Source organism: Jaculus jaculus, chromosome 3 (assembly GCF_020740685.1).
Source record: "Jaculus jaculus isolate mJacJac1 chromosome 3, mJacJac1.mat.Y.cur, whole genome shotgun sequence".
NCBI lineage: Eukaryota > Metazoa > Chordata > Mammalia > Rodentia > Dipodidae > Jaculus > Jaculus jaculus.
In genome coordinates, this window is record NC_059104.1 from 154064318 (window position 1) to 154173379 (window position 109062).

At 47.4% G+C, this 109062-nt stretch overlaps 2 protein-coding genes and 1 non-coding gene across 4 annotated transcripts; 2 read left to right on the forward strand and 1 right to left on the reverse strand.

Moving 5' to 3' along the window:
- The first annotated feature begins 14870 nt into the window (after positions 1 to 14870).
- On the forward strand, positions 14871 to 74643 carry Ctxnd1 (cortexin domain containing 1). Of its 2 annotated transcripts, XM_045146434.1 has the most exons (4): positions 14905 to 14939; positions 16118 to 16166; positions 71915 to 72050; positions 74056 to 74643. In XM_045146434.1, the coding sequence occupies exon 4, from the start codon at positions 74112 to 74114 to the stop codon at positions 74289 to 74291; it is 180 nt and encodes a 59-aa protein (XP_045002369.1). In that variant the 5' UTR covers positions 14905 to 14939; positions 16118 to 16166; positions 71915 to 72050; positions 74056 to 74111; the 3' UTR covers positions 74292 to 74643. The 2 variants fall into 2 exon arrangements, with proteins under 2 accessions (XP_045002370.1, XP_045002369.1); XM_045146435.1 differs by lacking the exon at positions 16118 to 16166 and having other exon boundaries at positions 14871 to 14939.
- Positions 23426 to 23532, forward strand: LOC123459696. Its single transcript, XR_006636454.1, has one exon. It is a non-coding gene; the product is annotated as a U6 spliceosomal RNA (small nuclear RNA).
- Positions 74644 to 83205: 8562 nt separating the features above from the next.
- On the reverse strand, positions 83206 to 106318 carry Fah (fumarylacetoacetate hydrolase). Its single transcript, XM_004658247.2, has 14 exons — positions 106094 to 106318; positions 101832 to 101942; positions 100065 to 100186; positions 99290 to 99339; positions 97389 to 97479; positions 94774 to 94871; positions 94617 to 94669; positions 90871 to 90970; positions 90118 to 90248; positions 88286 to 88361; positions 86509 to 86555; positions 84379 to 84480; positions 83686 to 83803; positions 83206 to 83413 (listed from the first exon to the last, which is right to left on the reverse strand). The coding sequence occupies exons 1-14, from the start codon at positions 106172 to 106174 to the stop codon at positions 83334 to 83336; spliced, it is 1260 nt and encodes a 419-aa protein (XP_004658304.2). The 5' UTR covers positions 106175 to 106318; the 3' UTR covers positions 83206 to 83333.
- Positions 106319 to 109062: the final 2744 nt, after the last annotated feature.

Genomic DNA, 109062 nt, shown 5'->3' on the forward strand with positions numbered 1-109062 from the left:
TGATGAGTATGAGGTTTCTTTGTAGAGTGATAAAAATATCCTGGAAGAGGCCAGAGGGATAGCTTAGCAGTTAAGGAATTTGCCTACAAAGCCACAGGACCCAGGTTCGATTCCCCAGGCCCCACATTAGCCAGATGCACAAGGGGGTGCTCATGTCTGGAGTTTGTCTGCAGTGGCTGGAGGCCCTAGCATGCCCATTCTCTCTCTCTCTCTCCTGCTTTCTCTGTCAAATAAATAAATAAATAAAAATATTTCAAAAAAAAAACTTGGAAGTAAATAGTGGTGATGATTGCCCAACATTGTAGCTGCACTAAACGCCATTGATCTGCATGATTTATTGTTTTATTTTTGTTGTGTTTGTTGTGTGTCTCACCCTGTAGCCCAGGCTGGCCCAGAGCTCACGCTACAGCCAAGACTGGCAACAAACTCACAGCCATCCACCTGCCTCAGCCTCCTGAGGGCTGGGATTACAGGCAGGCACTACGTATGGCCTAACCATGCGCTTTAAAATACTTAAAATTGTGAGTTTTATGTTCTGTAAATTTTACCTCAGTAAAAATTTAAGTATTTGTCTCCATTTTCTGTTTCTCTAGGTCCGGCTCAGAAGAGCTCTGCATGAATCCCGGCCTTGCTGAGGAGCAGTCACACAGCAGGGTCCCCCCACCTTCCCCTCCGTTGGCTTGGCCTCTTATGGCATTAGGGGGCAGCCAAGGAAGGCTCCCCCTCACAGCTCCACTTCCGTTCTAGGACAAGACAGCGTAAGCTTCCTGCTCTGAGCCTCTTCACTCACGAGTAAGCATGCCTCCCAGGCCCCACGCATGCCCCCGGGGCTGAGCACTGCTGAGAGAGGATTTCTAGAACCAGCAGAAGGATAGGCAGTTGGCCACTGGGAGAGTGAGACCCCCTCCCCTCACCCCTGTCCCTTATCAGGATGAATGCCCCCTCACCAGCCACTCATTCATGCTCTCTAGTTCACCGCCAGGTATCATCTATGTCAGACATTGAGGGAAGAACGATTCCAGCCATAAACAAGACAGGGTGCCTGTCCTATGCCACTTCCTGTCTGGGCAGGGCTGGCCTCCTCACTCCCCATCTACCCCCAAGCATCCTGGCCGCTGGGTTTATTTCCGCGCCTGTTACTATGGTGACCTGTTTTTGTTTTTGGTGTTTAATCTGAGTATGAAAGTGTTATGTGATCTGCAACATGCCATGACATTCCTTTTAGCTAAATTTACAGAGCTGCACCTCAACAATAGCCACATAGAGTTCTCCCAAAATATGGCTATAGTGAAAAGTCATCCTTAACTATTTTTTTCTTTAATTTTCAATCTTATTTTTTCAAGCTACAGAATTCTTTCTTGACATAAGACTCTTGGAGCCGTCTTATTTGTTTTGTTTTGTTTTAATCCCTCAGGACATTAAGTGAAATGATAACAAATAACTTCAACTCAACTTCACTTTAAAAGAAATGCTAGGTGTAGAAGATGAGAAACCCAGGCAAAGACTTCAGTTGTGTTTGGTTTCAGCACCTTAAACTTTGAGCAGCAGCTCCTCTCGCTCTGTGCTTCTTGACTTGAGGGAATGTTAGGTCACAGATGTGGTCACTTGAGTAAGAGTGTGTCCCCCCCCCCCCCACTGTCCAAGATGAAGACCCTGGCAGCAAATCCAGCCCTGCTGCTGCTTGAGATGATGCAGCCTTGGATTGTAACTTCACCCTCTCCGAGTGTCCTTCCGCCTCACCTCAACCCCCTCCCCTGCCACAGGCGGCAGCAGAGCAGTCCCCTGTTGCTAGAGAAATCTGAGCCACCTGGGGTATGGCCTTGGGTCCTCTCTAGTGCATCCATGGCTCTTAGCATGTAAACAGAATCATGTAGAGTAGAACTTTCCTCTTCTCCAAAAAAGAAGAAAACTTATATAAGAAAGAGGAGGAAGAAGAGGAAAAGGAGGGAGAGGAGGAGAAGTTTTCAGTATTCTTTGCATTTCCAGAGTCTCTTTTCTCCAGCTTCAAACTCCACCATGCTGCCTGTGCTGCGGTGTTTCCAACTCTCCAGTTCCGATGGGCATCTCATGTCTCTTGGACCAGGTTGCTCTTCCTCATAACATTATCAAATGAGAATCTCAGGTAGGACCAGATGATCCTTCCTTAACACAGATCAGCTCACACCCAGGAATAGTTTGTGCCCTTGACTAGGGCTAAAAAGGGGTGAGGGGACGTGGGGTGGGGTGCTCAGATCACAAGGCAGGGGCTGGGTGCCCCGTGAATAGCAATCAGTAGCTCGACACGACTCAGGGCCAATATCAACTATACACAAAGTCACTGCAAAGCCCCATTTCTAGGAGGATCTTGACTTCCTTGCCATACCCCTGAGATGTCTGAACCTCTTTCACACGGTGTCAATCAAAGCTTGTGCATTTGAGCTGGGGAGTGTCTTTTAGACTTTGGGTTGAAGATGGTAATCAAGTTTCAAATCTTCTTTAGTCTGGAGAATAGGGAAGAGCACGGGAGAGAGAGTGGCAGGAATGGAGGGCCAAGCTGTCAGTGGGCTGCCTTTCCTTTGCCTCTGGGAGACTCCAGAATCTGCCTGCCCATGTCCACTCAGGAAGGTTCAGCGCCCATGACTGTGGTGAGCAGAGGTCTGGCTGTGATATGGGCTGGGTCAAGCTGTGGAAATTTTAAGCAACACATCTCAGTAGCTGACGGCTGTAAAAAGTGTATTTTTTGCTCAAAACTATTGTGACCAGTAGGGGTCAGCAGGGAGCTCAGCTCACCATGGTAGTAGATTCTCCAGTAGGGTGGCTACGCTACCTTGAGTCCATGGCCTTGCATCCAGCAGGAGTAGTAAAGGAGACTTTGCACTGGTAATTAAATGCTACAGAGCCTGGAAGGGACACATTCATAATCCATTAACTAGGAACAATTAACTGCAAGTGCAATCTCCCCATACGTACAGGAGAGGACGGCAAACTGGCCAAGCATGAGGAACGTGACACACAGTCACTTCAGAGTAAACATGCCTCACGACCTGCGTTTGCCCAGCACTTCCTGTGTATTTATTGTATGCAAAAATGTACAATCTAGCTGGGTGTGGTGGCGCACGCCTTTAATCCCAGCACTTGGGAGGCAGAGGTAGGAGGATCGCGGTGAGTTTGAGGCCACCCTGAGACTACACAGTGAATTCCAGGTCAGCCTGGGCTAGAGTGAGACCCTACCCCCCCCCAAAAAAAAAATGCACAATCCGAAAAATAAGAGTGCAAAAGGAGCCCTCTACAATTTCATCACTCTAACAAACCAACCCTTTAGGGTTGTTTTTTTTCTTTGCCATTCCACATCCATCAGTATAAAAATCTTTATACAGCCTAGTGTTTTTCTTCCTGCTTATCCAACATCAGAGAGCAAGCACTTCTCCACACTGCCCCATCATCTCCTGAGCATCACTCCAACAGCCATCGACCACTTCGATTTGTGGGTCATCGGGTGCTTGCTGCACACCATTAGCTTCAAGCACTTAATGTGGATCATCTGGTTTGGAGACAGATGAAAGGATACAACCCTGCCTTAAGGGTATCATTATGAGTTAAGGCAGTGTTGTTGGATACAATTCCTTGAATTAATTTTTTTTTTAATTTTTCTTTTTTATTTATTTATTTGAGAGCGACAGACATAGAGAGAAAGACAGATAGAGGGAGAGAGAGAGAATGGGCGCACCAGGGCTTCCAGCCTCTGCAAACGAACTCCAGACGTGTGCGCCCCCTTGTGCATCTGGCTAACGTGGGACCTGGGGAACCGAGCCTCGAACCGGGGTCCTTAGGCTTCACAGGCAAGCACTTAACCGCTAACCCATCTCTCCAGCCCTGAATTAAATATTTTTGTTGTGAATACTCCTGGATGTTTGTCCTTTGAATAATCAAAGTTTTTAGGGGAGAGCCACTTGGCTGCTTGCTTGAAAGCTATCAAGACCCTCTCCCTTTGTTTGGATGCCTTGAATAGGGAGATACCAGGCAAGCAATCCCTTGGATGCCTGGCCAGGTTGCCATGATGATAGAGCCTGGCTGCTCTAAATACTTGGTGGGCACTCTGGAAAAAACTCTACTGGGGCTGCAAAGACCACTGTGATTGTGGCTGCGGTTGAAGCCAGGACTTCTGCCTGAGGAGGCTTTGCTCCAGTCACAGTGGTTCCATACAACTTGCACTAACTTCAGATTATACTTCAGCCATAAGAAACCTTGGTTGGTGGGGCTGGGAAGATGGCTTAGCAGGTAAGGCGCTTGCCTGTGAAGCTTAAGGACCCAGGTTTAATTCCCTAGTACCCATGTAAGCCAGATGCTCAAGGTGGCAATGCATCTGGAGTTCATTTGCAAAGGCTGGAGGCCTTAGTATGCTAATTTTCCCTCTTTATCTCTCTCTCTCTCTCTCTGTCTTTCTCAAACAAATAAAATATTTGTGGTTTTTAAAAAAGAAACCTTGGTTGGTAAGGCGTTATTGCTGAAGACACTACATGTTTCATGCTGAGGTTTCAGACACAAGACCTGCATAATATTGGGCCCATCATCTTGTTGTCATGAATGATGGAATAGGACAAAAAAAAAAAAGTATCAAAATAGAGGGAGGGCTACACAGTTGGCTTAGCAGTTAAGGCATTTTCCTGCAAAGCCAAAGGACTCAGGTCGATTCCCCCCAACCCACATAAGACAGATGCACAAGGGGGTGCATGCATCTGGAGTTCGTTTGCAGTGGCTTGAGGCCCTGGTGCCAACATTCTTTCTCTCCCTACCTCTCTCTCTGCCTCTTTCTTGCAAATAAATAAATCTAAATAAAACTATAAAAAGTTTTTTTTTTTAAAAATAGAAGGGGGCTGGAGAGATGGCTTAGCGGTTAAGCGCTTGCCTGTGAAGCCTAAGGACCCCGGTTCAAGGCTCGATTCCCCAGGACCCACGTTAGCCAGATGCACAAGGGGACGCATGCATATGGAATTCATCTGCAGTGGCTGGAAGCCCTGGAGCGCCCATTCTCTCTCTCTCTCTGCCTTTTTCTCTGTTGCTCTCAAATAAATAAATAAAAATAAACCAAAAAAAATAATTAAAAAAAATAAAATGAATAGTTGGAAAGAAGAGGAGGTTCTGTGGAAGGAAGGTGGGAGAGGAACAAAGGAGTGCAGTAAGAAGGGAGTATGAACATTTTTAGTAAAGTTTTAAAACAATTTTCTCAAAAAGTAGCCTTGGTGACATCTAGATAACACTGCCTGAAGTCATGCTGATTGGCCATACCCCTTTTTGCCCACTCGGAAAGTCCTGTTATTGGTGGATACAGAAGCCATACACAAGACTGTCCCACCCCCTTTCTGGCTTTTCAGTCTCCTTGGATCAGTTCAGGAGGCTCCCTGCTGTGCATTACGCCCTGTATTCAGCATTAGATCCTAATAAAAGCATCTCTCCAACTGGGCTAGTTGCGTGGTGACAGGAGGTGAGGTGGTGGGAGTGATTCCCAAGGCTATCAGACCCTGAGGACACCTGGGGCTGTAAGCTCCTTGTCTGGAGAGTTCCAGAAAGCCAATGGGAATAGAAGCTGCAGAGACTGAAAAAAGACTACAGAGGTTCTGAGCCGGCAAGTGGAGAGGCGAGACTGTGGAAGGCAAGAGTCTGCAAGGAGCCAAACAGAAGAACTGGCGACACCAGCCACGGACGGGGCTGCGGAGACCTGCCAGTGGTTGAGGGCTTTGGGCCGGAACACTGCAGGCGAGGAGCTTTAATCCTAGCTGCGGAATGTGGGGCCACTGGCATTCGGCCTAGAGCAATAAGTGTCTGACTTGAGTATCTAGAGCCACAGATCTCCAGCTCTGAAAGCCTAGAGCCGTAAGTCTCTCGTTCTCAAGGCCTAGCACTATCCGCCTCTAGGTTTGGATACACAGCCCATAAGCCTAGGCAGCCAAAACTGTGAGCGGTGCCCTTCCTGATCATTTCCATCTAAACAGAGCAGAAGGACCCTCAGCCCCTGAAACAGTTGAACTCCCACAGCACCTCTGAAATGCAGACATCTTTTTGTCTTCCTTTCCAAGAGAGAAGCCCACGACTCTGAGGTGGAGAGCCATAAGCACAATCTGCAGCAAAACTCATCATCATTTCATGTCACTAGGGCCTCTACTACTGCCCTGCAGCCCCATGGGACCCCTACTCACTGGTGAAGTGAGACCCTCCCCGAAGGAGACTCTCAAAGCTTTCATAATAAGGGAGAATTCTACTTGAAGATTATGTCTACCGGCAGTGAAAGAAAAGCTTATATCATAGGCCAGGAAGTAGGACTTCCTGGAAGGTTGCTTAAATCACTCCTTTCTCTCCCCACCTCCCTAAGCTACTTAGAATTCCCTCTCTTCACCCTATGCCCCCCCATCTTGCACCTTCCTTGTTCTATTCTGAAACCTTCAGAGCCACCTCCCTCTGACAAACTGCTGCTTTCCTGTCCTCTTGCTGTTATTTTCCTCTGGCTGTTCCTAGTATTTCTCAGGAAGAATAACTCATCCCGCTTTCAACTCTCTAGCTTTCTTCTCCACCCGCTCAGCAGGTCACCCTACTACATGGGAATCTAAGATGCATCGCCCTACCTCTTGAAAGGGTGACAGAGGAGCAGGGCTCTTGGATGGAATGCTTCTCCCACACCATGCTGTCTCCCTCACCCTCTGCTCCATTTCCTTAGGGTGCAACCAGACCATCTAAACCACCAGCAGCAATGAGGCATGAGGCACATCCTCGGCAGTGACTAAGACGAGGAAGAACATTCGTTCCTCGGGTGAAATCCAGCTCCCTGTGCTGCCTCCTGCTGGGTCTTGCTCCCTTTTCTGCACCACAGGCCCTCAGGGTCTCAAAACAGTAAGTGGCACCCTTAATTCTTCCCTTGCTAATGTGCTGAATCCTTGTCTTGATAGAACCTAAGGAGTCATTAAACCAGGGTGTCTGATGCCACTCAGCCACACAACGACAACCTGTTTCAATGTGTGACAATGTGCCGTGTAGATTTGCCAGAAACTATAGCCGACAAGGACACAGGAGACTTTGGCACAAGTTTTGGGATTTAGACTAAAGTCTTGAGACCTTGCATGTGCTGTTTAACTGTCTTCTGCCTCAGTTTCCTGATCTGCGAAACCGGTCCAGGTGACTCCCTGCTCCACCTTCTGGTAGGGTGGTGTTCCAAAGGTGAATGTGTGGGAGAGACACTCCAGGAGGCTGGCCCAGCTGGTGGCAGCCATCTCCTTTCCTTTGAGTGTCTTCATTTGTGCTGGATGCTGCATCAGCCCTTCCAAAATGCAAAGAGGAGGAACGATTGTTACCAGTGTCTGCTTGTCCGCTTTCCTCGGCTGCCCAACTTCCCGAAGACATGAATCAGCCAGGAGGCTGTGGCCTGGAAGCATGGGGCAGGGCTGGGAGGAGGAGCTGACCCACAGTGGCCCTGCTGTGTCATCGGCAGAGGCAGGGAGCCCAGAACAGCCATAAACAGTGCCTTGAGGTAAACAATGACCAACAGCTGGGGATTTTCCAAAGCTTCCCTCAAAAGCCACCTCCTCCGCCTGTCCAGGGATAGAACAAGAAACACCAGCGCTGACTCGAAGCTCAGAGTGCCCCATGCCTTTGTTCAGTGCCGACAAGGAGACAGCAGGTGATTAGCTCAAAGCCATGTGTGGATAGATCTCTGTCCAGTGTGCCCTCCCTAAGCTGCTCCTGACCTGGAACCCAAAGGTCTTTCCTGAGGGTCTCTGTGTGTTTCCTTCCTAGGTCAATGAGTCATTACCCATGTTCTGTGCGGTGACATGGCTGAACAGGACAGAAGCCCAACACTGAACTTTCCAAGGAACGGGGGCTCACCCATCCTCAGGAAACATCTATGCCAGGCACCCTAGAATGAAACCAATGTTTCCCTCACCATGAACGTGCCTGCAGGTAGTTGGAGAGAGAACCCATGAATAGAGAGGCAAGCATTATGACACAAGACAGGGAGAAATGCTGGGGAGCCAGATGAGTGCGATGGAAATGAAAGGGAGAGAGCTGCGATTTGAAGGTCATTTGAGTGAGAGCCTTGGAGCAATCGTCACAGATCTGGGGGAACGAGCAGCCCTGGTGGAAGCGGCAGAGTAGAATGGCCCGGGGTGCAGGGCAGCCACTCATCAGCTGTCATGGCTGAAGAAGCCTGAATGAAGGCGGAAGGGATCCGGGAGGAGGTCAGAGAACGATCTGCTAACCTCTTAGGATGCTTCAAGTGTGTCCAACCTGTGGCCTGTGGGCTGTCTGTGGCTGAGGGTAGCTTTCAATGCAGTACAACACAAAACTGCATACTTAGAACATAAGATTTTTTTTTTTTTTTGAGGCAAGCCCAATAGACTGACCTTTTCTTTATGTAAGAGAGAGAGAGAGAAAGAGAAAGAGAGAATTAGCATGCCAGGGCCTCCAGTCACTGTTAAGAACTACAGACTCATGCATCACCTTGTGCGCATATGGGACCTTAAGGGCTTGCATCACCTTGTGCGTCTGGCTTATGTGGGATCTAGAGAGTAGAACATGGGTCTTTAGGCATTGTAGGCAAGTGCCTTAACTGCTAAGCCATCTCTCCAGCCCTGTGGATTTTTGTTGTTGTTTTGTTAACTCAATTGTGAGGTTCTTAGGCATGAACTTTGTAGATGATAACATCATTTCATAATGTCAAAAGGTTGGACATGCCTGCAACCTTGTCCAAAAGCCTGACTTCACTCTGAGCAGAACCAGAGCCACTGGAGCCCTCTGGACTAAGCAGCAGTGTTTTCTGACTCACGTGTGAAAGGGGTGATTTGCTGTGGAAAGATTGATGAGCTTCAAAAGTGCATTTTATAGGAAGAGCCAGTTTAAAAAATGAGTCTCTGTGAGCAGGGAGTGAGCAACAGAGCACAGAAAAGGACTCCAGATTGGGAGGCAGGATGGAGCCTCCTTCATAATCGTCCATACTTGTGACACCATGATCTCTCTGGGTATGTTCTCCTTGGAATCCAAGGCTACAGTGGGTTGTAATCACAGACAACCAGTGGCCCCCTCTGTGGGCCCAGAACAGCCAGAAACCTAGGGCCTGGAAGGAACCTAGAGAGCAGTAGTCAGTCCCATGTCAGAGCTGAAATCTCTTGGCAGTCCTTCCATTCAGTAGCCGTTCTGGAAAACGTTATGCACAAAGCTTGGAGCAGGAGTAACTTTCATCTGAAGCATTTGCCAAGTCCTGTAATTTCTCCCACCATGGTGGTTTTGAGCTACGAATGGTTTATACCCGCTAGCAAAATTCCTATAAGTAGGTCTACTGGCCCCGGGGAGCCAGTGTAGGCTGGTCCTGAGCCCATTGCATTCTGCCTTCTTGCAAAATACCCCAGATAGTATCCATTGCATTTGGTCATACTCAGAATCCCCAGCCTGGGGAGATGCAGAAGCCTTGGAACTTTATTCTCCCCAACCAGCTTCTTGTGAATCTCTCCATGGAAACAGAAAAATATCCAACTTGTAGAACACCAGTCAGGACAAGCTGTGGTAACAAACAGTACCTTCAACATTCAATAGGAGCTGAGGATCAGGAAGATAAAAGGACATGCCTGCTTTGTGGCATGGTTGTCATACACATGTCACCTTCTATATACTGATATTTGTGAAGATGAGAAGCCTGTGGACACAGATTATAGACTTTGATAGCATTTCTGGGATACAAGCTAGCAAGACGATGAGGAAGGCAGAGAATGTCTAGAAGATAAAGCGGGTGCCAACCCAATGTTTTGTTTCCTGGCATAAAGGAGGTGGGCTCTCACATAAGCCAACTCCAATGCATAAATACCTACTAAAGTCAGGACTGAGAAAAACTTAGCTAATTATATAAAAAATGACATCTGTTTTGAACTATGTGAATGAAAAAAGAAATGGCCATCACTAAAGACATTGCATCACATACATACACACACAAAAAAATAACTAGGTGAGGTAGTGCATATGTCACTTAGTCTGATTCAGCCATTATATGTACATATATTTCCAAATATGTTGTGTACCACCAAGATATGCATTTTTTTCAATGAAAAATAATCAATTAACTTAAAACCTCATATAGAAACTGGAAATTTCATTGCAAAAGAGTGTGCACTCTTTGTTTATTTGCAGTGAACACTGAGGGGGAACATGCCTCCCTTTTCTCAGGCTGAGAGGATGGGCTGAGACTACCCAGTAACATTCTGTTTAATGGCTTACATTGGATGGGATATTTGATCTCTACACCAATCCTGCAGGAATCATCATCTATTTCATGTATGAGAAAATCTCACATGCCATGGACTGGCCATGATTATATATCCAGTGGGGTTCAGAGCAAGTATCTGACTCCAAATGGGCATTCCAGCGTCCTACTTTCATGACCACTGTGGTCAAGATTTGTGCAGTTATCTTTTCAGTGTTCCATTGCTTATATTTTTTGAAATACATTTATTTATGTGTGTGTGTTCAGGAACACACACACAAGCCAGGGTATCTATCCACTGAGTCGAGATTTATGTGGGTGCCAAGGAATTGAACTTGAGCCAGAAAGATTTTTGAGCAAGTAAAGCATGCTTAACCCCTGAGCAATCTCCTCATATTACTCTACATTTCCCCCTCCACTGCTTCTGTTTAACGCATCTGTGTCAGAACAATGCACCACTATCTACCTCCTAATACGTGTGGCAGTCAGTGTCGTAAGCTGGCCTCAGTGTCCTGGGGGAGTGAGGCTGCATTGCTGATTACGCTACTGCTCTGAGGAGCTGTTGATTTCCTTGCTCCATGACATTAGGCTTGGCCAAATGACTTGTTCTGGCAGCTACTTTACATGCCTGACTATGGCTGTGTCCTCTCCTTCCTCTTGTATGAGACCAAAGCACTCCACAAACACTTCTTCAGCCTAGGTTTGCAAGTGATGGTGCCCATATGGAGCCAAGCCACAAGCAGTCCATCATGGATGTTCAACATGAGTCACAGGTAAACTGCTGTTGCTAGAGGCTGAGGTTTAGGGGCCATTCATTATGTAACGTCATGCAGTTTATATGGACGCGTGTCCCAATCTGGGTTCAATAAGTCCTGACCAACAAAACTGAGCTGGTGTGGTGACTGAAGCTGCTCAGGAAGCTGCATGTTTCCCTAAGCTGAAGAGGAAAGAAAGTCAGTGGAAGCCAGTAGGAAGAATATTGTATCTTAATGAGTATTAAGGGCTTTCAGAGTTTTCCTCTGATAAATAATCATACAGGATTGTGCTTAGAATAGCACATGAATCATTTTAAAGTCTCAATATATATTATCATTTAATTATATTAACCAGTTCCACAGAAAAACATTTAGATTATTCCCAGGGTTTTTTTAGTGTTACAATTTTTTTTCAAAAGCAATAAACATCTGTGATATGTATCTGTGCACTGATCAAATGATTTCTGTAGAAAAAATTCCTGAAAATAGATTCACTTGGTTTATTCCTTTGAATATTAATAATTCAAGCTGGTATTGTTCTCAAACCACTTTCTTGAAATATTGTGCTAACTGATAGTCTCATAAATGTAAGTCATTTCTCCAAACACTTTATCTGAATTGGATTCTGTTATTTTTTAATTTTCCAATTTTTAAGTTCAAATTACAATTTTCTGACTTTTATTTCACTGCTAGAGACAAAAGTTATTTTTGTCTTACTTGATTCTTCTTGTATGACTTGTCTGCATGTAGTCTATGGGAGTGAATACATGTCTAGTACTGACAACCTCGTCAAAAGTCTATGGTTGATAAGGTCATGAGCCCTAGGGGAGCAGTAACACCTGCTGTTGTCTGGATAAACGCATATACTATGTGCACCAAACTGCCCTCTAACCACTTGATTATGTTTATACCTATATATTATATATACCTATATATTAATGCTATTCTTAATTTTGGTTAGAGAAGCTTCTCTCTTCAGATGGTACTGACCACTGGGGTTACTCAAAAGTAACCATAGTGCTGAGAAGAAGTGACAGTGGAGAGTTCAGCATGAGACATTTCTATCAGACCCTCCAAGGTTTGGCATCCATTGCAGAAGAGGTAGTGGAGAAGAATGTAAGAGCCAAAGGAAGGGTAGGAGTGCTTACAATGCTATCTTCCAGATACAAAATGGCCTTGATATTCATGACCTCACAGTGTCTGACACTCCCTACACGAGACCTTCATCATAGGGGAGGGAAATGCCAAAACAGAAGAAACTAATGGGAAATAGGAGGGAATTCAATGGAGGGTCGATTTGGGAGGGAATGAATGGGTGTGGGGTGGGAATTATAGCTAATTGGTATACTTATAGAAGCTGTCAATTAAAAAGTTTAAAAAATGTTGAGCTGGCTGTAAATTATCTACACTAAAATGATCCTGTCATATTAGGATTTCCAAAGAATATATAAGCCTCTCCTTAAATGTGACCTGTGGATACATAATGAACTAGACTGTACACTAAAAAGTAATTCAGGAATTCCTAAACCTATGTAACCCTAACAGTTTGGTGACTGAAGCAGGTGTGTCTTTGGTTCAAGGAGCACCTGATGTACATGTGGCAAGTCCCAGGCCAGCCTAGACTGCATAGTGACATTTTATGTCAGAAAAAAACCAAAATAAATAAGTAAATAAGCCATGCATGGTGGCACATGCTTTTAATCCTAGCACTTGGGAGATAGAGGTAGGTGGATCGCAGTGAGTTCAAGACCATCCTGAGACTACAGAATGAGTTCCAGATCAGCCTGTGCTAGGGTGAGACCCTTCCTTGAGGAAAAAACCACACACATAAGTAAGAAAATAAATAATCCATATTCTATTTTAAAATCAAATATATATTGTTACCTATTAAAATAGCAAAAAGTTCATTTGTCATTTATTTAATTCTGTTTACTATGTCTCTTTCCTATAGAGAAGACTATTAAAATTTTTTAAAATATTTATTCATTTAAAACAGAGAGGGGGCAGAGAATGGGCACACCAGGTCCTCTAGCCACCTCAAGTGAACCAGACGCCACCATTTGCATCTGGTTTATGTGGGTTCTATGGAACAGAACCTGGGTCCTTAGGCTTCGCAGGCAAGTGCCTTAACCTCTAAGCTATCTCTCCAGCCAAAGATTTTTTTTTCTTAATAATCATATCCATCAGTCTTTTGGTTTAATGTCTCGTGATATATTTAGAGGCTTTCAGAATCCCAGGTTTATGACAGATAAGTGACCTATATATTCATTAACCACTTTGTGTGCTTTGTGACTTTACATTTAGCATTTGGACCTGCAAATTGCATAGGAAATGCATTCCCTATCTCCTGCTTATGGCTGTCCAGTAACTCCAGGATCACTCATTCCGAAGCCTGTCAGTTCTGCTCACTGAAGTGGCAACTCCGCACCCCGCACCGCAGGCTCTCTGCGCTTCTGCTTCCCAGTTCTGGGTGCCCCCCTCCCGCCTCCCACTCCCCGCAGTGCCAAGCTTCTTTCATTACTGTTGCTCTCTGGTGGACCCTGGGGTGAGGCACAGATGCCTAGACTCTGCAAGCACAATCAAGTCCCCAGCTCTCCACTTCTACCTGCATGACCTTGGGTGTCGCACTTACCCCACTAGGTCCCTTGTCTAATCTGTGAGTGGCAGTCACACACTTGTCTGCCTTGTAGGGTCGTAGAAAGGATCAAATGTGTGAATGCCTGTAAGGACTTCTTGAAACAACAAGCGCCCGGACCGACGCAGTGTCTTGCTTATCCATGCTTGCCTTTCTTATTCTAACATCTAAAATAGAGCTACTGCATAATATTCTGTCAATCTGATTTCCTCTATCCTCTCCTTTCCCATTTTTTGTTGGCTATTCTCTCCCTTTCAGAAATGAGGCTGAAAATGACCATGTTGAAAAGGATGCCCTACGTATAATTTGGAAGAGTTATGTTGGAAGTACAGAAAAAGAGAGTCCCACAGGGTGGCAGGGACTTCTTTCCCAAGATATAAGGCTTGCTTCTTATAGTTTCCAGTCTCCTTTACTCTCCCACTAGAGAATAGGTTGCTGCCTCACCCTCTTCCAGTACAACGTATGTTCCCTGACAGGTTCTTGTTTCCAAGCTCTTGTGGTTGTGCTGTTAGTTAGAATGGGATTTATCATTCACACTGCTGACACCACCACCATGCATGCATTTGTTTAGTTGGTAGCCGACCAGTTCACTGGAGAAGACCACTATGTCATCCAATTTCGCTTTGGATTTTCCAGACAATCACATTACCTCAAACAGTAATTATTTTCATCCTGCTTCCCAATTTAAAACAGCACGACACAAGTCACAACTTCAGCCATCTACAGTTCATTTTCTTCTGTTTCCTTTTTCTTTCTTTCCTTTTTTTTCCCCTCCCCTGCAGTCTGGGGTTACATTTCTTAGACTTTCCATGTGGGCCTCCCAGTCTCTCTCCTAACTTTAATGGAGATGTCCGTCTTTCTACTCAGCATAATGCAGGTGGACGCTCGCAGGACGGCTCGGAGGTTTGGGTTTTGCTTTTCCCAGGCACAGAGTGAGCGAAGCGGGCAGCTCGGAGCGGCTGGCTTTGGCAGGGGGGGTTCCCTGGCCGCGCGGGCTGCGCTGCACCGGGGCTGAAGTTTCAGCCTGCGTTTCCGCTTGAACGGCGTCCAAGCCTCGCCTTTAAAATGCCCGGGCGGCCGCGGTTCGGCTCAGAGCGGCTCTCGGCGGCTGCCCGGGACCCGCCGCGCCGCCCGCCGGGCGCTGACTCAGCCGCAGCCGGGCCGCTCCGCCGAGCGGGACCCGGGGAGCGCGCGTCCCAAGCCCGCGCCCGCGCAGGGAGCCCCGCGCCCCGCGCTCCGCGCCGGGAAGCGCCGCAGCGCGCGAGCCGCCCGCGTCCCGGGGCTTGAGGCTGGCGGGGCCAGGGTCGCGAGCGCACGGGACGCGCCTGCCCAGGTAAGACTGCGGGAGCTGCATCTCGAGCATCCTCCCTGCGGGGCGGGAGCGCAGCGTCGTCCGTGCCTCCGGGGACCACCGCGCGGGACCCCTGCCGCCGAAACCAGATTTGCTAATGCGGCCGGGCCTGGCCACGCCGCGGCCGCTAGGGAACCCGCGAGGCCCGGGCCAGGACCCCTCCGCGGCCCGGAGCCCAGCGCCTCCGTCGGCGGGGAGGGCCAAACCCGAGGGCCAGGTGACAGCAGCTCTTAGCATGCACCAGGAGGGTCTCAGGGTTGCAGCAGCCCGGGGCTTGGGGCTCAACGCCGTGGGCGACAGGGATGCTGGGTTCAGATCCATCACCTCCCCATGGAAGATCCTTGGCTCTCCGCAGGCACTTAAAAGATCCTGGGAGTGTGAGCTGCAACTGAATCAAAGTTAGAAATTCCCTCTTGTCAAGTTGAGTGCCTAAAATTCAGTATGCTTGTGGCTGACTGTAACATTCTCATCAGTGTAGTCGATGAAGGTCATAACTGATGGAACTTCTAGAGAAAGTTCTGTCGGTGGCAGTCTTTCTTAAAAATTGTCAAGTCTCGCTTGGATTTTTGTTCTAATCAGCTGCGAAAAGTCTAACCCAAGCTCTCAAATGGTTCTGCACCGCCCTCCCCATGTCAGTGGAGAGCGATTCTGGTGATGCTATAGGGAATGTGTTATGGTGTTTAATTTGGTAATAGAGTCTTGGTTGCCCACAGAGAAAGTTCTGGAATGAAAACTCTCAAAAGTCCAAGGCGATCCTCCATACTTCGGATTTTCCTGGGCCTTGTAGGTCCCAGGCAGAGGACCAGAGTTTTTTGATTAACACTATAACCCAGGCAGCCTTTCTCTTTCCCATTAACTGTGTGTCCACTGAATCCCAGATCCAGTGACACAGGCTCTGAGTCTCCTATCCTAGGGTTCCCTCTCTCTCATCAAGCTTGTTTCTTGAGGTAGGCTACGAAACCCTAATTTTTTACAATTCATTTTCTGCACAGTAGGTTTAGATAATCATAAAGCCAAACACCAAGCCTTAAGATTTATGATTTATAAATGGGTTGTTCGTTAAGGTTACATTTCCAGGGGTGGCTTAGCATAAGATATGCACCATCTCCGAGGACACATTAGTGGGGAAATTGTGCCACTAAGCCTTCCTTCCTTCCTAGGAAAACTGCTCTGAAACAAATGGCTTTATCTTTATCCAAACGAGGAACTGTGAGTAAACTGTTCAATTATTCTGTCTGTTAATCTTTGCATTGCAATTATTCTGTCTGTTAATCTTTGCATTGATAGAGCGTGGTTCCAAAGGACTGATTTCTCAGGCACTTTTCTAGTAATACTATTTAACATTTCTGAACAAAATTCAACTAATGAATGCATGAGGTATAATGTGTCTCTGAATTCACCTAAGTGTGGACAATTACTGCAGATTTCTGGCTGTTTAAGGATAAAAATAAAAATCTGAAATGAGCAAGGTTATGACAAAAGGGATATAGGTGTGTGTATGTGTGTGTGTGTGTGTGTGTGTGTGTGCTTGTGTACCTGAAAAACTATAAGTTCAGTGACTACTTATGAACTCTGATTTAGAGAACTGCATAGCTTTCCAGATTATTTCCTTATTGGATTAATGAAAGAGCCAGTCATTCTGAACACGCGGCCTTCCTAATCGTTCTTGGACAAATATTTATACTACAAGGGTACAATATCACAGCACAGACTCAAAATTGACAGCCCTATGGAGACTCACATAGAATATTGCTCAAATTCAACACTATTTCCAAGACTTATATTGGACACTGAAATGGCATCAAGGAATATGTCCTTACATTATTATCCTGTTTCGGACAAGGTTCCAAGTCTCTGAGGTTAATGCTTCTAATAAGTTCAAATGTGATGGAAAGCCATAATGGTTCTGAATTCTGGCTGAAAGCTCTGGAACTACTCCATGTCTGTGTGTCTTAGGTAACTGAAGTTTGTTATTTAAAGTGACATTTTTGAATATTTGCATTGCTTTGGAAGAAAATACTCCTAAAGTGTGGCATGTGCCTCCTACCATCAGAGAGTTACTTAATGGGAGTTTGTATTTCTTGCCAATTTAGGGGCATCACTTTGAAAATTATTCATCTCGAGTACTCTGGGAGAAAGCTCATGAGCATGTATTTGGGACCCACCATCAGTGTGTAGTCCTGGCTCTGTCACTAGTTAGGTGACCTTCAGTGAGTCACTATGCTGAGCTCTGGTTCTCTTATTTATTGAGCCCCAAGATAGTCAATACCAGGTCAGTCCCATTTATTAAGCACCCACTACCCACCAAGCAGTTTGTATATGCAATCACTAAATTCTCAGCCTAGCCATTTTATCCCTATTTTCCTGATGGGGAAACTGATGATCAAAGAGCTATTCAAGGCTGAACGAGAGGAGGGGAATGGGGCTTCCAAACTACAATGTCTGACTTTGAAGGTGGTGCTCTTCTTCCTGTGTTGTACTCACTGCATGAAGTCGTTCAAAGGAAAAATCCATGATAGAGTCAGCACTCAAAACTCATGCAGGTCATGTAACCATGATCAGCAGTTACTACACTTATAAGCTAGGTAACTGTTGCGGCCAGATTGTCCTTGCTGGAACAAACACCCAACCAGAAACAGCTTATGGGAGGAAAAGGTTTATTTCAGGCTTACAAATTCCAGGGGAATACCATCAGTGGCAGAAAAAGCTGGCTCAATTCTGTAGCTCCAAGCAGAGAGGCACCACCAACATACCAGCAAGAACCAACAATCAGAGCTCAAACTGCTCTTCACACACCTTAGGGCTGGATTTAAGACCTTCCCCCGGTGAGATACCTCTTCCTGAGCAGGAGACTCAAGCCTGAGTCTATGGGGCCATACAGTCAAACCACCGCAGAGACTATTGCCTTTGCAGGGGTGATGTGGGAATTGATGACTTACACAAATGAACCGAGCACACGGTCCTTGAAAGCAGTCTGTTCTTGGTGGTACCTCCCATGGTTTGCTCCTTGGCTTCACTGTGGACATTGGTACTCAGTAGGTTTTCTCCATGTGACCTTCACACCTTCACACACCTCTGTAGCTTGATACTTGATACTTCAAACCCTTCCAGGTGAAGCCTCCATGGGAAACATATTCTGAGGGAAATGTAGGGAGGTAGCATCACCAGTGAGAAGGGAACAGGTAAGGTCAGGGTACCTACTCCCAGAATCCCTCTAGAGCCACAGGCTTTTAAGAGGCTCATGTAACACAGACGGGTTCTATACAAAGAGGCACATTCCAGAGTTCCTATGGCCTTGGGCCTCCACACCCTTTCATGATGTCCTGATCAGTTGTGGGTCCAGGACTACTTTTTCTCCTCATTCCATAGCTAGATAGAAAGCGAGGCATTGCCTTCCTGGTCTTTCTCTCAAGGCCCAGTCACCAACCTGGCCCCCCAAGATCTTTTAGAGTGTTTTTAAAGTCTGTTCTTTTATTTTACTTTTAATTGACCCATAATACTTGCACATATTTATGAGAGACTTTCCAGATTTTACCATTCACATGGCAAGGACAGGCCCAGACAGAGAAATGAAATGAAAGGACACTTTGTCAATTAGATAACAGCCTTTCAGACTTTTCCATTGAAACCTACTAGTGACAGAAGATGTGACCCTAGGGTCTTGAGAAATGGCTGCAAGCCAAACATTTTGTTTTCAAACAGCTTTCACTCTGTCTTTAATGGAATTTTGTATCCCATATCTAAAGGATTTCATTCCTAGTGCCTTGGCCCTATCTCAAGGAATCCATTCCTGCCCTTGAAACAGCAAGCTAAAAAGGGATCCTGAGGTCCTCCAGAGGTGGGAGCAGGACAGAAAGGCAGGAATTATGCCCTTAAATCCAGGCTGGGGCAGACAAGGGTGGTTGCACTATAGTGCCCTTTCCACGGACATCAATTTTCATACTATTGGCCATGCTGAGGTGACCAGAGATGGCAAGCATGATAACATCTGTTTGTCATCCAGAGATTCATAGCCGACACATGCCCCCACATTGCATGGCTGAAGTCATCATACCCGACTCCCTCTGTCAGCATAGGCTCTCCTTGGCTCAGGTAGAGCTTCCTATGTTGTAGAAGGCTGTTAGAAAGGAAAAGGCATACATTTGTCACACCTCCTCCTGCCCAGAGCAGACATCGCTAGATGATCACGGAGCCAAAATGAGGCCTCAGAATCCTCCTCAACAGTTGCTTGGAGTTGGATCAGGATATGGTGTGCAGGTGGGTAGCTCGGGGGATGGGAAGCATTGAGGAAAATTAAGCCAGGGGAGTGATGTAATGGCAAAACCCCTGCAAGTATTTCCTTCCTTTCCTGACCTCTTCTTCTCTCCCAAAGTCAAAGGGTCATCTTTTTAAAAATACCCCTGTGCAGCCAAGCATGTCCTAACACCCTCCTATACTGACTCACCCTCTCCTGGTTATTGACACTCTACTGCCTGGGCCTGAGAGAGATGTGTCTGTACCTACCATGGGCTACTTGCCTTAGATCTGGTGTGACGTATACTACCAGGACCGGAGAGAACAAGACCTGACGTTTGGTGTGTTTGTATTTGAAAGGACAGAGTTTTTGATGGCTCAACAACGGGGCTTCGTGCATGGAAACCTGTGGGTCACTTGGAGGGCAGGAGAGGACCTGCCATCCAACCCCCCTTAGTAACACGGTCTTTAGCTTCCAAGATGACCTCACTCCTAGAAAACAGTGTTACCCTCTTTTGTTAACTGACCTCTCAGAAACGCCCTTATCTTCAGTGGCTAGATACTCTGGGCCCACCTCCCAAGAAGGGAGCTCCGTTCCCCTGGCATCAACTGTAAGGCAGAATTGTTCAGTCACCATGCAGGCAGGTGTCCCCTTCTCTGTGTCCCAGTTACAACATTAACATACTCATTTTCAGCTCTGCAGAAGAATGGGGGGGAAATGCCACTTTTAGAAGAACCATAGAAGCCCTGCTCTCCCCAGTGGCCACATCTCCAAGTGAACAAGGACATTATTGTTAATCAATATACATGCCCAGCAAAATCGAACCCTCCTAGAATTTGTCGTCTTATCCAGTGGTTTCTCTGATTTCTGATACACCCTCTTAGAAAGATGAGTGACTTATGTGTAGTGTGGAGAGGGTTGAGTGGCAGGTCCAACCGTCATCTACAAGTGAACTGTCTTCCTTACTACCATCCTCTTCTCCCAAAGACAAAGGCAGTGCTGGATTGAGACCCCTCTGAATAAAGCACTAGTGCTGAGGCCTGAGGGAGGATCTAAGGGAAGACCTTTCTAACATGGTCACTGCAGCCCAGGTGGCAGAAGAACAGAGAGAGGAGACAGATCTAGTCACCAGAACCTTAGCTGGTTCACTCACCAAGTCCAGCACCTTGGGGAAAGTTCTCCTGGGATGGGGGAACACAAGTGCCACTGTTGTCAAGTCTAAGTCTACTTCCTGCTGCATGACTCCAGATATATCATCTCCCCACTGCTCTGAGCCCCCCTTTTCTCCTGGTGAAGTGGAGATAGGAAGATGGCCTCCTAAGTTGTGGGGGAGCTTACAGAAGAGACACACAACAGACATGAAGAGACACATGGGAAATTCATGTGGCATCCAAGTGTGGCTGTGATGAGCATAGCCGAGAGATGCCTGAACGATTGGGGTGGAGGGGAGACGGGATTCTTCTTTTAAAATACCAAGTCAGGAACTCAGTCCTCACACCTAAAGCAGAACTTCCTGGCCGAAAACTAGAAATGAACATTTAAAATTTAAAAAAAAAAATGTGTGTGCATGCGTGTGTGTGTGTGTGTGTGTGTGTGTACGTGCTTGAGTGTGCCAGGGCCTCTTGCCACAGTAAATAAATACTACTTTTTGCATCTGATTTACATTGATGGCTTGGGATTTGAACCGAGGCCATAGGCTTTACAAGCAGGCATTTTTAACCACGGAGCCGTCTTCCCAGCCCTGGCAATGCACCTATTTAGCAAATTCTGTGATATACTTTAGAATCTAAAGTTTGAGAGTTACCAACCCAGCTTGAGCACATGAGTGGAGTTTACCCATTTACTTAACCTCCGAATGCCCCAAAGTCCCCACTAAACTGGACAGAAAAATGCATGTCCTCTGTCCCCCTCTAAAAGCAGATGTACACATTAGCAATCACGATGGGCTTCTGCAAGGGCATATCTTAATTTTCTGCTCTCCAAAAACATCACAACATGGTTGGCTGTCAGTGCTGCCTGTAGCCAAAGCTCCCCAGTCCAGCTGACGTGGCCCCATCTTCACTACTGTCACCCTGGAAAATCACAGAAGGGCGAATGACGAGACCCGGATGTAAAGGGAAGCCACAGGGCCTCCAGCTCCGATGCCATTGTCTCTTTTAACAGCCGCTCGCTGGCTGCGGCTTACGTCCAGAATTGCTTCAGTGTTAATCTGTAGAAGGAAGTGTCTCTGTTCATATTTGCTTTGTCATGTGCGTGTTTCCATCACAGTGTAAAGGGAACGCTGGAATTATTAGAGAAAACTTGTTCCTTTGGAAGGCAGGATTTTAATAGCTGAGTTCTGTGGCTACAGAGTAATAAATATCTCCCTTTTACATTTTGTTGTTGTATTTTGGTTTTTGTGCTGTGGGTTGAGCATAGGGTCTTATGATGCTAACTAAGCGGGCATTCTACCACTGGACACACTCCCAGCCCCTCTTTACCTTTTACATTTTTCTTTCCTGGAAAAATACTTTTTTACGTACTCAAGTTACAGATCTGCGACATGGATGGTTCAGAATACGTTGGAGAGTACAGTAGGAGGAAGGAACTTCCTTCTGTCCAGGGCATGGGCACAGTCTCACAGTTTTTCCTCCAATGCTTTCCTCCTCTCTGTATTTTTTTAAATTGCATTTTACATAAAGCTGAGGTCTGTGGGGATGAAGCTCAGTAAGCTGTGGTCGTGAGTGGCTCCTCTGTGTGGATCCCATACCAGCCCAGGTCCCCGGCCGGCAGGGGTCCCCGACGTGGATGAGGACTCTCCCATCCAGGCACTCACTCGTCCCGAAGCTGCTTAGCTTCTGAGATCAGCCGAGATCCTGCACGTTCAGGGTGCCATGGCCATCGACCTGGGCTCTCTATATAGGAGGCAGGATTTGGGCCACAGAGCCCAGGCATGGGAGTTCAGGTGGAGAGGGCAGTGGTGGAAGGAAGTAGAGCTGGAAAGGACTGAAACTCATCATGGCTCTTCAGTCACTCATGGAGAGCTGGAGTCCATGCTCCTCCCCCAGCACGCTGATGATGCCTCAGTGGACCTAAGGGGGTAGAAATGACTGAAGAGGGCTGAGGCGGAAAAGGTTATGCCATTGCTGCTGGTCCCTCTGGGGACATTTTCCCTGCGACCCTTGAGCAGCCAGGTCAGGAGCCAGCTGCCCAGAAGCTGCCCTGTGGAGATTGTGCGGACAGAAGCAGAGGGCCCACCCTGTGAGTCTCCCCAGCCCAGACCCTGGATCTGTGAGCCCAGGACCTTCTCCAGGTCCCCAGCGACAGAACTCCAGTCACCCTTCCCCACCCCCACCCCCCGATTCATGAGCAAAGTAAATGATTGTCACTAGTTTTTGAATAAATAACCAGGACAGTCTCTTTGGGAACAGCAGCACTTTAGTCCTGAGGTAAACAGATTGCCAAAGGCAAGGTGCCCATGAGCTTGGCTGGGGCAGAACTGAGAGGCCTTGATAACAGGCATGAGAGGCCTGCCTGTGGAGGTATAGACTGACGACAGCTGGCGCATGCCCTGTCCCCTCTGCTGGGGCGTCCTTGGGCTTCGTATGTCACTGTGATCCCCGTCCTCACCCTGACTCTGAGGCAGGCACTCTGATTGTCCGTGGTGGAGCTCATCAACCCGGTGAGGGCTGTCCTTCAGACCCCAAGTGCTGGCGTCATCTCCACTGCCGGCCCTGACGTTCAGTTCCACTAGTTCGAGGCTGCTGGGACCCAGGTGCAGCTGTCCACTGTGTGGAATGAGGCACCTCACTGACTAGCTAGGGGCTGAAGTTTCTCTTCTCTTTGGGAAAGACGCAGCCCCACAGGCTTTGGGACCCACAGCGTCAGCATGGCCAGGAAACGTGCTCAGAGGTCCACTCCTGGTCACTCGAGTCTCCTCTGCTCCCGTGGCAAAGTATATGACAGCCTTGTTCTCAGCTGCATGTTCCACATGCTGTGTTTGCTGTGAGCCCGCCTGGATTGACTCGGGGGAGAGCCTGCCAGATCTTGAACTGGCTGACGGCATGGTGACACTTTACCATTCTTGAAACAAACACTTCCCCACGCCATGTGCTCCTCCTGCGGCATGCAGCCTGACCTTTCTCTACCAGTGACCGACCCGAGAAGCCGCTGGCTGCTGGCCCACCCTCTCTCAGCCAGTTCTGTGTCGGGCTAGGCCTCCTTGTGGTTTGTTTTGGTAAGAATGCTGTAAGGCGTGCTCACTTTGGCAGCGCTTATACTAAAATGGGAATGACACAGAGAAGATTAGCATGGTCCCTGTGCAAGGATGACACACAAGTTCCTGAAAAATACTGTAAGGGCTGGAGGGATGGCTTTGTGATTAAGGTGCTTGCCTACAAAGCCAAAGGATCCAGGTTTGACTCCCCAGGACCCATGTAAGCCAGATGCACAAGGGGGCACACATCTAGAGTTCATTTGCAGTGGCTGGAGGCCCTGGCATGCCCATTTTCTCTCTCTCTCTCTCTCTCAAATACATAAATCAAAATAAAATATTTTTTAAAATACTGCAAGGGCTGGGGAGGTGGCTCAGTGGGTAAAGTCTTGGCCACTCCGACGTGAGAACCTGAGTTCAGATCCCCATAACCCACTTAAAAAGCCAGATGCACTAGGGCATGCATATAATCCCTGCGCTCCTAAGATGAAGTGGGAAGGCCCTAGAAGTTCTCGGGCCAACTAACCTGGTACATGCAGCAGTGGCCAAGGAAACAAGAGACCCTGCCTTAAGGTGGAAGTTCAGGACTGAAACCCGAGGCTGTCTTCTGACCTCCACATGTACACCATGGTGTGGACATACCCACCACACACAAATGCATACACACAAGGGGTTTTCTTTTCAGTATATTGCAAAGTTTATTATCTGTAAGTGAGTCTTGCTTTTTTATCTTTTTTTCTATTTTTATTGACAACTTCTATATTTATAGACAACAAACCATGATAATTCCCTCCCCTTCCCCACTGTTGCAGTCAGGAGGTTCTCATTGCTGGTAGAAATCACCCAACCAAGATCAGCCTGTGGGAAAAAGAGGTTTATTTACAGGTTTGAAAGGAATGGGGTGGCAGGGGAAAATGATGGCACAGCAGAGGGTAGACATCACCCCCTGGCCAACATAAGGTGGACAATAGCAACAGGAAAATGTGCCAAACACTGACAAGGAGACACTGGGTATTACACCTATCAGCCTGCCCCCAACAATGCACCATCTCCAGGAGGTGTTAATTCCCAATCTCCATCAGCTGTGAACCTAGCATCCAGAACACCTAAGTTTACGGGGGACACCTGACTCAAGCCACCACACCCACCTTCCCCTTCACAACTCCACTCTCCATCATATCCCCTCCCTCTCTCCATTAGTCTCTTTTATTTTTATGCCATCATCTTTTCCACCTACTATGAGGATCTCACACAAGGTTTTTTTTAAAGAACACTGTGAGGGGCTGGAGAGATGGCTTAGCGATTAAGGTGCTTGCCTGCAAAGCCAAAGGATCTAAGCTCCATTCCCCATGTCAGCTATATGCACAAGGTGGCACATGCATCTAGAATTTGCTTGCAGCAGCTGGAGGCCCTAGTGCTCCCATTTTATATCTGTCCCCCCTCTCTCTCAAATAAATAAATAAAAATAATAATATTCTAAAGAGAACACTGTGAGTGTCACTGCACCCTCACTGTCCTGAGCCAGCGCACGGCATGTCCTCTGGCCTCATCTGCTCCTCTGATGTTTGCTGCTGGTCTCAGCGGGGAGAAAGGCATTGGCAGAGGCCTGTGCAATTGCTTTTTGTTCAGCCAAAAACAAGCAGACATTTTCAAGGACTCCCAGTAGAGGAAGGTAATTATAACAGCTGGATTGATCTTCCCATTTCCCACATCCTTAGTGATCTGCAGGTGGAGGTGGGGGAGATGAGTGAGCACTGGACAGACTCCTTTCGATCACTTGGAGTGACCATCATGTAGATGCAGCCCCCTCGTCTCTTTAGGTGCCTCTGAGTCTTCTCAACCTGCACATCACTGAGAACCTGAATAAAATATAACTAGACTCAATGACCCACCTACAGGGCAGCCCCTCTGAGGCTCGTCAGACTCCTGCTTGCCCTCTGTGTGGCCGGGACTGTAAGGTTTCCCCAATACCCACTTGCCTTCCCCTAGGTGTGAGCAGCCCAGTTCTTTCCACCTGGGCAAAATGCTCATTCATGACAGCAGGGGACCCAACCCAATATGGGGCAGCATGGTCTGCACGCTCTTCTTACCCATGAGGAATAAGAGGGGGGCTTTGCATCTCCATATTGTAGGAAGGCAGGACAGAAGGTGAAGATGGTCTAGAGTGTCCACTCTCATGCTGCGCTGTCCTCGCTGAGTGCTAGAGAGTAACTCAGCTCACTCGTTCAAGGTGTGTGTTGCCTGCAGCCCAGGGGCACCGGCCTGTGAAGACTACCATTGCGGCCTCTACCCTCACACCTCAGCCCTCACCCCAAGTGGCACACGTGCCTGCCTGGTAGGCCTTTTCAGCTTTGCCCCAGAGAATATACTGAGGTGACAGTCGGTGAAAGGAATCTGTCATTCACATGAACACATACACACACACTTAGTACAGTGATACGCATGAAGTAACCACTGTCTGATACACATCTAGCACATTATGCCCCAGGCTCAGGGGACATAACACATTGGATTTTCCAACCTGGGGTAGCATATAATAACCCTTAACCCCGGAGCTCCCACACCCTTGCTGGCGGCACTGACGGGCATCTTTTTGGAATGGCAGGTCAAGGAAACAGGCAGGTGCCATTCACATCACTGCCTTTCTGAGCGTAGAGGAATCTAAGAACTGGCGTGCAGAAGCCACAGCTCCTTCGGTCACAGATCAGTTCTCTGGCCAATCCAAGGCTCCCGAGGTCACAAGACAGCAGAGCTTGCAAACTGGAATTTTTGCCCTGCTTCTTGAAGTCACAAATGCAGGAGGTGGCAAAATAAGATGTCTGTGGAGAGCTGGAGGGATGGCTTAGCAGTTAAGGCATTTGCCTGCAAAAGCCAGAAGACCCAGGTTCAATTCTCCAAGACCCACACTAGCCACAGGGTGGCTCATGCACCTGGGGTTTGTTTGCAGTGGCTAGAGGCCCTGGCATGCCCATTCTCTCTCCCCCTCCCTCTTTTTCTTTGTTAAATAAATAAATAAATATAAATAAAATATTTAAAAAAAGATGTCTGTGGAGACCAGGCCAGCAGGTGGGACTGAGTGACCATGCACAGGGACTCTGAAAAGCAGAAACACGAGCAATCTGAAGGGGGTTCCAACTCAGCTTTTGCTGTGTGTTGCTATTCCAGGCTGCATCCCCCAACTGTCTTCCAAATGCAGAAATACTGTTTCATCTGAAATCTTAATGACCAACTCTTTCAAATACTAATGAACTCTGCAGCCCACGTATTGTATGCCTCCACTCAACCAACATGACAGCTGCCATCGTTGTGACCTGTGATGTCAGCAGATCAGTAAGATGTTGCCCAGGCAGGTTTTCCAATGGAGAGGGTGGGGAACAACGTTGCTTCAATCATCGTCTTCTGAGGGTCTGTAGTTCAGAGCGAAATCAGAGCTCTTTGGGTGGAAGAAAAGCCCGGTGAAGGCTTTGCTGGACTTCCTCTTCCTGCCCTGGGGTATCTAAACCCTGAGCTCCTTTGTAGAATGCTTCTCCATTAATTTCTTCCCTAGGCAGATGTGGTGTCCATGATCCCAGCACTCGGGAGGTGAAGGCAGGAGGAGAGTGGGTTTGAAGTCAGCCTGGGCTACTTAGTGATCAAGGCCAGCCTTAGCTGTGTAATAAGAGCCTGCCTATGTCCAAAAGCCAAGTGGGGGAGATGTAACTCCGTAGTAGAGTGATTCTATATCACACCCAAGACGCTTCTGGTCCCCCAGCACCAGTGGGGGTGGAGGGAGAAAACCCTTCTTGTCCTTATGGGAAACTCTCCCAGTGTGGGCCAGGAGTTTCTGCAGACTTCAGAGATGAGAACTTGGCACCACGTTTTTAGAGCACAGTAAAGGACCCTTTCGGTACAGAAAATCATTTCAGGCAGTCACTCCATACATGCCCAGGTGCAGTCCCCTTATCTCTTCTGATGCCACTGGGTCTTCTCAACCTGCCTGGTGTGTAATGGATAAATAGATTCAGAGACCCACACGGCCCAGCCAGCCCTTTTGAGCCTGCGTTTCCCCTCTCCTTCCTGTTCTGCCCGCCTCATCTGAATGATACTGGAATGAAAGTGGGGAGATGAACATGATGATGTTTGCAGTGGTGCAGCCAGTTAGAAGACAGGGCGTGCTCTCGTTTTGCCCATCAATGTCCTTTACTCATGGGACAAGAAGAACTTGACTTTGGCATTTCTGCATCTCTTTGCCAGATCTGCTCCAGACAGACTTCCTGGAGGAGGCCTAGCGTCATGAATTTCAGAACATACTGACCATCAGGACTCACAGCTTGGGATCTCAGTGTATGGCTGTGATGCATGGGCACCCGTCACTCTGCAGCCTGTTTGGTCCTGTCAGGTGGGGAGGGTATGAGCCAGACAAGCTGCTGTCCACCCTCTGCGTGGTCACTGAGTGCCCACTCAGCACCAGAACAGAGATGAGGAAGTGAGGGCTCCCTGCCCCCAGAGCTGCCAGAGCCTTTTGCACATTGGAGAAGTGCAACTGGAGGTCACAGGAAACCCAGAAGTAGCATCCCCTTCAGAGAACTGGACACTTCCTCCTGTCTTACTGAACAGGCAGCCCTATAAAGCAGTAATCGTAAATCTGTTCTGAAGGGGAAAACTAAAACAAAAGAAAAGGAAACCTCCAAAGGGCGTCCCCAGTTCAGGTCAGAGGATGTGACATTTGAATTTGGCCTTGAAAGATTTGCTGGGTTCTTTAATAAGAAAGGAGCAAGGCGTAAAAGTAGGAAAGCCTGGCTGGGCATGATGGAGCACACCTTTAATCCCAGTGCTAGGGAGGCAGAGGTAGGAGGATCGCCAAGAGTTCGAGGCCACCCTGAGACTCCGTAGTGAATTCCAGGTCAGCCTGAGCCAGAGTGAGACACTACCTCGGAAAACAAAACAAAACAAAAAAGTAGGAAAGCCTGGGCTGGAGAGAGGGCTTAGTGTTTAAGGCGCTTGCCTGCAAGCCTAAGAACCCAGGTTCGATTCTCCAGGTCCCATGTAAGCCAGATGCACATGGTGGTGCATGCATCTGGAGTTCATTTGCAGTGGTTGGAGACTCTGGCACACCAATTCTCTTTCCCTTTCTCTCTCTCTCTCTCTCTCTCTCTCTCTCCCTCTCTCTCTCTCTCTCTGCCTTTCCTCTCTGTCTCAAATAAAAAAAAATAAAGTGGGAAAGCCAATATTGTGCGTAAGAAGTTAGGGAGTGGAGAATAACAAGCATCAGAGGAGAATCAGGAGCAGAAGAGAGGAGAAGCAGGTCTCTCCTCCCTCAGGGTATGGAAAATTGGCATGTCTCCCACTGCCTCCTCCCTCCAAAGCCCACTTGCTCTCCCAGAGTGGGGAAAACCCTTAGTGGAGAGCCTCCGCCAACGACACCTGCGTAAGGTTCCTCTTGTCTTGACGCTGGGGAGGGTCCAAGGCTAGTGGTCACACCAGCTTCCACATAGGCCTATCCAGCCTCAGCTCCATGTCCTAACTGTCATTGGCTGGTACTGTCCCACCAGAGAGACCGCCTGGCTCTCCTGACTCAGCGCCTCTCACAAGGCCTAGAAGGTTCCGCTGTGCAGAACACAAAACACAACGTGAGGAGCTCACAGCCAGATGCAGGCTTCCTGGAGCAGCAGCTGCGTTACCCTTTGTGCTGCCTGGGGTCCTGCGGTATGATGGGGGTTCCCAGCAGGCTACTTTGATGCCTGGTAAAGCAGGATGGACAACAAGAGAAGCCAAGCTTGGCCTGGGAAAGTTCTAGCCGCGTTCCGCAACCCCCCACTCCCGAAACCCAGGTGACTGCACTGAGAGTCACATACTTGCCTTATTATCTGAAAATGACATTCCTTATTATCGGCTGCACCATGCCTTTATTCATCGGATTTATTTTTAAGTGGCATTTGCTATCGGCTTTTATATCCTGTGCAAAGTGTCTTCAATAAACAGATGTATCTTCAAGAGTTCTTATCAGTGAGTCAGCGAGACAAATTAGCTGCGAAGATCTTGCTCTCCTTAACAGGATGTCTAGAAAATTCTCAGGACTTCCAGAAGGGAGACTCTAAATTTACACTATGACTTGAAACTGATTCTGTTGCTGAGAGCAAGGGGGCAGGGGAACCAGAAACAATGAGATGAGTGTGCAAATGAATAAGTAGTGCACACTTGCAGATCAGTTTAATATGACCCCATCAAGGATGTCTGGCAGAACAGGAAAAGTGAGAGAGTGGCAGAGAGATGAGAGACAGAGAGAGAGAGAGAAAACTTAGTCTTACCTGGAGATGAAGGACAGGGTCACATGCAGGTTTTTGTTGTTGTTGTTGTTGTTGTTTGTTTGCTTGTTTTTCGGGTTTTTGAGGTAGGGTTTCACTCTAGTCCAGTTTGACCCGGAGTTCACTGTGTAGTCTCAAGGTGGCCTTGAACTCACAGTAAACCTCCCAAGTGCTGGAATTAAAGACTTGAACCATCATGTCTGGCTAAACTTTATTTACTTATTTTTTGGTTTACATGCAGGTTTTAAGTACCTGAAGTTTATGCCATTTGGGAGTCTCTTTGTAATAACATGGTAAAAATCATGAAAAACTATGTGCAAACATATAGAATGAGGAAAGTTGCAGCAAATTACAAATAATAAAGACAATTTTTAAATTTTTATCTATTTTATGAGACAAAGAGGGAGAGAGAGAGGAAGAGAGAATGGGCACACCAGGGCCTCTAGCCACTGAAAATAAATTTTAGATGCATGCATCATCTTGTGCATCTGGCTTTATGTGGGTACTGGAAAATCAAATCAGGGTCCTTAGGGTATCCAGGCAAGCACCTTAACTGCAGAGCCATCATGACTCCTGTCCCAAGACTTTTTTTTTTTTTTTTTTAATTACAAGAGATAAGAATGCCATACAGCTCACAAAATCTTAAAAAAATAGGGTTGGATTAAGGCATTTGCCTGCAAAGCCGAAGGACCCAGGTTTGATTCCCTGACGCCCATGTAAGCCAGATGTACGAGGTGTCCCATGTATATAAAGTTCTTTTGCAGTGGCTGGAGGCCCTGGAACACCCATTCTCTCTCTTTCTCTTTCTCTCTGTCCCTCTTTCTCTTTCTGTCTCAAATAAATAAATAAATAAGGGCTGGAGAGATGGCTTAGCAGCTAAGATGCTTGCTTGCAGAACCAAAAGACCCAAGTTCGATTCCCCAAGACCCATGTAAGCCAGATGCACAAGGTGGTACATGAATCTGGAGTTCATTTGCAGTGGCTGGAGGCCCTGGCATATTCACTCATTCTCTCTCTTCCTCTTTCTCTCAAATAAATAAATAAAAATAAAATAGTAAAATAATAAGTTTTAACTCATATGGTTTAAAAAGTTAAAAAAAATTAACATTTTTTTTCTTTTTTTTTTTTTTCTTTTTGTTTTTGTTTTTTCAAGGTAGGGTCTCACTCTAGCTCAGGCTGACCTGGAATTCACTATGTAGTCACAGGGTGGCCTCAAACTCACAGTGATCCTCCTGCCTCTGCCTCCCAAGTGCCTGGATTAAAGGCATGCGCCACCACGTCCGGCTAACATTCTTTCTTGTTAAAGTTAAATGCTTGATCTACTTCCATGATATATGTACATTTGGGGGCTGATCTTTAATGTTCTCTTCATATTTCAGTTACTTTTATATCACCATTTCTACAGAAAACACAAATACTGTCAGTCTTCTTACATGAATGATTAGACTTCGTTAGTTTAGCTCAGAAAAAAAAAATTAGCTTCATAACCCCTTACCAATAAAGTCATGGAATGTCTGGGAGGAACTCCTGTCAACATTCTTTCATATATGGACTGTTAAGATTTCTAGACATTTCCAATTTTCTCAGCTACAGTGAATCCTAATTACTCTGCATTGATGGCACTCGTTAGTGAATTGTCTTTTGTGTCCACACTACAATGGACTAGGCTATGTTACCTCTTGTCTTCCTGGGTATTGGTATTACGTGTCAAACCACCATATAAGACCCTCACACATGATTGAGCCACTTGGGGTCAAGGGAAGAGAGTGTTCAGGAAGTGAAGGGTCCGTGGGGGGTGTTTCTGCATGCCCTAGGTGGGTGGGTGGCTTACGTGGGGGCCGGTGCTGCATGGAAAACAGCGCCAACTCCCGACAAGTCTCTAAGAACAGACTAGCCTGCTTTTCATTAGGGAATCAAGGCCTGTCAATAAGTTGCCGAGCGTGTCACAGCAAATAGGCTGTATTCCTAAAACTGTTAGCAAAGAGTCAGAAAAGCCAGGACTTGGATCTTTCCTCTCATTGCTCAGCCCGTGCAATCTTGCTGCATGTGACCTCACTATGCAAAGTTACCCTGGGCTAAGTAACTACATGCCACTATGCAAACAAAATGTAGCCCTGACTCCGTTTCTCCATGGCTAAAGATACTGCAGATTCCTGAGGACCCGCAGACTGTAGGGGAAGCGAGCTAGGCAGGGAACTAGGGCAGGAGACTATTGTTTTCATCAGTGGTGGCCTTTATAGCTAATTTTTTGCTGAAATAGGGGACCTTGTGAACCTGCTGTTAATGTGTGTGCCTCGCAGGGTCTTCAAAGAAGCTCTGCAGCTTCAGCCTCACTAGCCTCAGTCATGCACCCCTGCAGAGGGACCCAGAGGTCAAGGAAGGTTTCTGGAGGAGAGGATAATGGAGACAACGCCTAGAGACTGCTTGGTCGTGAAGGATGGCGCAGGGGCTGATGGGAGCTAGGAAACCTTGTATTTAGGGACATTGGGGCAGGGCAGCAGCCTGTAGTGGAATTCACATTTGAGAGGAGATGGAAGACTCAGATGGGGCTAGGTCTAAGCCTTGAGTGACTGACCAGAAGGCTAGGCTTGACTTGTAAAGCGAGCTTGGATATTTCTTTCTTTTTACTTACTTGTATGTATGTATGTGGTTTGTGTGTGTTTGCGTGTGTTAATACAGATGTGTACATGCTATAGCACACATGTGGGGGTCAGAAGACAACCTCAAATGTCAGTGTCCCCTTCCATCTTGTTTAGTGGGGGCCGGTCTTGTTCATGGCTGTGTTTGCCAGGCTAGCTGGCCTGCAAGCTTCAGGAGTCTTCCATCTCCATCTACCTTCTTGTCATAGGCATGCTGGGATTGCAGATGTTCACACACAACGTATCTAGCTTTCTGTCCATTCTGGGGATCCAAACTTGGGTTGCTAAGTTTCTGCAGCAAGCACTTTACCCACGGAGCCATCTCGAGAGTCCCACTGAGGACATCGCATCTGGCAGTAGGCATAAGGTGGAGAAGTGGGCAGTGGGGCACCACGACGGGGGGGTGGTCCTGGAGAGAGCACTCCGGGCTTAGGGGAGAGCTGGGACAGAAGATCCGAACGGGAAAGCTCTATAAGGTACAGAGCAGGGCTGGGAGGTGGAAGGAAGGAGAGAGAAAGTGAGAGGTGGAGGAAGATCACTGGCTTCTCAGGATGCCAACCACGGAGCTCGGAAGTCGCGTGTGGTCACACAGATGTAGGAAACACGGCTGTCCAGCAGTGCCCCTGCAGTTCTCAAAGCTCTAGCCGGCATCAGAACACGTTTCCACAAAGGGACAGAAAGGAAACACTTCAGAGCTTGGGGACCATAGACTCTTTTTTTTTTAAAAATTATTATTTATTTATTTATTTATTTGAGAGCGACAGACACAGAGAGAAAGACAGATAGAGGGAGAGAGAGAGAATGGGCGCGCCAGGGCTTCCAGCCTCTGCAAACGAACTCCAGACGCGTGCGCCCCCTTGTGCATCTGGCTAACGTGGGACCTGGGGAAACGAGCCTCGAACCGGGGTCCTTAGGCTTCACAGGCAAGCGCTTAACCGCTAAGCCATCTCTCCAGCCCCCATAGACTCTTTCACAGCTACTCTGCTTGGTCGTCATAACAGCCACCACAGACGCTTAATGGGGTGGGGTATGGACGTGCCGCATCACCTATGGACATAGAAATCAAATTTCGCGAGACTTGCATGTGCCATGACCTTGATCTGTTCATTCTTTCCAAACATTTTAAAACATAGAAACTGTTCTTACTTCCTGCACTACAAACCAGGTTTGGTTGTGGCCTACAGCTTGCGAGCCCTGCCTGCCATGTTCCCATGCTGTGGGAATCCCAAGGGCAGAGGTGGGGATTGTCAGGGGAGGCTCCCTACTCTCTGGAGGAGCCCTCGGGGTGCTCTGTACCCCATCCCATGCAGCATAGCCTTGTGGGAAGTGTTGCACTGACAACCTGAACCTACAGAGTTCTGGGCAGCTCCCATGGAAAGGTGGACCGTCATGTTCCGATGGTCCTGATGGGCATCAGCTCCACTCCGTCCTCCACAAGTAGTTATTATGTTACCATTTTGCAAAGGAACAAGCCAAGGTTAAAAGGAAGAAGGGATGGGGTCCAGGATGAGGAGATCCCCACACAGGCCTGTTGAGAGGAAGGGAGGCAACATCATGTCTCATGCCGTGATGGTAAGGCAGTGGAAAGGGAACCTGATGTTGGCCACAAAGTGAGGAGTTAGTGGAGCCGGGAAAACATCTGGGAACACCCCATGGAGGACATTCAACTGATAACGCTGTCTCTCAGGAGAAGGGTCATGCTGAAAATGGAAACTGGGGCTTGATTTCCCCTGCAGCTTTCCGCTGTCTTGTTAGGACACGCCCAGTATGCCTACTGTCAACCAAGCTCACAAGTAGGTTATGCAGATGAGGGCAATTTAGGGCGAGTGCCATGTGAGATGCCAAGCCAAGGAGGCCAACATCCTGGCCAGTACTCCACCGGGGGATTGGGTGTACCCTGGCCTTTGACTCTGGGATATGCCTCTCCTGTATCCCACCCACAGCGGGCCTGAAGTAACACGTCACACGCTGGGGAAATATCAACTTGTGCCGTAGGTTTCCTGGGCTCAGGATCTCCTAAGTCCCTGCTGGCACCCACAGGGTGAATAATGCAGAGCACCCACCCATGCACAGTTGCCCCATCCACTGACCCAGGCTGGCAGAGGTGCCTTGTGCATCTTCCCTAGCCAGTGACTGTGAAAGCCTTCTCCTTCCTCCTCCTGGGCGCTCTGCAAGGAGCAGCTAAGAACAAAGCAGAGCCCAGCTGCAGAGCAGAGAGAGGGCATGCAGTCTGCCCAAGCCGCCTGGCCATCAAGGGACAGAGTCATTACTCAAGCCCTGGGAAGGGCCACCCAGTCTACAGTTCTGTGCCTCTGTGAAGAAGGGTATGGCTAAGGAGTAGAAAACAGAACTGGGCAGGTGTGTGTTCAGAACCAGCTATGCAGAGTTGCCCTGTGGAATGCTGGAGAGCAGCCTTTTCTGTGTAACTGTGGCATGGGGACATTTTGACACGAGTGATTTTACAACATATCAAAGATGGGTTTTATTTCGCTGCATTGTCCATTAGCAGAGGCCTTCTCACTCTGTGGCCTGATTTTTCACCCATCCCTGATCCCAGTCACCACACTGACAGCATATTGCTTGAATTAAACAGTGATTTGTTTTCCAAGTTTTATTCTAATACCGCTGGTCTCGGGGGAGCAGTCTCCTAAATGTCAGCCTTCCATTTTCCCAAAGCATCCCCACAGGAGGCATACGAAGCGCCACAGTGTACTTTCTTCCCTGGCTTCTACATATGAAGACCTGGTCCTTCAGGACACCCCGCCTGCTGCTGGGAATGAGCCACTAGGTGACCATCCCAAGGTCACTCAGGTCCCCCCAGCAGACCCCTCTGCTCATAGGGACTGAGAAGGGAGGCAACAAGCTATGCTGGTTACCTTACTCCTGGCCTCTCAGGAGCCATGGGTGAGCTCTGTGGGTTTCTGAGGGTCCCACCGCCCAGCCTGGGGGTGGACTTGTCTGTTTTGTCAAATATCCCTGCAGATGCAGTGAATCCTGCAACTCAGTCACGCACTGCCTCTGCGGTTGCTGCCTTTGAGGGACCATTAATTTCAGGGAGATTAATCATTCTCTGAGACAGCCAAGCCAGGAGCTTGCCACTCCCCATGGTTCTCATGAATCCCCAGCAGTGAGCTGAGACCCTGCGTCCTGGGACGTGTCTGGGAGGGTCTGTGCACCCTGCTGTCAGGGTTTGATTTCTGGTTTCCTTCACAAAGTGCTCTGGGGTTTGAACTGTGCTGGTGGGGGTGGGACATCACTGCAAAAGCACAGACACTTGGACATCCCCGGCTACCTTACGAGAGAGATTCCCCGCTGGTGCCTCGAGCGGATAGGCAATCTGCTTTCGGCGTGCAGGACAAGGCAGGAGAGGCCCAGCAAGCTTTGTGCCTGAGATGCTTGTGAGGCCTGAAGATCTCTGATGAAGGGGTAGCTGAGCACGAGCTGCTAAGCCACATAGCCACGGCGTCACAGCCATGTCATTTGACTCAAATTCATGGTTTGGAAAAGAAAGAGGATTACATTCTTTTTTTTTTTTTTTTAAATGAGGGCTGGAGAGATGGCTTAGTGATTAAGGCACTTGCGTGTGAAGCACAAGGACTCAGGTTCGATTCTCCAGGTCCCACATAAGCCAGATGCACAAGGTGGTGCATGCGTCTGGTGTTCATTTGCAGTGGCTGGAGGCCCTGGTGTGCCCATTCTCTCCCCCACCCCTTTCCCTCTCTCTGTCTCAAATAAATAAATTTAAAGAAAATGAGCTGGGAAGATGGATCAGTGGGTAAAGTTCTTGCCATGAAAACAAGATGTCCCATCCTCCAAGCTGTGATGACACTTCACTCTTGGTGATGGCCTCCCCATAGTACAGTAACCAGCTCTCCTCTCACAAGGGAACATCCCACAGCCATGAAGGGCTTGAGTTCTGATCCCCAGTACCTGTGTAAAAATTGAATGTGGTGGCATGTACCTGTGATCCAAGTTCTGGGGAAGGAGGATCCCTGGGGCTTGCTAGATAGCGAGTTTAGTCAAATTGGTAAACTCCCCTGTGTACCGTGAGACTCTCTCTCAAAGGATAAGGTGGATAGGCCTGCTAAAGTTGCTCAGTGGTTAAAAATAAGGTGGAGAGCAACTGAGGAATTACCCAGTATTGACCCCTGACCTCCACATGCAGACGCATATACATGCATGTGAACTTGCATGCATGTGTGCTCATACACATGTACACATGCCCACCACACACATATACACAAACAAAATAGGCATCAAAGCCAGGCACAGTGGTTCACACCTGTCATTCCCAGCACTTGGGACATGGAGGCAGGAAGATTTTAAGTTTGAGGCCAACCTGGGCTTCATCATGAGACTCTGTTTCTAAAAGGAATTAAAATCTATTTGACAGGCTTTAGCAATGTACATAAATATTAAATAATCACACAAAGGCAGCAGATAAAATGTCAGTTAGATTATAAATGTAAGTCCAGTTTTCACTAAAGTAATTTAAAATATTTGGAGACATTCAAACACATGAGACTTTGTAAGCAACTTCTCAGAGACTCAAAAGGGAAGGAGACCCAAAAGCCAGGGCTTTCTCTATGGTCCACAGTGACCTCTGCTCACCCCCCCCCCTCCTTTGCATCCCCTTTCTCCCCTGCCTGGCCCGTGGCCCACCATCTCTCCTCCATGGCCTTCAGCACTTTCCATGATAAGATCCCAGCCCATTTCTGCAGCCACACCCACACCACCACCATCTCATCATTCTCATCAAAACAGTGGCCAGTGCTGATCATCATGACTCTAGCCCACCCTGGCCCCAGAAGCTGCACACAACCCAGGTACCTGGGACTCAGATGCCTTTGTAAACCCACATATCTTGATAACCATGACAACCCCTCCATTTGTGCTTAAATGACACCGCGGATGGAAATCCTCTTCCGACATAAATTATGCACAAACAGCAGCAGTTGCTGTTCTCAGTGTACACAGACCTTTCCCTTGTAAGACAGGAAATAGTTTTACAAAAGGTAATGTGCTCTTTCTCCCTCCAGGCAACATGACATTGAGCCCAGGCCTTGCAGGGAGGTGATGGGCACGGTACAGGAGGCGTGCAGAAAGGCCACAGGGCTAGTCAGTGACTGACATCCAACCAAACTACCACAGTGCATAGCAAGAGCAGCCTTATAGCCAGGCTTCCTTCCTGGAATCAGTCTTTGAAACTCCCTTATTTAGTTAGCATAGCTCAAACCAGCTTACAGGAATTGACTCATAAATCACTCCCATGGTGTCCACCATGTCTGTGCCCTTGATGAGGTGCCTGCATTTACAAAGGAGAAGTTGACACACAGGAGGCTAAATGACACGGGCAGAGCAAACACGGCAGAGGGAGCGGTGGAGGGAGAGACCAGAGGACTGGCTCCCAGCTTCTCTTCTTGTTTAGTCGGGGAGGGCGCAATGTGCAGGAGAGACATTGAGAAAGCTCAGAATTCTGGGGCAGGGGTGGTCCTGTGCCATTGGGACTGATGTAAGGCCATCTTGGAGAATGCCCTGGAGCCGGGAAGATGCACAGAAGTAGTAGTCACACTCCAGAACAGACCAGATACCAGGAGCAGGAAGATAGCTAGAAAGGTTCTGAATGCAGGCTGCAGAGACCGCATTTGAGAGTGCTTCCAGAGCAAGCACGAAGGCCGAGGGACCGTTCAGCTTTGCTCCCCACGCAAACAGCTGAGTGTGGCCACGCATGTCTGTAACACCGCCTCACAGGCAGTCAGAGACCCAAGAATCCCAACTCTCATGAAAGAAACAGCAAGCTCCAGGACCAATGAGAGACTCTGTTCAAATAAGAACCGGCAGAGGGCGGAAGGATGGAGTTGACACCCAGCGTTCTGCTCCAGCCACTGCATAGGAGGACACCCCACCAGAGGCAGAAACATCAGGGGCCACAGGGCACATACAAGTACATGCACACAGAAGCAAAGGAAAAAGAAATTCTAAAGGGTTGGAAGTTAGGCCACACCCTTCAGAAACCAGCCCTTCAGGAAACAACATAAAGTAGAAGGCATTTGGAGCTTGTGAGTTACAGCGAAGTCACTGCCCCCAGGAACATGCACAGCTCCAGATATAAAAAGAAGTTCTAAAGTCGATGATGTCAGCTTCCAACTCAGCAAGGTGGAACAAGAAACGTAAATTAAACCCAAAGAACATCAAAGGCAAGAGATAAAATGAAAGACAAGGGCAAAACCAATGAAATAGGAAGTAGGAACTCAAACATGTCAAAACCTGATTACTTCAGGGATTTATAGCGTTGATACACTGATAAGGGAGGAAGGAAGGAAGATGCGAATGATCTGTATCAGGAAGAAAAGATGCGTCATTGTAGATTTGACCAACATTTTATAATAGTAGTAAGGTCATATGAATAACTTTAGACCACTGCATGGGAACTTAGATAAAAAGGATATATTTGTTTAAAAGCAGTGTATAGAAAGTAGTGGTCTGTCGAAAGTAGTGGTCAGAATGAACATGTCCTGGGCCTTGTTTATTGCAATGACAATTACCTCTCCCCATAGCGTCAGGAAATGTATCCGTTACTGAGGCTGCGTTGAGCTGCCGGGCCACAGGGCTGGATGTGCTTCTGTAGCCCTCAGAGCTGCTGAGAATGCATTTCACTAAGCAATCAGCCTGAGAAATGGATGCCTAGTGAAGGAACCTAGCTCAAGAAGACTGGGACTATACCTAGAGCCAACCAGGCCACCCAAAGACCCTTTCCCCAAGTGTCACAGGATAGAGTCCACCACTCTGCTGTCTTTCTATCCAGACCCCACTGCAGAGGACCAGGTGAACTACCCGAACTACCTGAAAGACTTCATACTTTTCCTAGAGATCCTGGAGGCTGCCTTTTGGTACTGAAAATCATAAAATCATTGAGTTAGAAGAAACCCCGACTGTATTACACACTTGGAAAGAGATTACTTCTGTAATAATCAAAATGAAGACATTACATTTTCTCTACATGTTGGCACTATGATTGAATAAGTCCCAATTTTGATATACTTTGCAAGGGCACAATTGAAGTGTCAAAGTATAATCTTCAGAAAAGTTAAAATTACAACCCACACAAATTTGGAGTGAGCAAGTGACAATGATTAATTTAGCTCATTAGTGAGAAAACCAGCCAGATGGTGAAGCTGGTGCTATGGTCTGAAGGTATTCCCCTGAAATTTGTAGCCTGCCTCACCCAACCTGCAGTGTGGGGGTGCGAAGAAAGAGACCCTTGGGAGGTGATGGGTCATGAGGTGGAGCCCACAGTAATGGTCTTAGTGTCTTTATAAAAGAAATCACAGAGCCTAGGCACTACAGAGCAAGTTCAAGGCCACCCTGGGAAACTTAGCAAGATCTTAATCTCAAAACAAAAAGGGCTGGAGAGATGGCTTAGTGGTTAAGGAGCTTGCCTGAGAAGCCTAAAGACCCAGGGTCAGTTCCCCAGAACTCACATAAGCCAGATGCACATGGTAGAGCATGGGTCTGAAGTTCGTTTGCAGTAGCTAGGGGCCCTGGCATGCACATTTTCATTCATTTTTCTCTCTCTTTCTCTTAAACAAGCAAATAAATAAATAGATAATAAAAAAAATTAGGGCCAGGGATATATGTAGCTCAGCACTAAAGCACGTGCCTAGCTTACACGAGGTCCTAGGTGTAGTTCCCAGTATTGGGGGGAAAAAGACATTCCAGAGGGCTTCCTGTCCCTTCTACTACACAAGAGCACAGAGAAAAATACTTCCTATAAGGAAGCAATGGCTCCTCACCAGACACCAAATAATATACCTTGTGGTTGACCTTGGACTCCCCAGCCTCCAGAACAGCTAGAAATGTATGTGGGTGTTTTATATGCCACCCCAGCTCACGGTGGTAATTGTGTTACAGCAACCCAGACTGACCTACACAGCTGGTCAGAAAGAAGTGTAGAAAGTGAATCTTTGTGTGTGTGTGTGTGTGTGTATATATGAGTGTGAGATACATGTGTTTGTGTATGTTCATATATGTGTGGGTGCGTGTGTCTTGCAGCTGGATATGTCTTGCAGATGCATGTGCAAGTGTGTGCCGTGTGGAGGCCAGAGGCCAGTGTTGATTTCCTCAGCCAGTTCCCTCCTTAGTATTTAAAAGCAAGTCTGTCACTGAACCCAGAGCTCAGCTGTGATTGGGCTAGCCAGTAAGCCTCTCGGGGATTCTCTCTCTGCCTCTCAGCACTGAGGTTACAGGCATGTGCCATCACACCCAGTTTACATGTGGGTTCCAGAGGTCAGAACTCAGACCCTCATGCAGGAGCTATCTCTCAGCCTGAAGATGAATTTTTATCATCAATGAAAGGAAGGCTGCTTGAACAAGATCAATAATTTACATACAGAACTTATTACTGTCCTAAGGATGATAAAACTACAGTCTTGGGGTGATCTTTTCCACCTGATAAAATTCTTTATCAGCATTCTGCAAGTTATGTCTGTCCTTCAGCATTGTACAGTATTCTAATCAATAATGAATAGAAGGTCAAATAAAGACACAGGATGTAAAGAATCAAATGGCCTCGGGGACAGGCACACCCAGCGAGGCACTGGACGGGCTTGGGAGGACCCTTTTTCTCTATTTAAAAATCTCAGACAGTTTGTCTCAGAAGTGGATGAACATGTGCTTATGTCTGTGACATTTGGGAGGTTAAGAATCTTTAGGAACTAGGAACTGATTGTCCTCTTTTCCTAGCAATGGAGCCATCGCCTCCATGCCACCAGAGGCTTTGAGACAGTCTTCACGCCTGCCAGCCTAGCAGGATGCGGTCTGCAATTACTCTGCTGCAGCTCTGAAACAGAATCGATTTTCACCTAGTCAAAGCCTATTGTCTCAAGAATACTAGAGAGTCCTAGAGTGCTAGGGACGTGGCTTAGTGGGTAGAGGGCATGCCCAGCATGAATGAAGCGCTGAGTCTGATCTCCAGCGTTGCATAAGCGTGGCATGGTGCTGTGTGCCTGTAGTCTCAGCACTTGGAGGTGGGGGCAGAGGCGTGTAATAAAGATCAAAACCATCCTTGGTTACATAGAGAGATGGAGGCCAGCTTGGGTTACATAAGACCCTGGGAAGGGAAGGGAAGGGAAGGGAAGGGAAGGGAAGGGAAGGGAAGGGAAGGGAAGGGAAGGGAAGGGAAGGGAAGGGAAGGGAAGGGAAGGGAAGGGAAGGGAAGGGAAGGGAAGGGAAGGGAAAGGAAGGGAGGGGAAGGGAAGGGAAGGGAAGGAAGGGGAAGGGGAGGGGAGGGAGAGGGGAAGGGGAAGGGGAAGGGAGGGAAGGGAAGGGAAGAAATAAAGAAGGAAGGAAAGAACTCTAGAAGTGAGTCAATGGATCAGGGCCTATAAAGATGTCTAGATTAGTTACCAGTCTTTATTTATGAAATAATATGGGGTTCAAATCTTTCAAATAATTCTGAGTGCCACCATGTATTTCTGTTATTGCACACTTTGGTGGGATTAGGAAGAAAGTGGGGTGCACAAAAATACAAGTTATACATGACATAGAGTTTTTAAATTTTCCATTTTCCATTTATCTCAAACAAAAAGCCCCATGTCATTTAGCATTCATCTATCATATGGGCATTTTTAGTCAAGGCAGTGGGGTTGGGGAAATGGCATAGTGGTTAAAGGCACTTACTCGCAAGCTGTCAGCCTAGTTCCCCAGCACCCACCTAAAGCCAGAGCAGAGAGCCTGGGGTGCCTCCCCCACTAAATAAATAATTTTTAAAAATATTTTATCTTTATTTATTTATTTATTTGACAGAGAGAGAGGGGGGTAATGAATGGGCGTGCCAGGGCCTCCAGCCACTGCAAACAAACTCCAGATGTGTATGCCTCCTTGTGCATCTGGCTAACGTAGGTCCTGGGGGACTGAACCTGGGTCTTTTGGCTTTGCTGGTAAATGCCTTAACCACTAAGCAAACCCTCCAGGCCAATAAATATATTTTAAAGACAATATCTCTGCTGAAATCCAAAATGTAAGGGGACAAAGGATATTCTAATATGTTCTAGTTCCCATCAGAATATCTGATCATAGTTTCATCATTCTGGGAGGGACAGATGTCCCTACACTTTTACGCTAAGGTGGCCAGTCCTGGCTTGCAGCCCTACACCAGGAGAAAAATATCACATTGAGCATTGCTGCTCAAGCTCCTCAGTAAAGTTCTATTAATGAGTTTTTGCCTAAATTTCCAATAGGTCATGAATTGCACATGGTTTTATGAAGTGTGAACAGAACCCAGCATGCACCATGTATGATCCACACAAAGCTAGTGGAGGAGGAGAAGGAGGAGGGAGAGATCTGATACTGTAGCGTTGGATTGCTAGCTAAAGGTTCCTCATGCTTATTCTCCAGTTCTGTGTTTACCTCAATGTAAACCAGTCACAAGTTGAAGAAACCGTCAAGCACTAGATAGCAATTCCAGAAACTGTCTTTCAGCCCAAGGGACTTAGGGACAGAGGCAGGACACAGAGAGAGAAGGTATCTGACAACAAGTTCCTCAGCCTCTCTCCAGTCTGCACAAGGGACTTTCAGAATGCCACAATGCATGTGAATAGCAGGGATGAGCTGTGCTCCTGGGTGTGGCTGCCTGTGTGTGTGAGCAGGGTACCCAGACACCACTGTCACTCTGGAATATGTCAAGGGATGGAAACAAAGGCTCTATGAGGACAGAAACAGCCATGGGTAAGGACTTGAGAAAAAGGAGCAGAGAACTCACTACCCTCCAAAAGGAACCAGGCACATCTGACAGTCCCCCTGCTGGGGAACAGAACCCAGGGCAGGACCAAATGAGTCTGCATAGATGTGAGGGTGCTCATCTCCATGCCACAAGGGTACACCAGCTCTGGAGAGAAAGTGGGGAGGAAGGATGAAAGCCTGAAGAAGGGACCACTGAAGTATCCCTGATGAGAAGTGAAAAATTAAATGACTAAATATGTAATCTGGAGAGTCGTGTAAATGTGTGAGAGCATGACATTGCTGATACACCCTCTCTCCAGTGAGGTGAGTGCTCATAACTTGCTGTTAACTGCCCTAGAAGCACATGTGTTTTTTCTTATGCACCAAAGTTATTTGCTCGCTTTGTAATAATATTAAATTTAAATATTAAAAATAAATATTAAGGTGCTGAATAGATGGCTTAGTGGCTAAGGCATTTGCCTGCAAAGTCAAAGGATCCCATTTTGACTGTCCAAGACCCACGTAAGCCAGATTCACAAGGTGATGCATGCATCTGGAGTTTGTTTGCAGTGGCTAGAGGCCCTGGCACACCCGTTCTGTTCCTCCCCCTCTCTCTCTTTCAAATACATAAAAATATGTTTTAAAAATAAATAAATATTAAAATCATAATATTAAAAAAGAAGCTGGTGCCAGGCATGGCTCATGCCTTTGATCCCAGCACTCGGGAGGCAGAGGTAGGAGGATCGCCGTGAGTTCAAGGCCATCCTGAGACTACAGAGTGAATTCCAGGTCAGCCTGAACTAGAGTGAGACCCTACCTCGAAAAATCTAAAAAAAGAAAAAAAAAAAGCTTGAACTCAAGAATCAAAAGAAACATGTAAGTAGTGACATATATCACAAAACAGAAGTAAATTATGAGTGGTATCTGCTGTGTGCACTTAATGAAACTCAATAAACCATGATCCCTGTGAATAAAATAGGAAGAACAGACCAGTTGATAGGCAAAAATATGCCAAGAGCTGGGGGGGGGGGTGTGATCCTGCTCATTTCAAAGGGGTAATTGATTATGTGTTCCATTCTCTTCCTTTACATGCCACTGAAATTATCAGAGAAAGAAAATGGATGCAAAGGCTGTGGCAATGATAGGTGACAAGTCAGGCTGCTCTGGAAGGAGCTGAAAACTCACAGGGATTTCTGGAAGCTAAGAAGCAGGTAGAGGGCTGGAGAGATTGCTCAGTGGTTAAACGCTTGCCTGTGAAGCCTAAGGACCCCGGTTCGAGGCTCGGTTCCCCAGGTCCCACGTTAGCCAGATGCACAAGGGGGCGCACGCGTCTGGAGTTCGTTTGCAGAGGCTGGAAGCCCTGGCGCGCCCATTCTCTCTCTCTCCCTCTATCTGTCTTTCTCTCTGTGTCTGTCGCTCTCAAATAAATAAATAAAAAATTTAAAAAAAAAGAAGCAGGTAGAGTCACTCTGAACAACAACAGCTAGAAGGAAGACCCTCATCAAGAGAGCGGCCTACTGTCCCCAGTAGAGCAGCAGAAGAGTGCGACGTCACAGTGAAAGGTGCTTCGGGAAGGGTGGCCTGGAACACTCAACCCTGAGGGCTGGGGGAACTGAGGCAGTCCAATGTGAGGATAGGTTCTTTCCTGGTGTTCCTATCTGAACTAACAGATGTGCTCTGGGAGGCTCCCAACACAGCCAGAAGAGCCAGGGGAAGATAGAGGTACAGTGGCTTGGGCCACCAAAGCAAACATGGAGGGAAGGGGGACTCTTCCAAAGTCAAATGTCCTAATTAATGTGTTTGTTAACCTTCACGGGAATTGCTTTCTTCTCTCCCACTAAAACCTATTTCCTACATAATGCAAATAGCCACTCAGGATTCAATAGCAGGATCTGGGGCAGTCCAACATGATGGTTCGTTCTTTTCATATGTGAAAGGCTCACCTTCTGCCATAGGTTGATGCCTGATACCAGTCAAGGGTGTCAAAAGATGGGAGCAAAGACTCAGGGCAAAAAGAGGATGGTTGAAGACTTGGAAGAACAGGCGGAGCAGTGATGGACATCAGAAGACAAGCAAGAAGGCATATAAAGTTCTGCACTAAACTAACTAAACCAGTTTGCTAACAGTTCCAGAAGTCACTCCCATCTCTTGTTTTTATAAGTCTGAATTGTTCCTGCATACCAACAATAACCAATTATAAAATGTAAAAAAGAAAAAGGTAAAAGAAAAAAGACATTGCTGATGATATCAACATTAAAAAACACAATATGGGCTGAAGAGATAGCTCAGCAGTTAAAGGCACTTGCTTGCAAAGTCTGAAAGCCTGGTTTCAGTTTTCCAGTACCCACATAAAACCAGATGCACAAGTAGGATATACTTATAATATCAGGGCAGCAAAGAATTTGGGAAGCCACAAAAAGCATACATAATACAGGGAAAGATGAATAAGGATTGCTTCATTCAAATTTAAAACATTGAGGGCTGGGGGTATAGCTCAGTAGTAGGGCACTTGCCTAGCTGACACAAGACTTTGGATTAACTCTGATAGTAAACAAACAAACAAGAGGAGAGGCATTTGAAACATCTGAAAAAGAACAACTGAGACTGAACAAAGTTGAAAGATAAGCAACAGAGTGTGGAGGAAAGAACAAAAAGGCACAGAACCAAAGAAGAAATATTTAGAATAAATTCCCAAAATTCAAACAAGAAAATGAAAATCAACCCAATAATCCTAAATCACAAAGGGAAACAATGTGTCCCCCAAAATTAAGGGAAGATGGCCAACATAATCAGAAATCGGAGAAATACAAGTTATCCGTTGGCACCATCCAGAGTGGCAGAAATTTAAGAGACAGTTCCAGATGTTGCCAAGGAAGCAGAGTGGAAGCTCTTAAGAACTGTTGGTAGGAGGGGCAGTGACCACTCTGGAGGGAAAACTGACAGTTTCCAAAGAGAGATAGAGATGTGTCCACTATACAACTCAGTAATTCCATGATATTAACATAACCCTGGGGTTGGGGGGACAACTGGCCTGAGGTTACCTGTGTAAGAATGTTCACTGCAGCAGATTTTTTCTAAACTAAAAATAGAAAATTTTAGTAGGGTAAGAAATGAGCAAAGCTTAGTGGAATTGAACACCATGCAGGAATGGACTAGAGAGGTTCAGGGGTGTAAGTATGAGAGAGTAAGTCATCACATTGAACAAAGAAAAAGCAAGTTGCATGATGTCACATACTCTAGCAAGTGCTTAAGGTTTTTTAATTTAATTTTTTTATTGACAACTTCTATACTTACAGACAATAAACCGTGATACGTCCCTCCCCTCCCCCACTTCCCCTTCAGAACTCTGCTGTCTATCATATCCCTTCCCTCTCTCCATTAAGCTCTTATTTTGATGTCACTGTCTTTTTCTCCTATTATGAGGGTCTTGTGAAGATATTGCTAGGCACTGTGAGGTCATGGATATCAAGGCCAATTTCTGTCTGGGCAGTTGCATTGTAAGGAGTGGTGCCCTTCCTTTGGCTCTTGCATTCTTTCCATCTCCTCTTCTGCAATGGACCCTGAACCTTGGATGGGTGTGATAGAGATGTTTCAGTGCTGAGCACTCCTCCATCACTTCTTCTCAGCACTGTGTTGCCTTTTGGGTCATCCTGGTGGTCACTGCCATCTGAAAAGAGAAGCTTCTCTAACCAAAAGTGAAAGTAGCATTCATATATGAACATGAACATTAAGTGTCCTGCTTTCAGGACAAATTGGTGAAAATAATATATGCATTTAGCCAGACAAGAGCAGGCTTTATACCCATAAGGCGCATGACCTCCCCTGCCATAGGCTTTTGATTAGGTTTTCAGTACCAGGCATGTATTCCCTCCCATAGAGCTGACCTCTAGTCCAATTAGAGAACAGTTGGTTTCCCCCAGAGCAGACATGCCACTATGGCACCCATTTGGTCATTTGGGCTATTTGGCCAAACTTGAGGCTTACAGTGTCCACTGTTTTCACTGCCAATGGCTTCTGTCTCCCATAGGGCTGCATACAGTGGTAGCTTTTTCCAGTTTTCAGTTGGCTGGTCTACAGGAAGAAGGTTTTTTGCTCAGCACCAGCTTGATTTCTCAGTGACCTTGCCACCCAGGCATGTGAAGTCTTCAGCAGTAGGATCTTACCATCTGTTACTCATGGGAAACCAAGGGCTTTGTCAATAGCCTGTAATGTTTTGGAGGCAACAGGGACCTCCCTGGCCAACAACTCACTGGTAGGTATACGATCCTTGGCACTGAAAAATTTCTAGTAGCAATCTATGGCTTCTGTATGTGTCATTTTCCAAGGAAGTAGGCTTTCATATGTCTTATGCAGAATATCTTGAATTTTGATTGACCTTCCCCCACCCTTCTCTTACTCAGTCTCTTCCCCTGGCCTCACTTAGGTCATTCCACTTCCTGTAATCTGTTCTTCTACATATATATATATATATATATATATATATATATATATATATATATATATATACACAATACCATCCCCTAAAATCCTTCCTTCTCCTCCCTCCCTTATAGCCTTTTTTCAGCTTATTGGCCTCTGCCACCAAGTTTTTGGTTCCAGCTCACACACAACTCTAAACATTTGTAGCTAGGATCCACATATGAGAGAGAACATGCAATGTTAGGCTTTCTGGGCCTGGGTTACCTCACTGAGTATAATCCTTTCCAGATCCATCCATTTCACAGCAAATTTCATAATTTCATTTTTCTTTACTGCTGAATAGAACTCCATTGTGTAAGTGTACCACATCTATATTATCCATTCATCTGTTGTGGGACATCTAGGCTGGTTCCATTTCCTAGCTATTGTGAATAGAACAGCAATAAACATGGTTGTGCAGGTATCTCTAAGGCAGTGAGAAGAGTCATTAGGATGTATGCCTAAGAGTGCTATAGCTGGATCATATGATAAATCTATTTTTAGCTGTCTCAAGAACCTTCACACTGATTTCCACAATGGCTGTACCAGATTACATTCCCACCAACAGTGTAGAAGGGTTCCCATTTTTCTGCACCCTGACCAACATTTATTGTCATTTGTTTTCTTGATGGTAGCCATTCTAACAGGAGTGAGATGGAACCTCAAAGTAGTTTTAATTTTCATTTCCCCCTTGGCTAATTATATAGAACACTTTTTTAGATGTTTATATGCCATCTGTAATTCTTCCATTAAGAACTCTCTATTTAGTTCCATAGCCCATTTTTCAATTGGGTTATTTGATTTCTTAATTTTGTTTTTTGAGATCTTTGTATATTCTGGATATTAATCCTCTGTCAGATGTATAGCTGGCAAAGATTTTCTCCCATTCTGTAGGTTACCTTTTTGCTCTATTCACAGTGTCCTTTGCAGTACAAAAGCTTTGTAATTTCATGAAATCACAGTGGTTGGTTAGTGGTTTTATTTACTAAGCAATTGGAGTTATATTCAGAAAGTCATTGCCTATGCCAATATGTTGAAGGGTTTCCCCTCTCTTTTCCTCTAACAATTTCAGAGTTTCTGGTGTGATATTAAGATCCCTGATCCATTGGGACTTGATTCTTCATGTTTAAGGTTTAAAGCCACAGGAAATAGCACTCAGAAGGGCGTAGGAACACATTTTTTCTTCACAGGAATACAAAACTATGCTTCTGATATTCACCATAACCTCAGACTGGCATTGACTTCAAAGGTATTTGGAGAGTGGGCCTAGCTGGAATACACAGTTATACATATCTGTAAATAGTTTCTTTTTCTTTAAAAAGGAAATATGCATGGCAAAATATTAATATTGGTTAAAGTTGGATAGTATAAATTACAGACATTCTCTGCACTCTTTTAATTTTCTGCTTCTTTAAGCATTTCAAATAAAATACTAACAGAAAAGAATAATATTGACAAAAAAGGCAAAATAATAATAATTGAAAATTCATTAGAGGGCTGGGGAGATGACTCAGCAATTAAGGTGATTGCCTACAATGCCCCAGTACCCACGTAAAGTCAGATACACAAAGTGGTGCATGCACCTGGGATTTTTTAGCAGGGCCTAGAGGCCTGGGTGCTTGCTCTCACTCTCTCACTCTCTCTCTGCAAATAAATAAAATAAAATATATTGGAAATCAAAATAAAGAGAGTTCATATATATTGTTGATCATTTTAAATGTCTGCAGAATGGAGAAGCTTAGGAAAAGTATGACAAAAGAGGAAACACAAATAAATAGTATGTTTAATAAGAAATAGCAAGTAATTATAGCCAACAATGACACAGAATGAGGATTTATATATATATAAAATTTTGTGTCACAGAAGTTGAATGCTTATATAATGTAGATGATTTCTCAAGATATTGTACTTTTCTCAATTTCAAGGACAAACAAAAAATGTAAATATGCTCACATTCACAGAAGAAAGTGAAAAGGCACTTAACTATCACTTATAGATAAGAGCTGCCACTCACTAAGTTCAGACTTCCAAAGACCAGACAATTCTTGAACTATTAAAGCACACAGCAATATGTAGAAGTCTGTACTTATGCTAAGAAATAAGCAAAACTTTGATATGAAAACATAATGAAATAACACAGAGAAATTAGTGTATTATACCTTACTTAGTAATAATTACAATAATCCTAGATAAAACATCAACGCTTGAATCCAGTTGTGCATTGAAAAACAGTATACCAGGGCTAGAGAGAAACTCAATGGATAAAGGGTCTTGCTTTCAAGGCTACTGTAGTAGTTTGAATGGATGTCCCCTTAAAGATTTGGGAGGTTATTAAAGCTTGTAGCTTAGATCTCCGTGGCCTGGCTGCAGGAGATGCCACTGTGGGCAGATTCTAGGGTCCAGCTCCAAGGTGTTTCGAGGAGTGGATCTGAATGCTGGCCTAAGGCAAGCAGAGTGCTTGAGTTCTGCCTGGGGTTTCCCTAGTGCGCTTGCTCGTGGTGCTTGTTGTGGCTTTACTCTCTGCGTGGATTTGGTAAAGGGGGCCAACTTCTTCTGCCATTATGGAACTCCTCCTGGATCTGTAAGTCAAAAATAAATCCCATTCCTCCCATAAAATGTGTCTGGCCTGGAAGTTCATCCCAGAAACATGAAACTGACTATAACACCTACCAACCTGAGTCTGTTCCTCTCCCGTGCCCATGTAGAACTGGGCACAATGATTCCAATGCACCTATGACAATGGAGGCAGGCCAGTCAGTCTGGTGCACACAGAGGCATAACAAGAGAGACCCTCTGGTCAAAGAAGATGGAAAGGAGAGGACAGACACCTTAGGCTGTCCTGACTTCCATATGTGGGCTATGCTGTGTGTGTGCGTGCGTGAGTGTGTGTGTATGTGTGTGTGTACGAGCACACACACACATACAAGTAAATATTTGGGGCTGGAGAGATTGCTCAGTGGTTAAGGAACTTGCCTGCAAAGCCTAAGGACCTCGGTTCAATTCCCCAGTACCCACATAAAGATGGTGCATGCATCTGGAATGTGTTCCTTTCAGTGGCTAGAGGCCCTGGTGCACCCATTCTCTTTCTCTTTCTCTTTCTCTCTCTCTCTCTCACTCTTTCTGTCTTTGCCTCTATCTCTTTCAAATAAATAATATTTTGTTGAAGTGTTTAAATTTAAAATAAAATTAGAAGTTTTAAAAATAGTATAAGCAGGAGGGCTTGGGCGTGGCTCAGTGGTAGAGCACTTGCCTAGCATGTATGAGACCTTGGGCTTAGCCCCCCAGCACTGCCAAATAAAAACCAAACAGACAAAGCTGTACCAAGGCAAAGTTATTCCAGGGCAGAATAGCTGATCTTTACTGAGTATTTACTGTGTTTTAGGCCCCATGTTAAGGGCTTTTTGTGCCATATATATATATATATATATATATATATTTTTTTTTTTTTTTTTCTTTTTGAGATAGTCCAAGCTCGCCTGTAGGGATATCCAGCCTCAGCCTTCTGTGTGTTGGGATTACAAGCACGTGTCACGCCTGGCTTCTCATGCTTTCTTTAATACTTGTAGAAATCCTAAGGGGACAATATTATTATTAGCCTCCTTTTCCCCATATTAAGGGAACTGAAACTTAGAGGATTTAAGAACTTTGCCCAGGCTACAAATAGCTACTTTCTTAACTTTATAGAAATTATTTTCAGACATAGGCTGGAGGGATGACTTAGCAGTTAAGGTGAATGCCTGCAAATCCTAAGGACCCAGGTTCAATTCTCCAGGTCCCACATAAGCACATGGTGGCACATGCATCTGGAGTTCGTTTGCAGTGGCTAGAGGCCCTGGCACTCCCATTCTCCCTCCCTCCTTCTCTCTCTCTCTCTTTTTCTCTCTTCCTCTGTCTCTAATAAATAAAAATATAAATCTTAAATGTATTCTTTTTTAAAAAAGAAATTATTTACAGCAATGAACAACCAATATCACAGTTAAAACATGGTTTTCATCCCTTGACACTTGCCTGCTTGGATTTCCTCTGAGCCTGATTCTTGGTAATCTTGTTTGGATTTCCTAGATGTCTCTTTAACACCCAAGGTGTAATCTATGCTTATTCAGTCCACAGTGAACAGAGGCCCAGCTTATAACTTGTGCATAAGGGGAAAAGAACAATAAAGTGAATGTTGTCCCTTGTGTTCTGGTACTAGAAACTACCTCTGTGTTACTGGAATCAATTCAGGAAAGCAGAGGATTGAGCTGGCAATGTCATAGAGATTCACTGCTCACCAGCAACAAGAGCCCCAGGGTTCTGGTTCCATGTGGGGACACACAGGAATCCTTGCACAAGTCATGTGCCCTGTCCAAGCCTGGTTCCCTCAAACTCTAAAACAGCAGCTCCTGGTTAGATGATCTAATAGCTTCTTCTTCTGTATTAAAAGGCCAATGGGGGCTGGAGGGATTACTTAGTGGTTAAGGCACTTGCCTACAACAAGGATCCAGGTTTGATTCCCCAGTACCCATGTAAGCCAGGTACGCAAGGTGGCACATGTATCTGGAGCTCATTGGCAGTGGCTGGAGGCCCTGGTGTGCCCATTCTCTTTCTCCCTTCCTCTCCCCACCTCTCTCCAATAAATAACTAAATAAAACATTTTTTAAAGATTAATGACTCCGAAACAAGGCCCAGGTTACTTTTGCAGTGGCAGCAAAGGAGATGTCAGCTGATTGGTGTCTGCTGCCATTTAACAGTTGTAAAGTTTGTACGAAAGAATTGGGAGCATCTCAGTTCATGGAAAAAAAAAAAAAAAACTCTTTGGCAAAACTTTGGCTTGCAGTACTGCAGGCACTCAGTTTGTGGAGCTCTGCAGAAGAGACCTGCATTAGTTTGGCCGAAGCACTGTTCAAAGGGAGTGTCCTTTTTGCCATATGTCTAATATATGCAAAGCCAGAAAACATATGCCCAATGTAATGTGGAAGAGCCCTGGAGAACAGAGTCATAGTCCTGCTAGGTTCTCAGTGAAAGCTGAGATAAAGACAGACTTCTAAAAAATGCCATCTTGGTTCTGTGTAGCATAATATATAAAGGGATGGAATTGAATATTGCTTTCTGATACAATCTTGGATGAACAGAACTTGGGACATGCTAGGGAGAGGCAAGCACATTTGCAGATGGTGCCTAGGAGCCTTGGAAGTGGGGACTGATTGAAGATGCTTTCTTTTCTCCCCAAGACCCAAGAAATCTGTTCCAGTAGACCACAGTTCCCTAAGCAAAGTCTAGAGGGAGGAGGGAGCAATGAAACCCCCAGAAATGAAGTCATAGGAGGCTCAAAGGCATTGAGCTTGGGCGAAGAGGAGTGCTCCAGAGGTCATGATGCTGCAGATTCTGGGGCAGCTCTGGATCCAGCCATTGTTGAAGCCAGCTAATGTCCCACATGTGTAAGCAGATCCAAAGTGCTGTGGCACTGGGACTCTTGGCAGTGTGCTGAGGAATCCTGGGAGTCTCCTAGCAGCCTTAAAGAACCATTGTGCAGAGCCAATGGGGTAGAGCTGTCCTGGTTTTCAATCAGTGTTCCCAAGGCAGCCTTTGTCCCTAAGGGTCACTCCTTGCACAAGTACCTAGCCCATGGGCCGTAAATAAGCTCTTCTGGGTGTTTTAATCATGAGAAGCATACTCAAAATAGGTTGTACCTGGTTGAATGATTTAAGATATACTAACAAGACATGTTGTTTTGGGCCCCCGGAATGACAGGGAGTAAACACAGCTATTGGGTATACAGAGGGAGAACCCCAGTGCTCTCACACCAAGAAAGAGTTGCACCAATCTAGGATTACTTCAAGGGCTGGCCATATCGCTGCAGGACACTGGGCAGCTCTAGGGACTAGAGTTTGGCCTGCCTGCTGGATGCTAGGCCAACTTGTACCAGCTGTGTAGACACTTGGGATAAGCACTCCACATAGATTGTTTAATTTGGATTTTTACATCATTTTAATTCAATTTTGACTATTTGTATTTTTTTTTCTAGGAAAACAACATAGACAGTTTCATACATCTTGGTGGAGTTTTACACAGGACTGGCTCATTAGGTTTTTAATCTCCCTGGAACCAAAAGCCGATTGCTCCTGTCCCCTACCTAATATGATGCATTTGCCTTTTCTAGAGTAAACATCTCAGAAGTTTGTCTAGGTTCAAACTATAACAAAGAACTTGTTCTAAGTCTTATTTTTAATTCTGTTGGTTTTGCTTTGTAAACTATTGTCCTACTTTAAGGCCTCCTAACTTCTTGTACCAGCTGTTTTTATGCTATTTATGTAACTGCTTTGGTTGAGTGTTTGTGTCACTACATTTAATTCATCTTGTGCAAAGATGAAAGTCGTGATTTTGCCCCTGAGTGCAATCAGCAGCTATCACTCACCTCTGCCTGTTTTAACATGTAATATTCTCATGGAGTGACTTTCTAAATATTCTGTTGTTGCTTAACTTCATCACTAACTTATTATTATTTTGATGTGCTGAGCATTCATGTGTGTGTGTTCATATGTGCATATGTGTGTTGTGCACATGTCTGTGCAAATGAGTGCACACACATATGCATGCACTTGTAGAGGCTAGTGGCCAACATTAACTGACTTTCTCAATTGTTCTCCATCTTATTTTATGGAAATGAGATGTCTCATTAGACCCAGAGCTCACCAATTCTGATCATAATCTCCCCACCATCACCCTCTTGGAGGTTTTCTTTGTAAAACTATTAAATTGAATTTTGTTCTAGGAACATCTGAACACAATGAGTATTCTCTACAGGAAATGAAAATGTTTCTCCGTGGGAAGGAAGATGGCAGAACATACACACAGCTCTTTTCCATCTCTAAGAGGCTAAAACAAAAAGGCAGTTGCAGAGAAAGGGCTTGGCATAGAAAGACTCTAGGGAGCAAGAGGACAGACTAGTCAAAAACCAGAAATGTCGGACTTTCAATTTATAAAATAAAGAATCCTAACACAGACTCTTGGCAACACTGGGGAAGAGGGCCGCCCCTTAGTAAGCTTTAGGCAAGAGACAACAGGAAGCCTCCATGCGTGCCACTGGCATAGTAGAGCTCTCTGCAAAACTCCAGGTCAATACATGTGATCTAAGATCTTCGCCATAAGCAGGTAAATGCTGGAGAAGGGGCCTAGCACCGTGTGGTGCTGGGGCAGAAAACTTTCTTCAGACAGTCTTACCAGCAAACCATTCAGCTGGGGACAACCTGAGTCACTACATCCTCACGTCTCGAAGTCCTAAACAAACTTTCATCCCCACTGGCTAAGACAACAACCCTCCGTACAGCCAGTGTGGGCCCAGAAAGCTGGCTGTGACTTAACCCAGACTCACACATGCATCTGTGGGCGAGTGTGGGCTGGGCTTGCATTTGGAAACTGTAGCCTCTTTAAGAAGTGTGTTGATGATTTTGTACAGCAAAGCACACTGTGAATAAAGCAAAGAGGCAACCTTCAGAATGGGAAAAAATCTTCGCCAGCTATACATCTGATAGAGGATTAATATCTATGGTATACAAAGAACTCAAAAAATTAACTAGGGCTGGAGAGATGGCTTAGCGGTTCAACGCTTGCCTGTGAAGCCTAAGGACCCCGGTTCGAGGCTCGATTCCCCAGGACCCACGTTAGCCAGATGCACAGGGGGGCGCATGAGTCTGGAGATCGTTTGCAGTGGCTGGAGGCCCTGGTGCACCCATTCTCTCTTTCTCTCTCTCTCTCTCTCTCCCTCTCTCTCTTTCTCTCTCTCTCTGTCTCTCTCAATTAAAATAAAACAAAATAAATTAACTAATAAGAAATCAAACAAGCCAATTAAAAAATGGTCTATGGAACTAAATAGAGAGTTCTCAAAAGAAGAAATACGAATGGCATATAAGCATCCAAAAAAATGTTCTACAGCCCTAGTTATCAGAGAAATGCAGATTAAAACTGCATTGAGATTCCATCTCACTCCTATCAGACTGGCTACCATCATGAAAACAAATGACCATAAATGCTGGGGAGGATGTGGAAAAAGAGGAACCCTTCTACACTATTGGTGGGAATACAATCTGGTCCAGCTATTGTGGAAATCAGTGTGGAGGCTCCTAAGACAGCTAAACATTGATCTACCATATGACCCAGCTAAAGCACTCCTAGGCATATATCCTAAGGACTCATCTCATTTCCTTAGAAGTACATGCTCTACCATGTTTACTGCTGCTCAATTCACAATAGCTGGGAAATGGAACCAGCCTAGATGTCCCTTAACTGATGAATGGATAATGAAGATATGGCACATTTATACAATGGAGTTCTACTCAGCGGTAAAGAAAAATGAAGTTCTGAAATTTGCAGGAAAGTGGATGGATCTGGAAAGGATTATACTAAGTGAGGTAACCCAGGCCCAGAAAGCCAAGCGCCACATGTTCTCTCTCATATGTGGATCCTAGCTACAGATGATTGGGCTTCTGTGTGAGAAGGAAAAAACTCAGTAGCAGAGGCCAGTAAGTTAGAAAAGAAATAAAAAGGGAAGAGAAAGGATGGGAAGGTGGTACTTAATAGGATGGTATTGTATATATGTAAGTAGAAGAATAGATTAATGGGGGTGTAAAGGCCCAAAATCAAGTCTGGGGAAGAGATTGAGTAAAAGAAAGGTGGAGGGACAGCTAATCAAAATCTAAGAGGATATAACTAAAACATATGTAATCCTACTTTTTTGAACAATGTGAACACTCAGGAGCCATAGATTGTTGCTAGAAAATTTTCAGGGCCAGGCATGGGATATCTTCCAGTGAGTTGTTGGCCAGGGAGATCCCTGATGCCCACAAAACATTACAGGCCATTGCTGAGGCCCTTGGTTTCCCACCAGGAATAGATGGTAAGACCCTATTGCTGAAGACTCCATATACTTGGGCTGCAAGTCCACTGAGAAATCTTACTGGATCTGAGCTGATAACCTCCTCCATGTAGACCAGCTGACAGAAAGCTAGAAGAAGCCATTCTGCATGCAGTTCAATGGGAGAAAGAGAATTCTATCACCAGTGAAGATACTCATCAATGGACACTGCAAGCCTTATAATTGGCCAGCCAGGCCAAATAAGCCAATTGGTGCAATAGTGGCATGTCTATTATGGGGGAAACCAACTGCCCTCAATTGGATTGGGGGCCCGCTCCATGGGAAGACAATACATCCCTGATACTGAAAACTTAAAACAGGGATAGTCATGAGCCCTAGGGGTGTAACATCTGCTGTTGTCTGGCCAAATGTATATACTGTGCTTATCAAACCACCTAGGAAGCACTTCTCTTAATATTCATACCCTTATATTAATGCTACTCTTACTTTGGGTAGAGAATCTTTTCTTTTCAGATGGCAGTGACCTTGGGACAACTCAGAAGGTATCATGGTGATGGAAAGAAATGACTGCAGTGCTCAGTACTGCAATAACTGTATCACACCTTCCAAGGCTCAGGGTCTAATGTGGAAGAAGTGGCAGAAAGACTATAAGAGCCAAAGGAAGGGCAGGACTCCATACAACATGCTCCCTCCAGACACAAAATGACCTGTATATCCATGGCCTCCCAGTGCCTGACACTACCTGCATAAGACCATCATAAGAGGAGGAAAAGATCAAGACATCAAAAGTAAGAGACACTTATTGAGATGGGGAGGAGGTATGAAGGAGAGTGGAGTTTCAAAGGGGCCAGAGGGGGGAAGGAGGGTATTACCACGGGGTATTGTTTATAATCATGGAAGTTGTTAATAAAAAATTATAAAAAATAAATTTAAAAAGAAGTGTGTTGATGAAACTGTATGTCCACAAGTCAAAGGATAAAACTAAATCCCATATTTCTCTGTATACAAAAATCAACTTAAAATCAATCAAAACCTAAAGTAACACCTGAAACCTTGCAAATACTGACAGAAAATGCACGAGAAATACTTCACTATTTAGGCATAGACAAAGACATCCTTGGGGGTGGGGAACTGCAATAGCTCAAAATAATTGAAAGAATTTACAGATGGAATTGCATCAATTTAAAAAACTCTACTGCATCAAGGCTACCATAAGACTACAGAGTGAATTTCAGGTCAGGCTGAGCTAGAGTGAGACCCTACCTCGAAAAACCAAAACCAAAACAAACAAACAAACAAAAGAAACCCTGCATACCAAAGAAAATAATTAACAGAAAAGCTACCTATATATCAGGGGAAGCCTTTGCCAGCTGCTCATCTCACAGGGATATTAATACCCCAGGTATATTAAAAACAAAACTCAGAAATTTAAACACCTAAAGAGCAAGTAATAAAATCAATAAATGGATTGACAGATGCCTATGCAATGAAGAAGAAATGGCCAATTAATACATGAAAAATGTTCATATTCCCTCATCATCATGGAAATGCTAATCAAAACTACATGGAAAACTGGGCATAATGGCATAAACCTGTAATCTAAGCACCTGGGAGGCTGAGATATGAGGAGTACCATGAATGTGCGGCCAGCCTGGGCTACTTAGTGAGTTCTAGGGTAGTCTGGGCTACAACATGAGACCCTGTCTGGAAACAAACAAACAAACAAAAACCAACAAAATGAAACATACACTGATGCTTCATCTCATCCCAGGCAGGATGGTCATGGCCAAGAAAACTAAACCAGACAATGTTTGCAGGGATGTGTGGAAGAAAGGACCACTTACACACGACTAGTAGGTATGTAAACTAGTCCAGAGGCTATGGAAATCAGTATGTAGGCTCCTCAAAATGTTAAAAATTTAACTACCATATAGCCCAGCTATAACATCTGTAGCTGTTACTTTCTGGCCAAATCTCCTCGCCGGAAGTAACTTAAGGAAGGAAAGTGTGGATTGTGGCTTATGTTTCCAGAGGAAGTTTCATGGCAAGGACGATATATATGGTGGCAGGCGTAGGTTCCACCTCATCACATCTTCACATTGGCAGGCAGGAGGCAGAGGAAGATCATCAAGTGAGGCTGGGTGAAAAGTCCTCAAGGCCTGCCCCCATTAACCCACTTCCTTCAGCAAGGCTCCACAACCTTCACAAAGAGTGCATCCAGCTAGGGACCAAGTATTCTAACCCATGAGCCTATGGGAGGACCTTTGCCTTCAAAACACAACACTGTGCCTTGGTGTACACCCAAAGGAGTGTAAGCATGCAAAGCACAGAGATACCGCTCATTGATACTTATATTTATTTAATGATATTTATATTATATTTAATGATATTTAATGCTGTGCTGTTTACAACAGTCAAGATGAAGTCAGATCTGGTGCCCCTTAACAGAGGAATGGGTAAATAAAAGATGGTGCAGTGGAGTTCCATCCAGCCATAAGGAATAATTAGATGATATCATTTGTAAGAAGTGGATGGAGAACTGGAGATCATCATATGAAGAGAAATAAACCAAACTCAGAAAGACCAGTATCACGTGTTTTCTTTTCTATGTAGAACTTAGAAATGGAGAAGGACTTGAAAGTTAAAGGGAGGATATTATGGATGTGGAAAGGATAAACAGAAGGAGAGAGGAAAAGAGGAGTAATGGGGGGTATGAATAAAATCAGGGTACATTTATATATTCATGTATGAAAATGTCACAAAGGAACCTATTATCTTGTACAGTTAATATACATTGATAGAAACAATAATAAAAATGCCTGTTATCTTGATTATATGAGTCGAATATTTACTATCATTTTACCAGTGCTATATTTAAATATGCACACATATTAGAACTAAACCTTTGTAACAATATTTAAAAAGTAATATTTACTAGCATTATCCAAATATCAAAATGTACTCTAATATCCTTCCATGTTTGTTTCACAAACTTCCGTTGTAAAAGCATGAATTAGTAGATGCAAATTATGATTATTATAAAATCTCTATGGAGAGTAACTTTTATCAAAAACTATTTTCAAAATTTGCATTGTTTTATCTGTATATTTCTTTACATAAATTACTGGTTTTATTATCCTCTGCATGTCTTTCATTCCCTTGAATTCTGTACTTTCGTTCATTTCTTGGTGATACATGTATCTCTTCAGGGAAATTTTTTAGCTGGAGGGTTGTAGATACCTTGTATTCATGAGTGTTTAAAGTCCTTTAATATCTGAAAGTATCTTCCGTTCCTACAGTTAAATAGTACCAATTCAGTAAAGAATCTTTATTTAAATTCTCCTTTAACATCCTAAAAATGCTGCTTGTATATGGTGCCAACCTCTGGACATCATTTTCTTCCTATCTATAGATAACTTATTTTATCTCTTTCTCCTCATATCACGACAGAATTATCTTTGAAAATTGAAGATCACCAAGAAGAACACAAGAGCCTCTTTCCACTCGAAATGCCTTATATTTGATTACACTTCCTCTTTAAGGTGAAGATTTAAGGCTTTCTTTAGCTCAGGGAACCTTCTTTTTAATTAACATTTCTTCTATTCTCATGTCTCCACCTGAAATTCCTATTTCAAGAGTTTAATTGAACTCCTAGATAGACCATGGTCCTTGTTTTGGAAAAGGCACATTACTTGGGGGTTCTCTTGACTTCTGGACTAGAAAAGTTCTTGATGTTTCCGGGAAGGTTGAAGACCACTGAGGTATCTGCAGGAAGTCTTTTCCCTGCGTCATCACAGACCAGGTGGAGAGCACAGCTGTGGTGCCCTGGTTCTTTCAGAGGGAAACAAAGGCGGGGGCCACCGTGGCTCAGGTTCCCGAAGGATGTTCTTACCTACGAGAAAGATCAGGGTTATAAGCAGATCAACCTGGATCCTAAGACCGGGGTGCAAAGGAGACAGAGCAGCCCTCACCCACAGAAAAGACTGGCACTGAGTGGCCTTGTCAGCCGTAAGGAGCCTGAGCCCTGGTCCTACACCGTCAGCCCTCAACAACCTGCAGAGCTTCTGCAGATTTGTAGGGACCTCAGTGCAGGCTAAACCTAGGATTCATGACTTTGACCCTGAAGAGAACTTCAGGAGGAGCTGATATGAAGTAGAGTTGAAGATTTTGTTGGGGGTTCTAATACAGGCTAAGCGCCCGGGTTAGGAGAAAGAAGGGTGCTGTGACAGCACCCCTGTGAGCCTGGGTGCGGGGCCCCAGGGAGAGAGGGACCTGCAGTCGCCAGTCCTGGTGGTGGCTGAAGACAGTTTGGAGTCTTCTCAGAACTCCACTGTTCCCAGGCTCCTAGGCAGCCCTCCTCCCCTCCAACTCCGACTCCTCTTTGGCAATTAAGATAAGATGCCTCCAGAGGTGCCACAGGCTAAGATCAAACCGGGAGCCACAAAAGGATTTTTGCACAAAGAGTGAGGAACGTGGCTGGTACTAGAAATGATGCTTCGAGTGAGATTCCTGGAAAATTAGAGGTTTGCAGTCCTTAAATTCTCACTTTTCTGCTACAACCAGACTCCTAGATAAGGAGGCTCCTTTCTCTTCTCATGACTCTTAATTTTCCTTCTTTCTGTCCTGCCTCAGCCTGAGCCAACAAGAGACGCTACACATTGACTCAGTGCCAGGCAACTCAGGGACATGGCTTGCTCATAAGCCAAGGAGAGCCCACAGCAAGCTATAAATCCAAGCAGAGACACGTCCACACTCGGGGGTCAGCTCATGTAGTACAACTCAACAAGCAAACAGGCTCAGAACAGAACAAAAATGTAAAGGCCGAAGAGACTAGGAGTTCCCAATTCGCACCCGCTCCCATGTGCTGTGATTGGACTATAAAAAGTCCTGCATAGGGACTGGAGAGATGGCTCAGCGGTTAAGCGCTTGCCTGTGAAGCCTAAGGACCCCGGTTCGAGGCTCGGTTCCCCAGGTCCCACGTTAGCCAGATGCACAAGGGGGCGCACGCATCTGGAGTTCGTTTGCAGAGGCTGGAAGCCCTGGCGTGCCCATTCTCTCTCTCTCTCCCTCTATCTGTCTTTCTCTCTGTGTCTGTCACTCTTAAATAAATAAAAAAAATTAAAAAAAAATAAAAGTCCTGCATAGGCTCATGCGTTTCAACCCAGTGTCACCAGCTGGTCGGATGTGCCGCTTGGGAAGATTGTGTAATCTTTGTAAAGTGGAGCTATGCTGGAGGAAGTGAGTCATTGGGGGTGGGCCTTAAGGCTGCATACTCTGGACCTACTTCCTGTTCCCTCTCTGCTTCCGGACTGTGGTTGCCGTGCAGCCAGCTGGCCTGCTGCTCCCCCTCCTGATGTCGTGTCCCCTCCAACATGAAATGCGTCCTCTTGACACTGTCAGCCAGATAAACCCTTTCCAGCCTTAAGCTGCCTCTTGTTTGGTATTAGGTCACAGTTAAAAGTAACCAGCACATCATGCTTTTAGGAAAGTGGGAAAAGGTGCAGATGAGGGAAGTGGTCTTGGAACCACACGGAAACCCCTAAGATTGTCTGCTGGCTCTATTTTATTTTTATTTTATTTTATTTTTTTAAAATATTTTTTGTTCATTTTTTATTTATTTATTTGAGAGAGACAGACACAGAGAGAAAGACAGATAGAGGGAGAGATCGAGAGAATGGGCGCACCAGGGCTTCCAGCCTCTGCAAACGAACTCCAGACGTGTGCGCCCCCTTGTGCATCTGGCTAACGTGGGACCTGGGGAACTGAGCTTCAAACCAGGGTCCTTAGGCTTCACAGGCAAGCGCTTAACCGCTAAGCCATCTCTCCAGCCCTGCTTGCTCTATTTTAAAGATGCCTCTCGAGATCCTCCATTAATGCCTCTGAGATTTGTATGCACATGCACAAGACTGCACAGTACATATTTCTCATGTGGTTCTGTAGAACAACTGTGTAGTGTCAGCATTTTTTTTTTTCTGCTTTTCGTAGCCAGCGGAATGCAAGAGCCCATTCTCAGGACCATTCAGTGCCCCACCAACCAGAAGTGAAGCATTTTATGTGAGGGTGATTCCGTAAGGGACAGAAGTTTCCCCAAGGCTTCTGAAGGGAGAGCATCTTTTCGTACAAGTTCAAAAAACAGCCTTGCCCAGCTCTCCTCTCATGGCTGGCCTCTCATGGCTTTTCCTGGCACCTTCTCTGACTGCCCTTGCTGCTGTTGTCACCAGCAGGGCTGGACCTTGGCAGCCCGATGGGCCAGCAGGTGGGAAGGAGGAGTTTCTCCAGCTGCCTCAGGCACCAGAGCCCAGGTCTCCACTCCAGTACTGCAGCCTCAGCAACACCACGGATGAGGCGCCTTGACTTTGTGCAAGCTCTTCCTCTCCCTTTCCCCAGCTGTATGGCTGGCATCGGCTGACACGGTCTATGACCAAAGCTGGGACACACTTCTTCCTCCTTCATTTTGGGCTCTTGGTTCCATTTTAAGGTACAATTTTTTCTGACAGCCTGCCAGTGAATCACTGCTCTAGCAGGCAAGCACCATGCTTTCGTGTGCCCTTGATTGATTTGTTCCCATTTCTCTAAACTTAGGGGAATAGAACAGAAATAGCCTGTGTCTTTTATAGACTGAATGCAAGAATCAAAAGGATTAGCCAGGCTTGGTTACATAGTGAAACCCAGTCTCAAAACAAAACAGAAGAAAAAGCAGACAGTTTCTGCTTGTTGTAGTCACTCAGAAACTACTGATGACAAATGACAAATCTCCACCCCATGGTAAGATGAGAAAATCATCTCAAAAAAGAAAAATGGAAGTGGAGGAAGAGGTAGAGTTAGAGGAGGAAGAGATAGAGGAGAAAGAAGAGGAGGAAGCTGGAGATGTGGCTTAGCCGTTAAGGTGCTTGCCTGCAAAACCTAAGGGCCCAGATTTATTTCTCTATGACCCATGTAAGCCAGATGCACAAGGCAGCACATGTGTCTAGAGTTTGTTTGCAGTGAAAAGAAGCCCTGGCGCACCCATTCTCTCCCCCTGTCTACCACTTCCTCTCTCAAATAAATAAATAAAATATTTTAAAGAAGGAGGAGAAAATAAGAGAGGACAGGAGAGGAAAGAAAGGAAGAAAAGAGAAGGAGGAGAATAGGTAGCAGCCACCAGTCATGGTAGTTCACTCCTTTAATCCTAGCTCTTAGGAGACAGAAGGATGAGGATCACTATGAATTTGTGAGTAGGTGAGTTTGAAGTCAGCCTGAACTAGAGTGAGACACGGCCTCAATGATTTTTAACTTAAAAAAATGAAAAGGACTGTGAGCAGAAGTACATTAGCCTCAGACTCTGTAGTGCCTCCCTATATTAGCTTCCCAAAGCCTTATAACAATTTACTACTACAAGCTCAGTGACTTGAAACAACACACAAGTGTACTTGTGTGCGTCTGGCACCAGAAATGCAAAATGAATCTCCCAGAGCTAAAGTCATGGTATCTGATTCCTTCTGGAGGCTTCAAGAGAGAATTCATTCCTTGTCTCTTCCAGCTGCCAGCAGTTATTGTCTCCTGGCCACATCAGTCCTGACTGTTCCTGTGGTTACATCATCTTCCCCTCTACTATAATCACAGTTCCCTCTGCCTCGCACTTATAAGGATACATGTGGCTCTATTTAGGACCTAGATAATCCAGGATAATTTTATCTCAGTGCTCTAATACAATCACCGCTTTATAGACATGAAATATTCACCAGTACCAAAATTATAGTGTGGATTTGTACAGGGACATTTTTTTCAATCTCCCACAGCCCATTGGCCCTAAAGATTCATTCCTGTCCTACACATGATCAACCCATTCCAATATCACCCAAAGCCTCAACTCATTATAGCATCAATTCAAGGTCTTAAATCTCATCATCTACAGTGCAAATTCAACATCACCTCTGTAAGGTATGGGGGAGACTATAGGTATGAGTCACCACAAGTCATCTGTGGATGTGGAAAACAAGTTATCTCCTCCAAAAATAGAAGAGTAAGACACCAGATAACTGCTGCATGCACACATTTCTATTTCAGAAGAAGACAAATGAATGAAAGAAAGGAGCTATCAATACCAAGAAAATTTAACACCTAATAAGAAAAACTGCATTAGCCCTCAAAGTCCTAGGGCCTACTCCCCTGTGTCCCCTCTCTTGCTCTCTGGGTCAAGGCTCCTCGCTTTCTCCTGACAGCAGAATGTCTGTTGGTGACTTGCTCAGCCGCACGTAGAAGTTCAGGAGTCCAGCCTCATTTCTCTGTTCTTTTATTCCGAGCTAGATCTGGCAGTATTTCTACTGATAGAATATCCCAAAAGTATTGTGGATTCCCATTAATCTCACTCCACTGGACTAAAAAAGTCCTTCAGGCCTCTTTACTTGATACTCTCACCTCAATCCCTGGTTCTTGTTGAGATGGCTGAGGGGATCCAGCATTGACACAGTTAATTTCTTCAATGCTATCCAGTCCCAACCTTGGACTTTGCTCCAGAGCATGATTTCTTTGAGGGTCCTAATTATTTGTGTCTTTTCCTGCCTAGATAGGTGGGCTAAACATTCTCAAGGGCAAGGACTATGTCTGATTTAATCTTGAATATCCAAAACACATTATGTTCCTAGTCTAACTTTCGGTGGAAGTTTGAATTAAAGCATGAGAAAAATATAGAGGACTTATGTTCATTTATCTTGGATCAATTGACCGCCTCCTAGGTTCTGAATATATGGAGTTATCTTAGAAGCGCTCCCAGGAGAGCTGGGGAGATGGTTTAGCAGTTAAAGGAGCTTTCTTGCAAAGGTATGCTAGCATGAGTTTGGCCCAGGTTCAAATCCTCAGTACCCATGTAAATCCAGACACACAAAGTAGTGCATGCAGCTGCAGTTTGTTTGCAGTGGCTAGATGCCCCGGCATACCCATTCTTTCTCTCTTCCCATCCCTCCCACTTGCAGATAAAGAAATAAGTTTAAAGAAATAAAAGAAATGCCCCCAGGAGAAACCAGCAGGGAACTACAAACTGAAGAACAGGGCAAGAAGGGAAAAAGTCCAGCAAAGGTGCAATTTTGGGAACAGGACAAGTCTCAAGTGGTCCAGGCTACTTTGGATCTAAATTTCACAGCAGGGGCTGGAGAGGATTAGCAGTTAAGGCACTTGCCTGCAAAGCCTAAGGACCCATATTCGATTCTCCAGGCCCCATGCAAGCCAGTGCACAAGGTGGCACATGCATCTGGAGTTCATTTGCAGTGACTAGAGGCCCTGGTGTGTCCATTCTCTCTCTCTCTCTCTCTCTCTCTCTCTCTCTCTCTCTCTCTCTCTCTCCTTTCTGTGTCAAATAAATAAATTAAAAAATAAAATAAAAAATAAATTACACAACAGAGTTTGCCCCACCCAAGATTAGTAAACTGGACTCACACTCTTGCAGGAGCCATCATTAGCTATGGGCCACCCCAGGTGGCATAACTGCCAGGCACATTCAGCTCAGCACATGGAGAAGAAGCCTGAGGAGAGGCTCCTTCCTAGGAAGTTGTTGGTGTGAGCTGCTAGGAGAAAAACCCAGGGGTTAAGGGCTGTGCATATAGAATGCTAAAGGAAATCCAGGGGACCAATGCCTTGGTATCATGTTACAAAATCCACACAGCAGAACTGGAGTGTGATACATTCAGTTGGCAGAACTATTCTCTTTTCTTACTTTTATGTAAAATGGTGCTGTGAAATCCTGCCTAGAAGAGCTTCTAAGAAGCTAAGGATGTTTTGGTGCTGAAGAGAAGTCCTTGACACAGTACTAAATTCCATTCACCCCTCCCCTATGTACATCACTTACCATATACTCATCATTGCTCTCTAACACTCCTGATAGGGAAGGCAGGCCTCCACCCTCAATTGTTCTAATAGAGGAGGGAGGCCTCCACCCTCTCTGACAGTCCTGCTTGCTCTGACAGAAAAGGGAGGTCTCCACTTTCTGATAGTCCTGTCAATTGTTCTGATAGAGGAGGGAGGCCTCCACCCTCTGACAGTCCTATTAATTGTTCTGATAAAGAAGGATTGGCTGTAAATATAGTCCACTAGACAACATGACTGGTCATCTGACATGAGAAAATGCCATCCATTTAACCCATTTGTCCACTGGGGAGATGATTCAGACAGGTCACCTTTCATAATGATTCCACTCCTATTTATGGATCAAGCTGATTAGTGCTCAAGGCCAGCTTAGATTTCTGTTACTCTCATTGAATTCGTAATGTCACTGCAGCCTGCTGTTCATCCCCATGGTGACCAGAGGATGCTCTTTCCCTTCTCTCATTTTCTACTCTTGGTGCCTGGAAGGAAGCAGCCAGGCATGGACTCTCATCTGAAAGCCAGAAAGAGCGGACCTAGACACAGCCCAAGGCAGCAGTGCCCCTCGGCCCCTCTGTTGAACTTGTTCGCTACTTGTAAGGGACTCAACGGTGATCTTCAGCTTCATGTGCCGAAGTCCTAATCCCTACTGCGACTGTGTTTGGTGATAGGGTGTTTAGCAAATAATTAAGACTAAAGATAGCCAGGCATAGTGGCTCCTATCTATAATCCTAGCACTTGGCAGGCTGAGGCAAGTAAAACACCATGAGTTCAAGGGCACCCTGATCTATATAGTAAGTTCAGGACATTCTGGGCTATACAGTGACTGAATATACCACAATGGTAATGTCCCAATCCTATACAACCATAGTGGTGTGTTGGTTCATGCCTGCAATCCTAACACTTAGGAACTTGGGAGGCTGAGGTAGGAAGATTGTTACAAGTCTGAGGGTTATTATAGCAAGTTGAAGGCAAACCTGAGCTGCAAAATAAGACACTGTTTCAGAAAAATAAATAATCCACAAAACTGTTTTGTTTCACTGAGGTCTGAACCAAGTGGACTAAAGACGGAGTGACGTTTACTATGTTAGAAGTTAGTTTAATATGAATGTCCGATAGTAACCCTTAGTGCATGGCCTGGAATAAAGCTGGCTGTGCTGTGCCTCGTGACCACTTGGTTCTCAGAGTGAATCACAGTGACGGGCAGCAAGCAAACACATCAGAATCCATTCAGAGGCCAGTGGGAGGGAGGGAGGCAAGAGTGTGACGCACCAGTCCTGTGTTTATGTTGACACATTGGTGATGAAATTCAGAAAATGTATTCTAAATGCTAATGACCTTTTGTCCATATCTGAGTCGAGCAAATTTATAATCTACATTTTTCCTGCATTTAACTTCACACGCGAATGCTTTAAACAACCAAGGTGTCATTTGTGATGCATAAAATTGTTTGGATTGGCATTTTAGCAAATGTCATCAAAGATTCATATGAGCCCAACTTAGATTTGCATGTGGAATAGCTGTGCAAGAGGGAATGGGCCAAGACAGTTCTATAGGCTATCTTGCCTGGGCAGCGCCACACTAGGCCTGGAGTAGGACGTAAACTTGTTCCCAAACTTGTGCAACCTCTCGAGTGTGATGCAGCATCTCTAGTTTTTGCTCACGGCTCTGACTCAGATACTTGTTTCCAAGCTTGTTTTCCCACCACATTTTGCTGGACTCCTTTCTACTTGAGTCTTTTACACCCACCCCAACTGTAAAACTGTACCCTTTAGCAGGTCTGTGGGGTCACCACAGCAGTTGCTTCTCCCGAGAGTCATCATTTGCTCACCCTGGTCAGCATCCCCAGCCCTAAATCACCCCCTTCTACCTTCCCAGGAGGGTAGAATGTCGTACCTAGTGGTTTAGGCTGGCTCGGTACTGGAAGACAGCTTACATTGTAATGACGATGGAGACCACTGAGCAGAAGGCTGGGAAGGCTTGCAGCTCATCGCCCAAGGAGCAGCAGCCAAGCTTGGTGCTGAGTTTCCCTCCTGGGTGTCATGTCCTCACTTTGAAATAGAGCTGGCTGGGACCTGTGCCCTCCCGGTAATTAAGGTTAATGAGCACACCCCATCTGGAGGGCAGCAGAGCGAATCTGTTCTTTGAGGCCACATTCTTGGCACTCACTGCAGCTGGAAGGAACCAGAATGAATTATCCCCTGGGATATGCTGCTGGGTTCTAGGATCAGACAAGATGGGAGGGTCACAAGATGATCCCAGTGAGGTCTGACTCCTAAGATGTGTTAAGTATTTGATGCTGTCTTGAAACAGATCATGCTGTAATTTCAGAGTCAGCACTTAAGAAGCCAAATGGAGTCCTACTGTGAAACCCAGGACTCAACAGCTGCCCTTCCCTGAAAACCCCTCAGTAACCTTGTTGGAGGCTGTGCCGCAGGACTCACAGCTGAGGGGGCAAGGGTGCAGAATGGGGAGGGGGCGCTTGGCCCCAGGTCAACTGTGACGTTGCTTTGAGATCCTGGCAAGTCCCCGCCTCTCCCTTCATAGCAGTCTCTTCCTCTCTTAGAGGGAGGAGACTGGGATAGATCCTGTTTTCAAAATCTAGTCAAGGCAACCTTGAAGCTCTGGGAAAATGTACACTCTGGTGCTCACAATAGTGGCCCTGCTGGGGGGGAGGGTGAGGAGGAAGCTTCTGCATTACAATAACAGTTTTATTTCTTAAAGAAAATGATGATACGATAATAATCACAAATTCTCCGCCACAGAAATGTAAGTGCACGGTGTGCCACGTTCACTTGCCTTCTTCTTAACCTCTCCAACGCAACAGTGAAAGCTGGAGCAGGTCTTGGTCTCGCGCTGACAGGATAATGGGGATCTCACCTTCACACGACAGATGAAAATGCAAGGTGCCTTTTGGGTTTAATATCCTATCCCTCTCTTATCAGTGACTTTCTCGTGGCTGGGATAAAACACCCACCCTGAAGCACCTTGTGGAAGGAAATGGTCTCATTCAGCATACAGTTCCAGAGGGTGGTGTCTGTCACGGGAAAAGCATGGCAGGAGCAGGAAGCTGGCGCCATGTCATCGTATCAGCAGAGAGGAAGGAGGGAGCAATGGATGCTGCTGCTCAGCCAGCTCCTTCCTTTCTATATGGTCCAGGAGCTCAGCCCACAGAATGGTTCTGCCCACAATTAAGATGGGCCTTCCCACCTTAACCTAACCAAGATAATCCCTCCCTGACTTAATCTATGCAATCCCTCCCTGGTGATTATGCATCCTATCAAGTTGACAGTCGATATAAAACCATCACAGAAAGTAACCATCCATGAATATTTCTTTTTAATTACCTTAGGAGTATTCCATGACTCAAGATATACCATGACTGTTCTGGCCATCCATGATTGACAGAAACTAATTCTGTTCTCATTTTCTCATTGCTACAATAGTGCTGCAATGAACATCTTTCAAAACTGCAAAGGAACCAATTTAGATATCTATTGGCAGATAAAAAAGAAAATGTGGTGGGCTGGAGAGATGGCTTAGCGGTTAAGCGCTTGCCTGTGAAGCCTAAGGACCCCGGTTCAAGGCTCGATTCTCCAGCACCCATGTTAGCCAGATGCACAAGGGGGTGCACACATCTGGAGTTCGTTTGCAGTGGCTGGAGGCCCTGGCGTGCCCATTCTCTCTCTTCTCTCCCTATCTGCCTCTTTCTCTCTGTGTCACTATCAAATAAATAAATAAAAATAAACAAAAAGTTTTTTTTTTAAAGAAAATGTGGCATATATACACAATGGAATACTACTGAACCATAAAAAAAAGAGGTCCTATCACTTGTGACAACCATGAATGAGCCTGGAAGACATTATGTTAAGTGAAATAATAAGCACAAAAAGACAAATACCTCATTTTTTTCTCCTCCTTAGGTAGAAATTAAACAAGTTGACCCCACTGAGGAAAAGGGTAGAGTAGTAATTACCAGATGTAAGGAAAGGTAAAAAGTACTGTGGAGATAGAGGCTTGTTATGAGGAGCTGGGCGTGGTGGCACACACCTTTAATCCCAGCACTCGAGAAGCTGAGGTAGAAGGATTGCTGTGAGTTCAAGGCCAGCCTGGGACTACAGAGTGAGTTACAGGTCATCTGGACTAGAGTGAGACACTGCCTCAAACCCTCCTCCCCAAAGAGAAGTTGGTTCTGGGGTAGCAAAAACATAGTTTAATAGGAAGAACACTTTCTGTAGTATGATAAGGTGATGATAGCAAAAAAAATCTATTGTACATTTCAAATTAGCCAGAAGAAATTATTTTAAATGTACCCAACACAAGGAAATAACAATGTTTGAAGCAATAAATACATAACTACCCTGATTTGGTCACCACATATTTACATGTGTGTCAAAATACCACACTGGTCCCTTCACAATTAAAATCAAAATTAGTTTTAAAAATCCCAAGCCAAAGGAAGAGCAGGGCTCCAGGCAAACCCACCTTTCCTCTTCCCAGCACTGGTCTCACAGTAATTAGTGGTTGTGAGCAAATAACACTCATTTCATTCTTTACCATCCTATGGCATAAGTGTGATGCCAGCTGCAGCAGAGTCTTGAGCTTTCTCCCCAAGTTTCTGTTGTCTCAAGGAATTGAGTTAAAAAAGAAAAAAAAAAAAAACCTAGACATCAAGATGTCAAAAAGGAAAATTCCAAAGAAACACCCCAAGCTCCCAACTTGGAACTCTGAAGAGCCACACCCGGAAGCATGGTCAAATCATAGCCTTGTTCACAAGACGTGAATGCCAGTGGGCCGGGAAGATGGCTCAGCGGTCAAAGGCATTGCTTACAAAGCCCCCAAGCCCATGGGGACATTTGGCCAAGTAGTTGGGAAACAATGAAGCATCTGTGATGGTGACTGATGCGCCACACTGATAAACTCGAGCATCACTGCTCACATCCGTGTGTCCAAGCAAGCTCAGGGGACAACTTCTTGTGGCTGCCCTCTGGCTTTCTGGCTTCTGTCTATTTCTGCTCCTTCAAGTGTGTCTCTGGGACATTTGGCCCTTTCTAGACGGCATTCCATCAGTGACTCACCACCAAGATGTCCTCATTGTCCCAGTTACATAGCAGGCCATAAGAGGGTGGTGTGCCCACCTTTGCTTGGGTTAACGTGAAGGGACTTCCACATAGCATGTAACTGGTGGCACCTTAACCCAGTCACTGGATTCCTTTGTCTAATGAGCATGTCTTCCACCCATTCTGTGTCGCTGGAGAGTTCTCCTTCTGCCCTGGCTTCTGGTTGAGTCCATAGGCATCTTTTTCTCCCCGTTCTCCCTGCAAACTTCCAATCTTCATGGGCTTCTACTTATTTCTTCTCTGCTGGGCTATCTTCCTCACCTATCTATCTATGAGGGGAGGTATAGGGTATAAAATTAGAAAGGAGACCATGAGAGAGTAAAAAAGAGGCTGGGGAAGGGAAAATAAAGATGGTGATATGAAAGCATAAAGGGCGTGAGAACCTGCATGGATGGGGCAAAGGAGGGGAATGGAATTAAAAACAACGTACGGAAATACCTTATGGATTGAAACCTATCGCTTTGTAGGCTAATTTCAAAAACCTAAATTTAAAAACAAAGGAATGAGCCCAGCTCTGCCATGATCTCAGGGAGCGAGCCGGGGATACCATTGCTGCCAGCACAGTCACGGTCATACCTAGGGTGGAGATCTGGTGAGATAACTAGTCCCCTCTCCATCTGTTCCAGCCACAGCCAGCAGCACCGCTCTCTGAGAGACTGCACCATCTCATGGGCTCCCACGGCGATGTCCAGGCACTCTCCCTCCCTCCCACAGCAGCTCGAACCAGGGTCCTCCTGAAGTGGTGACCACTCCAGTTGGCAGGTTAGTACCCCTGGAGTGGGTGAGGCATGGTTGAAGAGAGGAAAGCAAGACAGGTCTGAGGTGTGGGACTTTGGTGAAGTCATTTCCTTGCTTCGTGACTCAGTTTCCACATTTTACAACATAGGCCTGTTGATGCCCACTAACTTGCTTCCAGGGCTGTCAGAGGGGCCACTTCACAAGCTGGGTGTGGGGGCATAGCCCTGCACTCTCAAGCCTGGGGGCAGATGTTCTGCGTGGTGAGCAGCCCGTCCCCATCCTGTTGCTGTCTAGGCGAGCCGCTGGCCTCCGTGTGGGGGGGAGCTGAGCTGCACCTCTTTTGCCTGCTCACCAGTCTCATGGAAGTCCACGAATTTGCTGACCGGCCACATCTGGGGACCAGGCAAGGACTGTGTCCACAGGATTGATTGCTTTTAATGCTTATGCCCCTGTGAAGCAGTGTGGTCACCTGCCCTCAGCAGGGAAAACATCGAGCTGGGAAAGTCAGTTAATGGTTGGGACATGTGATGCCAGCTGGTGCAGTGACAACAAGTCCTCTGAGAATAGCCCAGGCCTCTGCTGCCACAGCAGCTGGGGGATGGGGTCACCTGATTGTTCCAAATGCACCGCCTGTCACACCGCAGCTTTCTAGCCATGCAGAAGCTCAGCAGAGACACTGGAGAATTCGATGAAGGCCACACAGAGGGAAGGGGGATGTGGTCCCCCTGCCTCCTGCTCCTATTTATGCTGCCATAACCTTACATCGGTGTTCAACACTCAGTTTCTTTAAAAATCTACAGTCTAGGTGGGTGTGTTGGCACACACCTTTAATCCCAGCACTCGGGAGGCAGAGGTAGGCAAATTGCTGTAAGTTTGAGGCCACCTTGAGACTAGATAGTGAGTTTCAGGTGAGTTTGAATTAGAGAGTGAGACCCTATCTTGAAAACACAAAAAAACAAAAGACTCTATATTCTATTGCTTAAAGAATTCACCAGCTCTTTTTTTGTGTGTGAGTATATTGTGTGGTATGTGTGTGAGTCTGTGTGTGCGCATGTATATAGAGGCAGAGGTAAATGTTGGATGTTTCCCCCAATTGTTCTTCTCTTTATTTTAAAATATATTTTTACTTATTTGAGAGACAGAGAGAACAAGGCATACGGAGAAAGAGAAAATGAATATGGACCCGCCAGGGCCTCCTGCCACTGCAAAGGAACTCCAAAAGCATGTGTCACCTTGTGCATTCAGCATTACATGGGTCCCGGGGAATCAAAACTGAGCCATCAGGCCTTGCAAGCAAGTGCCTTTAACATCTCTACCATCTCTACAGCTCCATTTTATCTATTTATTTTTAAATATTTTATTTTGATTGATTTACTTATTTGAGAGAGAAAGAGGCAGATAGGAAGAGAGAGAGCGAATGGGTGCGTCAGGGCCTGCAGCCACTGCAAACTCTAGACACATGGACCACTTTGTACATCTGGCTTATATAAGTGGGTTATGGGGAATTGAACCTGGGTCTTTTGCAAATGCCTTAGCTGCTAAGCAATCTCTCCACCTTCCCCCTTTATGTTTTGAGATGGGGTCTGTGGCTGAAGCCAGAGCTCACAAATTCAGCTCGATAAGCTAGCCAGTGAGCTGCATGGAGTCCTTGTCTCCACCTCCCTAGCGCTGGAGTTATAGGTGGGTACTACCACATGAGTAAGCTTTTATGTGGGGCTGTGGATGTGAACTCAGGCCTTCATCCTTGCACAACAAACACTGATCTATCTCCCCAGCCCCTCACCTACTACGTTTTAAAACGTTTGGATCAGGTCACCTCCCTACACCACCCACCCTGGGACACACCCTGTGGGAGACACTGATCACCTGCAAGGTCACAAGACAGCGATGACCATATGTGTCCCCTAGGTAGGATAGCCCGAGCAGCAAGTTCTCACTCCTGGGGGCAGATAAAAAGGAACGTAGGTTGTCTCCTGCGCACCCAGACAAGTGGCCCTGACCTCCACCTACTGCTGGGCTTTTTCTACAGGGGTGGAAAATGGTACCAGTCAGACCCCAGCCCGAGGAGTCGGTCACTGCCTCAAGATGGAGGAGTCCACCCCCGAGCCTGTCTATGTGGACGTGGACAAGGGACTGACTCTGGCCTGCATCGTCTTCCTCTGCCTCTTCCTCGTGGTCATGATCATCCGCTGTGCCAAGGTCATCATGGACCCTTACAGTGCCATCCCCACGTCCACGTGGGAGGAGCAGCACCTGGATGACTGAGGCACTGGGGGGCTGCTGTGCCCCTGGGGAGAAGAGCACTGGGCCAGGACTCAGGCAGCAGGGGCCCAGCCTGGGATGCCATCATGAGACTGCAGGGTGGTTCCCTGCCCAAGTTCCCATGCATCTTTGGGAATGGAACCCACCACAGACGTCACCACCACACAACAGTGGCCGGGAGACTATTCTTTAAATGCACAACACAGGGCGGCACCCTGGAGACCAGGCCAACTTCCCCATGGCCAGCAGTGGAGGGCTCAGGGAGAGTGAAAGGAAGTTCTGGGTGCCTCCCCTGGAAATCTCAAAAGGCACATAGCTGCTTCTAAGCAGTGTTTTTCTTTTTTAAAATATAAAGTGTAGAGGGATATATATATATATATATATATATAATTTTTTTTTTTCCTGTCAAAAATGAAATGTGCCAGGCGTGGTGGTGCATACCTTTAATCCCAGCACTTGGGAGGCAGAGGTAGGAGGATTGTCATGAGTTCGAGGCCACCCTGAGACTACATGGTGAATTCCAGGCCAGCCTGGGCTAGAGTGGGACTCTACCTCGAACAACCAAAAGAAGAAAAAGAAAAGAAAAGAAATGAACATTTTAGACACTTGGGAGAAAGACAGATAAATAGAAGACCGGGATAGCACTGATAATAATCCCACCTCCCTGAAGCCATCATTTTGATAAGTCTCTTCCGCTCTTTTTTTACACGTGCTTTTTTTAGTCAAATTTGCACAGTATGCATGATGCTCGGTCACGTTTGCTTCTTTAGACAGCTGTCTTCAGTGACTGAGAGCACTCCACTGGTGGCTGGGCCATGACTGAGTAATCTCTCCCTTTCATTGGATATTTGCCTTCTTCATTCACTTCTCACACAAAATCCTTCCCCCAATAACCTTCTGAAGGTGTACGATCTGTGAGATTGAAGTCTGGACCTGGATTCAGCTCCTGCTTCAGCCACTCAATGGCTGTGTGACCTTGAGCAAATCACCTCGCCTTTCTATGCCTCCGTTTCCTCATCATAAACTACAGAGGAATAGTCTTGCTCTGCCCCTCCTCCTTCTCTACATGTTTTGAACTGTTTTATGGCATGTGAATGAAAGTATAGAAGGGCGAATGTGGGGAGTAGACAGCACAATCAGTGGTTGCCAGGTAAAGACCAGGAGGAAAAGGTATAGTGAATGAGCAGACTTGCTCCTGGTTATTGGTGACCACTCTTCTCGGGGGGCCCTCCCTCCTTCCTCTCCCTTCACACCCTCTAGCCCCTTATCACTCACAACTATGATTAGGAAAAAAAAAAGTACTGGCTCAGAATCCACAAATCAGCGCCCAAGTCCCAACTCTGTTTTATTATTATATGACCCCCAAATAACTCAACCTCACTGAACTCCAAATTTCCTAAATCCATAAAATGGAGGAGTACTATCTACCTCACAAGGCTGTTGTAGGGATGAAGGGAGAGAACATGAAGAGGGTTCTTTCTTGAATCCATCACGACAGGAGACACTAGGGCCTGAACAGGAGGAGCAGAGCCCGGGGCTGCTCTCTGAAGAATCTAGGCTTCTGAGGGTCACTGTCTGTAAACCAGAGCTCTCATTTAGGGCCACTGTCCAGAGGAACTCTCCTAGAGACTTCCCCAAACATGGCCTCTAGGGATTCAGTGTCTGCAGTCTGATATCATTATCATGTGGGTTTCCTCACAAATGTGAGGTGCGTGTGCTGTGTCTTTCCAGGGTGGGACCTGCTGTCCCCATCAGAAGAGACTTGTGCTGTGGAGACCTCAGGCCTCCTCCATCGCCTGAATCCTGATCATGAGCCCACCCATCCAGCCCCAGGCCACCTGGTCAATGGGTTTCCAAAGCACTGAAAGTGGACAGAAAGTGTCCAGGCAGCATTCTGGGATGTACTGAGCCGTCCCCTCCCCACTCTGTGGGATGCACAAAGGGATGGCTGACAAAGGCAGCGAGTGGGCCAAAAGGGCCCAATCAGGGGGTCTGCAACGTTGCCTCCAGCCCAGAAGCAGTCTTCCTCGGAAACCTACCTCAGATACACCAGGCACTTCTGCGGAAGCCCGTTAGGATGGGTTTACAATGTCGGTCAGGACTGCATCCAGCCACTGAGGGCAGAGCTGCAGGAAGGAGAGGAGGTCTGAAGAGCTCTACAGACCGACTGTGGAGGCCCTTCTGAGCTCTCAGGAGGGAAACAGGATACCTAGGGCTGTGCTTCTCAAACCACTTCTGAAGGACAAACAATGTGCACAGGAGAAACCCCAAACCATGCCCTGGACCTACATAATGTGTGGGGCCCAAGAATCTACCTTAGCCAGTTGTTGGGGGCAGCACACCAGTGTGAAAAGCACTGCCCAGGGCCCCTGGTCTCATGATTTCTAGTTCCACACCCAGATCACTAGCACTTCCCACATTCATGTTTTCTCTCTGTCTGTCTCTCTCTCTTTCTCTCTCTGCCTGGGGAAGTAACATTTCAGGAAGGGGTGGGATTTGAAAATTCCTCCTACCAATCTCTGACATGGCAACACAGCAGTGGTTTCTATCCTGTGACATATGCTCCCTTCTCGCCCTCATGCAAGGTCTGCCCGAAAGCACCATCAGCCGTACGACTCCCTGTGGTATGTGTTCTCCCAGCATTGCCTCATAAAGAGGCTTCCAACACTGCTGCTTCCCTCTTCATGTCTTATAAAGAATGTTAAATAAAACAGGACCTCCCCCATCTGCATACATAAGAATGCAGATTGCTGCTGTCAATACTTGTACTGGCTTATTTCCCCATCACACATGTGCCAAGAGGAAAAAGCAGCTGTGCTGAGCTGTGAGGTTCAGGGTTGGGGAGAAAGCAAATTTATAGCATACTCCCTCTCCAAAATGGAAGTGCACAGGATAAGGTGATGCTGTCGTCAACTACTCATTGCTGGGACAAACATCCAAGCAGACACAGCTCATGGGAGGAAAGGGTTTATTCCAGCTTACACAGTTCAGGGGAACACCATCAATGGCAGAAGGAGCTGGCTCACTTCCACAGGTGCACAGCAGAGAGACACCATCATACAGCCAGCGCCACAAACCAAAAAGCACTAACAGCAGAGCTCCAAGGTGCTTTACACACACCTTAGGGCTGAACTGAAGATCCACCTCAAACACACCAAGATCCATCCCCAGCGGTATTCCTCTTCCCTAGTAGGGCTGCACCCACCCGAGATTCAAGATTCACTCCCGAAGCCTATGGAGCCACATGTTTAAAGCACCACAGGCAATAAGGTGTGTCTCTGTCTCTCCTTTTGATCTTGAGGAGAGAGAAGGCTCTAGGACTTCCAAACTTTCCTGGGCTGCTGAAGAAGGAGGAGGTGGTCTTCTGTGACCCGAGCAACTCTACCAGCTTCTGCTGGCTGAAAGTTTAGGGATATGGATAGAGAGGAAAACAGGAAATGAGTAGAAACACCAAAGAGTTGTAGTTTGCAGAGAGAAAATAAAGAGAACCGAGATCAAATTATGCCTACAATGTCAGCCACATGCCAGGACAGAAGGGAAACTCCCCATGGCACACAATGAGTGGCAGAGTCTCCTGACAAAGGTGTCTGGTAGCTGAGTTACGCTGCTGCCAGCTACGTGGGTCCTTCAAGTGAACCCAGCAAAGGTGGATTTCAGCCCTTCTATGGCCTGCCGTGTAACCGGGACAATGAAGTCAGCTGGGTGGCGGGCCACTGAGGGAAAGCCATCTAGAAAGGGCCAGGAGTCCCAGAGACAGGTGAGGGAGCGCACATGTATAGAAGCAGGAAACCCAGATGACAGGCTTCAGGAGAAAGTTGTCCCCTGGGTACACTCAGGGAGGATGCCATGAGCAGTGGCCCTCTGACTCACCACAAATCACCACTGTGGCCATCTCATTTTTCCCCAGCTGCTGAAATGTCCGATGGGTTTTTGTGGTTTCGGGGTTGGAACTCAGGGCATTATGCATGCTAGGCAAGTGCCCTACCATTGAGCACTGCCCCCAACCCTACATGTTCTTGCTGACATGAAAAACGAAGTTGTCCCAGAATACCAGAGGATACCAAAAAAGGGTCAGTCCTGGCTTCAAGCACCAGGTGGAGAGAACTGCCCAGCCCAATGTGCATGGGCGTGGGTCCCTGTCCCCTGGCCTCACGGCTGAGGTATGGTCCTGCCCTGCAGGGCGGATGATGTCCGTGGCGGTCTCTGGCCATAGCACCGGCTTCTTAGAGGAAGTCTATGCTGAGTTCCCGGGCCAGTCCTGGCCCACATACAGGTTGTCTCTGCTCAGGACAAACAGCCTCAGCCACACCAGCTCTGTCCTTGCCCCCAATACAGACTGAAAAGTTACCAGCTATGCCTCTCCCTCCTTCCAGGGAGGGCACTCAGCATCTGTCAGCGGCTGGCAGGAGAGAGATGACACACTCGAACCATTAGGGGAAGAGGTTTTTGATGGGCAAGTTAGTCACAGAGGTTGGACGATGTTAAGGAAGCAGAGAAGGACAGACACCCAAGGATAGGCCACCTCAACTTAGAAAGGCAACCAAATCCAGCCACAGCTATGGTGTGGAAGAGTCAGCCAAGGAGAAATGCGCACAGCGAGATGGGCTGCAGCTCGGTAGTACGCTGCTTATCTAAAATGCTTGAGGTTTTGGGTCCAATCCCCAGCACCAAAGAAGAAAAAGTCCTCAAAAGTGCCCCTACCTCCTGCCCTTCATCCTCCTGTCCTTGTTTCCCAGTTGGTCAAAAATGTCAGAGGCCAAAAGGTGGAGCTGCTGAGTGACAAGGTGCATGAATGTCAGCACAGAGTGAGTGACATAACCAGCTGCTCATCCCACATGCCCGCCAGCGTCCGCTCAGAAGCGTTGCTCAGATGTTGAAACACTGGCCCTGGCATAAGGGAAACAGTCCTGTAACCATCACATTGTCTGGGGGAATGTCAGCTCATCCCACTCCCACCCGGAACTTAAACTGGAATGCAGCCACGGGTGGGTGAGTCAGTGGAGCACAACGTAAGCCAAAGCTTTACTGTGGCCCCTCTGGGGTGCTCCCTTGGCTGTGGGAGCATTTTACCTGTGGGGAAGACCCAGATCTGAAGCCACAGAGGATCTAGATTCTTGCCCTGTCTTTATTGAGTTGCCACATTCCCAAAGAACATGAAGGGGCCATACGGTCTCCCTGCAGCACTTCAGAACTCTCCAGAAGGAACAGCAGGTGCCAGGGGCACTGTTCCTCACACTGTGGTTCCAGCCTCTCTGCAGAAGTTGTTAGGAATCTGAAGCCCCTACTTTCAGAATAGGTATTTAGGGTACTAGGGGCTGTAAGTATCCCAGGGCTCCGAAGTGAGTCCTCTTTGCCCCCAAATACAGCAGTAATTCCATTATTTTTCGAGTATGGGACAAGTTTCTTGGTCTCCCTCTCTACACACTAGTTCACTGTGACGAGCTCCGTGTCACAGGACGTCTTCACTCCCAGTTTCCCGGACTCACACCCAGGCTCACTGACGGGAGCACCTTTGCTGGCTCACCATAGATTCCCAACCCAGCAAGCCTACAGTTGTAAGGGTGGAAAACACGATTCCCTGAGTGGGTAGTTAGTGGTCCGTTTGAGGTTGGTGACAGAGACCCTAGCCTGTGATTTAAATGCAGCACCCCCAAGGCTGTGAAGAAGAAATCCTCACACACTGCTGGAGGGAAGCTACATTAGCTTGACCACTATGGAAACAGCACAGAGGTTCCTCACACAACCACAAATTAGAAATGCGATATGATGCTTGGGATGTAGGCAAAGGAAATTAAATCAGTGTTTCAAAGAAACTTTTCACTTCCATGTTGATTGGAACACTATTTACAATAGCCAAGAGATGGGTTATTGATTCTGAGAGAAGAGTGGTTACTAGAGACTAAGTGGGGGAGGACGCTGGTCACCAGGTACTAAAGTCAGAGGAACGTGTCCTGGCGCTACTGTACGTACAGTGCGTATTTCAGAAGGTTTGTGGACAGATGGTCTTACAGTTTATCAAAACATCATACAATGTGTCATACATAGTATGAACTTGTGTGTCAATTTTAAAAATAAAATAGAGAAAAGGTAAATAGCGCTTCTTTCAGGCCAGCCACTATACTTGAGCCTGCCAAAGGTCACTCTCATCTCTGGTCAGGCCCATTGCTTCTGGAGGGGCAAGGCAGGCGGAGAAGCAACATGCACCCTGGGAATGAGGCCAGAGCGGGACATCCCAGCAGACTCTGTGGTCACAGTCTGTACGGCAGCTTCACTGAGGTGAATGTGCTAGACTGAACGGGTCTCCCACAGAGAAGGTGGTGGGAAGCTGGCCACTGTGTAAAAGTGTTGGGAGGGTGGGGCCTCACGAGAGGTGATTAGGTCATGTGGCCAAAACGAATTGATGACTGCTGCTAGCACATGGCAGGCTAGGCACAAAAAGGGGGGGTTGGGCCCCCTTTGCTCTCTCCCTCATGTGGTATCCTCTGCCACATCATCATGCAAGAAGGCCTTCACCAGATGCCAGCCCCTTGATCTTGGGCTTCCTAATCATGAGCTAAATAAATTTCTGTGTATCAGCAACTGCCCAGCCTGTGGTATTCTGTTACATCAGCGCAGAGGGATGCAGTCAGAATGAATGCCCAGACACCTCCAGTCTTGGGTGGCCCTCTCCCCAAATAATGTACGTGAGCCAGCACTGTGGCTGTACTTCTGGGGGTGGCTGGCATTCATTCTAGAGATCTTCAGAAGATTACATGATATGCCATAAATAGTACAATTTTGTGGTCAATTATAAAAAACTAAATAAAATAGAAAAACAAAAAGGAAAACAGTGCTTCTTTCAAGTCAGATTTTTCCAGAACACATGGTTCCTATGAAACTTTGGGCCCAAATGTTTGGATAGCTGATTTACAGCCCAGATGTGTTCTAGAGCTTTCATTACCCTGGGCCCCATTAACACCAGCAGCCTGTGATCATGTATTCAATAAACGTATCAGAAGCACACCAAATGCTCCACACGTTGCCTCCAAGATCCAGGGGCACTCCCTTCTCCCCAGTGCTCCCTCTGCAGTGATGTGCTTCTCCACGTGAACTTCCCACCATGCCCCAGACAGGATCCAAGAAAGCACAATGTGCCATCCCTGAACTGCCACACGAGTCCCTCCCACTGGCCACTTCTGTGTCATCTACAAGGCTTGCTTGTGCCAACTTGACAGGTACAGAAAGCTTATGCCATCGGTAGCAGTATAAGAGCCTTTCATTAAGCTCTATGGGCTAAGACACCCAAGATCACTGCCACGTAACAGACAGAAGGGGGACCGGCCAGCCCTGAAGGGGGCACAGTTCAAGTGCACGGGTCTCCTGACAGAGGAACGTGAGCTTCTCCAATTACCTTATTGACTGGAGCGCAATAGGAAGGACTTTCTCCTAGAGCTTCACATGCATAAGACAACATTCAGTGTTTCACCCCAGCCCGAGACTTTTAAAACCAGATCGTCTGTTGTCTGTTTTGGCTGGCAGGACATTGGAGTGCGGTTTCCAGTAGCCAATGTTTTAACCAGGAGGTGACCTCGTGATTGAAAACCACATGCTGAGGATGGTACAGCACATCCTCAGCAACACTCTAGAGCTGCCACACGCTAGCCTCCCTAGCCCCACGTGGTCTTTCCTTAGAAATGGTAAGATGTCCCTCTTCAGAGCTTGCCTCCGGACAGTCCCTCCGCATGGAGCAGCCAGGACAAACGCCCCAACACACATCTGGCTTCTCCCACGCCTCCCTCCGCATAAAAGTATTAGGAGGAACCTAGGGCACGAAGACCTCCTCCGACTGCAAGAGCACCCGCGCCCGCGACCTCCCAAGACACTTGCCACCCTGTGTCACATACCCGCACACACAACTCCAATGTCCGACAGGACTCGTCACCGTCTGTCACTGCTCTTGTGTAAGCGTTTCCTCTGAAAGGAAACATTTTCTCCTGGAGGGAAGGTCCTCATGCCCAGGACGCTAGGCAAACTTAAGCTCCTATAAGTAACCCCAATAAACTCTGCGTCACCAAGCTGGATGTGGGTGGAATTGTTTCTGTGCTCTCTTGCTTGTGACCTATCTGGGGAATAGATGTTTGTTCAGGTCTTCCCCAGGAAAAGTCACACACACCCTGCAAACCCTTTCCTGTCTGTCTACTGTCTCCCCTCGCTGTGGGAACAGCTTGGGCTCTGAGGCCCGCTGCTGCGCCTCTTGTACCAGAGCAGTGAGTGCGTCACACACACACAGACCCCAGGAGCCTTGCAGGACGCATGAATGGAGGGCGTGGCTGATAGGAGGACCTCAGCTGTCACTCATCTGGCCCAAGAAGAATCATGACCACACTCTCTGCGGTGGGCACCCAGGCCAGGGTTGATATGTGCAGCGGGTGAGGACAGAGGCTGTCTCTGCACCGTGGTGGCCACGCAGACAGAAAGGCAAGTTCCGGGCCCCTTCCCTCAGGTGTGCACCTATGACTTGGTAATGGTCCCAAGGGAAGAGAAGGCTTTGTCACCCAACCTACTCTGCTGATGCTGCACTCACAACCTGTAAAGTCACACGAACCCGAGCTGAGATGGCTCAGTGCTTGCTTGCAAAATCATGCGGATTAATTTCTTTCTTTTTCTCGCCCCCTGCGGCCCTTCTTTCTCTCCATGAAAGCATGCACACGCACGCTTGCGTATGCACAGGTACGCACACACACATACACACACACACATGCACACACATGCATGCACACACACGCACATACTGTAGCTCTCTGGGGAACCCTAGCTAATTCACGAGCCTCCTCTTTGCACATTCCAGGGAGTAATGAAACCCTAGGATGTGGGAAGAAGAACTCCTCCGGGCCTCAGCTTCACTCCTGAAAGGGAAGACAAAAGAAGGAGGCCTCCGTGCAAGCGGGACACAGGGCCTTGCTGCGCTCCGGGAGAGCGAAGCAGTGGCTTTATTCATTCCTGAATGAAAAGCAGCCCCAGTGTGGCCACCAATGGCTGGGGATTGGGCCCTTGGTTTCTGGAGCCTCACGCCGGTGAGAGGGCAGGTAGCACTTTGCCAGCACACTGGCCAAAGCCCACACGGTAGCCATTCCCCTGGCAGTGACCTGGAACAGAAGGGGACAGGGTCAGCCACAGAGCTGCAGACTTCCGGAGCGCTTAGCCACAGGGGGACTCAGGGCCAGGCCGGACTGCAGGCAGTCAGGAATGTCATCACGACACACACGTGAGAACAGACCAACCTCCCAGGAGCACCCGAGCCCGAGCCTAGGCACACCCCACAGTGGGGGGTTCCCAAGCGCCACAGCCTTCACGAGAGAGGCAGATGGGTTTGTGACCAGGTGGGTCCCCACAGCCCACGGGGCTTGCCAGTCCTCACCTGTTATGATGACTTCATCCCCATCCAGTAGGAAGGTCCTGGTCTGCCCATGGCCCAGATCAATGGCCTTCGTTCCTTTCCAGGACAGCTCCAGCATGGAGCCGAAGCTTCCAGGATCCTTCAGAAAGGGAAATGGAGGACAAGTATTCGGGTCTTGGGTAGTGCAGTGAGACCTGGGGGGCCCCGAAGGCCACACATGAGACCACTATGGAAATGCCCTGGGGACTTGGCGGGTGGGCCTTCATCCTTCCCTTCAAGGACTTTCCTTGTGCAGGATCCTGTGCATGCAGGGAGTGTGCCCTCTCGCTATGCAGGCTGCAGCTCACACCACCAGATGGTGCCATTCCCACCACCCTTCCACTTGTGGAAGAGACTGTCGCCTCCCAGCAGGCATCTCTAAGACCTCACAGGGAGGGACCGCCCCACATCATCCTCTCTGAAGTTCCACACTTCACCCCAGGGGAAGATGGGAGGGGGCAGCCATGAGGCCAAGTCAAGCTGAGGAGGAGGAGAAGGGAGAGAGAGACGGCCATGGCACTATGACTGGGTCCTGATGCTTCCTGGGGAGACAGAGCCAGGACCCCGTCCTCTCACTGGTCTCCGAGTCTGTGTGTGGCACGGAAGCTCTCCACCTCCAGTGTTGTACCATCTGCCCACCTAGAGCTTGAGCCCGTGACTGTGTCTGGGACTTACCGAACCACTGATAGTCCCGGAAGCCAGGAGATCACCGGGCCGCAGGTTGCAGCCGTTGACAGAATGATGCGTGAGCTGCTGCAGCATGGTCCAGTACATGTGCTGAGGGGAGGGGCACACGGGACAAGTGTGGGTACCCAGCCTCCTAGGGCACGACACAACCTGCCCTCTCTGCCCTCGAGGCTCCACGTGCCCTTGTCACTGCTGCACTGCCGTCTGTGTGTGTCCTTTCAACTGAACGTTTACTCCTCTCGTGCCCCTCTGGAAATGGCCACCACCCATCCTCTTGCAGAACTACAGGGGTGGGGGCTGCCACCAGCTTCAGCTCTTCTGTGACCTCTCTCCTCCAGATCACCTTGTCTAGGAAACCCACGAGCTTGCCCATTGCTCTTCCCGTCTGAGGACACAAGGCCCACAGCGCAGAGCCTGGCTGTCAACCCCTGTCCCACCCAGCCTGGGAACCAGCGTGTGCTCTGAAGCTCGGTGATTCAAACACCATGTTGATGTGGGCTTGGAATGAGAGAGGCAGTAATGGGGAGGGCCGAGGCGCCATGTGCCCCAAAGATGTTCAGAGACAACACATGCCTTTGCCTTTGTGAGGACGCAGCTTCCTGGGTCTCCCTGCTACAGTCACACAAGCAGGCAGAGGAGCCTGCGAAGTGGATTCTGCCCCTCAAGCCCACTCAAGGCCCTATTCTTCTAACAGAACAGGGTTAAGTGAGAATTACAGACACACACACACACACATCATACATATATTTAAGTGGACTACATATATGTCTCTCTCTCTCTCTCTCTCTCTCTCACACACACACACACACACACACATTCTATGACCCAGCTGGATACACACCCACATAGAAATGTGCACCTCTGTACAGAATGTTGATAGTAACTCTTCGATGGCCAGAGAATGAAAGCAAGCAAATGCCCACCACTCACTGTGGAGTGCTGATGCTGTAGAACTCTATATGGCAATGAGAAAAATAAGCTCTGGCTACAAAGAGCTTCGCAGCTAAGCCTCACAATCAAAGTATTACAATGAAGAAGCCCAGTGGGAAAGAGCACGTGCTGTGATGGCCCCATTTCTACGAAACTAACAAACAGACAAAAATCAATTCTGGCAGTGGAAGTCTGGAGAGGGGACGCTTGTTGGGGGCAGTGATAGTGTGACGGGAAAAAGAGTAGTGGGCTGCTGGGGACCGGGAATTCCCATTTCTGACCTGAGTGCTGGTTGTTGGCTGCATGGACATATTCACTTAGTGTAAATTTCCAGGGCTGTATACTTACAACGGGTGCATTTATACCCATTGTACCAGTGTGTGCTGTTTCAATTAAAAATTCACTTTAGGGCTGGAGAGATGGCTTAGTGGTTAAGCGCTTGCCTGTGAAGCCTAAGGACCCCGGTTCGAGGCTCAATTCCCCAGGACCCACATTAGCCAGATGCACAAGGGGGAGCACACATCTGGAGTTCATTTGCAGTGGCTAGAGGCCCTGGTGTGCCCATTCTCTCTCTCTCTCTCTCTCTCTCTCTCTCTCTCTCTCTGTCTCTCTTACCTCTTTCTTTCTCTGTTGCTATCAAATAAATAAATAAAAATGAACAACAAAAAATATTCACTTTTTAAAAAGTTAGTCATGGGGCTGGAAAGATTGCTCAGTGGTTAAAGGCAGTTGCCTGCAAAGCCTGATGACCTGGGTTTGATTCCTCGGTATCCATGTAAAGCCAGATACACAAAGTGGTACATGCATCTGGAGTACCTTTGTAGTAGCAAGAGGCCCTGGCACACCTATTCCCTCTCTTTCATTTTATCTCTCTATTTATAAACTAATTAGTTTAAGAGATTAAAAAAAGAAAAAAAAAAAAAACTAAGTCACTCACATCAATGTAGCCTGGCAGGAAAGTCAGAGGCTTCCAACCACTACAGGATGTGAACTGTTCTCAAGAAAACCTTGAGTCATGTCTGCAGGTCCATCTTGAGGGAGTGCCATGATGCACACACCTCTAGAAAGGGACAGGATCATAGGACGCAGCAAGCCCTCAGGCTGAACTTCATCCCATCCCATAACAGATACTTTCCATGCTGGAGACAAAGCTTTTTCCTCTTCCCCGCGGACGGTCTACAAGCTCACCTTAAAGTTGGACCTACAGATGGTCGCAGCCTGGCTCATTCCTTCTCCTGTGGGAAGCAGAGAAGCAACACTTTTGAAGACTCCATTCCACTGCTATGTGGCCTAGGCTTCCCACTGTCTGATAGGATTTCATCTAGTTTATGAAGTAGCAATCTCAGAGCAGGGCCAGTGCTGGAAGATGCCCACTGAGATGATCGGGTCCAGGGGCATGCAACCTGCCACATTCTCCTTCCATGCACACAGCACACAGCAGCGACTGATCAGGACATGTGTTCTCTAAGCCCAGTGTAACCTTTGAATCTTTCTTAACACAAGGCTCCTGACCCGCACCAGGCCCCTGGAGACAGTGCAGGCTGAAGCCTACTCTCGACCTTGATCGAGCACAGCCTGCTGCCAGCACAGCCCCCTGGGTAGCTGGACCACCTACGGAGCTCCTGCAGTGATGGGCAGTGGAACAACGCACCGTTAACTCCAGCAGAACCTGCTGCTCACCAAACCCCATGCAAGGCACAGTCGCTTGGTTTCTGAACAGTCTGAGCCACTAAACTAGTCCTCAAAATCCAGCTCCTAATCTGCTTCATTTTGCAGAGGGCACAGAAAATTGAGGAGAACCAAGATCCAACAATAGGAAGCCCACTGCCAACCACAAGTTGTGCCACATCTGCCAGAGGCCATGAGAAATTGCAGAGGAAATGGTGACATGAACACGGCTCTTATGGCTAGCCTGACAACCAGCCCCAGGGTGATGGTGACAGATACAGTGATCAACTAAAACCTACCAGAGCAGAAATCCAGAGGCCACAGAGAGCTCAACACGACATCAGACTGCCAACAGGCCTGTCATGGCTCTGGGAACATAGTGTGTGTGTGCGGGGGTCAGGGGGAGATTGTAGGAACTAAAAGCAGGTATGAATACCCTGAGGCATGGTCCTCTACTACCCCCATGGTACTGACTGAGGCCTTACGACTCCAAGGTGAATGCTATTATCCCACTGAGGAGGGCCTCCAGGCTAACAGGAGCTGGGGTGGGGAATAAACGAGTATAACCTGTTATCATGCATACATATAATAAAATAAAAAAATCAAAAGAATCTAAGGGACTAGAGAGATTGCTTAGTCGGTATGGCCTGCGGAAGGAATGCCTAGAGAAGAAGATGGGAAGGCACTCCAGGGATATGTTTGTGCATAGAAGCACTGTCTGGAACATGCAATCCTGCCTGGCTCTAACCAGCTCAGCATGTCAGGGTGAACCCCTCTTCCTCTCTGAGCCTCAGTTTCCCAACCTGGATAATGAAAAAGTAGGACTAGTAGTTTCCCAGAGGGCATCATGGAGACCACAAAGGCCTTTTCTCCACGAAGCAAACTGTTCCTTGTTCCATGAGGCATGAAGCTTCGAGCTACGCCAAGAGGGCTGTGTGGCCTAGAGGGCAGAGCTTGTCCTCTCCTCCCGCAGGTGGGCCCATGAGATCAGGTTTTCAAACAGGAACCCCATGAAATCACCACACACCACGGCGTGGTGGAAGATGGGATGGTGGCAGATGTGAACGAGGACCAGGCAGACCCTGGCTGGGAGGCTGCAAAAAGAAGTCAAGCACAGGATGGGGTCCGGGACTCAATGCTGTCCCCAAGCAGTTGACAGCGCAGGCTCAATGTCTTTTCTGTACAAGAGTCCCATGCTGCCTAAAGGCTGGAGCAGATCCCTTCCCTGCCACCCAGTCACAGCTTAGGAGCCACTGGGGCGATATCATATGAGCCAACTGCTCGCCCCATGACATACCTTTCAGGGCGACAGACAGGTTAATGTCGAATGTGTAGGGCTGGTCGTGGCAGAGATATGGCAGGGGTTTGGGGTCCTGCAGGGAAGAACATCACAGGTGGGCTGAGCCACTGACAACCCCCGCTCCCAGGGGCACAGAGGGCTCCATATGACAGCAGCATTCTTCTTCAGGGACCCAATGCTGTGTTCGCAGACACTGTCTTTAGTAGAGGTCAAGAGGTCATATGTGCCAGACCTCAAGAAGAGAATCTTGGGGGAGGAGAGAACAGTTGATCAAAGGTCAAAGTGAGAGATGTCCTAGAAAGCCAACGGAGGTTGGCCTGAAGCAGAGGAGCTATGAGAGGCCAGACAGAAAGCACAGGCCAGGGCAGGGCAACAAAAAGGGACAAAGGACGCTCCAGAGGGCAGGAAGCCAAGGGCAGGAAGACCAGGCAGCTCCGTCTGGCTCTGGAAAACTGGGGGAGGTGGCTGATAATTACGCAGAGCAGTGGCTTCCCAGAGTGCGACACATAAATCATTTAGCAGGACGCGAGATCAATTTTGGTGATGTGAATAGTTGCACATTTCAGGCATTTCACTTGCAATGCTGGTGGGGTACACAGCTCCTTTCCCCAGTGCATTAAGTGTTAAAATAGAAGCTGCTTTAGAGAAGAGCGCCAAGTAACAGCTGGAAAGGGGCGCCGGTGGTGATGGTGACATCTGTAATACGTGGTGCCTGGGAAGAACGGAGGCAGGAGGGCCCGGCACCCTGTAAGGAGGGGCCCAGAGGAAGGATGAGGAGGACAGAGGCAGGTAACAGGAGGCAGTGGCCCAGAGGACAAGGAAAGGAAGAGACAGGCAGTCCAGATCCTAATGGAGAAGGGTGTCATGGTGGGAAGAACCAAGGAAGACACAGAAGACAGAGTGAAGGAGAGCCCCACAGAAACCTTCACGAGAGACTGGATTGCAGGGGGAGACTCTAGTCGTTTTCTTTGTTTTGAGACAGGGTCTCAAGTAAGTCGGGTGGTCTTCATATTCGCTACATATTGGAGAATGGCCTTGAATCATTGATCCTCCTCCCTCTGCCTCGTGAGAGCTGGAGTTACAGATATGCACTACCATGCCTGTCCCAACTTTGTTTCTAACAGAGCAAGAAAAGCGTGGGATGACACAGAGGAATGAGGAAGAAGAGGGGCTCATGCGCAGCATGGGGAGATGGTTCTAGAGAGAGTATGGAGGGACAAGGGTGGAGCCTATGCCCCACAGGGAGAAGAACTGGACACAGAGATATTAGAGGCCAGAAACAAAGTTGAAAGAAGACCTAGAAGTTAGGGCCTACAAGGAGGGCAGCCCCTAAAGTCAGAGTGACTGTGATGAGGCCTTGGCAATAAGAAGGTGGGGCAGGGAAGAGTGTGACAAGCTGGGGAGTGCAGAAGGTAAGAGCACCAGCCCAGTCCTGGACAGAGGAACAGACAGCAGAGATTGCACAGGAGATACCCCGGACCTGGGTTCCATCCTCAAGTGCACTCTCCAAACTGGGCTCCAGAGGGCACCGTTGCACAAAACACAATTGGATGGCAACCTGGCAGCCATTCGGTGTGGTGATTCTGTCTACGAGCACTGCTCCTGCCCATGTCCAGCTTGCCCTGGATTTGGAGGACCCTCTAGGTGAAAAAATTCTGCTTTCAGCAGGGATACCCCTGGAGCTATGGCTGCCTGGTCCCTCCTTCCAGGTACTCCACTGTGGGTATGCCAAGACTCAAGATTACTCGCACCCTGCCTCACCTCCAATGCTCAGTAGACAGTAGGATGGGGCAACAGGGTTAGGGAGGTTGTAGCAGAGTTGTGCTTACCTGTTCTGGGTTGGGTACCACAAAGGGCATGAGGGCATCCATGGGTACCACCCAAGGGGAGATGGTAGTTCCAAAACTCTTCCCCAAGAATGGCCCAAGGGGGACATATTCCCACTGCTGGATGTCTCGTGCTATGGGAGAAGGGCAAGCCAAAGTCATCCCAAGGTTATGTCCTCGCCTAGCCTGCCAGACTGCTGCAGGATCAAGGGGAAGGAGCTAGGGAAGGGGACAGAAGTCACTGGAGGCACTGCACCAGGTTGCAGAGAATGGCTAAAGGGTGGTAAGACATCCATCATGAGGGTGTTGAATGGGAGGGAGAGTCCCCTCCTATAGGATGGATGAAACCAATTTCCTCCTACACATGGTTGACAGGGTGCAGGACTCAGGCTCAGAGGCTGGGCTGCTGAGCTTCAAGTGCGAGCTCAGATACTGAGATTCCCCCGTGCGTCAACAGTAAGATGGGATATTAACGCTGCTGACAGTGTTTGCAGACAGATGGGGTAGGGCATCCGAGCCAGAGAATCAATGCCTGAACAGTATTAGCTCCTGTCAGCTCCATCCTTCTTCCACACATGAGGAGGCCGAAGCTCAGGGACACTGACTAGCCCACATCCTCAGAGCCAAAAGTCTATCTGACAGCCCTGAGACACCCCTGCCACGTTGGCCAGCAACAGACACAGGAAACGCTGTCCCAGCCCCTGGGCATCCCCTTCAGAGCAAAATCTCACAAGGAGGTGGGCCATCAGGCATTACCGCTCCAGTCGTTCATGAGGACCATCCCGAAAATGTGCTCGTGGGCCTTGGAAATGGGGATCGGCTCTCCGAATCTGTTCCCAGGGCCTACAAAGAAAGCCTGCCATGGGGAAAGTAGATTAGAAATGGAGTGGCCCATCACTCACAGTCACTGAGACTTGGAGAGAAAAGGGAAAGTATTTCCAAACCCTGGCCGGGGACCAGGATTTCCTCAAGGCCTCATATGAATCCACTGGGTCTCCACAACAGTAATGGCTCATAGACATGCTAGCGCCCACCACCTCCTAGCCCTCAGCATATCCCAAGTCTCTCTACTGTTTCTCTAGCTCCATGTTTTTGTGCTTTAAGATCTGACAGCTATGTGAGGCTTGTGACAAATGAAAACATTAAGTTCTGTCTTCATGGTATGAAAAATTGAAGGGCTCATTCTCAGAGCAACCGTGAGTGTTTGATGGGTGATCTCAACTGATGGGTGGACCCACCATCTCTGAAGGGATGTGTGACATCCGTGAGCCAACAAAACATCCAGATATCACTAGGGAAAACCAAAGCTACGCTTGGGAAACCAAAGCCCCAGTTTTATTTGTTGTTTCATTGTTTAAATCCTACAAATGTTTCATGAAGAAAAAAAAAGATTTAAAGGCACTATAGTATAGAGAATCTTACTACGTCCAAGTTCAGATGATTTTCTCCCTTGGCCCCAACATTCCCACACTGACCAGGCCAGGGAAGCTGAGTCCATCACACCCATCTCAACACAGAAAGAAGACCCTGGCTCCAAACTAGGGTTCAGGAGCTTGCTCTGATGAAACTCCTCAGGTGATTTTCTCCTAGAGTCTCCTCAGTAAGACTCTGAAGAAAGAGGGCTGGTAGGGGACCCTCCTGCTACAAGGGACCATCATGTCAAGGTCCATCCACTTTTCTCCTCATCTAAAGAAAGCACAAGACAAGAGGCTGCAAAGACAAGCTTAGATTCTCACCTTATGTTGGTAGGGAGGAGGCTCTTCCTCAGGCTCTCAGAGCTTTCCAAGGCATCACCTCTAACCTTCAGGCTGGCCATGGGAGAGGCCCTCTGTCCACTAGCCTACACTGCTGCCCCTGAGCCTGGCTCCGCCAGTCATGCCACAAGCCAGCAGAAGCTGAGGACACTGCTACGTCCACCCTCTCCTAGCAAGCTCTGTGCCCCACTGCTTTCCTGGTCCTTCCCCTTGTGGGCCAGCATCCCTCTTTAGAAGGGTAGCCCTGCAGCGTGAGAGACTTTACGGTGATCAGGGTTGTACACTGCACTGTGGACACACAGGCAATGCCACTGAAGCCCTGCATCATTTCTCACAACTGCATGTGAATACGATCTCAAAATAAGATGCTTAGGGCTGGAGAGATGGCTTAGCGGTTAAGCACTTGCCTGTGAAGCCTAGGGACCCTGGTTCAAGGCTCGATTCCCCAGGACCCATGTAAGCCAGATGCACAGGTGGTGCATGCATCTGGAATTTGTTTGCAGTGGCTGGAGGCCCTGGTATAGCCATTCTCTCTCTCTCTCTCTCTCTCTCTCTCTCTCTCTTTTTGCCTTTTTCTCTGTCTGTGTCTGTCACTGTCAAATAAATAAATAAAAATAAACAAAAACTTAAAAAAATAAGATGCTCAATTAGGTGTTGTTTCAAAGGCATTTGCTTGCAAAGTCTTCTGGCCTGGGTTCAAGTCCCAGCCACCCATGTAAACCAATGCAAAAAAGTACACAAGCATCTGGTGTTCATTTGCAGTAGCAGGAAAAGAAGCCCTGAGTGCTTACACACACACACACACACACACACACACACACACACACACACAGAGAGAGAGAGAGAGAGAGAGAGAGAGAGAGAGAGAGAGAGAGAGAGAGAGAATAGTTTTAAAATGCTTAATTTAAAAAGGTAAAAGCGGGGCTGTAGAGATGGCTCTGTGGTTAAAGACACTTGCTTATAAAGCCTGATGGCCTGGGTTTGATTCCCCAGTGTCCCCATAAAGCCAGATGCATAAAAGAGCACATGTGTCTGGAGCTCAGGTCTGCAGTGACAGGAGGCCCTGGTGTGCCTATATTCATTTTCTCTCTTTCTCATAAATACCTCACAGTGCCTGACGCTACCTACCCAAGACCATCATAGTAGGAGGGGAAGATCATGACATCAAAATAAAAGAGAGGGCTGGAGAGAAAGCTTAGCAGTTAAGCGCTTGCCTATGAAGCCTAAGGACCCCGGTTTGAGGCTCAACTCCCCAGGACCCACATTAGCCAGATGCATAAGGGGGCGCACGCATCTGGAGTTCGTCTGCAGTGGCTGGAGGCCCTGGTGTGCCCATTCTCTCTCTCTCTCTCTTTCTTCCTGCCTCTTTCTCTGTCTGTCACTCTCAAATAAATAAATAAAAATAATAAACAAAAAAATATAAAAATATATAAAAGAGAGACTAATTGAGAGGGGGAAGGGATATGATGGAGAATGGAGTTTCAAAGGGAAAGTGGGCAGGGGGTGTAATTACCATGGGATATTGTTTACAATCATGGAAGTTATCCATAAAAAAAATTTTTTTTTAAATAAGAAGAGGGGCTGGAAGAGATGGCTCAGCTCTTCAGGTTCTTGCCTGCAAAACCTAACGATCAGGGTTTGATTCCCCAGTGCCCAGATGCGTGAAGCGGTGCATGCATCTGGAGTTCATTTCCAATGGCTAGAGGCCCTGGTGTGCCCATTCTCTCTCTCTCCTCCTGCCTCTCTCTTTCTCTCTCTCTGCTTGCAAATTAGTAAAGAAATACATTTTAAGAAAGGGTAAAAGCTGCACCGCCGACCCAGCCATGGCGCTGAGGGAGTGAGGGCCCGGCCACGTGTGCAGCGGGGCGGGTATAGCCAACGCCCGTGGCCCAAGGTAATTACGTCTCGGAAGTCAACCCGAGCACGAACTGGCAAGCTGGCCCAGTCCTCCTGGGAGATGCACACCGATAGGCTTCCACAGCCTGGGTCTACATGTTCACCAACTGACCAACAATTCATCATGCCCAACCTTGATTTATGTGTTTCTGTCTCAATTCAGTATATGCTGCTGATTCATTTACCTTGAACTCATGCCAATGGTGCTAGAACTTAGGAGTGAACAAGGCTTACAGTATGTGAACCCTGCCCTTGGAGACATTATAAGCAGCAAAATCACCTCAAGAGCATTAAAATGTAGACAAGTGGCAGCAAACAGACAAGTGAGACAGCACATGTTTACAGGATGAGCCTGAAACGAGAACACTGGGAACATGTATGTGCAACAAGAAACTCATATTTTCAGGCTGGAGAGATGGCTTAGCAGTTAAGACACTTTCCTGCAAAGCCAACGGACCCAGGTTCGGTTCCCCAGACCCATGTAAACCAGATGCATAAGGGGGCACACGCATCTGGAGTTCATTTGCAATGGCTGGGAATCCTGACACTCCCATTCTCTCTTTCTTTCTTCCTATTTCTCTCTCTCTCTCAAGTAAATAAATAATAAAATATTTTAAAAAAGAAACTCAAATATTCTACTCCTTTGCTCCTGTTGACTAATATTGAACTTTCAAATAAATTTTAGCAAGTGGGGGAATTCACAAACACAGAATCAGTGCAGAATGAGGACTAGATGGAGACCCAGAGAGGTGACTCGTGGCTGGAGAGTGGACCATTCATCCCACAGTCAGCTGTCCCAGAAGGAGCTCTCCTGTCACAGATCCCAGTCAAGAAACTCTGTAAATGGCTCACCATTTCCAATTCCATGTCCAGGAGTTTGCAGGCACCATACACAGGCGGCTTTGCTGGAATGATATCCAAGAAAGGGGGCATGAGTGCCAAGCTGAGAAGCTCACAGCAAGGGGATGAAGCTGGCCACTGGCAGGGCCTGGACACAGAGGTCACTTACAGTTATCAGGTCTTTTCTGTCCCATGGGCCTTCGGATTGGGGTGCCAGACACCACAATGGAGGAAGCCCGGCCATGATAACCCACAGGTAAGTGGAGCCTGGCAAGAGAAGGCAAGTGTAGGAACCAAAGCTGTTACAAGCTGCAATCGAAAAAAACAGTCAATACACATGAGAATGGCTTGGGCATTACAACATGCGTCCAAGTGTCCACTGATGGACGGGGAAGTAAAAGGTGGAAAATCCAAACAGGAAAATGGTTCCGTTTTAAGAAGAAAGGGGGCTGGGGAGACAGCTCAGTTGGTGGAATGCTTGCCTCACAAGCATGAGAACCTGAAATCAGGCGCCAGTACCTACATAAAAATGCATGAGAGGAGGCATGCACCTGTACTCTCTGTGAGAGTACACACATATATATTCTTAAGCCCGAGGGTAACTTTACTCAGTATTTTATTTTTATTTATTGAGAGAGAGAATGGGCATGTCAGGGCCTCTGGCTACTACAAACTAATTCTAGACACATGTGCCACTGTGATATTTTGATTCAGATGCCCCATCATAAACATATGTTCTGTATGTTTAAGTCCCCAGCTGGTAGCAATTTGGGAATTGGAGCCTCCTGGAAGTGATGTATTCTTGGGGTAAGGCTTATGGGTGTTATAGCTAACTTCCCCTTGCTAGTGTTTGGCACACTCTCCTGTTGCTATTGCCCAGCTGATGTTGGCCAGGAGGTGATGTCCACTCTCTGCTCATGCCATTGTTTCCTCCAGCCACCAAGGAACTTCCCATTGAGTCTGAAAGCCAAAACAAACCCTTTCCTCCCATAAGCTGCTCTTGGTTGGTTTTCTTCTGCCAGCAAGGTGAAGCTGGCTACACCTAGCTATCATGTGCATCTGGGTCCTGGAGAATCAAACCTGGGTCCTTAGGCTTTGCAGGCACGGGACTTAACCACTAGGCAATCTCTCCAACCCGACGAAGTTTTTTTTTTTGTTGTTGTTGTTTTTTGAGGTAGGGTCTCACTCTGGTCCAGGCTGACCTGGAATTAACTCTGTCACCTCAGGGTGGCCTTGAACTCATGGCAATCCTCCTACCTCTGCCTCCGGAGTGCTGGGATTAAAGGTGTGCGCCACCATGCCCAGCCCGACAAAGTATTTTAAATAGTTGTTTTTGCATGAAATGAAGCTTGTGCACCAGAAAGCATCACTGAGCCATTTCTGAACCTGAAGCATTATGGAATTGGGATTTTCTTTCTTTCTTTTCTCTTCTTCTTCTTCTTTTCTTTTCTTTTCTTTTTTTTTTTGTTTTGTTTTATTTTATTTTGAGGCAAGGTTTCACTCTAGCCCGGGCTGACCTGGAATTCACCATGTAGTCTCAGGGTGGCCCCAAACTCACGGTGATCCTCCAACTTCTGCCTCCTGAGTGTTGGGATTAAAGGCGTGTGCCACCATTCCCGGCTTGAATTGGGGTTTTTCAGGTGCGTGATGCTCAGCCTGTACTGGAGAACGTGTTTGCAATGCACGGGACAAGAGTTAATTTCTAACACCCGCAAAACTCTGCTTCCCATGAATGAGAGACGTGAGTGCGCTGACCGCCGGTGAGGCGCCAGCACAGCCGAGAAAGAACGACAGGAACCACGAGCGGTTGTGCCTCTGAAGGGAGGGAGGGAAAGGGAACCATGAGTATGTGCTCACTCTGCTGTTGCTTTTAAGTTTTTAAATGTTTAATAAGTTATTTTGCAAGATTTGTGATAAAAAAAGAGATAGTGTAACATGCACCATCATGCACCGCCAGTGAGCTAAAGGAATCAAAACTTAGCTAAGCCAGCGAAATGCCAGCTTTGCTCATCTCCTTAATGCCGTCTCTCGGCTTCTCTCCTTGCCGCGGGCGGAGTCACCATCTGGAGGTTGGTGTCCCTCCTTCCTCTGTTTCTCTGTACTTTTGCACTCTTGTAGTTTTGCATTGCATGCTATACTATATTTTTGTTTTATGTTACCTATTCAAAAATTTTGTTTTCTAAATGACTGAGGTATACTTTTTTGTCCCATCCTAACAGGAAGTTTATAGCATGTATAGCAGTTTGGTTCCTGGCTCAGGTAATGGCTCTGGCAAGAGAATCCGAAGATGGAAAAAACACTCTTGTTTTTTTACTCAGGCAAATCAAGCTTTCTTTATAGCTTGTTTTCTGTCCAGTAATACAGGGCTGATAATTCTGGCCTGAGAAACCTCACAGAACAACTAAGAGGATCAAAGAAATTAATGGAATGGACCATGTCTTGGAGACTTCGGAGTACTGGATACATGTGCAGATTCCCATTCACCGGAACATTCTAAGTGGGAGAATGCTAGGATTTAACACTTACTGACAGGACTGATAGTCCACAGCACACCAGTGAAAGACTCCAGAGGACCAGAGTGCCTCAGCGAGTCTAATCTCCACCTCTGGTCTCCACAGCTGAAGAGACACATCCACAGTCCTGTGGCAGGCCCTTTTCCATGCTGAGGGTTCAAAAGCTAGTTTGCTTTAGTCTAAGGGAGGTTTCACAGCCCTGAGAACAATAACACATAGTGGAGATGGAGTGATGACTTTGAACTTATCTGAATATCCAGCCAGGACATACCAATTGGGCATCAGTGCATTCTCCTTGCCCCTGAACATGATGCCAATGTTGGTGGCATGCTGCCGAGAGGAATAGAAGTCCGTATAGTCTCCTGCAGAAGGAAGACCCAAGACAGCCAGTGACCCAGAAGTTGGAAGAAATTGGTTCCAAGGGTGGAGGCTCACACTCCTCCCTCAGCAACAGCACCAAGCACCGCATGAAACTACCTGGCTCAAGCTTTCAGAACTCCAAACCAAGCCAAGAAACAAGGAAGAAATAAGAAGCCCACATGTTCTGAATCAGAAAGTGGAATTTGGGCTGGAGAAATGGCTTAGCAGTCAAGGCTCTTGCCTGCAAAGCTTAAGGACCCAGGTTTGATTCCCTAGTACCCATGTAAGCCAGATGCACAAGGTGGTGTATATGTCTGGTGTTCATCTGCAGTGCAAGAGGCCCTGGAATGCCCACTTTCTCTCTATCTGCCTCTTTTTCTCAAATAAATAAATAAAATACTTCTTTCAAGAGAAAGTGAAATTTGAGGCATGAAGTGGTTGATACCACACCCCTTCCTGTTTGTACCACGCATAACTTGTGTGACCCCCCCCCTCACATGGGTAACTCTTAACACGCCATTGCTTAAGCTGCAACTTCTCCCTTCTGTCTGTTTGTTCAAATCCTGGCACCAGGCTGACATTCCCTTTCCACACAGCGCTCTCCACTCTTGCTACTAGGACCCTTCCTTCATCGAAATTCCTACGTGACCACTGTGGGAGTGGGCTTCATTTCCCACAATGCTCCAGTAATGCATGTGCAGATCTCTGCTAGGCTGTCACTACTCAGAGCAGCCCCAACGGAGCCTTCTTTTCATGTGACTCACCCTCAGGACCAGGAGCAAGACACCTTGTCCTTGTCCTTGCAGGTCCTAGGTGCTCAGTCAATGCCTGATGAGCATGAGGGGCTGAACTTGGAGTGTCATTAGCTATAGACACCCTCTCCCATTCAGGAATGCATTGTAAGATCTCCTGAAAAATATACTTGGGGTATTGCTTATCTCCCCAAACTTTCCACCCCCCCAAAAGAAAAACAAAACCAAAGCTGAGTACCCCAGTCCCAGCAGCCTGGAGTAGAAGTGGAAATGGGAAGGATGAGGAGAAAAGGCACAGTCTAGGAACAGCCTGAGCAAGGGTGACTGAGCTGTACTTGCGATTTCCAATCATCAGCCTTCAAAGCACAGAAATAACAGTGGAGATACTTATCATTAGAATAAGTCATTAACGAAAGCAGTACAAGAAACTGTACCATAAGACAACTGGGTTGCCAACAAGGAGCAAAGTGCACTGCCTGAAGGGAAGCAAGTGACGAGCCCATCCTCCAGGCCACTGTGGCCGAGCTGCTGGCACGGCAGATCTGGTCCAGGCAGTCTCATCCTCCCAGGGCAGGGCCATCTGGCTCAGCACCCAGGCATCTACACAAACAAGCAGCAGAGTCCCCATTGCTGATGGAAAAGGGAGCAGCCCATGCTTTTCCACAGGCTGATGAGCCTCTCCGAGCACCAGGCTAGGAGAGTGCACCCATGCCAACTTCCTGATTCGCAGTTCAACCACGGGACTGGCCAAGTACATGCACAGGCCCTGCCCTCTGGCCTCCTTTCTCAAAACTGCTTACGCGTGATCACTCAGAGCACACGAGTGCTTCTATGCAAGAAGCCATTTAGCTATTCACAGATTTAGACGGGCTGCCACTTGCCTAGGACAGCGGCCTTGAGACAACCTGAGTCACCGCTGAGCAGGTACTAAGCTCGGTCATGTTGGGGTCAGTAAACGATTCTGGAGCCCTCCCCAACAGGATGCAGGGACCAAGGCCTCTGACCAGTCCTCCAGCCCACTAAATGGCTCACACTGACTTAGTAAAGAGACAGCACTCACCTATGGTGGCAGGAAGGTGCATCGTGGCAGAAGCCTGGGAGATGAATGCGCTGAAACACAGAACCAGGGGCCTTAGTGTAAAGACAGCAGTAAAGCGAAGCCCTGCTTTAGTCATCTGCTGGTAGGCTCAGTCAGACCATGGCCAGAATCCTGCTCACCATTCTCAGTGGGCACCTCTAGGCTGGACTAGAGGAGGGCTAAGCTGAATAGGCCATACTGTCAAAGAGACCCTAAAACTTAAATGCCACTCCTAGCTCTACATTCCACTCCGGAAAGCTGACAAGGGCAGCAGGAGCTCTCATTTTAATATATATATTTGACAGAGAGAAAGAGGCAGAGAGAGAGAGAAAGAGAGAAAAAGGGAAAGGGAATGCCAGGGCCTCCAGCTACTGCAAACGAACTCCAGACACATGCGCCACCTTGTGCATCTGTCTTACATGGGTCCTGGGGAATCGAACCTGAGTCCTTTGGCTTTGCAGGCAAGTGCCTTAACCACTTAGCAATCCTTCCAGCCCTGGAGCTCTCAGTTTTAAAAATCAAACAAGGGCACAGCAGGGCACAGGGCACAAGCCATTGAGCCTTGCCTGGCAGCTCCAGTCCAGGAACTGAGGAATCCCATGAGCAGTGCCCTCCACCAACCTGCAGCCCAGCAGGGACTGAAGGCAGCTATCTGGCCACGCAGTCAACTAGTGATGTAAAGGGGAACTTGCAGACTCCCCAGGCCTGGTCTTCCCTGCTGTGCCCTTCCTTCCCACACGACCCACACTCTCCTCACCGCTGCCGGAGCTCTGAGTCATCTCTGAGCCTAGCTTGGTTGGCAGACAGCAAATTCTGCAAGAACGCTCTCGCCTCCTTCCAAGCAGCCTGACCCAGGCCCATGAAGCTGTTGAGGGTTGGCTAGGACCAAAAGAGAGACAGAGAAGATCAGGTAAGGGAAAGCTCTGGGCCATTCCTTCTACCAGGGCCTGACTTCTCTTTGTTCACTCTGACTCACATGCTCAGGGCCTCTGGTGTTGTCTTCTGTACATTAGGCTGGAGAAAGCTGTCACCTTTCTCAATGCTCCATCCCTTTCTGGACATGCGCCCTATGGTCAACACCCAGAAGCCACTATCTGGACAGTAGCCCATGAAGCCCTATGAGGCTGCAGCTGCAGGTGTCCCCAGTCCTTTGATGTGCAGGAGTATGACGGGCTAACTCAGCAGTCCTCACAAGCTTAGCCAGGAAGGCCCAGTGGAGACAGCAACGATGGCCGTCATGGCTCAGCATTCCAGCCCCAGCCCACACGCTGCTAAGCTGTGTAACCTGGGAAGATCCTGTCTCACCCTAGGTGCCCAGGCCCTCTCGCATCTAGTAAACTATTCTGATTCCATGCCAGCGAGCCACTGGGAGAACTGGTAGAGAGGATGGCTGCAAAACACCTAGCCCAGAAGAGGTGTGTGATAAATACCACTCCTGTGCCTGCCCACGTGTCAGGAAAAGGCACATCCAAAGAGTTGATTCCTGACAAAGACAGAAAGTCACATGTGGACTCCAGAGGCCAGGCTTGTTGTCCCAGGCTCTATTGCGCATGTGGAGGGCAGGATACCCATCCCATGAGGACACAGAAGCTAGGGCGGGGCTCATGGTTTCCTTCCCCTTGGGTCTGTCCAGGCTTCCACACACTGAGGTGCCAACAGCTCAGCGTGAAAAAGAACCAGTTACCCAAGATCTTCATTGTTGAGGCAACTGGGAGAGGCCCAGAATTTCAGAGACACTGACACATTGTACCTTGGGCAGCAACTTCCTCCCAAGTGAGGCATTTCTTTGTTCATTTTTTATTTATTTATTTGAGAGCAACAGACAGAGAGAGAAAGAGCCAGATAGAGAGAGAGAGAGAGAATGGGTGCGCGAGGGCTTCCAGCTGCTGCAAAGGAACTCCAGACGCGTGCGCCCCCTTGTTCATCTGGTTAGCGTGGGTCCTGAGGAACCGGGCCTCAAACTGGGGTCCTTAGGCTTCACAGGCAAGCGTTTAACCGCTAAGCCATCTCTCCAGCCCAAGTGAGGCATTTCTTAAAGCTCAGAAAATAAACAAAATTTACAAAAAGTCTCAGGAAACTCTTGAAACTCACAAGATCACAAGGCACTTCCCAAGGTTGCTGGGCAGAAGAGGCTCTCTGACCAGGCAATCTGCCTACAAGTCCTGCAGGGAGATTCAGGGACGTGTGCTGTGGTGGGTTTTTCGTGCTGCAGCTGCCCTGGAGTTATCCATGGTCCTGTAAGTAACCCCAGTAAACTCAGTGGCTCACCAAGCTGCGCTTAGGTGGAATCACTTCTTTGGTCTGTCATCATCGCCCTATCTGAAGGGAACAGATGTTTGTGTCCACCTCCCTAGAGACAACAACTCACTTAACAGCCCATCTTCAGCCAAGAAGCCACCTTGAAGTGTCAAGGCCACTCCCTGCCTACTGGCCCATCTCAGAAGAGCCTTAACCTTATCCAGGGACCACCTGAGGCTGAGAAGCCACTGCATCATTTGTAGTACGTGGCATCTCTGTATCGTACCTCATCAAAGACATTCTGGTGCTTGGAGAGGATAGGTCCGGTGAAGAGGTGCTTAATGGCGCTGAGGTCCAGGATCTGGTCACTGATGGCCACGCCGATCCGTGGCCTTGACTGGGAGGAAGAGACCACGGTCAGTTACAGCATACCTGGACATTCACTGGACAATCTACTGAGGGGCCCGTGAGTCCCCTCAGGACAGTCGTTACAGAGAGGGGACCAAAGAATGAGGTCTTCAGCATCCAGGACAAAAAAGAAAAAGAAGGGGGTGTTCCCTCAGTACCCCTTGGAATGGAGGCAACCTGGTGCAAGCTCCTTGTCCCAAGCTCCCAAGAATTGCTTGACATGTCTCCGGTGATGAGCTGCTCACCACCATGCCAGGCACCTGCATTCCTGTTCAGGTTCGACCCATGCCTTCACTCAAGGCCACTCAGTTGTGCTCCATGCACCAAGGCTGGACTAACAGCTCTGTCGTGTGTCTGATGCAGCAGAGTTCAGGTTATGGGGAGCTGCAAAAGTCACACTGATCCGACCACGTGAGTGAAGCTTCTTTGTACACCATGAAAATCCACCATTGGCTCGGATGAAAGTGATTTCTTAAATGTTTGGCCGAGGCTGGTCTTTGACCTCATGACCATGAGCGTGTTGACAGACTCTACTTCCCGGGGCTCAGTCATGAGATAGGCCTTTTGCCTTGGAACCAGCAGCTTTGCAATTCCTAACGGGTGACACTGCTGGCCAGCCTTGTCTCCACTACCTGCTTATTCTGGTGGGTTGAGAAAAGGTGGCCATCTCCTCCTGCATGCCTGCCTCCGGGTGTCAGGGGTAGACCACAGCCATACACTCTGGCCCTGAGAACTTGCCTTGGAGAACCCAGCCATTTTCATCTGTGTAACTCCCTAGGCCTCAGTCTCCCTCTCTGCTAGGAAGGACAGAGAACTAAGCCACACAGATCCAAGTGGTCATCCACTCAGGTGATATACATAACAGATCCTGGGGCATCCATCTGACGTTGGCCCCTACACCTTGCTGAAAGCAAGAAGAGCCTCTGTGATCTGATCACCAGTGTGGCTGCCTGTCTAGTCAGGTGCAAACAAATTCTAGAAGCTTCAGCTAAGTCACCGTATTTGTGCTCCAAACTGTGACCTGTGGAACATAAAAATGTCCGAGTTTTCTTCAGCTCCGGGGAGAAAGCAGAGCCTCTAGATTTCCAGCCTGCCTCACCACATTCATCGTCATTCATCACCCTGGACAAGCCCCTGGAAACCAGGACTCTGTTTCCTCTGTAGCTTGAGGCAAACAAACCAGGGAGGGCACCACCATTTGCTTTAAGAGAATGAGTGCCTGTGGCTTCTGTTCAGCACGTGGTCAACCTGACGCAAAGCTGACCCACCACCAAGCTAAGCAACATGGGCTCCAACTTGAATCCACCCCTAACTGGCTGTTAGACAGAAAGTACCATCCTTAGCCAGGGCTTCTTTTACTCATATAAATGCGGCCAATAATACAACTGTAGATTTGTCATGAGAACTCAGTCTATTCCTGTAAACCTCTCAATACAAAAACAGGTGAGGGCAGACACTATGGCAACACAGCATCTATGCAGTGTTTTCCCAGCACCAGCAATCACCCTGCAGAGGAGCAGCTTGGCTCCTGACCTCCACAGAATGAAAGGCCACACAGGCGTGGGGGCAGATAATAAAGGTGGCTGGCATATAGTGAGGAGCTCATTCACAGAGGAACTCTCAGGGTCCAGCAAGCTGATGCCTGAAGAGCAAGAGGAAACCGCTATGTGGAGAGAACAAGAGGAGTGCAACAGGCAGGAGAAGGGACATGTGTTACGGCCCTTAGGCAGGAAACTGCTCTTAGTGAATCTTGGAGACTCTAATGTAGCCAGTATGCCTGGATTTAACAAGGCCCTTGGAAATCGGCCTCCAGACTATTGTAGTCCCCATTTCTCAGAGACATGGCTCCTGTCTTCAGAGAGTATAAGGTATGCACCACGTTCAACCAGACACCAAGAGAGGAGGTCTCCTGTGTCACTGGATCCTCGACCCCTAATAAGGTGCCTGGTCCAGAGCTGAGGTTGGTAAGCAATCACTGAATAAGAATAAGTGAGAGCTAGAGAGATGGCTTAGCAGTTAAGGTACTCACCTGCAAAGCAAAAGGACCTAGGTTCGATTCCCCAGGATCCACTTAAGCCAGATGCACAAGCTGGCATGTGAGTTTGCAGTTCATTTTCAGTGGCTAGAGGCCCTAGATTCCCCTTTCTTTCTTTCACTCTCTCTCTTTCTCCCTCTTTCCCGCTGTGTGCGTGTGTGAAATAAGTAAATAAAAATGAAATATTATTTACAAAGAATAAATGATGGCTGGATTAATTCATTATTGTTCCACTAGCTGAGGGCTAGCTACTGACATCGAGGAAGGGAGGTTTTTCTTTGGCCACGACAGCTTTGTGGCGAGGCGGCCACCGCTACTGGAAGGGACAGTGCCCGCAGTGACCGATTCAGATGAGGTCCGTGTAGCTGGAAGGCCCTGAGCCTCTGGAAGACAAAGAGGCCAGCTCTCCAGTCCAGCACTCTTTTCAGGAATCCCTAATAGCTGTCAAGAACATTCTATCAAAAACACTACAGAGGCCGAGGAGATGGTTCAGTGGGTAAGACTACTTGGCATGCAAGTGTGAGGACCTAAGTTCCATCCACAGCACTCACATAAGAAGCTGCATGTTGGGGGCTGGAGAGATGGCTCATCATATAAGATGCTTGCCTGAAAAGCCGAAGGACCCAGTTCAATTCCCCAGGAGCCACGTAAGCCAGATGCACAAGGTGGCACATGCATCTGGAGTTCATTTGCAGTGACTAGAGGCCCTGGCACACCCTTTCTCTCTCTGTCTCTTCTCTCTAATAACTAAATGAAATATTTTTTTTTTTTTTAAAGCTCGATATGGCTGCACACATCTGCAACCCCAGCACTGAGAGAGAGGCAGAAGTAAGCAAGGATACACTGGTCAGCCAGTCTGACCCAAGGAATTAATGTCTTAAGGAAATAATGCATGTGCGCAGCTGCACGCGCATGTAGACGCCACCCAGAGATAACAAAAAAAGAAAAAGAACCTACAGTGGCCTCCAGCCACATGCAAAGGGATGCCAATTCCAGATGGCCCAGGGAAAGAAAGCTCAGCACTGCCTACAAAGGTGTGTGTCTGGCACTCAAACATCTTCCTGACTAACCCGCTGGTGTTCCGAAGAGGTGAAGACATCTCTGCTGGGGGCAAAGTATCAGAGGAGGCCAGAGGGAGGATTCTGCCTTTGGGAGGTGGTTGGCTGGCACAGGCTAAGGTGCCACACACCTCTATGTGGACAGCACTGAACGTTAACATGTGTTCTTGCAACATCTGATCATGCCTGCCAGTTGAGAAACGCACAAGTTGACTCTCTGGACCAAGGCAGTCACCACAGGCAGGACACAAAAGGGCAGGTACCAGGGTCCAATAAACAGACATGGAGAAAGGAACCTCCACTAGCCAGAAAAAGCACACCTCCTAAGCCCTACTGTTATTCGTTGTTATTTTGATGGTGCTGGGTATGAAATTTAGGTCACCAGGCTACCACTGTGCTACACCCGATCCCCAGTAAAAATTTCCTCACTCCGGTTGGTGCAAGCAGTGCTCCGAGTTCTATCTATGGTTTACAGAGCTGAATCCACAGTGTGTCGTACCTCTCAAGGTAGGAGCCAAAAACAAGAAAAAAAAAAAGCACAAATCCAGAGGAATCTACTTTTCTCACCAAAGGATCAACATGTACAAAAGTCAAAGTTCGTTTTTCTGTTCCACCGAAGTCAGCGTGGGCAGCCCATAAATTCTAGCTGGTTGAAAAAAAATAATAATAATAACCCTTACTCTTTGCCCGCATAGCTCTAGGCCAGGAAATGCAAGCGACCCTCGGAGCTGCTAAAAATACCGAGGTTAGCTGGCATTTTGCAGTTCTGGAGTTCAGAGCCTGAAATCTTGGAAGGAAACAGGCCATAAGACTATTGTCCCGTCCTGGGCCACCATAACCGTCCAGGCCATCGGACATCGCATTTCTCTCTGCGTCTGGCGCTCGCAGGGGGTCTCCCAGAGGGGTTCATTAACATGCACGGCTGGGAGGCCCCAGGCGGGGTTCTAGCCCCCAGGCGGGCGCCGTCCTCCGAGGCTCCCCAGAAGCCGCCCGGCCCCCCACCTCCCGCCGCTGCACGCCTTGCAGCGCCCCAGCACCGCAGCTCACGTGGCTTCGGGTGGAGAAGACGCCGTAGGGCAGGTTTTGCATGGGGAAGTCCGAGTCCTCGGCCACGGGAATGAAGGACATGCTGGCTGGCACGAGATGGGAGACCGAGCGGACGGCTGGGAGCTGCGGGTGCAGGAAGACTGCGCTCCGGGTCCCGGTAGGGCCCGGGCTGCCCCGCCCCCGGGACCTCCCCAAGGCGCTAGTCCTGTCCACCCCTCATTTCCACCGTCGCTCCCGGCCCCGCCCACCCCGCGCGAGCCCCGCCCCTTCCGCGAGCCCCGCCCCCCCGGGACTTGGAAACCAGCTAGGTATTGCCGCGTCGGGATCGCTGCAGCTGCGTCATCACTTGGGGTTCCGTGATCCGCCCCTGGAACCTGCAGACGCCTTGTTCCCGCTGCTGAACCCCTTCCATGGCTCCCTTCAGTCCAGGGGTGAAGGGGAACCCCGAGTCTGCTTCTGCCTCTCCGCCTTAGCTTCCTTCTTTATAATGCTGAAGGGAGTTCCCGCCTCAGAGTGGACCCAAGAATTCAACTAATGTTGGTTTGTTGAGCGCCTGGCACCGTGTGTGTGTGTGTGTGTGTGTGTGTGTGTGTGTGGTGTGTAGGCACCCATTAAATGGCCTAGATGCTGTCAGATGGCAGCAAAGTTACAAGTGGTGGATGGGGTTGGTCAAGGCGCCCTGTAATTCCCTGGAGTCTACAGTTAGAAGCTGTTTTACAACTTGGCGGGAGACGTGGCTGGAAGTGTGCACGATGATTGTGAGCCAATAGGCTTCTTTCCTAGGCCCTGAGATGACTAAGCCATGCTGGTGACCCCGAGAAAGGGAACGAGCTGGACACAGGGCCCTGGATCTCACTTCTTGCCCTCTGAAGGGCTTACCCTAACTGCTGTCAATTTTGTTGATTTTAAAAAATATTTTCGTTATTCATTTGCAAGGAGAGATCATGGGCATGCCAGGGCCTTCTGCCACTGCAAGCGAACTCCAGGTACTTGCACCACTTTGTATATCTGGCTTTACATGGGGTATTGGGGAATTGAAGCCAGGCCGCAGGTTTTGCAAGCAAGTGCCTATAACTGCGGAGCCATCTCTCCAGTCCTTAGTTGTTGATTTTGAGACAGGGTCTCACTGTGTTGCACAGGCTAGTCTCACACGTTAGGTGGCCCAGACTGGCCAAGAACTCAAGATCCCCCTGCCTCAGGTTTTCCTGTGCTGGGATTACATAAGTGTGCCACCATGTCCACTTCTGCAGGTTTTGTTTTTATCTGCCTTAGAAGAATGACAGGCAGTCTTTAGCAACGGTAGATGCTCTGGTAGGCTCCAAAGGGGAGAAGAGGTGAGTGTCCAGCTCTGTTCTAGGGCCTTGTAAGGCCCTTCCTCTTTGTCCTAACACTAACTACTTGAGCTATAGGTCAGTGAATTACTCATATGTCCTGTACTGGCCTTGCTCACAAAGGTGGGAATTCTTATGGTGTACATTGCTTTGTTAATACTCAGAAAAACAGCAAGCACAGAATACATGCTTTGTAAGTATTTCTCAGTTGTTCTTTTTAAACTCTGAGACAGTGGGTATGTCAGGTCCTCTAGCCTCTGCAAAGGAACTCCAGACTCATGCGCCATGTGACTCTTACCCAGGTCCTTTTGCTTGGCAGGCAAGTGTCTTAAGCACTAAGCCATCTCTCTAGCCCACATGTTCTTTTGTTGTTCATTTTTAGATGGGGTTCTGCTACATTGCTCAGGCTGGTCTCAAATTCCCGGGTTCAAGTGATCCTCCTGCCTCAGTCCCTCCCACCCACCCCCAAATAGCTGGGAGTACAGGCATCCTTCCCCATGCCCAACTTTAAGTATCTTGGTAATAAAGGGTTACAATGAAATGAATCAATAACCAAACATCCAAACTTATGTGAAGCTCTCATGGTACACTGACAATTCAGCATCTTCAAGGAACAGGACTGGGAACTTCTGCTGGGTAATATCCCAGTTAATGGAGGCCTACATGATAAAAGTCATATAAAGAGAAAACCAAAAACATTCTGGGATTTAAGAAAAAAAAAAAAAGGTGGGACATATTGTGGGGTGGAAGGGGGAGGGAAGATGAAGGGCATGGTTTTATAATTTTGAAACAAGACCCATTAATTACACACTGGATATAAAAATGCCAAAGCTGTTGTGTATTTGGCAAATATTTGAAGGCACTTGCCAAGTGTATTTCCCTTCTTTGTGGGGTGTGTTGGGCTGAGTGGAAGTTTGAAAAGTGTCCCCCCCAATAACTTCATGGGAATATAATTAAGTCTCATATTCAATCCCAAGCTGGTGGAGCCTTTAGGAAATGAAATGGAACCTTGCTGAAGGAGGTGTGTCACTTGGGGCTGGCCTTGAGGTTTCTTAGTCATGCCCTACTGGGTGTTGATAGTACCATTTTTCTGCCACCTTCTGATGGGACACCCAGCAGTTTGTTGCTGCCATTCTCACCATAATGAAACCTCCCCTTGAAAATGTAAGCTGGAAAAAAAAAAAAAAAAAACACACACCTTTCCCTTCCTTAAGCTGCTTCTGGTTGGGGATTTTATCCCAGTAATAAGAGAACTTACACACTCACATTCTTTTACTGCATGGATCCTTAAGTTTGGTCTCTTGATTATGTCAGAATTCTTGGAAGTTGTGTGGTGCTTGTTTTTTAAATTAACTTATTGATGTTTGAATGTAGCATGTTTTGACATCATTCTCCATTCCTGGCACTTCCCAGCCCCTCCCCCAGCTTGGTCTAGTATATTGGTGATGCTTTCCAGTACTTAACTCTGTAGTGGTTTAAATCCAATGTCCTACATGAATCCATGTGTTTCGAATGCTTGGTCCTCAGCTGGTGAAATTGGGAGGTGGAGCCTTGGTGGAGACTGTGTTGTTGGGGTATTATAGCCAGGTACCCCTTGCCAGAGCCCAACTCACTTTCTGCTGCTGGTTTCCACCTGCT

Bases quoted from the DNA above. Each gene is read 5' to 3' on its own strand.
- Ctxnd1 (XM_045146435.1), top strand. From the start codon at position 74,112: ATGGAGGAGTCCACCCCCGAGCCTGTCTATGTGGACGTGGACAAGGGA.
- Fah (XM_004658247.2), bottom strand. From the start codon at position 106,174: ATGTCCTTCATTCCCGTGGCCGAGGACTCGGACTTCCCCATGCAAAAC. The intron at 94,872-97,388 runs GTATGTCCTGGC...TTCTCTTGCCAG, and splicing joins AATGCACTGATGCCCAATTG to GCTCCACTTACCTGTGGGTT. The intron at 88,362-90,117 runs GTAAGCACAACT...TCTTCCCTGCAG, and splicing joins TGGTACCCAACCCAGAACAG to GACCCCAAACCCCTGCCATA.